This window comes from Heterocephalus glaber, unplaced genomic scaffold, assembly GCF_053883595.1.
Source record: "Heterocephalus glaber isolate CG9 unplaced genomic scaffold, H.glaber_assembly_v1.0 deba00001481, whole genome shotgun sequence".
Taxonomy (NCBI): Eukaryota; Metazoa; Chordata; class Mammalia; order Rodentia; family Bathyergidae; genus Heterocephalus; species Heterocephalus glaber.
In genome coordinates, this window is record NW_028258317.1 from 7,337,036 (window position 1) to 7,481,214 (window position 144,179).

The 144,179-nt window shown below is 35.5% G+C and overlaps 1 protein-coding gene and 1 pseudogene across 2 annotated transcripts; one reads left to right on the forward strand and one right to left on the reverse strand.

Moving 5' to 3' along the window:
- Nucleotides 1–41,608: 41,608 nt before the first annotated feature.
- On the reverse strand, nucleotides 41,609–93,521 carry Smc2 (structural maintenance of chromosomes 2). Of its 2 annotated transcripts, XM_087183603.1 has the most exons (25): nucleotides 93,401–93,521; nucleotides 92,296–92,496; nucleotides 91,519–91,668; nucleotides 90,622–90,744; nucleotides 88,803–88,841; nucleotides 87,719–87,829; nucleotides 87,267–87,311; nucleotides 85,465–85,698; nucleotides 85,137–85,286; nucleotides 78,337–78,570; nucleotides 76,658–76,817; nucleotides 75,947–76,064; nucleotides 75,283–75,421; nucleotides 74,167–74,286; nucleotides 72,417–72,621; nucleotides 70,650–70,785; nucleotides 68,948–69,072; nucleotides 67,365–67,558; nucleotides 66,146–66,289; nucleotides 62,612–62,806; nucleotides 59,783–59,983; nucleotides 56,724–56,840; nucleotides 50,387–50,547; nucleotides 44,286–44,433; nucleotides 41,609–43,213 (listed from the first exon to the last, which is right to left on the reverse strand). In XM_087183603.1, exons 2-25 carry the CDS (start codon nucleotides 92,461–92,463, stop codon nucleotides 43,064–43,066), a joined length of 3,567 nt encoding a protein of 1,188 aa, XP_087039729.1. In that variant the 5' UTR covers nucleotides 92,464–92,496; nucleotides 93,401–93,521; the 3' UTR covers nucleotides 41,609–43,063. The 2 variants fall into 2 exon arrangements, with proteins under 2 accessions (XP_087039729.1, XP_004848253.2); XM_004848196.4 differs by lacking the exon at nucleotides 74,167–74,286.
- Nucleotides 93,522–105,511: 11,990 nt separating this feature from the next.
- On the forward strand, nucleotides 105,512–107,448 carry LOC101707574 (heat shock cognate 71 kDa protein pseudogene; annotated as a pseudogene).
- The last annotated feature ends 36,731 nt before the right edge of the window (nucleotides 107,449–144,179 follow it).

Sequence of the window (144,179 nt, forward strand, 5' to 3'; positions counted from 1 at the left end):
AACGCTTTCTCTCCTTTTTTAATGGAATGATCTGTCTTGAGAATAAATTGGTTGCTCAAGGGCCTATTCAAGCACAAGACCAAATAACCACTTTCAAGTTTATTAAATGTAAAGAAAAATTCCCACATAGAAAACAAGTCTAGACTCTGAAACCTCTAAAGTCCCATGTCACTTTTAAGATTCCAAAACCAGCATTTCTTTTTGAATGTTGCAGGAACCTCAAAAGATGTCAGTGTCCCCAATCGGGTGACAAGCTTAAAATGTGGTAAATTGTATCACTTGAGCTATTCTCCCCTCAGGATTAATCAGAGACCTGGCCTACACCATAGCTATAAATCTCCTTTCTTCCCTACATTTTTATATTTGATTACTCTAAGTTCAGAAGTTTTTACTGTGCAAAATTTAAATGATCTTTCAACATTGTTAAAAGCTCACAAAAATAGTCAAGAAATTCTGTTCTGTAAAATGTAAAGTATTTCCTACAGGGTTTCTCCTTCCCACCTTACCTTCACTTCTACACCAGTCCCGAAATGACACATCAGATTCCATCACACCAGACCCTTAGTGACTTCAAATTGCCTTCAGTAAAAACCCAGAGTTACTTAACACAATACACAGAGTTGTTTCTAGCCCCGTCCCTTTATATTTATGATCTCCTTTCAAGCTGCAGTTTCCTGGGATTTTCTAAACATGACATTTTCCCCTAAATTTTCTATCTTTTTTATATCACTCCCTTTATCTAGAAGTTATTTACTTTCTTTTCCTGATGACCATCAACAATTAGAAACTGACACCTCCCTTAACAAGCTCTTCCATGGCTAGTCACACTTTCTCTTCTGACACCATCACACTGCATCTGTCTCTGTTACAATCCATGCCACTGTTTGCATACAGGCAGACTCTTTCTTGAGAGCAAGAATAGTGTTAAACCAGCAAAATGCTTCTTACCCTATGCGTTTTAGTATTGGGCTGATCTATGTGGAAGTGCTGGTATTTTACTTTTTGACCTACAAACATGTCTAAAGTTATATTGTTTATCCTGTCAAAACTTGTTCTCAAAATCCTGTCGAGAATGCAGGCAGAGCCAGTATGCTCAACACAAATTCTATTTGAACCCTTATTTTTCTGACTTCATTTCTGGGGCCTAGAAGCCTAGACTTCATTGTTGGCTGGGGCCTAGAAGCCAGTCTGGTCAATGAAACAACAAAAAGGTAAACAGAAGTATGTTTTTTCCTGGCTGAAACATGAAAATAGCATTCATTATATTAATTATAGTTTTAAACAACTTTTTCCCACTATGATGGTATCTTTATAGCTACTTTAGCTTGAAATAGAAAGGGGACCAAGAGACAGAGAGTGGTGGGAGGAAGGGGAGGAAAAATGTATGAAAATAGGAATTAAGGGCCAGGGATTTAGCTCATGGTTCCAGTGCCTGGCTTGAGAGCACAAGGTCCTGAGTTCAATCCCTGCTACCAAAAAATAATAATAATAGGAATTAAGATCTGTTACATACATGTACCAACTCCCCACAAGAAATGTCCATATTATGTACTAATAAGAACTTGGTTAGCACTTAAATAGAAAGGTATCTTTCCAAGATATCTTCTCTTGCTACTATAACCAAAGAGACTATCCATTCTAGACAGTGCAGCTATAGGTGATAAAACTTTAGCTGATATTGCTGTGTGACACGTGGAACAGGGCCCTATGCCAGCACATAATGTACATAAGCAAGAAATAAAGTATTGCTGTGTGAAACTAGTGGGATTTCTGCTTTACCTTTTTTGTTAATTTAATACACAACCAGACAAAGTAAAATAGACAAGAACATGAAGTAAAGGGAAATAAAAATAAGAAAATAAAGACAGGATAAGATTAAATTCAAGTGCAAGCCATATGTCCTTCATATGCTGAAATTATGAAACTGATTCTGAGCTTTCTTTTGGTCAAGAAAAGAATGTCATCATGTGTTATAAAGTACCAGGTATACACAAAATGAAAACTAACTTAGAATAATGGTTCAAGCATTCAATGTACACTGAATGAATAAACTTTTTATATCATTTTTGGGGTACATTATATTTTGGGAAAATAGAACAGTAACTTTAGCTCTAGAAAGATTGAGACTTTCTAAAAATGGGTCATAAAACCTTTTGAATATGTTGGGACTCGTCTAACCCTAGCTCAATTATTTTTCTATCTCTGGAGGTGTTGAGCCTCGAATTTCCAAGTGGCAATTGATTCTAAACATAAAGCAAATGTGGCACAAGGAACGAAGAACATGAGGGAATTTTTTCAGACTGATTTACAATTTATAACACTGGTTTTTAAATTTTATGTTCAATGAACAATTATCTAATTAATCAATAACTGAATTATATTATATTTCTATAACATCTTGTGCTATATAAAACTTAGGAAAGAAAACTTAGAAAAATAAAATAATATCTCCCTAATATAACTAGCCAATATATATTCTTCATGTTTCAAATATACAAAATTTTGCCCCCCACACACACACCCTCTAGGTTGGGCTAAATGGCTCACTAAACAATCCTCCCCAAATCTTCAATCCCAGGATCTACTTATAGTATTCATAATAATTGTATTTGATCCAAAATAATGTTTTTATGGCCCCAAAGTTCTTGTTCCTGTTTCCATTCATCCTGGAAGCCAATTCATCTTTGCCACAAAGGAGCTAACTTGGCTTTTCTATTTATTGTATGCTGGGAAAATATGCTCAGAAAACCAACTAGGGTTACTCAGGAGAAATTATAGTAGTTACATCTCAAGATAATTATGGTCAATCTAAAACCATACATATTCTTGGCATCTTTTTCCAAAATCAATTAACTGTAAATACAGTAGATTTATATTTGGGCTCTCTAGCCTATTTCATTGGTCTATGTATCTATGTTTTTGACAGTACCATGCTATTTTAATTATTATAGCTTGTAATACAGTTTGAAATCAGGTAGTGTGATTCCTGTAACTTTGTTCTTTTTTTCTCAAGATTGCTTTGGGCATTCGGGGATTTTCTGTGGTTTCATATAAATTTTAAGGTTGTTTTATCTATTTCTATAAAAATACCACTGGGATTTTGATGGCGATTGCATTGAATCTGTAGACATTGTTCCAAAAAAATACATACAAATACCCAACAAATGCATGAAAAAGTGCTCAATATCATTAAGCATCAGGGAAATAGACATCAAAAGTACAATGATTTATCAGCTCACACCTATTAAGATAGCTATGACCAAAAAAATAAAAGAGACAAGTTTTTGCAAGGATGTGGAGTAAAAGGAATCTAAATTAAATCTGGAAGGTAAATTAAATCTTCCATTATGGAAAATGGTATAGAGGATCCTCAAAAATTAAAAGAAATCACTAGTTTAAGCCTAGCAATCCCACTTTTTTGGTATATAGCCATTATGGCTTGTATTTAGATACTCCACTCCCAAGCCTCAAGTGCTCATAGGTGGGGCTTTTGGGAGGTGAGGTTATGTGATACTGAGATTAAGATTATGTGGTATGAGATTAGCCCACTGATTGGTTTACCACAGTTCTGGGTGTGGATGAGGAGCTTCACCCTGAAAGAGTAGCACCATCCAATAGGTTTGTAGCTTGGATGGGATAAAAGAGAAAGGAAGGCTATTACTATTGACTGCTTGCTGTTGCTGGCTCCAGTCTACTCTGCCATGCACTGTTTCTCCTCTCCAATGCTCCTCTGCTATGCCTGCTTTGGAATCAACTGACTATGGAGTGAAACCTTTAGCTGAAATAAACCTTTCCTCCTTTAACTTGTAGGTCTTGGGTATTTTGTTCTAGCAACAAGAAAAATAACTAAGACAAGACTCAAAGGAAATGAAATAAAAGAGATAACTGCACTCGTATGTTCACTACAGCATTATCCACTAGATGAAAGATATGAGAACAATTTAAGTGTCCAATGACAGGTGAATAAAGTGATATGTATCTATATGTATAAATATATGTAACGGGGAAGGGGATTTAGCTCAGTGGTTTCGCTGCCTGCTGCACAAGCGCAAGGACCTGAGTTCGATCCCTGGTGCCAAAAAAAACCCCCCAAAAACCAAAAAACAAATATATGTAACAAAAACACACAGCAAAATATTATTCTGCCACAAAGAAGCCAATATTATCATTGTAAAAACATGGACAGGGGACATTATGCTAAGGAAAATAAGCTAAATATAGAATGAATAATACTGCATGATCTCATTCATACATGGCATCTAAAAACTTTAAACTCAGAGTAAAATGATACCAGTTAAAGGCTAGGAAGTAGAGGAAATGGGGAGATATTAGTAAAAGGGCACAAACTTTTGGTTATACAATGAATAAGTTTTGGCAATCTAATGTGCAGCATGATCTCTGTTTAATGATATATTGTTTACTAATTTATTTGATAGAAGATTGAAAATGTCTTCATAACACAATGGTAACTCTGCATTGATATATTAATTAATTAATGGATATATTAATTAATTTACTGTAGTAATTAGTAGATAATACATATTTATATCAAATCATTACAAAATATACCTTGCATTTATGCATTTTTGTCAATTAAATATTTTTTTAAATCAGCGTGATAGGGATGATGATCCTTAATAACTTCACTTTTCATATAAGACATCTTCCCCAGTGAGAAGATAGGTGTTGCCAAAGCCAACATTCACTTAACCATTTTCTGTATAGAAAAAAATGCAATTTGCTGTAGCTTTCATTTAATTTTGTTTAAACATTCCTTTTGAAGCTGAAGTAAATCTGACTGGTTTTCAGTGTGAAAATAAAATATAAAAACTGTTCTTGGAATTACTTTTAAACAGAATTTCTGACACTGGGAGGCAAGATGGTGGAGCGGTGAGTGCCAGCAACGTAGTTTCACCAAGACAAAATGCCAGAGTCTGAAAAGCAACAATTCGGAGAGGAAACTGAGTGAAGGGCACACATAACCATGAGGGAATGGACAGAGGAGAAGAAGAAAATAGGATCCATTACTATAGAAGAAATAGATCACCCACGCAGACAGAGACCGTGTGGTGTAGCCGCACTGCTGGGGGTAAACAGCAAAAATAATTTTGCTGTACACTGTGAAATGGAGACCGGCCTTGGATTGAAATAATTTTATGTAATCAGAGACTGCAGTAAGAATATGAGAAACTATTTCTTGAGTGGCTCCTCCCACAGTCAACATTGGTGAGAGGAACGGAGTCTCACAGCGTCTTGGAGCAGAGAGGGCAGGTGTTGCCATCTTATTTCAAAATCCTGAGAGCTTGAACTCCAAATAGCCTCCCTGCCACTTCACTGCCATTGCCTCACTACCACTTCACTACCAATGCCCTGGAGAGCAAGAACGAAGAGCTCCCTCACAATAGACTGCAGGCAACTAGACAGCAGACTGAGAGAAAAGATGCTGAGAAGCAGAAACTCGGACTACCCAGATTAGCCCTAGCCACTCAGGACTAGAGGTGTCTCCCTGCTCTGCAATCAGAGGCATGAGACAACCAAGAGTGTTTTGGCCAGCAATGGGACACTCCTGCCCCGCCCTGCGACAGGAAACACAAACAGGTAAGCAACCTCACCAGCTGAAGAAAAAAGGGTGCTCCTTGTCCTCCACAACCAGCGGGTGAAACTAAACCACAGTAGAACTGAGGAAGCCACAGGGTCCAAGAGGGGATGTGCACTGACCTAGGAGCAGACATAGGCTGTCTCCACCGGAGGGCGCCACAACAGCTGTGAGTGCAGACTGAAAACAGTTCACTGGGAAGAGGTGTGCAAGCCACCAAGCAATATTTCAAAAGTTGCTGGCTGAAGAATGGCCATGGCCCCCACATTTGGAGGCCAAAATTAGCCCTGTTCTCAGCACTAACTGCAGTCTTGGCTGGTTTATGCAGCACAATTTCGGACTCTGTTGGCTCTGTCTGCTCTGTCAGGGACACTAACAGAACTGTGGATACCAGAGAAATTTTATTATTTCCCTTTTTCCTTATTTGCTTGATTTGTTTCTGTTATCTGTCTGATTGTTTTGTTATTTGTTTGTTTGTTGTGTGTGTGTGTGCGTCTGTGTGTGTGTGTGTGTATGATTGTGGTTGTTTAGGTTTTTACCTTAATTTTTGTTCTGTTCCAGTCATCCTCCTTCTCTTTCCCCTATTACCTCTCTTTATTTTATGATATTTTCATGTGAATGTCTCCTGACTTTCTAGTTCACCTCAATATATTGCTTTCTCCTTCACTCTTTCTCTCCTGCCCTTTTCTTCAGTCTCCCAATGCCTGGGTGTTAATCTTGTACCCTCTAGCCTTGCTTCCACTATATTTCTCTTCTCTTATCTGTCTGTTTTGTCCCCTATCCCTTTTAAATCCCTCCCCAAAGGGTAAAATCACTCTACTAAGGAGACACTCATTGCATACAAGTGCCTGGTTTGTGTTGGATTTTGTTATATAACGGTAGACCTTGCTTATATGGTTAAAGGTACCAAATTAACATTTAAGACAGTTTGTCAGTTGCTAGGCTGTGCTTGATCCTATTGTTATTGCTAACAGTATTACTTTAGTGAGGATGTCCTACCTGTTGTAATCAGTTGTTCTCCCTCTTATGACAACACCGTGATTGTCTGGGATCACAGTCATCACCATAGTCCAGTACCAAAGGATTGGGTGCTAAGCTAAATAGATAGCAACCTCACATCCTTAAAATTGGGAAGGTAGAATCTTGAGGTACACACAAAAACCAAGAACCACCTATACTGAGAAGACATCACTGAGGAATAGACATTTCCTAGAGAAACCTTGAAATAAGTGATAGAGCTAACTACCATAATAAATCTACAAGGAACAACTAAAAAAAAAATTTTTTTTAACTAGAAAATGACAAGACACAGAAGCAAAATGCTACCCCAGACCTCCAGCCCACCAAAGATAAGTCTAGGGGACAATGATATAGAGTAAATTGGAAACCACCTACTGGAGCTCTCTGAATTGATAGCTGCAGAAGTGAAAAAAATACATAAAGCTATAAAGAAAATAATCCTTCAGGTAAAGAAAGAAATGACAATTAAAATGAAGGACATGCTCAATGAAGCTAGAGGAGACACAGGAGATTGGAGGAAATGATGGAGCTCAGAGAAATGATGGAAACCATGAATGTCCAATATAGGAAAGAAATGGAATCCATGATATAGATTTAAACAGATTAAAAACTCCACAGAAAGTATTCATAATCATTTGAACCAAGGTGAGGATAGAATTTCAGATCTAGAAGACAGGACTATGGTTACTGGGCATGAAAAAAAGATTTAAAAATCACAAGAGACCATGAAAAATCACTCCAACAATTGCAAGATGATGCAAAGAAAAATAATATAAGAATGATCAGAGCCAATGAGAATGGGGCACACAGCACAAACACCATGCAAAAGCTGTTCAAAATGTAATGGCAGAAAACTCCCTAAACTTGAAAAACAAATTTTAATGCAAATAAGTGAGGAATATAGAACTCCAAATAGCCATGACCAAAATAAATCCACACCAAGACACATAATAATCAAGATTCCATAAATTCAGCACAAGCATGGAATATTAAAAGCTGTTAGAGAAAAGAAACAAATCACCTATAAAGGAAAGCCCATCAGAATCACAGCACTTCTCATCACAAACCCTTAAGGTAAGGAAAGCCTGGAGTAAAGTATTTAACCCCCCCACCAAAAAAAATCTTCAACTGCGATAAATGGACCCTACAAAACTATCTTTCCAAAATCAATGGAGAAATAAGATACTTCCATGACAAAGAACAACTGAAGAAATTCACAACCAAAAAAACCAGCTCTACAAAGTATGCTGAGGGGCATTTTAGAAGAAGATAGTGAAAATTACAATTCCAAGAACATTGATAGAAGGAAGCTACCAGGCAGAGTAAGGAATTAAACAGAGAGGAAAGACAGGGAACCAACAGCTGGAAAACAATATGACAAGCAGAACTCAATATATAGTAGCTATAGGGCTGCAGATTTAGCTCAGAGGCACCTTGCCTGACTGGCAAATACACAGTCCTGAGTTGGATCCCTGGTACAAATATATATATCAGCTATAACTATCAACGTAAAATGGTCTCAATTCACTAGTAAAAAGAAACAGACTCAAAAAATGGATCAAGAAACAAGATCCAACAATATGCTGCATACAAGAAACACATTTAACTCAAAAAGAAATTCATAGACTGAAAGTTAAAGGATGAAAAACAATGTTCCTTGTGGCAGGAACCCAGAAAAAAACAGGGGTAGCTATTGTATTTTCAGACAATGTGAACTTTAAGCCAAGACTGATCAAAAGAGACAAAAAAGGTCACAACATATTTGTTAAAGGAATACTTCATGAATAGGAGTTAACAATTATAAATAACCAAATATTGGTGCAGCCAGTTATATAAAATGAATATTAATGGACATGAAAAATAATGAGCACTAATACAATTGTAATGGGGAACCTTAATACCTCACTATCACAATTAGAAGAATTAGACAAAAAAATCAAGAAAGAAATATCAGAACTGAACCAAATTTGTGAACAAATGGAATTAGTGGATGACTGAAGAGTGTTCTACCCCACATCAGAATACACATTCTTCTCAGCTGCACATGGGACATTCTCCAAATTAAACCATATACACACACAGAGAACATGCTTAGGTAAATGCAAATGAATTGAAATTATCCCATATGTATTATCTGACCATAGTGCAATGAAATTGGAAATCAATGGCAAAAGAAACCACAAGAAGAGGCCTATCATTTTGATTGGTGAGGGTGTGCAGATCCCGGGGAGCAGCTATGTGGTCCAGATCGGCCTAGCTGCAGGCAGATCCCAGTCAGGGGTCCACCCTGACTCCAGAGGGTCCTGTGCACCAACCCAGGCCAGGGACCACCCAGAGAGGAGCTACACCAGTGCACAGGCTTCCACCAGAGGCCCGACATTCCATCAGTGAGTGCATGCAGATACCAGGGAGCAGCTGTATTGCCCAGATCAGCACAGTTGCAGATGGATCCGAACTAGGGGTCCACCTGGATCCCAGAGGCTCAGGCACACCTGCCCAAGCCAAAAGCCTACTCAGAAAAGGGCTGAATGGGTGCACAGGGTTCAGACAGAGGCCCATCATATCATTGGCCACAGCCAGGGACCTGCCTGGAGAAGAACTATACAGGCATACAAGCAATACCCAGAGAATTGCCCAATACCATTGATAAGTGCATGGCAATCCTAGCAAAAGCCTGTGCAGACAACAGGAACTGGGGTGCACAGCCAGCCCCCAACAAAGGCCCTCCCAGACAATAGCTACAAAGGGGCCACAGCAAGAAGTACACCTACATACCATCCCAAGTGTGCAAAGGCCCCAGCCAGAAGCCCTCCCAGACAGCAGGTCAACTCAGGGATCCAGAAGGCCACCACTCTGAACCCAGGAATGGGTGTACTGGTGAGCAGCAGAGTAAAGGCGGCTTGGTGGCTTGCTAAGAAATCAAGACTACTGGGTGACCAAAAAGTCATCTCAACAAAGACACAGCTGACTGCACCTGTTGAAATGAGAAGACAGATAAGTCTCAAAATCAGACTTTTAGATCACCTAAGGCAACCCCAAAGGGCAACAAGATGGAACAATCTGATACTCAACAACCTGGACTCCCTAAACTGGCAAGAAAAGAGGACCTGGAAAAAATGAAATCAGAAATAACTTCTCAGATAACAACAGAGATTGTGTCCATAGTACAAGACATGATTGATAAATCTGTAGTGGACACAGATAAAAAAAAAAAATAGAAGAGCTGAGGAACATGATGGAATTCCAACATAGGAAACAAATGGAATTCATAAAACAGTTGCATTAGTATTTCCAGGAGATTAAAAACTCCACTGAAAGTTTATGTAGCAGAATGAACCAATGTAAGGACAGAATTTCAAATATAGAAGATAGGATTGCAATTAGTGACCAGGAAAAGAAAAATTTCTTAAAAATAGTAAGGGATCTCAAGAAATTATTCCAGCAGCTGCAGACTGATTGCAGTCAATAGAGAAACAGGAGAGAGTGCAGATGCCATAAAAAAAAAAAAAAAAAAAAAAAAAAAAAAACTGTTCACAGAAGTAATGGCAGAAAACTTGCCAAGCAGGGGAAAAGAACTTGAGATACAGATAAGTGAGGCATATAGGACAACAACTAGCAGTGATTAAAAAAAAATACATAGGCATATAATAGTTAAGATTCCAGAAACCCAACAGAAGAACAAAATTCTACAAGCAGTTAGAGAAAAGAAACAAATCACACACAAAGGAAAGCCCATCAGAATCACAGAAGACTTCTCAACATAAACCCACAAGGCAAGAAGAGCTTGCAGTGATGTGTTTCAACCCCTGAAGGAAAACAACCTCCAAGACAGATTGATGTACCCTGCAAAACTATCTTTCAAATCTGATGGAGAAATAAGATACTTTCATGACAAAGAGCACCTTAGAAACTTCATGAATATCAAACCAGCACTCCAAAAAATTTTAGATGATGTCCTAGAAAAAGACAATGAGTATCACAATCCCAGGAACCCCAGCAGAATGAATCCATCAAGCATGACAAGAAATTAAATGTAAAGGGGGAGACTTGGACAAAAAGAAAAAGTCATGACAAGGATAAGTCAATATATATCAGTTATAACCATCAATGTTAATAATCTCAATTCACCAGGCAAAGGAAATAGACTGGCAGAATGGGTCAAGATGCAAGATCTAAAATATGCTGCATACAAGAAACACAATTCAAAAAGAAACTGAAAGACTGAAAGTTAAAAAGTGGAAAACAATACTCCATGCAACAGGAACCCCCAAAAAGCAGGAGTACCTGTCCTCTTAGCAGATCAAGTGGATTTCAAACCAACACTTATTAAGAGAGACAAAGAAGGACACTATATCCTTGTAAAGGGAACAATCTAAGAGAAAGAGATGATAATCATTAATATATATGTACCAAACACTAGTGCACCCAACTATATAAAACAAATACTAATGGACTTAAAAAGTCAAATGAGCATAAATACAATAGCAGTAGGGAACCTCAATATCCCACTGTCACAAACAGATAGATCAACTAGACAAAAAATAAACAACAAAATACTAGAACTCAATCAATCACTTGAATAAATGAACTTAAAAGATGTTTACAGAGTGTTCTACCCCCACAAAATCAGAATACACATTCTTCTCAGCTGCATACAGGTTGCTCTCCAAAATAGACCACACGCTCACTCATAGAACATGTTTAAGTAAGTGCAAAGGAATTGAAGTTATCCCCTGTATATTATCAGACCATAGTGTGATGAAGTTGGAGATCAATAGCAAAAGAAACCTCAAGAATTTCATAAACACATGGAAACTGCACAACACACTTCTGAATAACCAATGGGTCACAGAGGAAGTTAAAGAAGAAATCAGACAGTTCCTACAATTAAATGACAATGACAATACAACCTATCAGAATTTATGGGACACAATGAAAGCAGTCCTAAGAGGGAAATTCATAGTAGTGAATACTCACAGTAGGAAAACACAACAAGCTCAATTTCACAACCTGAAGCTGAACCTCAAGCTTCTAGAAAAAGAAGAGCAGGATGAACCCAAAGCTCATACAAGGGAGGAAATTATAAAGATCAGGCAGAAATTAATGCAATGGAGACTAAGAGAACAATACAAAAAAATCAATGAAGCCAAGAGTTGGTTCTTCCAAAGACTAAACAAAATTGACAAAACCTTAGCCAACCTTATCAAAAAAAGGAAAGAAAAGGCCCAAATCCATGCAATTAGGAATGAAAAGGGTGAAATTACAACAGAACCAGCAGAAATCCAGAGGATCATCAATACCTACTTCAAGAAGCTATATGTCAATAAGATGGAAAATACAGAAGAAATGGACAGATTCCTAGATAAGTGTGAATTACCAAAGTTGAACAAAGATGACCTAAAAATTCTAAATGACCCAATATCAATCAATGAAATTGAAAATGTAATTTAAAACTTACCAACTAAGAAAATCCCGGGTCCTGATAGCTTCACTGCTGAATTCTACAAGACATTTAGAGAGGAAATACTGCCACGACTGTTTAAACTCTTCAACAAAATTGAAAGGGAAGCTATACTCCCAAATTCATTCCTGGAAGCAAGCATTACCTTAATCCCCAAAGCAGAAAAATACCCAACTGAAAAAGAACTGTAGGCAAATCTCACCAATGAACATAGATGCAAAAATCCTTAATAAGATACAGGCAAATAGAATGCAGAAGATCATACACACTGATCAAGTGGGATTCATCCCAAGGATGCAGGGATGGTTCAACATATGCAAATCAATCAATGTAATACACTATATCAATAGAGTCAAGGACAAAAACCATATGATCATCTCAATAGATGCAGAAAAAGCATTTGACAAAATCCAACATGCATTTATGATAAAAACCCTACAAAAAATTGGAATAGACAGTCTCTACCTCAATCTGATAAGTGCCATGTATGAAAAACCAACAGCCAATATCATACTAAATGGTCAAAAACTGAAATCCTTCACACTAAAATCAGGAACAAGACAAGGATGTCCACTATCACCACTCTTGCTCAATATAGTTTTGGGAACATTAGCCACGGCAATTAGACAAGAGAAAGAAAGAAAAAGAATAAAAATAGGAAATGAAGAAGTCAGACTGTCATTATTTGCAGATGACACGATACTGTATATAGAAGACCCCAAGAATGCTACCAAAAGTCTTCTAGACTTAATAACCAAATTCAGTAGAGTAACTGGATACAAGGTTAACACAAAAATCAATAGCTTTCCTCTACATGAGCAAGACACTCACTGAATGAGGAACTGGAAAAACAACTCCTTCACAATAGCATCCAAAGAACTGAAATACCTAGGAATCGACCTTACAAAAGAAATCAAAGACCTCTTCTCTGAAAACTATAGCACTCTGAAAAGAGACATTGAAGAGGATATGGAAAGACATCCCTTGCTCTTGGGTAAGAAGAATCAACATAGTGAAAATAGCCATACTTCCAAAACTGCTATATAGATTCAATGCAATCCCAATTAAAATCCCAGCAGCATACTTCACAGACCTGGAGAAAACGATCCAAAAAATCATTTGGAACAAAAAGAGACCTAGAATAGCAAAAGCAATATTAGACAATAAAGACAAGGTAGAGGGTATCATAATCCCCAACTTGAAACTATACTACAAAGCTACTGTGATAAAAACAGCATGGTACTGGCAAAGAAACAGACTTGAGGACCAGTGGAACAGATTAGAAGATGCAGAAACAATGCCAGACACACTCAGCCATCTCATCTTCAATAAAGGAGCCAAACACCCTCACAGGAGGAAAGATAGCCTCTTTAATAAATGGTACTGGAAAACTTGGGTTTCAACTTGCCAAAGATTAAAACTAGACCTATATCTCTCACCATGCACTAAACTAAAGTCAAAATGGATTGAAGATCTAAATAAAACAAAAATACTAAACTAGCTGGAAGAGACGTTAGGTAGAAGTCTTGAAGCCATTGGTGTAGGAAAGGGTTTTATGAACAAAACTTTAGTTGCCCATGAACTAGTACAAGCAATCAATAAGTGGGATCTCTTCTTACTAAAAAGCTTCTTCACAGCAAGAGAAACCACAACCAGTGTGAAGAGACAACACACAATGTGGGAAAAAATTTTCACCAGCTGTCCTGCAGACAAAGGTCTACTATCTAGAATATATAAAGACCTTAAAAAAATCAGACCTCCCAAATTTAAAGACCTAATCCAAAAATGGGCATCTGAAATGAACAGACATTTGTCAGACAAAAAAGTAGGAAGAGCAAACAAACATATGAAAAAATGTTCAACATCATTGGTCATTCAAGAGATGCAAATGAAAACAACAGTGAGATTCCACCTCATCCCAGAAAGAATGGCTGCTATCATGAAATCAACCAATAACAAATGCTTCTGGGGGTGTGGGGAAAGAACACTACTTCACTGCTGGTGGAAGTGTAGACTGGTGCAACCGCTGTGGAAATCAGTATGGAGGTATCTCAAAGAAATAGGATTGGAGGTTTATACACCATCCAGAGGTTTATACACCATGATCAAGTAGGATTCATCCCAGGGATTCAGGGATGGTTCAATATATACAAATCAATAAATGTAATACATTATATCAGCAGAGCCAAAGACAAAAATCACATAATCTCAATGGATGCAGAGAAAGCATTTGACAAAGTCTACCACCCATTCATAATAAAAAATCTACATAAAATTGGAATAGATGGTCTTTATCTCAATCTGACAAAAGCCATCTATGACAAACCAACAGCCAATATCATACTAAATGGATAAAACCTGAAAGCTTTCACTGTAAAGTCAGGAACGAGACAAGGATGTCCACTGTCACCAATCTTATTCAATATAGTTCTGGAAATATTAGCCAGAGCAATTAGACAAGAGACAGAAATAAAAGGAATAAAGACAGGAAAGGAAGAAGTTAAATTATCATTATTTCCAGATGACATGATACTCTACATAGAAGACCCCAAAAGCTCCACCAAAAGACTTCTAGACTTAATAACCAAATTCAGTACTGTAGCTGGATATAAAGTCAATGTTCAAAAATCAATAACCTTCAGTACATGAATAAAAAACTCGTTGAGAGAGAAATTAGGGAAATAACATCTTTTACAATAGCATTGAAAAAAATGAAATACCTAGGAATCAATCTAACAAAGGAAGTAAAAGACCTCTACTGTTGGAAGCAATTCTACATGATTTGGGGGGAAAATCATTTCACGATTAAATCATGATTAGGGCCTAGTTTTCCCGCCCATGAGCCAGCTATGGCATATCCAGACAACTCCATCTTTGCCTCCCATCACAGCTAAAACCTCAGTGGTCCATGATGCTGGGATGCTCCAGGGCAGGATTATACCCGCTGAAGACATCCTGGGGAGGAACAAAATCTTCATCTGGATAGTTCCTCATTGTTCGAGCATTTTCACTGCTGATGCCCTTTGAGTCACCTTTTATATTTGTTACTCTCCTGATGTACTGAACTCTATGCCCTGAATCATCTGTTACATTTGTTTCTCCTGATGTACTGAATAAAGGTGTGGCAAGCTCAGGGGCTTTCGTCTTTGCCACCCAGAGCAGCATTGATCAGGCTCAAAGCTCAGCTTCTTCTCTAAGTCTCATTTTTTCTATCTTTGCTGTCTAATAAGTCAATTCACCTTGTTCTATCATGGCTTTCAGGAGACTAGGACTTACTGCAGAGGTTCTAGATATATCCCCTTTCCCTGGTCCCTATACTCTACATTGAAATCTACAGTACTCTTTTAAAAAAGATCAAAGAGGATATCAGAAAATGGAAAGATATCACTGGTTTTTGAGTAAGAAGAACAGTATAGTGAAAATGGCCATACTTTCAAAATTGTTATACAGATTTAATGCAATCCTGATCAAAATTCCAATAGTATATCTCACAGAATTAGAGAAAACAATCCTAAAATCCCTTTGGAACTAGAAGCGACAGAGAATAGAAAAGGCAATTCTGGATAACAAAGGGAAGGCAGGGGATATTACAATCCCTGATTTGGAATTATACTATAAAGCTACTGTGATAAAAACAGCATGATATTGGCAAAAACAAATAAACAACAACAAAATAAACAAGACCTGAGGATCAGTGGAATAGATTAGAAGATGCAGAAACAACTCCAAACACACTCTGCCACCTTATTTTTGACAAAGGGGCCAAATACCTTTACTGGAAGAAAGATAGCCTCTTTAATAAATGGTGCTAGAAAACCTGGCTCTGTACATGCTGAAGAGTAAAACTAGACCCGTGTCTGTCACCATGCACTAAACTAAAAAAATGGATCAAAAAACAGAAACACTAAATCTGCTGGGAAAATAGGTAAAATGCTTAAGGATATAGGTATAGGCAAAGACTTCATGAACAAAACCCAGACCACACAGGAAATACTACAAAGAATCAACAACTATAATTGCATCTTATTAAAAAGCTTTTGTACAGCAAAAGAAATCACCAACAGAGTGAAGAGACAACCCACAGAGTGGGAAAAATTTTTAGTCAGTTGTTCCTCAGGCAAAGGACTAGAAAATATAAAAAATTGAAAAAATCAGTACCCCCAAATTTAAATATTCAATCTAAAAACGGGCATCTGAGATGAATACACACTTCTCAGATGAAGCACAAATGTCCAATAGATAAATGAAAAAATGTTCAACATCAGTGGTCAGTCACGAAATGCAAATTAAAACAACACTGATATTCCATCTCACTCCAGAAAGAATGGCTAATATCAAGAAATCAACCAACAACAAATGCTGGTGGGGATGTTGGGAAAAAGGAACCCTTCTCCACTGTTAGGAGTGCAAACTGGTACAACCACTGTGGAAATTATTGTGGAGATTCCTCAAAAAAACCTAGGATTAGAGGCTTCATTTGACCCAGCTATTCCTCTTCTGGATATCTTCCCAAAAGAATTAAAAGCATCATACCACAGCAACATATGTGCACCCATGCTCATAGCAACATTGTTTATAATAGCTAAATATTGGAAAAAACCCAAATGCCCATCAACTGATAAATGGCTAAAAAAGGATGTGGATTTTCTATGCAATGGAGTATTACTCATCATTTAAAAAGGGTAAAAACTTGCATTTATAGCTAAATGAATGCACCTTGAAGCTATACTCTTAAGTGAAATAAATCAGACACACGTGCATAAATATTGCATTATCTCTCTGGTGTAAGAAACTGAAAGTGTAAAGAGACCAAAATGTATAATAGATAATGTGAAATGAGAAAAAAATGTTCAGAAGGAAGAGGGAACTAGAGAAAGGGGAGAGAGAAAGGAAGGAAGGAAAAAGAAAAAAAATGAGAAAAGAAGGAAAAGGAAATGGGGCTTTTGTAAATAGGGAAGGGAAGAGTGGCTGGAGGAATCATGGTACATTATGTACAGGTACAAATTCTATATGATAAATGTAATCATTATGTATATCTAAATTATATCAATAAAATTAAAATAAAGAAATAAACAGAACTCTCTAATCCTAATGTAACTGAAATGTATATGATAATCAGTAAGGAATACAGTTAGGACAATAATACTCAAGTTATCTCAGGGTAGCTGTAGCTGCGAGTACCACCAGTAAGTATTGTTGGGGTAAACTGAAGAAATATGTATTGAAAACAATGACTTCCCATTTGAATTATCTGAAAAAATTTCTGCTAAATTCATTTAGTTATCGAGTTTAGTAATCCATATTTGTACTCTTGTATACAGTTATAATTCACCAGGCTCCTGGTTTGGTTTTAATTACTAAAAATACCTTAATATCAGTAAAAATATAAAAACATTTTTTTTCCATTAGCCAAAGGTGAAAGTTGATACTCAATGTTTGGTCAATGCTGGAATAAAATGCTTGAAACTTTTGCCTCAATTAAAAGTAAACCTCTAAATCAGTATTTCAGCTCTAAAATTTCCCTCATGAAAGTAGGACTTGGTCATAGTCACCGGCAAAACTGAAGCTTTAAATATTCAAGGGAGGCACACTGGACATGGTAACTAAAATATCTGGGGGTGGAATTTGGCTCAGTAATTACCTTATCCTCTTCAGCAAAATTATCAAAAAAGTCATTATTCAAAAATAAAATACTTTCTATCCCTCATGAGTATTGTGAGGGTTAAATAAGAACATTCTGGCATATAATAAATGATGGATAAAATAACAATATACCAGTAGAAACAGTAGCTGACCACAGGAAAAAATTTCCAGCATGTCCAGTGAAATCTTATTTATTTTCCCTTACAATGCCTTTTTTTCTATTTCTTTTGACATACCTTTAGCTGACAGAGTCATGTAGTGAAAAAAATACTGTGATACAAATGAAAAGACATAGATTTCAAGCCAAACTGTGATATGGATTACCCATTCTTGTGTTACAATGACTTTAACTGTCAAAAGCAGGATGGCTATTTAATCTGAGGTGCCAAGTTACAAAATCCCATTTGTACTTTTTCAGTTTTTTCCATATAAACTTCCATTGTGAATCCATAGAATAGTGTTCCTTCCTAAGTAGCCTATTGCAGTCTTTAAATATTCCAGTCACAACTTAGCAGTGAGAATGTAATAAAGGTCCAAAGAGAGATCTCTGAGAATACGAGGATGTAAGTTTCAGCTTAATTTGCTTCCCAGGAAGCCACTGACAAACAGATCTTTCTTTTCCACAATTTCACAATCGTGCAGTGGGAACTAATTGTGTGTGATTTACTACATGTCTCTACTGACCTTCCAGCTCACTGGCTAAGCTATTAGGTTTGCCTTGAAATCAGTACACCTCAAGTCCCTCTGGTCCTCAATCTAGGCTTTGAGCATCATACAAGCATCATTCACCTTGATTGTCTCAGTCAGCGACCTTCCATTTGAACTCTGTAGAGCTTCTGAGATGTTTTCTTTTTGTCCTCAAAAATGAAGTATCTTTCACAATCGAGATCTGAGAGCTTTAGATTAGAAACCAGTTAAGGTGCTTGAGGCCATTTCTTAATACCTCAAAAAGATATTATTTCCATAATATATTATTTTCTTTAAACAGAATTTCCCCTGTGAGACCTCTGGGTATTTCTTGGTGCTTCTGATTATTCCCAATCTTGAATAGAAACTTTCTAAATTTAATACAGTAGAAATATACTGAGTCCATCCCAGAAGTTCAAGCTGCTTTGTAGAGTATGTTTGTAAGTTTAGCTGGCACCTAAATTGATTAATGTTTATTTTTGTTTATAAGTTAAATGTTTTACTTTATTTCCACAGCAGAAATTCTGTAATTCACTTATGAGGCTAAGTAGAAAAGACTAAATAGTCTATTATTTTGAGTTATGGGTTGTATTTCTTTCAGACAAGGTCTAACTATGTCATTCAGGCTGGCCTTGAACTCACCATGTATCCTAGGCTGGCCTTGAACTTGCAATGATCCTCCTGAGCCCCCGAAGTGCTGGAATTATAGGCATGCACCACCGTGCCCAGCCTTATGAGTTGGAGCTTGGGTGTATGGCTTCTCCATCTAAACCCAGGTTTAGATGTAACAATCTGAAGCCCTTACTGGTAGTAAAATTTGCATCCCATGTATATTGAGAGAGAAAAAAAATTCCAGGACAGCAGTAGAAGTACTATTTGAAGAACAGGCACCTAAGAAGATCACATGGTATAGCTTATGCTACACATATAAGTTCTGTCCAGCCACTGATTGAAGGCAAAGCACTTCACTTAGCTAATGAAGTTCTTTATGAATTCCAGAGTGCTCAGCTAGACTTGTGGCTGTCTGTAAGCAGCTGAGTTTATAGCACTGACTAGGACATACCTCATGCCATCAAAGGTCTATAGCAACCAGGGTACTAATTGTAGGACTCCATGGCAGGCTACCTATGTGGTATGTGAGTGATGTCTAGTATGCAGTGTATAAAGTTTAACAAGTCTGTGAAGTCATGCAGGTGGTCTTGACATCAATTGAAACATAGGCAGCAGTTGACCCAGTACCTCATTGTGACCTCTGCACTCCTCTCTGAAGATCACACTTTTGTGTTTTATTCTGGTGTAAACTGAAGTAAAACAACCTGAAACAGAATAATCCTTCCTTTTCAGGGTCTTTGTTGCAATAGAAGTGAGTTTTAGTTCCAGTGCCAACATTTCTCAGCAGTATGATTTGGAGCAAGTTCCTCCAACACTCTAGCCTTTGATTTCCTCATTAATAGATCAGACAAAATAATATATACTTTATGAGGTCATTGTGGGGACTATATTGAGTAGCATATGTAAAATAAGTACATAGTATAAAATAGGTATCAATAAATGGCATCTTGTTGCAATTAGAGTAACTAGAAATGATGGTGATGACAGTAATACTGATTTTTGAACAAATAGTTATCATAATATTTGGTATATAGTAAGAACCCAATATTCATTTGCTTTCCTTTTCATTTTGAGATAATTTCATATCAAGTATTTATGGAATAATCTACTTACAGATTTTCTCTCAGAAGCCCAAAAGAAAAACATATTGATCTCTCTCTTCACAAGCAAAAATTTTCTCTCCGCAACATATTTTAATGTGTTTTGTGCTACAAAGTGGGTAAAATGGCCTTGAATTCAGAATAGCTGAATGTTTTCTTTCTCAAAGTTCCCCAAGCATTAATGAAGATCAGCATTAGGGTCATTTCCTCTGATATTTAAAGAATGTCATTACACCAAAATTCCTGAAACTTATTCCATCCAAAATATAATGACAGTAGCTACCATTTTGAGAAAATTTACCTTGTGGGCATCTAGTATCTAATTTATTAATTTTTTATAGCAAAACATTGGTATATTTTAGGCATACATAATGATAACACTTATAGGCAATTTTACTTACAATTTTATGAAGTGATTATTACTATCATTTTCATTTTACAAATGAAGATAATTTGGCTAAAAAAGTAAGATAAAATTAGACTAAGATCACATAGATAATGGGTAACAGAGCTGAGATCTAGGTTTCAATCTGATCCTTGAAGTCTTTATTCACTCTTGTTATACTATCCATCTCCTCACAGAAGATGGAAACTAAGAAAATTTATTTTCCTAGTGTAACATAAAATAATAAAAACCAAATGTCAATTTGTTCATTAAGATAGAAAGTATAAACAATATAAAAATGATAAATCAGTTGACTTCTTTTTACAACTTCAGTGTTCCATGAGAAAACTAAAGTCATCAATCTCCTTCCCAACTAATCTTTTCAACATTAATAATTTCCTAAAATAAATTAGGAAGTGGGAATTAATTTAATGAGTTTTTCTTCCTAATGACATAAGCCTCATATCATTCTAAGTTTTAAACCAAATTACCATTTAGGTTCTCAAAGGATGCACATTGCAGCCCTCTATAGAATTCAGTTAAATACAGAAATTTAATAATTAAAATTTCTTACCAAATTGGACACTTTTCATCCTAAAATATATGTATTAATATAGTCAGAAACCTCATTTCCTTAGCAATGTTTATTTCCTGTTGTGTTACCTGATCCACAAAGCACATTCTGCCAATATAAAATATGGCTTGTATACATTTTTAAATATGTAATTATAATTTTCAATGAGCCATGTATAGGAGATGTATTGATTCATGTCATTTGCATAAAATGTCAGTCAAATTGGCAGCTTGCTCACCCTTTTGCTGTCCTTGAAGCCAAGCACAGAATGCTGAACACCATACTCTCATTAGTGGTGCCAATCAGAAGAATCAGTTGCTCACTTTTAACTAAAAGAATTAAAAAGTGAATTACCCTTGATTTGTCAAATTGTTTCACTGAGTCATGATACCATTAATAAATTATATTAGTCCTGCAAAGGGACTAGAATTTCCACCATAACATTTATGGGCAAATCATTATATTTGAAGTGGAGAAGGATTAAATCAAATGGCCTAGATACTTTAAATTAATTAGTATTTGAATAGGATTGAATAACTTGAAGTACTGACTTTTAGGTCAACCTATATTCTTTTGTTTATTTTTGTTTTAATATAAATTGCAGAAGAGAAGCTTTTTAAGAAAGTGATAACAGAATAGTTTAAAAATTAGGAGGTGTCTCTGTGCTAAAGAATGAGTAATTTTCAGGAGAGGTGAAACTATGCTAGTGAAGGATCTTGAAACCTCAGAGGAATGGTTGATGAATTTGGATTATTTAATCTCATGAAAATTCACCAGAGTACATGTGAGATGATGTCATTTATTTGAAACTGTCATATGGAAGTGGATATAAACAAAATAAAAATGGGTAGAAGATACAAAGGGTAGATTTCAGATCATAAGAGAAGGCATTATACACATTAGGGTTTTGCTTTACTATCTAATCTAGATGGCCATTGAAAATAATGTTCAAACACATGCTAAGGTCAAGAACATTTTAGAGGAAAAAGTGTTCTGCATCAGAAGAAAACTAGATAGACAGTCTGATTTTTTTTTCCAAAATATTTCTTTACTCCACAGAGTAAGATGACAATGACATAAAATTACCTCAAAATAATATTTATTTAATTTATGTGGTACTGGGACTCCCACATGCTAAGCAAGAGCTTTACCACTGCCAGGTGTGGTGGTTCATTCCTATAATGTCAGCACTCAGGAGGCTGAGGCAGAAGAATAGCTGCAAGTTCGAGGCCAGCCTGGGCTACATAGCGAATTCAAAGCTATCTTGAACTACATAGTGAGACCCTATTTCAAAAAACCAAAAGGAAAAAAAAAGAACTCTATCACTGAGTTACATTCTCAGCTCCCCTCCCAACCCCAATAATCCAATACTTTTAAAAGAAATTAACAAATATTAAACAGTACATTTTAAATTAAGTGTAAAATATTGCTATATGTTGGGTTCCTCTAGGAGCCAACTCTAAAGATGAGCTTAGTTTCCTAAATTCTTATTAAAGTGTTTCTTAGAGATCACTTCTGTAGAAGGGAGGAAAAGAAAATTGAGTACAGGGAGAAGTCAAGTTGTGATACAGGCTCAGTGGTGGCCACAGCCTACTCCCAAAGTTGCTCTAGACTGTGAATATTCCTTCAGACTTGTCCAGAGTTGGGTCAGAATGGTCAGGCCTTTATACACAGTTATTGGTCATTCACTAGAAGTGTTCCTCTCTAGGAGGGGATCCAATCTTGGGCAAAGGGACTTTCTGCAGCTGACCTCTCTCAAATAGCAGCATACCAAGATTTGGGGAAAGAAAGCCTTTGAATCTACCCCTTGGGTCAATTTAATCTCTTAACATACAATTTGGGAACAACTTCTACAAGATGCTAGTAGAGCTCTTTTGTTGAATGTGCTCTGTAGAACAGATTGTTAGTGTAACACATTTGAAGCCACTTCAGCTGGTCTGCAAACCATAGCTGAAACTCCTTGTTTCCCTCCACCAGCTGGATCACCATATTCATTCTAGACACCACTGGGCAACACCATTAACTCAGTAATGGTAAGCAGAACCCACACAATTGAGCAAAGCATATACTTGTTTGCATTATGTGCCTATTGTGTCACTGGTAGGCAGGCTGAAAGTAAAACTGTGTTGACATAAATTACCCAAGTCACTCTGATTATTGGGTATTTGGTGCCTCTTCCCTGGTGTATGCACTCTGAAGGGAATTTTCTGTGATACTAAGACCTTGACATTCTGTCTCCATTTCCATGTGCTTCTATCTACATGCCTTTTCTTAAGGATTGTCTTTAGTCTTCAAACATTTTGCCTCATAGGCCCCTTAGAAGCCAGTGGAACCATTCACCACTGCCTAGGAGTCTTTATATTGTACATTCTAACTTCAGGCCACTTCTCTTTTCACACAATGTAGATGACCAGGTACAACACTCCTATTATTGCCTGTGGGGAAGATTTTCACTTGCCACTTTCTTTCGAGGATTCTCATATGTAGGTAATTGTACTTTAAATTTGTACATGTGATGGTTGAATGAGTGTGTCAATTTAAATAAGTAACACCCAACTAAATTGGCTCAGCATAGTTCTGGCTGTGGAAGACCCATCCTATGGAAGATTATTGCCAGAATGGTATAAAAGGGAAATGAAGAAGGACCTTTTCTGTTTTCTTTGGAGGAGCTCTAGTCTTTGCTTTTACCTTGGACACCATCTTCTGGCTTCCAACTGCAGCCTTCAGCCCTCCATTGAAGACCTTTTGGGCTCTTGATACGAACTCACACAGGACAATACACTGAGCTCCAGGCCTTCAAGTGGATCTTTCAGATCTCCAGAACACAGACAGACCTTTTGTACTTTTCCACACCTTATTCTGTGGGTGGCTATCATATACTCATTGGTGTGATTTGAGGGAGGGACACTATGCAACAGTGATGGATTATATAAGAGTCTTGTGCTCAGTGGTAGAAGATTTGTTCTGATTTACCACTTTCATTAAGATAAGTTGCTGACCTTATGATTTGGTGAGTCTGACAAAACAAAAGTAAACATGGGCAGCTGGAACTTTATGGTTACTTAGGTGCTTCATCTTTATGAGGCTTATGAGATAACACACTAGTTGCTTTTCAGAAGATGCTGAAGTCTCTCTATAGACAGCATGGCTTTCTGTAGGGGTCTGTGTTTTGAACATTCCAGTGGGGCTAGTCTTAAATCCACATGGTATTTTTCCCACAACTCTCTCTTACGCTGTAGGTCTATCTTGTCATATGTTCCCAGTGGCAAAGCTGCTTCACCTTGGAATAGAGCTTTTTCTTGTTTTGTGCCCCATTTGAAGCTTCTGCATCACTTTGGTGTATGGCATATTATTCCCAGTTAGGCCCAGGGAGCATTATTTCCTTTTATTGTGATAGGAAATGCAGGACATGATCATTAATCCTTTACTTGATAGGGGATGTCCTGGAATGCCTATGACCACTGGACCACTAAAATTGTATGGATATGATATCCCTGAATATTTACAGGGTTTATAGCCTATGTGTCTTAATAAGGTCTCTGATATACAAGCCATTTCTTGCCCATTTAGCACAATTAGCACAATACTATTGATATACTGAATTAATATAGTATTCTTCAGGATGTTTACATGGCCCAGACTGCCACTTCATATTATTTTAGAAGGGCAACTTAATATTCTGGAGCTAAATTACAAGGATATAAACTTGTCTGTTCTATCTGAATTTGAGAAGTATTTCTGATCCCTTAGTCAGAGTGAAGAAAAAGAATACATTTGATAAATTTATAGCTATAGTTCATATAATGAGAGCTGTTTTTAATCTGCTCAATCCATGATATTTTATGTGGCATAGTGTTTGCAATTGAGGTTACTCCTGGATTAGATTACTATAATCTAATGCCATTTTCCAAGAACCATCTGTTGTTTTTGTTTTGTGTTTTGTTTTTTTAAGTGGAAAAATAGCAGGGACCACCAAGTCTGTATTATGCTCATGAAGAATGAGATTAATTTTGTCCACCCTATGTAATATGGATTTTTTTGTTTTGATATCTTAAGACTGGAGCTTTGCGATATCATAGGCTTTCATTTGGAACTTCACAGTATGAAAGTTCTACTCCACAGGGCAGGAATCCAGTGTAGGTGTTGTAGCATTACCAAGGATGTTTATTCTGGCTCTATTTGGGATTAGGAAATCACCATGATGCAGGTTATGCATTTTGTGAACTAGTTTTCATTTCTAACCTAACCTCCATAGGCTCCCATTTTAATGCTTTGGTCTCCATGTTCTGATTTACCACTTTCATTAAGATAAGTTGTGGTCAACACAACTCAGAGTCTGTGTTCATTATTCCTTAAATATTTGGTTATTTTTCCCTAGTGCACAATTATCCCAGCATATGGTCGAGTAGTCTGTTATTCCAATCTGAAAAATTTGATCTTTTCATCGACTGTGTTTAGACCCTTTTATTTAATGTAATTATTGATGTTTGGATTTGGGTTTACCATTTTGTTTTGCTCTTTATGCTCTATTTTTTAACTTTTCTTCAAGGTTTATTTTTTATTATTATATATTTGCAGTACATAACGATTACATCCCTTGTGGGGAGTTGGTACATGTACTTAATACATCTTCTATTTTTCATCCCTTTTCCCTCTCCCCTCAATCCACCTCTTCATCCCTTGCCCATATGAAAATGATCTATCTCCCACTTATTATCTATCTTTCCTTTTGCTCTTTATTTATATTTTGGGTTTTTCATATAAGACAAACTATGTGATGTTTAAGTTGTATGTCTCATCTATTTCTCTTAACATTATGGTCCCAAGGTGCATTCACTTTACTACAGATGACTTAAGTTTATCCTGCTTTATGGTATAGTAGTACTCCATTGTATATACTTATCACATTTTCTTTATCCAATTAGTTATGTATATTTAATCTGTACAGCAATCACTAACAAAAACTAAAGTCTTACATGAAAAAGCCACAGGCAAATAAAACGGGATACTAAAACATTCAAATTCTGATTATTTGAATTTTAGTATTCCCCTTTATTTGCCTGTGGCTTTTGACTTAAAACTTTGGTTTTTCTTAGTGATTGCTCTACAAATTAAAATATACATAACTAATTCTTCATTCTACTATCAGTTAATATTTTACTTCTTCAGGTAAAATGTGGAATCCTATATGGCTGTATACATCTCTTCATATTAATCTTTATTTTATTGTTGTTAATTATATATGAAAAGAGAGAAGAGTAGAAGAAGACAGAGAGAAAAGGGATATAAACAAGAAAGAAACTAAAGATAAATTAAGGTAAAAAAGATAGTGGAACAAGTCTCACCTTCTTAAGTTTTCCTAATAGAAGGAGAAATCAAATTTTTAGTTCTTTTAACATAAAGGTTCTAAATAAAATTTAAACCTCTAGGTATTATTCCTATATGTAACATTAGTCCCATTAAACATACTTATTTCATTCGACAAAATGCCCCTTTCATCATTTTGGCCATGAGTAAGACTTGGAGGCTGTTAAAATCTGGATGGGGGTGGAGTTGCTCTGGAGAACATGTATGATGAAGATCCGAAACCCATGAAAAACCTCTTCAGCCAATCTTACAACTTCTGCTTTCCACAGTTATACATTTTCATATCATTTTTCTGACTACACAACTTCCTTCTTTCAGGAAATGTCTGCTGGAGACAAATTCTATTCATTTTATTTTGTCTGAAAGCTGTTTCCTCTGGAGAGAGACTTCTGGGTCAGGAAGATATTTCTCTCTGGCTCTGTTCCCTCCTCCCTCCTCTTCCCTCCCCCTCTCCAGCTCCCTCTTTTGTTCCAGTTTCCTGCCACACCACACGTGAGTTCTAAGAAATCCCAGGTAACTCAAATTGGTACTCTGTTACATGTGACGTGCTGCTTTTTCCGGCTGATTTCAACTGTTTTCCTGTTTAACTATATCAAAAGGAGGTTTTCTTCAAATTTATCCTGTTCAGGTTTTGCCCAGTTTCCTCTATTTGTTCAACTATGTCTTTACCAAATATTGAAAGACTTAGGACATTCTTTCTTAAAATAAGTTTTGTGCTCTGATCTCTCCTCTAAGACTCCCCTGACATGAATATTAATTTTTAAAATATTACCCACAAATCCCTTTGGCTTTAATTTTTTCCAATCTTTTTCTCTAATATTAGAAAATTTCCAGTTTTTCTCCAAGATAATGATTCTTGTTCTATCCATTTTATAATCAGTGAATTTAAATTTTTTCCATTCATTTTTCACTTCTATGATATCCATTTGTTTCCTTTTCATACTTTTTACATCTTTACTGAGAACTTCTAACTTTTTATTCTTGTTGAGTGGCTGCCCTCACTTCATAGAGCACAGACAGATTCCTGCTTTAAAGTGTTTCATGATTCTAGCACGTGGGTTATATTAGCATCTAAAGATTCTCTAACATCTTTGAAATTTTGTTAAATATCATGTAATTATCTAAACTTTATGAGATATAGGTTTTGTCCTATTCCTCAGAGAATAACACTTTATCCTATCAGCAATTAGGTCTCACTAGATTCAAGCAAAAGTTTTAACCTGTGTTCTGCAGACTACAGTTGAGATATCAATTTAGTTTCCAAAAGTTAAAGTGTTATTTGTGCCAGTGTAGGATCTGTAGTGGTTTAACTTATGTATGAAATGTGACAGCATACCATAGGACAGTATCATCCATGTGCTGTTTAGAGGGTGGGGATGGAAAGTCACGCACAAATTTAGAGGTCATCTACTACAAATCTCTCCATGATATTCTCTACACTGTATCTCTGAGAGATCCTTTTAAGAAAATTCATTAAGTTTATTGGTACATTTTAGGTATACAATATGATGACATTTATCATTGGGAATTTGTACCTTTACATGATACATCTTTTTTTTCTTTGTATTAAATTCTTTTATTGGTACATTGTAGGTATACAACACAATTACATTTCTCACTGGAAATTGTACCTTTATATAATGCATCTTGGTTTTTATTTTTTACCCATTCCTAGCATTCCCTTCACCCCCTCCACCCTTCCCTATTTACAAAGACTTTATTTCCATTTTTTCCATTTCTCACCATTTTTTCCTTTCCCTTCTTTCCTTTCCCCTGTGCCTTCCACTACCCCTACCCATTTGGACCTTTTCTTCCTATTTTACGTTATCAATTATTCATTCTAATAACTGGTACATTTTAGGTATACAATATAATGACATTCATCATTGGAAATTTGCATCTTTACATAGTCTCTCTTGGTTCTTATTTTTCACCCTTGCCCAGCCCTCCCTTCAACCCCTCCAGCCATCCGTATTTACAAAGATTTTGTTTCTAGTTTTCCATTTTCACATATTAATCACATTCCCTTCTATCCTTTCCCCTAGCCTTCCCACTTCCTTCCCCTTTGCCCCTTTTCTTAATTCACATTACCTATTATACATTTAGTCCTTACTTACACTTTCAGTTTCTCACACCAGAGAAACTATTCAGTATTTACACATGTGTGTCCTATTTATTTCACTTGAGTATCGCCTCAATGTGCATCCACTTAGCTATAAATGTTTCTAATTTCTCATTTTTTATGGCTGAATAGTACTCCATTTTATAAAAAAAACACATTTTCTTTATCCAGTCTCCAGTTGATGCACATTTGGGCTGTTTCCAAGTTTTAGCTATTACAAACTGGACTGCTATGAACATGGGTGCACATATATCACTGTGGTATGATTCTTTTAATTCTTTGGGGAAGATCCCCAGCAGTGGAATAGTGGGGTCAAATGGGACTTCCAGTCCTAGTTCTTTGAGGTATCTCCATATTGATTTCCACAGTGCTTGCACCAGTCTACACTCCCACCAGGAGTGGAGCAGGGTTCCTCTTTCCCCACAGCCCCATCAGCATTTGTTATTGGTTGATTTCATGATAGCAGCCATTCTTTCTGTAGTGAAGTGGAATCTCAGCATTGTTTCCATTTGCATCTCTCAAATGACCAGTGATGTTGAACATTTTTCCATGTGTTTATTTGCTATTTCTACTTCTTTGTCTGAGAAATGTCTGTTCATTTCAGATGCCCATTTTTGGATTAGGTCTTTAAATTTGGGAGGTCTGATCTTTTTAAGTTCTTTACAGATTTCAGATAGTAGACCTTTGTCTGAGGAAGAGCAGGTGAAGATTTTTTCCCACATTGTGGGTTGTCTCTTCACACTGCTGGTAGTTTCTCTTGCTGTGCAGAAGCTTTTTAATAAGAAGAGATCCCACTTGTTGATTGTTTGTGCTAGTTCACGGGCAACTGAGGTTTTGTTCATAAAATCTTTTCCTACACCAATGTCTTCAAGGGTTCTACCTAACCTCTATTCCAACTGATTCAGAGTTTCTATTTTAATATTTAGATCTTTAATCCATTTTGATTTTAGTTTAGTGCATGGTGAGAGATATAGGTCTAGTTGGCAAGTTGAAGCCCAATTTTTCCAGCACCATTTATTAAAGAGGCTATCTTTCCTCCAGTGAGGGTGTTTGGCTCCTTTATCGAAGATGAGATGGCTGAGTGTGTCTGGCGTTGTTTCTGCATCTTCTAATTTGTTCCACTGGTCCTTAAGTCTGTTTCTTTGCCAGTACCAGGCTGTTTTTATCACAGTAGCTTTGTAGTAGAGTTGCAGGTTGGGGATTGTGATACTCCCTGCCATGTCTGTTACCTAGAATTGCTTTTGCTATTCTGGGTCTCTTCTTGTTCCAAATGAATTTTTGGATTGCTTTCTCGAGGTCTATGAAGTATGCTGCTGGGATCTCAATTGGAATTGCATTAAATCTATAAAGCAGTTTTGGAAGTATGGCCATTTTCACTGTATTAATCCTTCCTACCCAGGAGCAGGGGATGTCTGTCCATTTTCTGATATCATCTTCAATCTCTCTTTTCAGAGTGCTATAGTTTTCAAAGAGGTCTTTGATTTATTTCATTAGGATGATTCCTAGGTATTTCAGTTCTTGGGATGCTATTGTGAAAGGAATTTTTTGCCCTATTTCTCTCTCAGTGAGTCTGTCATTGGTGTAGAGGAAAGCTATTGATTTTTGTGTGTTGACCTTGTAGCCAGCTATTTGACTGAATTTGGTTATTAAGTCTAGAAGACTTTTGGTGGAGTTCTTGGGGTCTTCTGTATAGAGTATCATGTCATCTGCAAATAATGACAATTTGACTTCTTCATTACCTATCTTTATTCCTTTTATTTCTTTCTCTTGTCTAATTGCTGTGGCTAATTTTTCCAGAACTATATTGAACAAGAGTGGTGATAGTGAACATCCTTGTCTTGTTCCTGATTTTAGTGTGAAGGATTTGTTTTTGACCATTTAGTATGATATTGGCTGTTGGTTTTTCATAGATGGCTTCTATCAGTTTGAGGTAGAGACCATCTATTCCAATTTTCTGGAGGGTTTTTATCATAAATGCAAGTTGAATTTTGTCAAATGCTTTTTCTGTGTCTATGGAGATAATCATATAGTTTTTGTCCTTGGCTCTATTGATATAGTGTATTACATTAATTGATTTGCATATATTGAACCATCCCTGCATCCCTGGGATGAATCCCACTTGATCAGGGTGTGTGATCTTCTTGATGATCTTCTGAGTTCTGTTTGCCAGTATCTTATTAAGGATTTTTGCATCTATGTTCATTAGTGAGATTGGCCTATAGTTCTCTTTTTCAGTTGGGTCTTTCTCTGCTTTGGGGATCAAGATGATGTTTGCTTCCAGGAATGAATTTGGGAGTATTGCTTCCCTTTCAATTTCATTGAAGAGTTTAAACAGTAGCGGCAGCAGTTCCTCTCTAAATGTCTTGTAGAATTCAGCAGTGAAGCCATCAGGGCCTGGGCTTTTCCTAGTTGATAAGTTTTTAATTACATTTTCAATTTCATTGGTTGATATTGGGTTGTTCAGAGAATTTTTAGGTCTTCTTTGTTCAACTTTGGTAATTCACATGTATCTAGGAATCTGTCCATTTCTTCTGTGTTGTCCATCTTATTGGCGTATAGGTTCTGGAAGTAGGTATTGATGAGCCTCTGGATTTCTGCTGGGTCTGTTGTAATTTCACCCTTTTCATTCCTAATTGCATGGATTTGGGCCTTTTCTTTCCTTTTTTCTGATAAGGTTGGCTAAGGGTTTGTCAATTTTGTTGATTCTTTTGAAGAACCAACTCTTGGCTTCATTGATTTTTTGTATTGTTCTCTTAGTCTCCATTGCATTGACTTCTCCTCTGATCTTTATCATTTCCTCCCTTGTATGAGCTTTGGGGTTGTCCTGCTCTTCTTTTTCTGGAAGGTTGAGGTTCAGCATCAGGTTGTTTAATTGGGCTTGTTCTGTTTTCCTAATATGCATATTCACTGCTATGAATTTCCCTCGTAAGACTGCTTTCATTGTGTTCCATAGATTCCAATATGTTGTATTGTCATTTAATTGAAGGAACTGTCTGATTTCTTCTTTAATTTCCTCTGTGACCCATTGGTTATTCAGAAGTGTGTTGCTCAATTTCCACGTGTTTATGAAATTTTTTGAGTTTCTTTTGCTATGGATCTCCAATTTCATTGCACTATGCTCTGATAATATACAGGGGATGACTTCAATTTCTTTGCACTTACTTAAACATGTTCTATGTGTATTTGGTCTATTTTTGAGAATGACCCATGTGCACCTGAGAAGAATGTGTATTCTGATTTTGTGGGGTGGAAGACTCTGTAAACATCTGTTAAGTTTATTTGTTCACGAGTTTGATTGAGTTCTAGTATTTCATTGCTTATTTTTAGTTTAGTTGATCTATTTGTGACAGTGGGGTGTTGAGGTCCTCCACTACAATTGTATTAGGCACTAGTATTTGTTTTATATAGTTGGGTACACTACTGTTTAGTGCATAGATATTTATGATTGTCATCTCTTCCTCTTGGATTGTTCCCTTTAGAAGGATGTAGTGTCCTTCTTCATCTCTCTTAATCAGTGTTGGTTTGAAATCTACTTGATCTGCGAAGAGGATAGCTACTCCTGCTTTCTTTCGGGTTTCTGTTGCATGGAGTATTGTTTTCCACCCTTTAACTTTCAGTCTATGAGTTTCCTTTCGAATTAAGTGTGTTTCTTGTATGCAGCATATTGTTGGATTTTACTTCTTGACCCATTCTGCCAGTCTATTTCTTTTGATTGCTGAATTGAGACCATTAACATTGATGGTTATAACTGAAACGTATTGACTTGTCATTGCCATGACTTATCCTTCATGTTGGGTTCTCCCCCTTTACATTTAATTTCTTTTCATGCCAGGTGGGTTCATTCTGCTTTGCTTCCTGGGGTTGTGATCCTCAATGTCTGTTCCTAGGCTATTGTGTAAAATTCTTTGGAGTGCTGGTTTGGTATTCACAAAATTCCTAAGGTGCTCTTTGTCATGAAAGTATCTTATTTCTCCATTTTGAAAGATAGTTTTGCAGGGTACATCAATCTGGGTTGGAAGTTGTTTTCTTTTAGGGCTTGGAATATGTCACTGCAAGCTCTTCTTGCCTTGATGGTTTGTGTTGAGAAGTCTGCTGTGATTCTGATGGGCTTTCCTTTGTATTTGATTTCTTTTCTCTGACTGCTTGGAGAACTTTGTTCTTCTGTTGTGTTTCTGGAATCTTAACAATTATATGCCTATGTGTAGATGTTTCTTGATCAAGGCTATTTGGAGTCTTATATGCCTCACTTATCTGTATGTCAAGCTCTTTTCCCGTGCTTGGGAAATTTTCTGCCATTATTTCTGTGAAGAGATTTTTTATGTCATCTGCACTCTCTCCTGTTTCTTCATTGAGCCCAATCAGTGTTATGTTTTTCTTCTTTGCATCATCTAGCAGCTGCTGGATTGATTTCTCATGTTCCCTTAGAATTTTGAAGCAATTTTCCTTTTCCTGGTCACTAATTGCAATCTTATCCTCTATATCTGAATTTCTGTCCTCACATTGGCTGATTCTGCTGTGTAGACTTTCAGTGGAGTTTTTCATGTCCTGGAAATCTATTTGCATCTGTTTTATGGATTCCATGTTTCTTATGTTAGGATTCCATCATGTTCCTCAGGTCCTCTCTAGATTTATTAATCATGTCTTGCACGAAGGGCACAATTTCTCCTGTTATCTGAGAAATTATTTCTGATTTCATTTTTTCCAGACCCCCTTTTGTTGCCAGTTCAGTGGGTCCAGGTGGTTGAGTATCAGAGGGTTCTATCTCATTTCCCTTTGGGGTTGCTGTAGGTGATCTGGAAGTCTGGTTTTGAGACTTATTTAGGTGTTTTCTCATTTTGACTGGGGCGGGGGACTGTTAGCGCCTGCACAGATTACCTCCTCTGAGCTGGGTGACGTGGGACAGGGGCTGGGAGCAGTGGTAGGGATGGTGACCCAAAAGCCCTTTCCTGTGGGCTGGGAGCAGCCGGAGGGATGGTGACCGGGAAACCCCTTCCTCTGGACCAGGAGCAGTGGGATGGTGGCTCAGAAGGCCCTCCCTCTGGGCCAGGAGTGGTGGGAGGGATGGTGGCCCGGAAGCCCCTTCCTCTGGACCAGGAGCAGCAGGACAGAAGGTGGCCCAAACACCCTTTCTTCTGGGCTGGGAGCAGCGGGAGGGATGGTGACCATGAAGCCCCTTCCTCTGGACCAGGAGCAGTGGGACGATGGCTCACAAGCTCCTACCTCTGGGCCGGGAACAGTGGGACTCAGTACCTTAGTCTGGTGGTCTGGTGTCCTCTGTATCTTTGTAGTGTGGAATCAGGTGGCTTCCTGTCTGCAGCGGGGTGATTCGGTGTCTTCCGCATGACTCAAGACCTTAGTAGGGCATGCACAGACCTACCTGTCTGCAGCGGGCTGATTCTGTGTATTCCCCATGACTGGGGACCTCGGTAGGGTGTGGGCAGACCTGCCTGTCTGCAGCGGGGTGATTTGGCGTCTTCCACGCGACTCAGGACCTCGGTAGGGCATCTACATGATATATCTTGATTATTATATTTTCCATTCTCCTGACCTCAAATTAACCCCTCCCTCCTATTTATAAAGACTTTGTTTTCATTTTTTCCTTTTCTTATATTTATGCTTTTCCCTTCTTTCCTTTCCCCTACCCTCCCACTTCTCCTTCACCTTTGGACATTTTCTTCCTATTTCAAATTATCTATTACACAGTTTGATCCTTATTTATACTTTCAGTTTTAGTATTTACTCCTTTTCATCCTATTTATTTCACTTGAGAGTATGGTCTAAATGTATATCCATTCAGCTATAAATATCTCTAATTTCTTATTCTTTATGGATGAGTAGTACTCCATTTGAGAAAAAAACAAACCAACCACAAAAAACAAATCTTCATTATTCTGGTCTCCAGTTAATGGGCAATTGGGCTGTTTCCAAGTTTTAGCTATTACAAACTGTGCTGCTAAAAACATGTGTGCACATATATCATTGTGGAATGAATGCTTTCTTTCTCTTTTTTTTTGGTAGTGGGGATCATACTTGGGACCTTCTGCTTGCAAGGCAGGCAGTGGAAACACTGAGCTAAATCTCCAGCCTGATTGCTTTAATTCTTTGGGGAAGATATCCATCAGGGAAATACCTGAGTCAAATGGGACCTCTAATACTAGCTTTTTGAGGTATCTCCATAATGGTTTCCACAGTGGTTTCACCAATCTACACTCCCATCAACAGTGAAGAAGGTACCGGCATTTGTTATTGGTTGATTTGATAGCAGTCATTCTTTCTGGAGCTAGGTGGAATCTCAGCATTGTTTTCATTTGCATCACTTGAATGACCAGTCATGTTGAACATTTTTTCATGTTTGTTTGCTGCTTCTAGTTCTTTGTCTGAGAAATGTCTGTTCATTTCAGAAGCCCATTTTGGGATTGGGTCTTAAAATATGGTGGGGTGGACTAATTTTTTTGAGTTTTTTATATATTCTAGATAGAACTCAGTCCAAGAAACAGATGTTAAAATATTTTTCCCCACTTTGTGGGTTGTCTCTTCACTCTGTTGGTTTCTCTTGCTGTGCAGAAACTTTTTAATAAGAAATCCCAGTTGTTCTTTGTGCTAGTTCACGTGAGACTGAGGTTTTCTTCTTGAAATCTTTTCCTACACCAATGTTTGCAAGAGTTCTATCTAACCTCTCTTCCAGCCAGTTTAGTGCTGCTGTTTTAATATTTAGATCTTTGATCCATTTCGATTTTAGTTTAGTGGATGGTGAGAGATATGTCGTTTTAATCTTTGTCAAGTTGAAACCCAATTTTTCCAGCACCATTTAAGAGGCTATCTTCCCCCCAGTGAGGGTATTTGGCTCCTTTGTCAAAGATGAGGTGGCTGAGTGTGTCTGGAGTTGTTTCTGCATCTTCTAATCTGTTCTACTGATCCTTAGGGGTGTTTTTTCCCCCCAGTACCATGCTGTTTTATCACTGTAGCTTTGTAATATAGTTTTAGGTTGGGGATTGTGATACTCCCTACCTTCTTTGTTGCCTAGAACTGCTTTTGCTATTCTAGGTTTCTTCTGATTTCAAATGAATTTTAGGATTGTTTTCTCAAAATCTGTGAAGTATGCTGTTGGATTTCAATTGGGATTGCATTGAATCTATATAGCAGTTTTGAAAGTATGGCCATTTGCACTTTATTGATTCTTCCTACCCAAGAATAAAGGATGTCTTTCCATTTCCTGATATCCTCTTTGATCTTTTTTCAGAGTAGTGTAGTTTTGAAAGCAGAGGTCTTTGATTTCGTTAGAATGATTCCTAGGTACTTCTTTTTTTTTTTTTTGGATGCTATTGTGAAAGGAGTTGTTTCTCCAGTTCCTGTTTCAGTGAGTCTGCTGTTTGTGTACAGGAAAGCTATTGAATTTTGTGTGTTGACCTTGTATCTAGCTACTCTACTGAATTTGCTTACTAAGTCTAGAAGACTTTTGGTGGAGTTCTTGGGGTCTTTTATATACAGCATGATGTCATCTGCAAATAATTAATGTTAACTTGTTTCCTATCTTTATTCCTTTTCTTTGTCTTGTATAATTTCTGTGGCTGTTTCCAGAACTATATTGAATAGCTGATAGTGTACATCTTGTCTTGTTCCTAATTTTAGCTTGAAAGATTTGTTTTTGACCATTCAGTATGATATTGGCTGTTGATTTTTCATAGATGGCTTTTATCAGGTTGAAAGACCATCTTTCCCAATTTTCTGTAGGGTTTTTATCATGAATGGGTGTTGGATTTTGTCAAATGCTTTTTCTGCATCTATTGACATGATCATGTGTTTTTTTTGTCCTTGGCTCTGTTAATATAGTGTATTACATTTATTGATTTACATATGTTGAACCATCCTTGCATCCTTGGGATAAATCTGACTTGGTCAGGGTGTATGATCTTCACATAGTGATACCTCGGTTCTTGAATGACTCCAAGTTCAAACCTTCCACTATGTGAACAGCAACATTTGAAAAAGTCTGGTCAGTGTTCATAACTTTGATAGTCAAACTGAAAATCTGACTTGAAAAACTTGTACCAGCTCTGTGTGAGTCATGTAGGTTGCATCTTGGTGCAGACACAAAGGGGTGATGCTCCAGTCTAAGTGCCCAGATAACATAGTGCTTGTGTAATGTTTGGGCCTCAGAACCCCCAAATTTTCCCATTATTTCTTATGGGAAAAATATGTTCATTTATCAAATTTTTTGGTGTCTGAACACAAATTTGGAACAAATTGAGTTCAACAACTGAGTTGTCACTGTAATTCCCAACAGGGCCTACATCAGAATCATAGCAGTGAGAGAAAAATGTGAATTTCTCCCATGATTTCTGGAGAACAGGGACTTCTTTTCCAAGTTATTTAAGTTAGTTTTTTAGGTACCACATTGCTTTCATGCAAGTGCTGCTTCATGACTGGGTCTTGCTTAGGGATGGATTCACAGCATTCTTTTAAAACCTGGAATTTTCTGCACAAAAATTCTACCTACTTATGGCCAGAAAAGGAGAGAATGTCCAAAATAGGACATTTTTTTTCCCTGTGTATACTTGCTAATTTGGGATACCCTAAAACCTAGGAGAAACAGGAGAAAAACAAAAATGGGAAACTCCAGACTGTATAGGTCATTCTTCATGTTATTTCCCTTCCAAATATTCTTTTTATTATTTATCAGGGTTGTGACAGTGTATTATGTATTTTTTCCAAGGACTTTGGCTTTAATAACCAAAAGAAAAGGTAGAATAGGTTTACTTCTACTTTATTAGAACTTCAAACCCAAAAGCTGAAATTTGAAGAATTTAGAAATGAGTTTTTGTGATGCTCATAAAGAGTATTACTAAGTCATTAATCTTGTGATAAATTAGGGTCATGACATTAAGGAAACTTAAAAAAAGTAATTAATACATTTTCCTTATTAATTTTGCTTGGTTGGTTTTGAATTATCTTGTAGTTTTTCTCATGCATTAAATTATACTACTCTTTGACAATAACAAGGACTCTAATGTACTGTTGGAGAAACAGTTCATTTGACCTACTTATGAATAAATGCAATCGTTTGGCATTTCTACAAAAAGTGTAAAGATCTCTTGATTTTTCTTAAAATGACCCCTTAAATTTTAAGAATTTTACTCGAGAATAAACTGCTTCCTAGAAAAGTTTTAATACTTGTATTTCACAAGTTTACATACAACAGCATCTATATGCTCAATGCACAACTTACAGATTTTTAAATGAATTATAATAAAGCTGACTTTGGTGATGCTCTAGTTTTTATAATAAAAGGAATAACTTTATTTCAAATTCTCATGAGTCATGATAATGCAATTTAATTAAAATTTCTTCTTTTGCCTGTCATTCTGAGCAAGTTATTTCATCAGCCTGTGATGTAGCATGACAGAAAATTGGAGTAACTCCTACCATTTTAAATGACTGTTGCTAGGTTTATGTAAGGATAAAATGTCTGAAAAATTGGCATGTTTTTATAGTATTAGAGCTTAAAATGTGCTATCATCTCTCCATACTGGCACTATCACATTTTATTATCAAAATCATTTTTTGTTGAAAAATACCATTTATACTACTCTTTGTACCCAAAGCTGGGCCAAGTATGGGCCACATGGACTCTTATTTAGGTGGTCTTAGAATCCTTACATGCTCCCGCTATAAAATGTTACTATTCCACTGTATCAGTTTCTACTAAGTGATTTAAAAAAAAAAAAAAGGGTTGTGACAAGCTTTGTACTGATGATGTTACAAGGTTGGACTGAGTCAAATGGAAAAATAAAGTTACTTTTCAGGAATGCAAAGAGAATTCATGCATTCAATACGTATTTTCCAAGACCTATCTGCATGCTAAGAAGTGGGCTATCTCCAGATTTGTGAAGTCAGAAATCCCTGAAATAGATTCTAAGTTCTTTCAGGATAGCAACTTCATTTATCTTAGTGTTGTCCCACTTAGCAGTATGTTCTGAAAAGCTAGTAACTCCTTCTGGTCAATGAATGCATGAATCAACAATTGGAATATAGCTCTGACAGTTCTATGATGCAAGCACACAAACATTAACCTCATCACAAGTCTCCAGGCAAATTCTATAACCTATCTGTCAAGATCAAGCTTCCTCATGGTCTTTTCAGTAAAACAGCTCCACCTTTGTGTGCAGCCGCCATTTTTGCATTCCCTCTAGTATCCATTCAAAAAATATGTATTAATTACAATAATGTTGTATTTGTTTCAGTTCCTCTCTTCCCCAAGCACAGCCTATTACTATACCTTCCTAACCTCTATCAACAGGGCAAGGATACAGGCCCAATTTCCTCTAACAGCTAACAGTTTTACAGATAAAGAGCTGGCACTTCATGGGACTTACATAGATGCACAATGAATTAAAAATCTGAGTTAACTTTCATAGCTACCGTTTGTTTTTAGCTATCATTTTTAGGACATGCTGCACCATACTCTAAACCAGTGGCACACATGCCACAGCAGGCTATTTGTACCACTGAAAGGTCTAAAAGGTTCGCCATCACTGCGTCTAAACCAAGAAGCCAGAATCCCTGTGCATTCCTATCACAACTTTCTGACAAGAGCAGTGATAACCAAAATCTCGTTTTTGTTTGTTTTGGTTTTTTGGCACTGTAAAATAGGAGAAATACAGATGCATAGTAGGGCTAAATACTATACCAACCTATTTAAAGTAGTTTTACCTTTTTTATATTTACAGAAATATTTATTGTACAAACTGTAATACTTAACAGAAGAGAGAAATGTCTCTTGACAGTCAAGGGAACTCAAAGCCACTTGGCTCCTCTCAACCTCATGGTAACGTATCCATGGAACACTATGCAACATAATTTGAAACATTCATTCTAAGAAATACCAATGCTTATCATCAGCTGTGAAGATTACCCAGTGGAATGGTTTCTGGCCATCTTTAGTGCCTCTGATTTTCTCTTATATAAAAATATCATCAGAACACATCCTGCTGACTGTAAAACCTAACAACTTTTGTAATGTGGTTAAAATAGAGTCAGAGACATGGTATCTACAAATGATTCTTTCTACCTTGAAATCAGCTGTACCCAGCAGTTTGTACAAAATCTCATGGATTACGAGGGGGCAGAATTCTGAAGATTTACTTAAGCCATGTTTAATAATGGTTTTGGTATGTTTCAGTGAGATACAGTAAATTCCAGTCATGTGTATTCTCTCTAAAGCTAAATTCTTCCCTCTCAACAGAAACATACAAGCATAGGGTAGGACTAAGTATGTTTAAAGTGGTGGTGGACAATTTGTTTGAAATAGGAATTTGGATTAAAATATACTACTTATAAATGTTTTTAATATCTCTGACCAAGGATTGGCTATGGGACCACTGAAATAGAGACCCCTTAAAGTACCTGCCTGAGATAACTCAATGTTGCCAAAATAATGCTTGTTCTAGCCAAAACTTAAAAGAAATTTGAGCTCCTGTGCCCTAGTCTCAGTGGAAGGCTAAGAGCTGGTTAAACTCAAATGGATTCATATGGACCACTCCCCTACCCTTCTCCTTTTTTTTCTAGGTTTTTATTTCCATGACTTATTCTCCACCCAACCCTCCCTCCCTATTCCTTCATTCTGGCTTGAAAATAGTCACCTGTACACAAACTGATACTGAGTTCAGTTCAGGCTGGAATCTTCTTATATAGACTATTACTGATTAAAATCTGTTTTTATCATTTTAACTAGTATTCAGGTTTATCTCTGGCATATCCTGTCTTTGCATAATTCAGAGGTTGCATAATTCAGGGGTCAGGTAATTCGTTAGGCTACCAAATATAACAAATCTGAGGAACTGCTTCATTTGCTCTCCCTTCTGAGATTTCTCCAGCACTTTCTGGAAGCTCTGCTTATCTCAGACCCTATCTTTTAGTTCGCCAGTCAAGAAGACATATCGTTAGTAATTAGGTCAAAGGTACAAAACATTAAACCTAGTTTGTGTCTTTCCTTTTCTCCATATTTCATCTCTTGATCACATTCCTTTTTTTTCAGTATCCAGAGATCTCATATAATTATTTTATTTATAATTTATGTTTACTGCTCCACCATATCAGAAGACAATTTTCCAAGTTTTTGCTTTGCATTTTCTACTAGCTTGTCTAAAATGCCAAAGAGCAAAAAAAACCTTTTCTTCTTCAAATGTGAGGTTCTTGAAAATTATATACACATATTTTACATGCTGCTCATATAATAGTCATTTATTAAGTTTAACTTATACTATAAATATAAATGTTCAAACCATGAGCAAGGTAGTTCAGGTTGAACACCCTCAGTCTGAAAATCTAAAATCTGAAACTTTTTAAATGGCTGTCAGGATGCAGTAAGTTTCAGATTTCATACTATTTGGATTTGGGGATTAAGGATGCTAAACTAGTAAAATCTATGTAAATACGCTAATATCTGAAGAACTGTGAATTCTGTAACACTTTTCATGCCAAACATTTGGGTAAAGGATATTCAACCTGAACATTCACTAGTTCTAAAGAACAACTGCCATGATTTCCATCTTGGCTCTGCCACTCATTAACTGTGAGCAACTTTCTTCTGTGATTTCAGAACCAATTCACTTTCCTCAATTGTATAATGCTGATAACAGTACTTACACCTCACTGGGTTATTATAAGGATTAAATATGAAAATACATACAAATCAAAACACTATTTGATAAATGCAGAAAACATCTGAGGTTAATTCATATTACTAATATGTAAAATAAATGTCCCTATTTCCCTTACTATATTCCGTCCAAAGAATAAACAGGATTACTCACAAAACTTTAATACATGTTTGAGAATTTTCATCAAAGAGTAAGATTATATAAAAGACAAAAATCAGGAAAGCATACAAGGAGAAAATCTGAAGCAGAGAAAAAGAAATTACTACGTATGGCAAAATATTCAAGCTCAAAATTATTTTTAAAATGCTGGCTACAATAGCGAGTATCATTTTGTAACTGCTTGATCAGAAATATTGAAATTAACTGACAGTACTGATTAGTCTGTGATAAAACTCGTGCGTTATACTTTATTGGTAATTATGTAGATGCATACAACTGTTTTGGTGAACAATCTGCAATACTTTTGAAAGGAAGCACAAAATTCTGTAGGTTTGCCATCTGTGATATTGGCCTTCCTGTAACTTAGCATTTATTGCTGTATCTAGCTTCCCTCTCACAGTAAAGAGAACTAATTCTAGATTAAATACATTCCAATCTGTCTCATATCAATTACTCAGGTGTTACATAACAGGTATGGCAAATGAAGACTGAGAAATGTCAATCCTAGAGCCAAAAAGTATGAGCATGTATCAGAGAAAGGATGATAATAACATTTAGGAACTAAGAGTCAAGTATCAGGAAGGGAGATGGGGCTAAAATAACACATCAAAGATCAGATTAGATCACATTAGAACTTTTAGGATTCAGATTATAGACACATTATTTTAATGATGTATCTAGAGAAAACAAAAGCTACAAATCCTATTCTTACGGTGTTTGATAGTTCCACCTATAGAGTTCTAAAGAAATTGCACTGCTTTGAAATGGAAAGCAGAATGTACAAATAGTTGTAATAATCACCAAACTTTCAAGTAATTTTGTTAATAGATCAATCTATATGCTTATTAGACTCAAGAAAAACTTTGATTTAGTCTGGATCCTACATTTTCAGTCACTGACAGGTTATTAACTAGATTATGAAAAGGCTGACAAAAAGCTTCAAAAATACTGAGACTTCAAATAAACCCAGAGAGCACCACACAACATACTTCTTCAAAAACCTCTATAAAATACTCATAGAGCTTTACAAAACAAATCAAGGTAGCAGAGACCAATTATTATGCATCTAGAAACATGATATTCCAACAACATTAAAATGGGAAATCTTTTCAAGTTCTTTTCCCATCTTAGAATCTGACATTGTGTCCTCAAGGGACTAAATTCCAATACCTTAGTACATGTATATTGGCTTTGTGTTCCCTTTGTTCATTCATCTACTTGCTTTATAATTCTTCCTTAACTAAATTATTTTATTAGCAATAGAAAACACATAATCTTGCTTTAAGAATTAAACTAATTAAAAGCTGACTGTCAGCTACATTTATCCTATATTTTAATTTCATCTGTTTCTTTGCATTTTTTCTTCTATATATACCACCAACCAGGTATATCAGACTCCCTAATACATAAAAGATTTGTATAAGAAAAAACTTTGATGATATACATAAAACCACAACCACAGTAACTGGACCACAGTTATACTAATTAATAGAGAACAATCTATGTTCATTTTCAAGAGATAATACAAAGGAAGAGAAAATACTAGTTTGGTAATAGAATAACTATTATTATATAAACAAATTAGATTCCACGTTCTTGAAAGATTATGTTTAAAAAAAAAGGTTAAGGTACAGGAATAAGTTTGTACTTTAAAACTTTCACCATGTGCTCATTTGGGTCATTTTGCCTTGGATTTTGTTTCCTTTGGAATCCTTCCATTCTGACTTTGAGTGAATCGCGTCACTGTTGAAACTCCATCCACAAACTTGGTTTTGAAAAGAACATTTGCATTGTTGAACATACCTTCTTTTAGGGATACCACAATGAACTTAAGGAAAAAAGAAAAAAAGCATAAAAACAATTTTTTGTAATATTCTTGAAGTACTCACTCCTTTTTATTGGGCTATAAATTCTTTGGATATCATTCTTCTTTAAATATCCTACTCAAGAAAATGCACATATGCAAATGTGAATAGCAAGCAGTTAGAGTATTAGACACCAAAATAGATTTCCATATTTGGTTTTAAAGTCTCCTACTTTTACCCTGTGTGTTTGGTCACCCAAGTTCACTATTTCTTGGTGGTTGAATGCTTGTTGCTATCTTGCGTAGTTGGCATTCACTGTTTTTCTACTAGCTCTAATTGCCTGAAGTGAAATATTTTTCTTTATGCTAGCAATACCAAATGAAATTACCAACAACTATCCCTAGCTAGCCCAAATGGAATCTTTATATAATTAAGATACCACTTTAAGGTCATCTGCCAAAATTGTGAAATAAGAGAATGCAATGTATGATAACTATGGGGAGTGCAAATTTGGAATTATACAATGCATAATTTATGCAGCCATATTTGATAGTGACTGCCTCAACAGCAATAGTACACTAAAACCAATGGTTCTTAGCCTCAAGAGGCTTTTCTCTACCTTTTAGCCAGGAGAAATAAAAGTTCCCCCATTGAGTACATATAATTTTCTGATATCTGAAAATATACCACTAAAACAATTGCTTTTATTATGTAGCCTTATGGCCACCAGCCAGAGAAAACAATTACACTAAATCAATTCTAAATTGGAGTCTCTCTCATGCTACAATTTCAATGTCTGATGGTTTTTAAAAGAAGATGGAACCCTTTTTCCTCCTATAACCATTTGAACATAGTCTACCTAAATAAATAAATAATACTTCAGTATTCTTCAATCCAAAATATCTTTTTCTTTTTTGCCATGCTGGGGAATGAAGCCAGAGCCTTGTGCTGGTTAGGTAACCCTTAAACCACTTAGCTGGACCCCCAGTCTAATCTAAGTATCTCACTAACACTGACTACTGGTCAAAAATAGTTTAGAAAAACACACTGGTAAAAGTCTATTGCTTTTTTTTTTTTTTTTTTAACAGTTCTTACCTGAGAATGTGTGAAATGAGTTCGCAACATCTGTCCAATATTTTGGGTATGAGAAAGATCCAAGGCTGCATCTACCTCATCCAAGATATAAATTGGAGCAGGTTTGAAGAGGAGCATGGACAATATTAATGACAAAGCCACTAAGGACCTAGGAAAGGTTGGTGGAAGAAAACGATAAACATTTTTTGATTTTTAAAAAAAATACCGAAGTTCATATCCAATCCTATTATGATATATAGTACAAATTCATTCATGAACAGACTACACACTACATATTTTTACTTTGGCTTCGGTTAAGTAACTTTTTTAGATTATAGCCTATTACTTTCCGTGCTTCACAGCATCAGAAATTGAAACAATCCTTACATAAAATTGGTAGTTATACCTATTCCCAAATTCTACAGCTCTATTTTTAAGTTCTCTTCTAGCTCACTTTCCCTTTTAACTACATTTCTAATCTGGCATGAAGAATCATAACCAAAAATTAATCTGGTATGAAGAATCTGTTTAATCTTGTATGAAGAAATTATAATACTTATTTAAAATTCTTTCACAGCAACATTATTTTGTACAAAGCCTCTACTTTAAGACAAAATACTTAATTATCTATTATCCGAATAAAAATTACAACATTTGTAACATTCTTATTCTATTGCTTCAAATACCTTCTGTTATGCAGTATTAGAATGGTTAGTTCAATGTTTAATGCATTCTAATAGGGTATTGATTAAAAAACAAAAATTAGTTGGGGGTGGGGAAGTATGTGCAGAAATAGAGGGAAAACCAAGATTTCTAAGGAAAGGAGGAAATTAATGACAGTATAATAAAAACTGAAGCATAGTAAAACTGATATTCACCACTATAGAGAGGAGCTGAGGTTAAGTCATTAATATTATTTTTATTGGCTTTGTCTGTGTCAAAACATTGAACTTTTTTTTGTTTTTTTGGGGGGGGGTTCTTTGGGGTTTTTTTGGGTTCAAACTCAAGACCTTGCGCTTGGCGAGGCAGGTGGCAGAACCACTGATCTAAATCCCTGGCAAAAACAATGAACTTTAAACTAAACCTAAAAACATATTCTAGGACTTTGGCAAAAAGTTAAAAATAATGGGACATACATTACAGAATTTAGACTTTTAAAATATTTAGACATTTTATGAATCATGAAAAAAATAAGTAAAAATGTATTTCTACTCACAAATATGACAGGGAGTTCATATTGAAATTAACAGGTCTCTAATGCTACTTCTCAAACTATTTAATGAAACTGAAAGGGAAGCAATACTCCCAAAATTCATTCCTGAAAGCAAGGATTACCTTGATTCCAAAAGCAGAAAAGGACCCAACTAAAAAAGAGAACTACAGGCCAATCTCCCTAATGAACATAGATGCAAAAATCCTCAATAAGATACTGGCACATGGAATGCAGATCATCAAGAAGATTATACACCATGACTAAGTGGAATTCATCCTAGCGGTGCAGGGATGGTTCAACATATGTAAATAAATAAATGTAATACACTATAGTAACAGAGTAAAGGACAAAAACCATATGATCATCTCAATAAATGCAGAAAAAGCATCTTGACAAAGTCCAACACCCATCCATGATAAAAACCCTACAGAAAATTGGGATAGATGGTCTTTATCTCAACCTGATAAAAACCACCAATGAAAAACCAACAGACAACATCATACTAAACAGGTAAAAACTGAAATCTTTCATGCTAAAATCAGGAACAAGACAAGGATATCCACTATCAGTACCCTTGTTCAATACATTTCTGGAAACATTAGCCACAGCGATCAGATAAGAGAAAGAAATAAAAGGAATAAAGACAGGAAAAGAGTTAAATCGTCATTATTAAGTTAAATTATTAAGTCAAAGTGTCATTATTTGTGGATGACGTGATACTCTATATAGATGACCCCAAAATCTCCACCAAAAGGCTTCTAGACTGAATAACCAATTAAATACAGTAGCTGGTCAACACTCAAAAGTCAATAGCCTTCCTTTACAAGAATAACAGACTCACTGAAAGAGGAATTGAGGAAGCAGCTCCTTTCACAACAGCACTGAAAAAAATGACATAACTAGGAATCAATCTAACGAAGAAGTAAAAGACTTCTCCTTTGAAAACTACAGCACTCTGAAAAAAGAGATTAAGGAGGATATCAGAAAATGGAAAGATATCCCTTGTTCTTGGGTGGGAGGAATCAATATAATGAAAATAACCATCCTTCCAAAACTGTTTTATAGATTTAATGCAATCCCACTCAAAATTCCAACAGCATATCTCACAGAATTAGAGCAATCCTAAAATAATCTGAAACCAGAAGAGACCTAGAATAAAATTCTGGGCAACAAAGGCAAGGTAGGGGGTATCACAATCCCCAACCTGAAACTATACTACAAAGCTATTGTGATAAAAACAGCATGGTACTAGCAAAAAACACACCCCCAAGGACCAGTGGAACAGATTAGAAGATGCAGAACCAATGCCAGACATACTCATCCACTTCATCTTTGACAAAGGAGCCAAACACTTTCACAGGAGGAAAGACAGCCTCTTTAATAAATGGTGCTGGAAAAATTGGGTTTCAATTTGCCAAAGATTAAAACTAGACCTATATCTTTCACCGTGCAATAAACTAAAATCAAAGTGGATTAAAGATTTAAATATTAAAACAGAAACACTCAACCTGCTAGAAGGCAGGTTAGGTAGAACTCCTGAAGACACTGGTGCAAGAAAAGACTTTATAAACAAAACCTCAGTTGCACAGGAACTAGCACAATGAATCAACAACTGGAACCTCATCTTATTAAAAAGCTTTTGCACAGCAAGAGAAACCAAAAACAGAGTGAAGAGACAACCCACAAAGTGGGAAAAAATTTTTACCAGTTGTTCCTTAAAGGACTACTATCTAGAATAGACAAAGAACTCAAAAAAAAAATTAGGCCCAGACCAAATTTAAAGACTCAGTCCAAAAATGGGCATCTGAAATGAACAGGTATTTCTAAGGAAAGAACTAGAAACAGTAAATAAACATACGAAAAAATGTTCAACATCACTGGTCATTCGAGAGCTGCAAATGAAAACAATGCTGAGATTCCATCTCCAGAAAGAATGGCTGCTATCAAGAAATCAACCAATAACAAATGTTGGTGGGGTTGTGGGGAAAAAGGAACCCTTCTTCACTGTTGATGGGAGTGCAGACTGGTGCAACCACTGTGGAAATCAGGGTGGAGATTTCTCAAAAAAACTAAAACTAGAGGTTCCATTTGACCCAGCTATTCCTCTTCTAGAGTATCTTCCCAAAAGAATTAGAAGAATCATACCACAGTGATATATGTGAACCCATATTTATAGCGTCACAATTTATAATAGCTAAATCTTGGAAATAGCCAAAATGCCCATCAACTGGTGACTGGATAAAGAAGTTGTGGTTCTTTTTTTAAATTTTTCAGTGCCGGGGATCGAACTCAGGACCTTGCGTTTGCACAGCAGGCACTGGAACCACTGAGCTAAATCCCCGGCCCCTATGTGGTTCTTTTATAAATGTGAGCACCACTCAGCCATAAAGAAAGATAAACTAGAGACATTTATAGCTAAATGGATATACCTTGAGACCATACCGTTAAGTGAAATAAATGACACACATGTGTAAATACTGAATTGTTTCCTTGGTGTGAGAAACTGAAAGTGTCAATAAGGACCAAATTGTATAACAGATATTGTGAAATAGGAAGAAAATGTTCAAAGGGGAAGGGAAATGGAGGGGTGAGAAAAGAAGGAAAAAACAGAAACAAAGCTTTTGGAAATAGGGTGTGGTGGAGGGGCTGAAGGGAAGGAAGGGGAATGGGAAAAAATAAGAACCAAGATATATCATGTACAGGTACAAATTCCCAATGATGAATTGGATCATAATGTAAACCTAAAATGTACCAATAAACTTAATAAAAAAATTCATCTCAAATTTTCTACGAACATAAAATAACATGGTTTTACAGGTCTTATGAAAATAACTCAAAGACTATAAAATGTGTACTTTGAAGAATTAAAAACACACACTGAACTAAGAACTAATTTCAATTATGAGAATAGTCACAATTTTACCCTGGAAGTTTTATTTGGCTGTCTGCTGACAAGGAGTTAGGCCAGAAGACCTTTTATTTTTCTATCAGTATGTTGATCTGAATCACTGCATAAATTTCAGAAATTTCCCAAAACCCACACCTGTGCTTTTTCTAACACTTCATACCTTTATGGAGATGGAAGTTTCATTTGATATTATTATTTCCTTTTGTCCAAGAACGTCCTTTAACCAACAAATGTTAGATGAAATTCTTTCAGCTATGTATCTATGTATGTGTGTGGGCATATTAGGGATCGAAACCAAGATCTCATGCAGGCCAGACACTCTACCACTGAGCTATATTCTCAGCTCTTTTTATTTTGAGTCAAGGTCACTGAATGCCCCAGGGTAGTTCTGAACTTGCAAATCTTCCTGCCTCAGCCTCCCAAGTAGCTGAGACTACATACAGGTTTGTGCTACTGTGCATGGCTATTTTACCTTTTAATTGCCTGAAAAAGTACACTGCTTTCAAAATGAATGTTTCTGTTAAATATAGAATTTTCAGTTAACATTTTTGTTTTTAATACTTTGTTTCAAATTTCTAGCTTATGTAGTTTTAGGTAAGAAGTATAAAGTCATCTATATTCTTTGGCACATATTTCTTTTCTGTTGACTGTTTTTAATTTTTTCTTTGAATAACTGGCTTTTGGCAATTTTATATATGCCTTGCAGTCTTATTGTATGTATGTGTTTATGTTTATCCTGCCAGGAGTTCATAGAACTCAAGTCTACAGCTTTAAAGAATTTATCAAATCTGGACATGTTGGGGCCATTAGTTCTTAAAAGTATTTTCTCTTTTTTCCTCTGTTTGGAATATCAATTACATACATGTCAAGTAGCTTGCCACAAGACACTAAAACTGATTTTTTTTTTTTACTAAAACTGATTTTGTTCTTATACTCTTTTCCCGATTTTTGTTTCTTAATTTATCTTGAATAGAATCTACTGCCATGTCTTCAAGTTTACTCATCTTTCTTTTATAGTGTCAAATATCTTTTTATTTTTATAAATTCTACTTATCAGTTTCTAGTTCTTTAATTCTGAAGTATTTCTGTGTGTGGGAAGACTACTGAAAAGTTATTCTAACTGATTTTTGCCTATGTTAGCATGCTGGTTTTAATCTTGCAATTTTTATTAGATGTTGTGGTTATTATGTAGTTTAGTGTCTCAATTATGTTGTTCTCCGTAAAAGACCCCTGGGCACCTGGCCACATACCTCCAATACCAGATACTCAGAAGGCTATGGCAGGAAGACTGTAAGCTCAAGGCCAGACTGAGCAACTTAGAACCTGTCTCAAAATAAAATTTAAAATGGGCTAGGCATATAGCTCAGTAGTAGAATATTCACTTAGCATCCTAGCATGTATGAGACCCTGGGTTCAATCTTTACTACTGCAAAAACAAAACAAAACACAACATAATACTAGGATTTGTTCTGATAAACAATAATATGCGGCCTGATTCCTTCAAGGTCTAGTATTTCTGAAGTAGACATTTGTTCACAGAAAGTACAGACCTAATGCTAAGGTATAGTTCTCTAGGGCTTCCCAAATTTCTAACCAATGTCTCCGTAACTTAGTGATACTGCAAGCTTTATTTGGGTTGCCCTTCCTGCTTCCGATGACCAGAAACTGCCATTAGAGATAAAGCTGCCATAAAGACAGGGCTCAGCACTTGTTGCCTTTTTCAGGTATCACAGTCCTGAACTACTCCGTTATTTCCAATGTTGATAAAGTTGTTTTTCATATATTTTGTCAAATATTTTGTCTAGTTTTGTAGTTAATTATTCTGCTTCTCTTTTATTGTTCACTAACTTGATCAAAATGTTCCAACTAAATTCTTACTTATATATTAGGCTGTATAAATGGTACATAAAAGGTGGCTAAGCAAATCAAAAGTGAAACAAGTGGAACACAATGAATTATAACAGGAATGAGGATTAATACTACTGCAAAGGAATTACTTACCTCTGACCACCACTAAGCTCAGTTAGATTTTCTTTCCAGGTGTTTCCCAAGGCAACTTTGAACTCCAGACCATCCAAAACAGTTTGCCCTTCTGGTGGTGCAAGCATAGCATTGGCACCAGGCAAAAGAGTAGAAAAAATAGACCCAAAATCTTTGTTCACCTGTATAAAAATCACATTAAAACATAGGAATGTTTTTAAGAATCAATTATTGGTGTATACACATGCAACTCGGCAGGTCCAATGTGTTGTCTGTTATTTCCAATCAAGAGTTGGCAAACTACAGCCTATATGACAAATCTGGCCATGCCCAGTTATTTACAATCTTTCTATGGATGCTATTGCCAAAACAGGAACTGCAAGTCTCACTAAGAATTACTTATTCTCTGGCCCTATATCAAAATAGTTTACTGAGCCCTGCTGTACCTTTAAGGGGCAACAAGAGGTTATACTTATATTTCTACCCAGAAGTTTTGATGCTTTTGTGGAACATACTGCAGGAATCCTCAAGAAAAACAATTATAACACATAGGAGGAGAAAACTGTTGGAGAAGCAAACTCTCTTTTTGGCAAAGTACTATGTGATAATTTGTTTTTCTGTTGGCTAATAGAGTAAGATGGGGCTGTGTTCACTAGTTAAATTCCTAAGTAGATCAAAACGAGGTTCAGAAGAAAAAGAGGCATGCATCAAACAGCCAGATCTGTTCAAGGTGTTAAAAGAGTTCTATACTCCTTATTTATCGTAAAAGAGGTTACTATTGAGGGTCAAGAATATTGGATCCCAGGAGAAAAAGGCTAAGGAAGCTATTTGGCCTGTCCCTGCCACTATTTCACCATAGAATAAGACTGCACAGGAATTTAGGGGCAAAATTCTACTTTGTAGTAATAGGGTAATTTTGTGCATATGCATCCAGTCAACAGTTTGAAAATTTGGCTATTTGTCTTGAAAGACGTGACTAGCAACTGAAGGGTTCAGTAGGCATATTTGATTTTGTTTTTGTTCTTTTCTGGTACTGGGGATCGAACTTGGGACCTTGCGCTTGCAAGGCAGGTGCCCAAACCACTGAGCTAAATCCCCAGCCCAGTAGGCATATTTGAAAGTGGATACCACTGCTCTTCCACCTGAGTGCGAACCCGAACACACACAAACACACACACACATACACACACACTTCTTTCCAGATTTGAACAGAAATCTCCATAATCAAGTGGAGGCATGGAAAATTAAAATGTAAATATACTGAGGAAATCTACAGAAAAGCAGTGCTCCTGAATAAAGACTTGTTAAAGAATCTACATTTTAAAACCAATTACTAACCTGCTGAATAATATCCTACACAGTGGAAGCAGGGCCTAGTTTTTTTTTTGTCCTGACAGATTTCCAGAACTTGGAAAGGCTCATCTAAAATGATAAAGGAATTACTGTCTTTTGGGGAATGATCAAAGGTAGCATAGTGTTTATAAACATCCTAGGTTCATTTTCTTTTCACCTTTTGGCCAGATGGGAGGCAGGCAACTCACAGCTGAGAGTAGAACACCACTAAACAACAACCATGGATGCCATGTGTAAATCGCTCCAAAGAAGAAACAAAATTATTAATAAGAATACCACTACGTGGTTTAGTGGCCTGTTGCTCAAGCGCAAGGATCCAAGTTCGATCCCTGGTACCAAAAAAAAAAAGAATACCACTATATATTTATGCACATTTATATCCACATTGCACTGATACAATGATTAAATACAATTTTGTAAATCCGCTAAAGCTAAGAAGGAAAAAAACCCAAAAATAATACCTAAAATATCCTGGGGCTTTGTAAATAAAGTATGCTTAAAATCAGAAAGATGTAAATAATGTTGATGAAAGTAGTATGTATATACTTTAGGTTATCCTAAGGATTAAGAAAATTAGAGAACACAGACTGGTACAAGGACTCACTAAAGGTTGTTTTACAAGAAACTGGAGAATTGGAAAAAAGAGCAGAATCAGTTTAAAGAGTAGATTGTAATTTATTTTAAATCTGGGAACCAGGGGATGGTAATGGAGACAGAGACAAATCCTTCTACAGTATTAATTCTATGTTGTACAAAAATAAAGCCATCAATTTTTGCATGCCTTTGAAAAAAGACACATACTATTAGATGTGATAACACAGAAAATAAATCTTAGAGTAGGGAAAATAAAGTTACTAAAAATAATTGTGCTACCATTACTTAAAAAAACGTTCTTACAGAATTAAACAGAGAAAAAGAGGCAAGCTACCCAATTGGGTCACTGAAAACACAAGTCTGCTAAAGTGCCAAAATGCAAAATAGCTTCGTTTGGAATCTTTTGAATAAAAATCTTTTATTGTGGTAGAAATGGAAAAACTCCCACATGAAAGACTAAGGAATGATTCTAAAAGAGACATCATACGAAGCCAGAGAGGTAGAAATAACCATGGAGAAGCTTGAAGTCTTGCCAAAGTTAACATAAAACCAAAAATTGTAATTGGCATTTTTGTTGAAAAAAGGTGCTATAAAAAGAGAAAACTAAACTTATTTACTTTCCAGTTCTTAAACAGGGGGAAAACAATTAGAAGTAAGAGTTAATTTTAACTTTGGTTCTATGTAGCAAAAGAGAATTCCAGTTCTTCCACTTTTGAGCTATATGATGAGGCAGATTGTTTTAGCTTTTTTAGGTTAGGTTTCCTCATGTAAAAAATAGATACAATAACTAGAGAAGTCATATAATTGTTTTAAGATAATTAGTATGTCTAGCAAAGTGAAAGGAGTTGAAAATTTCTACATTATTGGTTACAGAGGAATAAAGAGCTTTTGAAAGAGGATGGAGTATACATGTTTTGATTCTGTATTTGTCGCTGTTTCAAAGAATATGCATAGACAATAGTACTCCCCTAACCTGACAAGTAGTAGTTCAATTTCTTGCCATTCCCCATCCCCAATACCAAAGGGACCAAAGTCTTCACAACCTGTGCTGGTATGGGTGAAATATGTGCATATTTCCTTATAGCTCACTGTAGGACCCTGGATCTGCAAAACAGTATCTGATGGCCCACTTATAAATAAAATTCACCATTTTGTTTTTAATTTGTATTTGTCTCAATAAATACTTAAATACCAAAAAAAAAAAAAAAAATGAGAGAACCAAGCACACATCTACCATCCCATCTGCAAAGAGGGAATTGGCTGGAAGGTCTAAGTATACTATACTAAGTATACTACTAAGTATAGTAGGAGACTCTGGGAGGTCCCCACTTACACCATGGACACTTGAAGAATTTGCCGATGGAGAAGCCATAAGCCCAGTTTGGGAAGCTGAGGGTCACCACACTGCTGTACTGCTTACAAGAAGAGGGTTAGGGTGACGTTGATTTTTTTTTGTATTCAGAAAATAATAGCTAAGAACTTCCCAGATCTTCAAAAACATATGGTTATCCTGATTTGCAGAAGCTCAAAGAACTCCAGCCAGATTCAACAAAGACAGACCTTCACCAAAGAATGTTATGTTAAAATATCAAATGTATGACATAAAATTCAAAAAAAGTTTCATAAACCAAGAATACTATCACCAGAAAAATTATTCTTCAAAATTCAAGGGGAAATAGTTTTCCCAGATAAGGAGAAACTGAAGGAATTCATCAACACCACACTAGCACTATAAGAAATATGTAAGGGAGTCCTACAGTGGGAACAAAAGAGATGATACCTACTATTATGAAAACACATGCAAATACAAAACTCCTTAGAAAAATAAACACAAAAAAAGAGAATGAGAAAAGAATTCTTAGTGTGACAGAAAACAAGAAATAAAACAAATAATAAAAGACATGGAAAGTAACAAAAATATACAAAACCAAGTAGAATTAATAAAATTACAAGAGGACATTCACACTGATCAATAGCAATCTTGAATGAAAATAGATTAAATTACCAATCAAAAGATGTGGACTAATTAAAATCTTCAAGACCCAAATACATGCTGTCTATAAGAAATTCACTGCACTGGTAAAGAAACCGAATAAAAGTAACCTGTTGGTTAAAGGTGCTTAATGCAAATAGAAACCAAGGACAAGCAGAAGTAGCTATACTCTTATCAGAGGAAGTTGATTTTACATCAAAAACTGTAAAAGAAGCAAAGGTCATTGTATCTTGACAAGAGGATCAATTTAACAAGAAGATATAACAATACAAATACATACACACCCAACACAGGACCACAGATCATCCAGACAGAAAATCAACAGACATCTGAGTTGAACCATACTACAGGGCAAATTGACCTACAGTCTGTTACAGAGTATTTCATCCAACAGCAGCAAAAGAGATTTTTCTTCTCATCGATACATGGAATATGTTCCAGGATAGTTCATATGTTAAGCCACAAATCAAGTATTGATAAATTAAAAACAAAACAAAACCAAAAAAGAAACTTGTATAGCCAAAGCTATCCTGAGCAAAAAAAACAAAGTTGGACATATTATAATATGTGACTTTCAAACCCATTACAAAGCTATAATCAAAACAGAACAGTACTGGCATAAAAGAAAAATACATAGACCAGTGAGATAAGATATAGACCCCAGAAATAAACCCACATAACTACGTCTGATTCTCAACAAAGATGACAAAAATAGACAATGGAAAAAGAGCAGCCCCTTCAATAAATGATGCTGGAAAAACTAGTTATTTATATGCAGGAGAAACTAGATCCCTACCTCTTACCATATACAAAACTCAACTCAAAATGGATCAAAAATTTACACCTAAGACCTGAAACGATGACACTACTAGAAAAAAATGGGTGATGACTTAGGACATTGGTCTGGGCAGGTACTTTTTGGATATGACCTCAAAAACACAGGTAACAAAAGCAAAAACCGACACAGGGGGATTACAGCAAACTAAATAGCTTCTGCACAGCACAGAAGACAATCAACAGAGTGAAGAGGCAATTTACAGAATAGGAGAAAACATCTGTGGACTATTCATCTGACAAGAAAAACATCCAGAACACACAAGCACTCAAGCAACTTAAAAGGACAAAAACAATTTAGATCATAGGCTTTTGTATTTGGAAGAAACTTTAGATCCTGTTTAATGTCTCCAGTGGGCCTCTGCTTGAAGCTGGAAGGCAGACAGTTTTGTGTGGCAGCTCTAACTACTGGAAATCAGAAACCTTCTTCCAAGGACTCATTTATTTCCACTATCTTCAGTTTTACTTGCCCAGACTTAAGGAGTCAAATATTACTTCTCAGAATATTTTATAGCAAGATTATTTAAAATATATTTTTCATTTTTAATTGACACATGGTAATTGTACATATTAATGGGGTACACTAACATTTCAGAACACGTGCACTATGCATATGATCAGACCAGGGTAACTGGCATCAAAATCCTCTCTACTGGCTATTCTGAAATTGTTCTCAACCTTAGTAGGAGATTCCTACTAAGCTATAGAACATTAGAATTTATTCCTACTGTCCAGCTGTACCTCTGCACCTCTGTACCTATTAACTCTGCTCTCTCCATCTCCCATATCTACACCTTTCCTAGATTCTGGTGACAACTATTCTCTGAATGTTTTAGCTTGAGCTTTCAAATAAAAGTGAAGCTAAGCAGTATTTATCTTTTTATGCTTGATTTATTTCACTTAACATAGTAACCTTTAGTTTGTACAGATTGATAATAATTACGGTATTTCATTCCCTTTATATAGCTGAATAATGTTTCATTGTATATGTATACTGCATTTTCTGTATCCCTATATCTGTCAGAAGACACACAGATGAAATTTCATGTTTTGGCTGTTGTAAATTGTGCCGCAGTAAGCACGTGAGTGCTGGTATTTCTTCAACAAATGGCTTTCATTTCTTTTGGATATGTATCCAGCATAGAATTAATGGTTCGGCAGTTGTTTCTAGTGTGAGGAACTTCTGTACACTCCATAGTGGTTGTACTGATTTGCATTTCCCCCCAACAGTATGAGAGTTTCCCTTTTTCTGCATACTTTCCAGCATGTGTTATTTTTTGGCTTTCTGACAATAAACAGCAATCCCTTTAAAAGTAAAACAGCACTGTGAAACCAGGTAAGAGTAAGAAATAGAGAAAATTACAAAGTTAATATAACTTAAGAACCAGAGTAGTAGTCTATGAGTCTGACAGAGTAATATACACTTACATTTGCAACCCAATAGTAGATAAATCCAAGAGAAAATGCATTTAAAAGTCTATGAGGTCTATCTTTAACTAAGATGTGAGTATATGCCTCATTCAAACACATATTCATCCTTACTTCCTACATAATTAAAGGGGTAGTATTCTGGGGTTCAAATACCTTTTGCCAAGCAATATTTAGGGCTTGGTTTTTCTTCTGGTCAAGGTCTTCTATAGTTGCAAGGATTTTGGATTTGTCATTTTCTACAATTCTCTTCTTCTTCATCAAGTCATTATACTGTGAGATAAAAAAGTATGTTTTATTTAGAAACATAAAATTTCCTCTATGTCCTGGAATTCAGCCAGAAATACAGAGGCCTCATTATTTAATGAAAACATACAATACACTAAGAGTTACAATGCAAACCAAATTACAAAGAAAGTAAATATACCTAATATGCAGAGTAAAATTAAACTACAATGGCAATTTGGTTTTTGTTAATTGGTTCTAGGAGGCATGACAAGTCCCAAACAAACTGTTTTGGTTGGAAAGGGTAGCCAGTTACAAGGCAATTGACATCAATGAATTATTCTAGCTTACTCATCAAGTATGAAACAAAGGATAGGTACTGGGACAAAATTTTCATGTCAAAATGCATTGAGTACCAAATTCCTTGAACTTCAAAGCAGTTGAGTATTCAAGGTGTGATTATACTGGAATTGAGAATTTACTGGAAAGACCTCAAATAAGTTTTGACTATACTAGTATCGCTTAAATTCATGGTAGTCAAGGAAAATATGTCATATATAAATTGAAGGAAAAATAGCTCCAAATGTTCTCTTAAGGTCAGTTTCATCAGTGACATGAATAAAATTTCCACTCTTCACTATGATGTACATCTCCTAAGTTGGCCCTTATTTATTTGATTTTATGACATCAGAATCCTTCTTGGTTGTATGACCTTTCTGAGCTCCTTGAATTTATTGTCTTATATCCCCTGCGTTGCTCTTTCTTTTCTGAATGTTCTTTCTCTATATCTGTATAACTGGTGACTTAAGTTTCAGCTAAAACATCGTCTCTTCAAAGGGGCCTTCCTTTGTGGGATAGTTTTATCATCAGCAGCGGTGGAACTTTTTTAAATTCTTCTTAATCCATTTCTCCTCACAGTCTCACACATTTCAAGGTACCTTAACGTTCTCAAATAACTCCAGTTAGTCCTATCTTCCTTGTGGTGTCTCTCCTTTATGGCCAACCTACAAAAACCTCATCACATTTTTATCTTATTTCTTACATAAATCTATGTAATTTCTTAAATGAACAGACAAAAAAACACAAAAAATTATACAAAAAGGTATCTGATCAATAAAACAGCCTCTTTTCTGGTAAAGAGAGTTCATGAATTAAAAAAAAATCCTTGTTATCATAACTTTAAGGTAGAAAGAAAATCACTACGAGTATTTTATGAAGATCACAATACGTGAATTACTTGGCTGTTTGACATCTAATAAAATACAGATTCTTTTTTAAGTTGTTTCAATTTTTTTGATTAGTGTATATTTGTAGCACATAATGATTACATTCATTGTGAGAGGCTGGCACATGTATATAATACATCTTAATTATTTTTTTAATCTCTTCTCCTTTCCTCTCTCCATATCTTGATCCCCTTCCCTTCTGCAAAACATGTTTCATATTATCTTTTATTTTGCTCTTCACTTTATTAATATAAGAGATGAGATATTTAAGCTTGTGAGTCTGATTTATTTCACTTAACATTATAGTTGCACATACTAATGTCAGGAAGATTTTTTTTTAAAACCATTACAGGAAAACTACTTAAATGCAACTGAGCTCAGGAGTATTATCAGTTTTGCAGAGCTCTCATTAATCCTACTACGCAAATTTAACAGAATTTTGCAGAATTAAAGTATCAGAGGCATTAATAAAAAATCACCAATTGTCTTTAGCTATGGGGTCCCAAGAGAACAGACTGCTACCCCTAATGGTTTTTTCTAGTGGCAGGATCTCCTAAGTTCATCAGTGGATGACACTGAAAATCTCTTCCTAGACTGTAAGTTTTGTCAGCATAGGTGAGATAGATGACATTATCAAGTAATTGAGAGCATTAAGCCCCAGAAGATGCTACCACAAGAATGAAACAGTAGTTTTACTCACAATTTAGTCAATGGTTTCAATATACTACAGAGCACTGGTCCCCAACCTTTTTGGCACCAGGGACCAGTTATTCCATGGAGGGGGATTGTGGTGGTGGTAGTTTTGGGATGATTCAAAGCGAGCAATACAGATCCTTTGCACTCATATTTCACGGTGAGAATCTAATGCCACTGCTCATCTGACAGTAGTTGAAGCTCAGGTGGTAATGGGAGCAATGGGGCATGGTTGTAAATACAGATGAAGTTTTTCCTTGCCTGTCACTGCTCAGCTGCTGTGCGGCCCAGTTCCCAACAGGCCACAAACATACTAGTCCACAGACTAGTAGCTGACAATCTCTGCTTTAGAGTCAAAGGGAAACAGCGGTTATGGAGCAGTTAGTGAGGAGGCAGATAGCAGCACAGCCTATTTTTCAAGCAAGTAAAAGAAATGACAAAACCTAGGACAGACAGGATCCAGAAGTATTTTTATTTACATTAAAAATGAGTAAAGAGTACTACTCAAGAGGCTGATGCAGGAGGTTTGCAGGTTTGAGGTCAGTCTAGCAAAATAAGACACCCTCATCGTTACAGATAGAAAGAAAAGAAAGATACCAGTAATGAATAAGGAAAGGGTAGACCGAGTTTATAGCAAAGTGCAAAAGCCAATAAAAAATGTCATTCAAGGTACAAGGTGGGCATTGTGGTGCATACTTGTAACCCAAGCACTCTGGAAGGCTGAAGCAAGAGAATCTCAAGTTTGTGCGCAACTTGGGCAACTTAGCAAGATGCTGTCTAAAAAAAAAAAGTCTGGGGATGTAGCTCACTACGAAGGCCCCAGTTTTGCCTAAATAAATACATCCCTAGTACTGGCTAAATAAGTAAGTCTATAAAGTACAACAGATTATTTAAAAAATTGATAAACCAAAAAAAGAAAAAAAGAAAAGGGAAGAAAAAGAAAAGAGAAAAACAAATACCTCGGACATTAAACAAAAAAGATTGATATCTAGAATTCATTATATGGCCACAAAGTACTGTGAATGCTACCATGTTCTAATAAGTCCAAATATTTACTGGAAATTGACTTACTCGCTCTTCAGCTTCTGTCAGTACATTCATAGCTCTCATATTGACATTTCTTCCTAATTTCTCCTTCATTTCTTGCAACTTCTGAAGTCGCTGACCAGCTTCCTTGGGATTGTTAGTTTTGAAATCATAGGCACTATTAGGTTGGCCAAAGAGATGTCTCTCTGCATTAATCCAATCATAGTCTTTCAACATTTTGGATACCTAGTCATATGTGAAAACAAAAAGACCTGTTAAAAAAAATTAACATCTCTAACAAGTTTAATTAATTTTATTTTTATTAATTAAATTTTAAGTCACATATTTGGGTGAAAAATATCAGAAACAAGAATGACTACTTTTGCTTGGAGGATAAGGCTCAAGAAAGAAGGAAATGAATAGGAAAACGATACTTCCTATTAGCTAAGTAGTCAAAGAGAAGCCAACGCATTAAGTACAGGTTAAATACCCCTATCCAAATGCTTAAGACCAGAAGTGTTTGACAGTGTTTCAAATTTCAAAAAGTCGAAACATAAAATTCAACTATGTTACATAGATATAAGGAGTGCTAAAAATAATCCCCTTTTTGAACACAACCGGTTGTACTCTGCCACCTTCTGAAGTACTTCTGGAGTCCTTGTTTGTGAATGTCTTTATGAGGTATGATAAAAAATATACCTATCACTGCTGCCAAGTGCCAATTAACAAAAAGACAAGCTTGTAAAAACATTACAGTGTGTCCTTATTCACCAGATCTGGGACCATGCAATTTTGGTCCTTCCCCAAAAATCACAAAAGCATAAAAAGTAAACATTTTGAATTGATTCAGAATGTTCAGGCAGCCATGATAAACAGCACACTAAAGACATGAAAGAAGACTTTCAGAACTGCTTTAGAAACTGTCAAGATCAATGGGATAAGTGTGTTTGAAGTGAAGGGGAAGTATTTTGAAAGGGATTAATGACGTGTCTTTTACTGTAATAATTTTATTTAAATAACATTTTTTAAACATATCTCATACCTTATGTACATAAACTTAAGTAATTTCATCCATTATCTTTAGTATGTCTTCAATCTGACTATGATCTGTTAAATGAAATCAGGTATGGAATTTTCCAATTGTGGTGTCATATCAGCACTCCAAAGCTTTGAAGCATTTAGGATTTAGAAATTTCAGATTAGGAATGCTTAACCTGTATATGCAAAACATTTCCATTAAAATGAAATGTAAGTCAGGCTCTTTCGGCTTTTACCAAATTTGGTCTATTGTTTCATCAAATTCAATCTACGTTTTCAAAGACTTGTGAGAGGCTAAAATTTGTAACAATACCGAAGTCAGAGATTTGGTAAAATGGAAGCCTACTCCTGATTAATAATTTCCTCAGGAGTACAACTGAAGAAAAAGACTGCCCTGAACATTAACTTTATCTCCATTCTCATCATCTTTTCACAAGGCACAGCATTATATTTCCTCAAATAATACAACTGATTAAAAATGTCAAATCATAGTGCTTAAAAAAGGCTTTCTTCTATAAGAAGTAAGATTCATTCTGACTGGCAGAATCCAGGCTTTGTCAACCAGTCTTCATACCATGGGTTTGGTCAGCTAGGCCTCTAAGTGAAATTATCATTTATAGTCTATCTTCTTGCTGACCTTTTAGCTCTATGAAAGTACTCTGTGCACATTTTTCTCATCCTTACATCTTCATTGCCTAGTATAATAGCAGATACTTGACAAAGTATAAGATACTAGGTATAGTATCTATACTAGTAGGTAGGCAAAAACATTTTTTAAAGAATAGACTTTTAGCAGCTTCATTTGTAAGTCTCTCCTTTTATCCCCTTAAGAGCAAATAAAATCCCTAGTAATCATTAATACTAGGATATTCAATAACCAAAAAACTATTAGCAATATTATTGGTATTGTTAATATCTCAGACTCCACTAGCACTAGTTCCTAGCATATTGAGAAATTGATAATAAATGTGGGAGTTTATGATGTAGCCATAAACAATGTTTTTTTAAACTAAGTAATGAACCTGACCAGACATCTGTAGTTCTTTTAGAGGATGGGGAGACTCTTTGGTATGTTCTTGATGATCTTTAGAAGTTAAGTATTTCTATTTTCAAGATGCTAAAAAAGATCCTAGGCATTAAAAAGGCACCAAACTATTAACATGCTCATAAGAAAATATGGTGGAAGAATTATTAAGAACACACTGATGCAGCCTTTTAAGCAAGCAATACATTTTTGCAGAAGTATTGTAGGATTTAAAGTGCTTACATAAAGACACTAATATAGGAAAAGAAGAAATTTTAAAAGCAACAACAACAACCTACTCAATAAGTTCAAAATGATAACTGTTTGGCAAAACATGATATTTTCAATAAAGTTGCAAAAATTAATAGTACTGATCCTCAGTTTCCTGAGGGTTTTCTTAATCCAAAAGCCAACTACATCCTTTTTAAATGTTGGCTGTATATATATTTAATGTGAGTTAAGTACAATTAGAAATAAGGTAAAGAATGTGTATTAGTATTACTAATACAGGAATAATTAGTTCTATCAATTGGAGATAAAACAGTTAATTCCATGGGAGTTCATTAACTATTAGGTATAGACATCATAGAGATGGGGCTATCTGAAATTAAATTTGAAAATAAAACATTTTTGTACCATATCTTGAAAATGAGGATTATTGAGAAGCACTTAGCATAGCTGTAACTTCAAAATTACGTTAGGGTGTAGTTCTGTCATTTATACTGAGTTTCTTCATTGAGCAGTTTTCTAGAATTTTCCAACAGCCTCAAAACAAAAAATTTGATTAAGGGTAAAAATGAATACAAACATGCCTTTGAAGCAGCATCTTCAGCTTCCCGTTTATGTTTGCTGATGTTGTGGTCTAACTCCTTAATTTTAAGTTGAGAATCATTGTTTTGCTCCTTATGTTTTGCTACTTCTGCATATTTAGTTTTAATTACACTGTCATGGGCTACTATCACTTCTTTTTGCTTGGTCACCTCTTCTTGAGCTTTACTGACTGATTCCTAAAACAAAACAAAAAAAGAATATATAGTAAAGGTATGTAAATACTTTTACTTTACAAAGTCTGACAGACTTCTAGGCAAGATGTCAATGTAATCATAGGCAGAGGGTCATCTAATTTGCTACACATTAAAATGACAAATGCATTTACACACAAAAGAAAACTTGGTTTGTCACTAGGGGGAAAATTGCCTGGGATGCAACATTCATGCTAGAAACAAAATTATTATTCAATGTAGTGTAGATGGAATCAATTGGGTGGGAGGAGGGACTATTGGAAGCTGATCTGTGAGATGGCTCAGAAAAATATTTGGGGTAGTTAACAGGAAGATAATCTGACAGATTCCCAGATGACAATGACTCAGGAAGGACAAAGATCAGAGGTTAAAAAAAAAAGGAAGTTTGGGTTTTACTTTTTTTTCCTACTGTAGACAGATGTAAGGCATGTGGATCATATCAGTAGCAACAATAGGTCACAACATTTGTTTCTAACGCATTGGTCAAAACAAATTGGAAAAGAACAGACCGTTTTTTGGAACAGACCTGTGGGACAAATGAAAAACATTCTGCTTTCTCTTTCACGGCCCTCCTGCTTCTTAAGGTCGAGTCTACTTATCCTCCAAAACGTTACTTACAGTTGGGATTTAGTCTTCTGTGACCATCCCCCAAGTCCCTTGGTTTCATTCTAGAAATTAACTGTCCTTTTGATAGAGCATATAGGGCTGGGGATTTAACTTAGTGGTTCCGCTGCCTGCCTCGAAAGTGTAAGGACCTGAGTTTGATCCCCAGTACCAAAAAAAAAATAATAAAAAAACCTCCAACTTTAAGGGCCAGGGATTTAGCTCAGTGGTTCTGGTGCCTGCCTCGAAAGCGCAAGGTCCCGAGTTCGATCTTCGATGCCAAAAAAAAAAAAAAAAAAAAAAAATAGAGCATATGATCATAAACTCACACAACTGTCTAAACAAAATGAAACAAATACCATAGTTCAACTCATTTCTAGGTTGGAGAAAAACAAAAAAAAAAGCAAACACAAAAGACCAACCTGACAAAAAACTAAGGAAGACTAGATCACAGTAATCACAAGCAACAGTAAAAACTTAGGTATATTTTTTAGGCATGTTCATCTGCGAGCAAGATGATTTTGAACAAACAATACTCCACATTACATTCAAGTTGTTGAGTGTACCCAGAGTAATTTAAATCTTTTAATGTCTAAATTGTATCATTAGAAGTCTTTTTCAGGAAGATAAATTATGGTATTCATCTTAAAAACTAATATATATTTTCCATTTTTTGAAGAACAAAAAAAGGAATAAAACTCTGGTGACATTAAAAAGAAAAATAACAGACAAAGATTCTCTGACATCTACATGTTAAAGACTGCACAGCAGATGTAACTCGCTGATCTATCTGCAAAAGGAAATAATTTATAATGTGGATCCTAACTGAACAATCTTTTAAAACTTCTAAGTGATCCATTTTATTGTTTCTGGTTAATAGAAACATATATTCTTTATAAAAATATGTACATGTTTTGAGTTTATGAAAAGAGTACATTGCTGTATTTTTACATTTCTCTTTGGAAACATATTTTCTAATTGTTAAAGATTATAGGACACAATTCTGATGATGAAGGATAGCAGAAGTTATAGCATACCAGGAGACAAAAAATATGTGACTTATGAAAACAAATCAGAAAAAAACTTTAAAGTTTATTTGAGGGCTGAGGATGTAGTTTAGTGGTAGAGCATCTGCCTAACATACATTGATGCCAAGGTTCAATCCCAACTACTACCAAAAAAAAAAACTAAAAAAGAAAATTAACAGAAACTCCAGAATGTTTACTCAACAACATAAAATATAAAGCTGGTGATTTCTAATAGAAAAGTGGTAGATAAAAAGGTTGTTTTTCCATTACTGATGCAATACATGTGTTTACAAAACAAAAGTGAAAAAGAAAACTAATAAAATCAAGAGGAAAAGATGTGTATTTCAAAGCACAGCATACTACCATAACTAAAATAATCTTAAGGGAAAAATGTAACAGAAAATATAGAAGCAGATAACAAAAGGCAAAAATGCTCTTTATGACAATATTTTTAAATGGATTAAATTCTGTTAAGTGCTATATGCATTTAGCTAACATAGAATTTGATACAAACAACTTATAAGCAGTATGCACAGCTAAATGACAGAAGACTTAAACATAAAATAGTATAAAGGCTAACTAAATAGGAGTAGAAATAGCATTAAATAACATAAAATTCAAGATCAAAAGCAAAGGAAGAAATAAGAATATATATAATATACAAGAGGGGCAGTTTCTGAACATTAAATTGCAGGTAACTGTCTTTGTAATATCAGAAATCCTCTCAGCCCCAAAACTACACTTTGTTGCCCTGCTTCTGAGAATGGGACACTTCTCCCTTGCAAATGCCAACAATATTAAGTCTAATCAGTAAATATTACTGTAGGGACACTGCAGGAGGAAGGGGCTTGATTTGCTAATTCCATTCTGCTTTTCTCAAAGGCAGGCTTGTTAATAGCTTGCATGGCTTCACTTGGCATCTGAGCACAGGGTACCACACCTGATGGTCAGCATTCCTAGAAATCTATTTTTCACAGGTCCCACACACATTCAGCATTTTATTGCAGACAGTTTCTCCTGGCACCTCTGCAAACTTCAGGACCAGCAGGCTACTGTTATGCCTTCTGCAAACAGATCTATTCCTCAGCCCTAAGAGTCTTTTGCTGTTCCTGTATTTTTAGCAACCTCTTAATCTCTTAGTGAACAATCCCAAACATTCCAAACTTCTATTACAATAATAATTATTTTTGTACCAGGGATCATACTTGGGATCTTACACTTGTGAGGTAGCCAGAAGCATCACTGAGCTAAATCCCCGGCCCTATTATATTTTTATAGCCAGGCATGGTGGTGCATGCCTGTAATGCCAGCAATCAAGGAGGACTGCAAGTTCAAACCCAGCCCAGGCCACTTAATGACTTAACAAGAACCTGTTTCAAATTAATAAATTTTAAAAAGAAGGAGTAGAAACATAGCTCAGTACAAAGGCCCTGGATTCAATCCTGGTATCCCCTGCAACAAAAAATTATTTAAACTCTGTGTGTTCAAATTACTGTGTGATTTTTGTATTCTCAGTAGCCTCCAATGCAATCACTGATGTTATTTCAGGATTCTTTCTGCATCAGTAATCATCATTTTTGCCTTCATGCTCAGAGGACAAGACTGAAAACATCAAGAGCACTAAAGTCAAATATCTTAATTCAATATTTCATAGATGACAATTTATTTCTCCAATTTGATAAATAAATCTTACCTTATTTTTTGCTACCTCTGCTGCCATTACTTCAATCTGACCTGCATAGGATTTGATAGCTTCATTTACAGCTTCAAGCTGCTGTTTATAGGATGCATGCTCTCTCTTGAGCTCTTCAAGCTCCAGGGTGATAGCTTCAACTTCCTACAGAAACAAAAGATGTACGTATTTACACAGGTCCTTAAGTACTGAAAAATATATACAGCACTTGGAAAAAAAAAGTTTACATAAAATTTACTGCTTAGTTACAACTCAATTACCAAAAATACATGTTAAGCTGCTTCCCCAGGAGGAGGAAATGGAAGTTTACTTCCCTATACTAAAAAAAAAAAGGGCCAGAGGTTTAGCTCAGTGGTGCCAGCGCCTGCCTGACAAGCACAAGGTCCTGAGTTTGATTCCTGGTTCCTTGAGGGAGGGACAGAGAGAATTTTAAGGGTATAAATTACTACATAATTTCCTTTATTCTTTTACTCCTATAGGGAAAAGAATATAAAATTCTACATGAGATGAAGTAGTGCAGTTTTCAGTAAAATTATTCAATGTGCAAAAAAATTTTTTAATTTTATTTCCTAATATAGCCTTTTAATTCATTAGAAAATATTTTCTGCAAGTAATTAATGATAGAATTTTAATGTGAGTTTAAAAAAAAACTGAAGAAAGATTTGGATGAAACTGTATAAAAGTTTTGTCTCTGGAGACAAAAACATAGCTTTGGCACTATTCAAAAAAAATGAGATACTATCTATCTAAAGTGAACAATACCTTATAAATGTAACATTCTTTTCCTCCACTGCTTCAGCACTGTATATTCACATAGGTGGTTACAAAGAGAAATGACAACTTGCTAAATCTTTTATATGATAATAATACCATTACATCATATAATCCACCTGGATGGAAACATTTAACAAAAGGCAACTTTGCTCTTTCCCTAAAATTACTATATAAAGTGCAATCCATACTCACATGTTACATTCAATTACAGGGTTTTCAGAGAATAAAATATTTAGCTTGTAAATGCGTAGCTTATTTCTTAAAAATACAACTCACTTACATTTTGGAATTAATACTGATGAATAAGGCCAACCTATGATACTCTACCATATTTCATTCTATGTTGACTTTATTCTTTTATTTATTTATTGAGTTTATTGGTACATTTTAGGTACACATTATGATCACTTTAAAAGATTTGTTCCATTTCAAGAAAGGTTATTACCTGTTGCTTTTCCTTCATTTTCTTGCTAGATGCATCTGCTTTTGTTTTGGCACAATCCAGTTTTTTCTGAGCATCCTTTAGTTCTTTTTCTCTCTCAGCTTCTGCATTTTTCATTTTATTCTCTAATATTTCATATTTTTCTTCTGCTTTTTTTTGGATTTCTTTGGTGTTTTTTAAGGTTTCTTCACTTTCCGCTGCATTATAAAGTAGTTAAATGTAGCTAAATTAACATATAGAGACTGAAAAATTTAATTTATTTACTAGAAGAAATGGCCTGGAAAATTTGAATTTAAACAAAATGAACTACTCTAACATATTCCACAAATGGTATATTGAAACAGAAATCCCAAGAGCCATGTTTGAATTATCAAAATATCTGAAACTATTTCTAATGGTATGAACCTGAGTAACAAACTTTACCTTTAACTTACCTACTTTTAAAAAGGTTTTGAGTAAGACTGAAAAGATCACAGCTCAAGTATGTTTGTATTTTTTCCCTAGTGCTGGGAACTGGACCACACTATCACTGAACTTACATCTTTTAGCCTCACTGCTCATTTTTTCAATATGTCTCTGTATTCTAAAAACAAAGCTAATAATATAGCCATGCCATTTTTCTATAATTTTAGTTATTAGAAAGCTTGCAGTAGTTCTTGGTTCATTTATCCACACTGAAGTAATCTCTCATTAAAGTAAAGAAATATTGTGGAAAATATGCCTAGGATGAAGCATAAGAAAAATATTTAAAACTAAAAGAGCAAGGCAGAATGGACAAATAATATCAAAATTGACATATACTGCCATGTTAGGATTTAGGTAAAAATATAACCATTAAAGCCACAAGTGAACAATTTTCTACACTACTTTGTACTGCAGGATAAAAATATTAGTGTGCAAATCGGTGTGTGGATATTCTTAAGTTATAAGAAACATATAAACAATCATAAAATTAAATTCTGATGAAAAAGTACAAGAACGCTTCTTAAAATTAGGGATAGCTATAAAATTGATTTACATTCAACATTAAAAACATTTGTTTAACAAAAATTCTATAAACAGTTTTAAGTACATCAAACAAAAAACATAGCTGCAGTGCACATAATCTACAAGAAATTATAACTATTTAGTGTGAGAAAAATGGGGAAAAAACATAAGCAATCAATTAGAAAAAATAGGCACAAGAAATAAATACGAAATTCAGGGAAGCAGAAACCCAAAGATCCAATAAACATACAAAAATAGATTCTAAATTTCATCAGTGATCAGGGAAATTCAAACTAAATGCCAATGAAAATGCTAATGTGCTATCTTTTTAGAACTATTAAACTATAAAACTTTAAGAGTCTAGAAAGGAAAGGATTTGAAGAAATAGAGCTTTTACATGCTATGGGTGGAAATGAATGTTAAAAATGGACAAAACATTGGCAACATATAATAAAGATAAACATATTCTAAGATCAGAAGTCCCACTTTGATTTACCCCACAGAAACACTCCCACATGTATCATAAAATACGAGTCTTCTAAACATAAGAAAAGGATAGCAAGAAAAAGAGGTTTAAGCACAGAATGTTTTAATCTTACCAATAGTTTTTTTAAGGGCATCCAATTCTTCTTGTTGTTTATGATATGAGCTTTGCTGGAGCTTTGTTTGTAATAAATCTGCTTCCTCAGTTTTCATTTCCCACTGCTGTTTTAGTTGGCGATACCTTAGAAAAAGTTTATAATACGTACCATATACAATTAAATTCTGATGAAAACCTGTGCATTTCCTCAGGTTTGAGACATACATTAGGCTTCAGGCTCTTGCCTGAAATAAGCTAACATACAGTATAAGCAATATGCTGCCCATCATCAAGAAAACTTGATGAGCTGGGCATGGTGGCTGGCACACACCTGTAATTCCAGCAATCTGGGAGACCAACGCAGGAGGATTGTAAATTATAGACCAGCCTGGGCAGCTTACAAGATCTGGTCTCAAAATGAAAAATTAAAAAAAGGTTGGGGATATAGTTCAATGTAACGGCTTTGGGATCAATCTCTAGTACCAAAAAAACCGAAAAACAAAAAAAGAAAATTGGTAATTCTCAAGTTTCTGAGGCATCAACTACATTCAACTCTCATTTTAGCAAGTCTGATTTGGTTGTTGAAGGTAAACATGGATAGAAACCCATAACAATTATTTACAAAAACACCTTAATTTTAGAAAACACTAAAATTAATCTTTTTAGGGGGGGTTGAGGCAGAGTATCCCTTTGTAGTTTAGGCTGGCCCTGAACTCACTATGTAGCCCAGGCTGGCCTTGAACTTGCAGTGATCCTCCTGCCCGAACCTCCCAAATGCTGGGATTACAGGTGTGTACCACCATGCCCAGCTCTTAGAAAACACTAAAATTAATCTTTTATAGATAAGTTTTCTAAAAAATAACTCCTCCTGCTGATTCTTACCTAAAAGAAAAACCTCAGTCACTACTCTCCACAAAAATAAGATTGTCACTATAGATAAAATTCCAAAAGTCTGGTTATATATTTATTATTCTCCATTTTCAAATGTTATTAATAATGTTCCTTGCTTCTTGTAGTAAGACAGACTGCTTAAGACACGGGGCTTTCATCATTTACAATGCACTTTGCTGCAAACTCTGTAATTCTATCCTAGATGTATGTGGCTGCTTTAGTCATTTCTGTGGAAGGTATTTAGCTATTTCAGTTGCAGTGAAATTCCAAGTTAATATACAAGGATGTCACTAGAAATTCATGAGATTTGAGGGGAAAAGGATACAACTCATAAAACATAAATGCTATTTTGAGTATTCTTCCCTGAAACTGGTTGACAGGAAGACAATAATTTTAACTCCATTTAAAAAATGTGGAATATATTAGTTTAAAAAAATGGTAAATTCCTTACAACTGATTGATGTTACAGTTTATCAAGTAAACTCAAATCAAGAACTCAAGTATTCTCTGCTATCAGTCTCCTGATTTTCTAAGGGTTCTCCTATCAACCCCAGCAAGATACTAAATGTGTTATCAGTAGCAAGAACAGAATATTTGACTTTTTTCCCCTTTTGGTGAATTAGATTTTGCTCATTTCTCACAACAAAGGCAGTCCTTTTATCAGAAAAAAAAAAAAGAATAACAGCTAAATTATCAACTTACAATTTATTCAAATATTTTAAATAAAAACAAAGATATAAAAAAGTCAGAAGCTGTATTTCTTTGAATAACTTTCTATCATTTTCTACCATGTAAATCTTTGCGATATAGAGCTTAATCCAAAGTCTTACTTTTCAGCAGTATTTTTAAGACGTGCTAATTCCTCTTCTAAAACCTGTAGCTCTTTCTCCTTGATCCTCAGCTCATCCTGAACATCTCTGAGTTCTTGAAACTTGGTTAAAATAGAAGCTGCCTGAGATCGAGCACCTGACAAAGATATGAAACAGGTGCTGGACATTAAATTACCACACATTTATTAAGCAATAAAATTTTTTCTTAGAGAAGTGTACTGGAAATAATTCAATAAAAAAATCCTATGGTGATCTTATGAAGCTAAAGAATTCATGAACCTGAACTTAAAAACATACATGATTGATTGACATTACTATACAAACAATCATGATCATCTGGCTCTATTACACCGGTAAGAAAACATTGTAGGTTGATGAAAGAAGGCCAAGGTCAAGTACTAATGCTATTATGAGCACTTTGTTAATAAGATACAGAATTACACATTTGCAAACTCTTAAGGAGGAATTAAGTATATTTAAATCAATGAAATCTAAAGTTTCTTCTCTTTTAGATATTTAAAAGTACTTAGTTTCTTTCCACTTTCCATTTGCAGATACTAGTAATTTTTTGTGTATTGAGGATTCTGATACTTGAGGATGGAATTCATTTAATCGGTCTAGAAAAACATTAAGTCACTTGATGCATCAAGAGACTTTATACAGCCTACTGGGTTAAATGCATAGACTCTGAAATCAAACTGCCTGGTTTCCAATTCCAAGTTTTGCCACTTACTAGCAAGTTATTTAACCTCTCTAAATTTTCAATTTCTGTAATTGTATATTGGAGATGATAGTAATGTGCCTACTTTATAGTTGTTATTACGGATTAAATGCGTTGAAATTATTTAAAGCCCATAAAATAGGGATTTATAGAATGACAGAAATGTTTTGGTATCTGTATTGTCCAATTACCTGCTAACCATTTTAGTTTGAGCCCTTGAAATACAACTACTATACTACAACTGAAAAATTATTTTAATTTATTATTTGAAAAGAGACACAAATGGCTAGTGACAAGTGTACTGGACAGCATAGTCTTACATTACTGCCTAGTAAAGAATATTATTGACTATTTTTTACTATATTGTCTCTTTTCACAGACTTGGAAAATCAATGTGGCAAATATTGGAACAAGAAAAAAATATGCTTAGGAATATGGTTAGGAATTCCTCTCCTAAGGCAGTAAGGTTCCATTCTCCAGGATTTTTACTTTTAACAGGAACAGTGGCAGCACTGACGTGAGTTAACAGGTTTTCTGAATAAGTGGGTAGTTGGGCTAAAAAAAATGTACCTTAAAAAAAAGACATTTCCCTGACTACAAGTGGACAAAAAGTAAGAATAAGCAAGCAAAAATATCCTAGTATCAAATATCAGTGACTGGAATAGCCTAATAGGAAAAACAAAGCAAAAATATAAAAGGAATAGATCTGAGATTAATAACACTATAGGATTAATTAGCAGTCCCCTTGAAGACTTTGACACTGTAATTTCTCAGTATTATTACATACCTGTCAGATTGTAGGTATTCAAAAATTCACTCAACCCTTAGATTAATATTAAGGCTTTGGACATAAATGTTTGATCTTAAATATAAAGCCTGTGCTGGCTTTAGTTTTAGTTCTAATCAAAGACTAGGAATCACAGTCTGAATTTAATTGTTTAGGGGTCACCCAATTCCTAAATATTTTACATATTCTCTGTTTAATAAAGAAAGAAGCCCACCCTGTTTACCATAGTGTAGTAAAGACAAAAGGACATAAAACTTACCTCCACTCAATGTTCCATGAGGATCAAATACATCACCTCCTAAAGTTACAGTTCTAGTCATTATCCTTTTATCAAAGGCCACCTTTTTAGCATTGTCCATATTGTCACAAACAAATGTTGTTCCAAAGACAAATTCCATTGCTTTCTGAAGTTCTGGTTTATAGTCAACCAGGGAAAGAGCCACATGAACATTGTTAGGACCAACCTGAAGGAAAAATAACATATATCACAGTACATACTACTTCCTTTCAAATTTTTTTTTTAAAACAGTAACAACGGCTGTAACAGAGGTTTAAGTAGTATTTACCTTTTATTAATTTTTAAAAATTCACTAGAGATGCATAAAAGCCAAAGTTTTAGGGAAAACATTGTAGCTTTAAACACAGAAGAATCTATTGGTAATTAAAATATTTAACTACAGTATCATAGATTATAATAACTTCCATAATGGATGAGCCAGCACCAACTTCCTAAATCTGAAACAGACTATGTAAGCACACATTTCTTAAGGTATAGTAATTTCCAGGTCAATCAAACTGTATTAATTGTTTTGTTTCAATCATTAGTAATTTGGTTTTTCCACATTGAATACTTTTTACACAAATTAAATATACTATAATAGCTATCTGCCAATTACAAATATCAAAACACAACCATTAAGGGAGTAAAAATAACAGAAAAAGCCCCCCTGCCTTGTCTTCTAGTATGATCCAATTTCCTCTCTACAATCTTCCTTTATGCCTACTTCATCCATCTTTGTAGAAAAATTAAACTTTCCCTATGAAGTTTAATAGCAGAAGAATTGACAATAAGGACAGTACTATATAACAATTAAACAGATCTGGCGATAGAATCTAGGAGGAAGTATTTTTGCTGTTACTCAAACTCTCCTAACAAGGGAACTTGATCAGAGTTGAATAAACTTCCTCAGCCTTTTTGAAACAAAGATGATTTTTCACATAAGGGAAATACCAATCCAACACACTATCTTTGAATTAATTACTCTCCCTCTCTTCATAGTATACATATCAATACAATAGTATTTTGAAATAATTTTACTGAAAGCTTCTCAATTTCAATAAGGACACTAGATATTGATTTAGTATCTTACTTACAAATGTTATTTCTGGGTTTTATAGAACTATCTTTTCAACTCACACACCTGGAATGCCTGGTCAATAAACTAATTTTGGTGCTAAAATTAGTTATGATTAACTTCATGATTTAACCCAATATTATATGCACATGGGAGTTTTCTAAATGTATTTCTTTGTACACATCTACTTTCTTACTAATAAATATACCACTATAAATCCCCCTCAACATCAAACTGGGATTTAGTCACCTGCAATGTACTGTATGTCCAAAAGCTGAATAGCAATCCGAGAGAACTCTAATAAAAAAGCAACTCTGGAATATTGATTAATACCTTAAACAATGGTTGTCACTGCAGGCAGCTTAAGTGTGCCTGCTATAAGAAAATGCTGAAGAATTTTAAGTGCTTATAAGTTCAAGTCTAACTGTTCAGAAATATAATTTTCACTACCAAATGATAGTTATGTGACTGAATCTAAAGTTAAAGATATTGTAATACTAAAGTCTGAAGAATCAAAGGGAGATCTAGTCATCCAATACCTCTATTCTCTTGCTATCCAACTGCAAAAGAGCAAATCTTAGTTTTTTCTATTTTAATTTTTTAAAGAATCAAAGTTAGAAAATTTGTGGCTCTGCATAACTAAGTAAGACTTACAAGATTTTGAGCAACTCTCAAAGTTTCTGGAGCAATACATCTGGCTGAAATTTTATTGAGTGGAATTATAGTGTAACGGCGTTTCAATTCTCCTTTTTCTAGTAGCTTTTTACCAGTAACCTAAGAAATGCATTTGAAATTTTAAAAAAATTAATGATAAGAGTAAACATTAAAACAGAAAGAGTGCAAGTTCAGGAATCCATAATCAAGTAAATGTTTAGTACTTTCTATTTGGAACAATCAAAAGCTTAAGAATACATACAGTAAATTATTGTTCATTTGTAAAAAAGGATACACTGCCATTTTTCACAACCTGGATGAACCTGGAATAGATGTATGCCATGTGACATGTCAGACAGACGAAAATAGTGCATGATCTCACATACATACAAAATTAAAAAAAAAAAAGAGTGAAATAGAAAGAGGGAGTGAACAGCATTATCAGGAACAGCAAGGGAGAGGAATGGATAGAAATAGGTTGTAGGCGAATGGGTACACATTTGCAATTACACAGGATAATCCTAGAGATAAAATGTATAGCATGCAGATTGTATTGTATACTGAAAATTTACCAGAGAGTAGATTTTAGGAATTTATCACCAAAGGAAAAAAAAGCAACAATGAAAGGTGATGGATATGTTAGTATGTTTGACTATACCAATTATTTCACTATATACATATATCAAAATATATTGTATACCTTAAATATACAAAAGAAATTTTAAAAACCCTAAGGAAGTAAATTTGATAATGAATATGTAACATTTATGTGAATAAGAACATTCTGCTGAAGGACAGAAAATGCGAATTTAAGAAATACAGATAAATTTAATGTTTCTTGATGGGAAGACTGATATTAAAAATAAATTCTCAATTTTACAAACAAATAAATACAAACTTGCAGAAAAAAGAAAATCTAAGATTGGTAATGTGCATTTCGAGTTTCTAAGCAAGCATGATACTTCTTTTAGCACTATACTTCTTTTAGAATAGTTATCAAAAAGTCATTAACTGAACAGTTTTACCATACATATTAAAAGTATCCAATTCTTTTAGCACCATAATTTTCCAAGAAAAGCACCAATTTTAAATTTTCTTTCATTAAAATCAATTTACCTCTGTGTCTACGATAACATTGTAGAGTCGTTCCCCAGCAACCAATTCCAAGGCTGTTGTCGCAGAAGTATTTTTCACACTAATCAGAGAAGCCACAAGTCCTTTTACACAATTTCTATTCCAGTTCTTCTCTGGATCTCTAAATCAGAAACACTGACAAAACTCAATCATAGATAAGGAAACCGAAAAAGTTATATTTTCTTAGTCAAGAACTTTGGACTGGAATGAAAGCAGAAACGCAGTTTTGCCAAAATAAAAATTTAAAAATGTCCCAGATTGACTAGTCAGTTATTCTTTTCAAATCAATTAAAAATCTTTTCAGTAAGTTTATAATGTAACAAAAACAACTTAAGAGACAGAATTATTGTATTCCATAAAAAAACCCACATAGCAACAAAAAAACTAAGATATAAATGTACTTATTTAACAGTAAAGATACAGTAACTTCAAAAACATTGAGTTGAAATTAAATTACCCTAATGATTTGATTGTAAGATTAGTGATATCAGGAGCCATTAAATTTCACAAAAATCCCTACCACATCTGAAACATTTAAATAATCAGGGAAATACATCAATAAAAGAAAAGCAAATTCCAATAATTTCCTTAAGTAAAAATCTGTATCGATTACTACTAAATTAAAATACAAGTTTAAATATCTTACTTGTATGCAAACTGAAGATTGGGAAATCTGGCCAAGAGAGCTTCATATGTTTCTTTTAATCTACTGATATCATGAGATAGTTGTCTGCGCTTTTCCAAAAGGTTTTCTTCTTTCTTTTCTGAGGAATGAATCATAAGTAAATAGAAACTTAAGTCTAAAAACTTTACTGTGTAAAGGAAAATTTAAGTAGCTTCTATTTCCAAAGCATTCCTAGATAGAAAATATAAATTTCTGCCCAGCACAGTGGTGCACGCCTATAATCTCAGCACTCAGGAGGCTGAGGCAGGAGGATAGCTGGAAGTTTGAGGTCACCCTGAACTACAAAATGAGACCCTGTCTCAAAAGAAAAAAAAAAAAAAAAATTCTGGTAAGTACTAAATAAAAAAGCATGCTTAATATTCAAGTGTCAAGGAGATATTATTTTCAATGACAAAATTATTCCAGGGAACAGCATATAAATTACTTACTCATGTAGATATATACAATGACATTTCTGAGCCTTAAAGTGTTTGAAGAAGGAAATTTTCAATAGAGTTCTCAAAAATTCAAAGGGCTGTTTTATATTTATTTTTCTGACTATATTTACAAATAATTTTTACATTCATACCTATTAACAGAGTAAATAATGTTTCATTTTCATGCATTCTTATTTCCTTAGGTTGGTCTATCAGTAATTACTACCTCCCATATTATCATATGATAAAAGCAAACCTTCATAATTTAATTTCTTCATTTCTGTTTCAAGTTTTTCTTTTAGTCTTTTTACAGCTTCTAAAGCTTCTTGATCCTTCCTATAGCCACCATCCATCTTCTTAACTTCTACTTGTTTATTCTTTAATTCCTGCTGGGCATGTTTCAATTTCATTTGGGCCTGTGATAGAAAAATGTAACATTACATGAGGCAGATAGTAACAGTAATTAAATGGCCATGGATTCAGAAAGGTTTAAGAGATCTCAGCCTTGAAAAATGTGGTCTCTTGGAGGATTAGTTTTTCAAAAGAGCAATCATTTCATAATATTTTCTCCTCAAAACTACTCAGAGTAAGAATATATGATTAATGTAAATCATTAAGTAATTTGCAATGTCTATATTTTTAATATGTGTAAATACGACATATTAACCAAGTTGAAAACTTATATCAAAGAATAACTCAGTTGCTAGTTAAATTAAAAACACAACAGAAAGCTAGAAATCGCAACTCAGTTCCTTTCCATAAGTGTTCACTCTGAGTATTGTCTAATAACAGTGGAGAAGGTGCATTAAGTGATATTAACAGCCATTAGAAATAAAGAAATTTCCTAAATTGACAGAGAAATTTAAATGCCAGGAGTCTGACATTTAAATACTAGAACTTCCGAATTTCAGAAATCTGAAGTTCATAAAACTGAGAGAGTATGTTTTAAATTCATGCTAGTATTTTAAGGTCTAGATAGGAATATCCTGAATGAGAAAAAAACAACTGAGCAATTTAAAGTCTTTCTTCAATTGAGTTTTTATAAATTTTTGTGACTCATTTCTGAAGGAAAAGTTACAAATATGTTATTAATAGAAAAATTTGAGTATGAATAGTAAATACAAATGCTTCCATGCATATATTTTCAAGCTGAGTATTTTAAAAAAAAAAAAAAGAGCTGGGTATTATGGTACAGGCCTGCAATCCTAGTACTATGGGAGGCCGAGCAGGAAGATCCCAAATTCAAACCGAGAATGGGCAAGTTAGCAAGATCTCCTCAACATAAAAAATGGACTGGGGATATAGCTTAATGTGAAGGATCTAGATTCAATCTTCAAGACTAATAAAAATAATAATTAAGAAAATAAAAGAATGTATACACTATATATACATATTTTTCTGCCAGCAAAACTCTTGTATTCACAGGACTTTAAGTTGCACTATTAATAAATTTAAAAATCATTTAATAGATTGTAATAACTTAAAATCTTAGTGATGAGACCAAAGACGAATGTGAATAAATGTGTGGCAGAGATACTTCCCTTGGAAATGTAAAGATTTTAAGAACTAGAAATGGTAGGCAAAACAATGATGAAGACAGTTTTGTTTTCCTGTTAAAGCTCAAAACTTCAGCTTTATGTCAATAAAAACAACCAGGAAAGATGAGAATAAACTAACTTCCAACATTCCAAACAATGTTACAAACTTAATAAACTATTTCCTCTAGTTATGAACTGAGCTATGATAATTTGTTGTACAGCACCTTGACAATCTAATGTTACCGATATTTAACAATCAACATATTTGAATTTTAATGTATGAGGTACTACAGAGCAGCAAAATTAAGTAAGAAAGTTCCTTGACAATGAACTGATTATTTTCAATATTCTGTAAAAAGAAAAAAGCAATCACATAGTGCTTAGTATCTGTATTTACCTGTTTGGCCTCTGTCTGAGCTTTACTTATGTCATTTTTACAGGCTATCATTTGACCAGCGATAGTTGCTTCTGCTCCATCTTCGTTACTGGACAAACCAGCGGAAACAGCATTGAAGTGCTGCTGTGCAGCAGCCAAAGCTTCAGCGTCTTTATCACTTGCTTCTTGAAGGCCATGCAGCCCATCTGTTATACTCTGAACTTCTTTCTCCTTTGCTGCTAAAGTTTTAGAATCCTTTGGGAAGAATTTCAAATTGGTAAATATTGTACTTTAGGAAAAACATCCATTTTTTACACACATATACCCTTATGTCATTGTATTTTCTAGCAATTTGAAGAGGGAATAAAGAAAATAACCATCAACTTTAAATACTAATACCCATTTTGAAATTCATTCTACATTTCTGGAATATAACTTTTACATTACATGAAATATTGTCATTCTGTATGTGACAGTAAAATCCAGGGGATATTGGGCTAACAAAATTCAATGCAGATTTTAAACCACTTAAAGCTAAAAATTAGTTCCTAAATCTATAAAATTGAAGTAACAGCCATCCTACACTAAGCTTTAGCATTAAAAGCAAGCATATGAAAATATTTTATAAAATATTAAAGGATATAAGATTTCAGTATTAAACAACTGTGGAATATGTATCACTAATGCTTAATAGTTTTTTTGTTTTTTTTTTGGTACCAGGGATCGAACTTGGGACCTTGCACTTGCGAGACAGATGGAGGCACCACTGAGCTAAATCCATGGCCCCTTAGTATTTTTTTAAATAGTGACCAGATACCTGATACTATATAAGACATCATCACTGGGAAAAAAAATCTAGCTACCTCATTTACATGAATGTGATCAGAAATTCTGGGACACTTGATTAGCACATATATCATCAAATACTTCTTAGGCAGGTACTTACTATATCCTGGGTACAAACCCAGTATAATCGGTTCTAACCCATTAAAGACAAAGACTATTGGGGCCAGGGATTTAGCTCAGTGGTTCTGCTGCTTGCCTCGCAAGCGCAAGGTCCTGAGTTCAATCCCCAGTACCAAAAAAACCCCGAAAAACCACGAGACAAAGACTATGATAAAGACTATGACAAAGATTATGACTGTCCTCATAAAACCTATATTCTAGGGTAAAGATATGATAAACAAATCAACCAAGGTCAAGGAACAGAAAGTGATAGGAACTACTTTATAAAAAGGGAAAACCTTTGTGAGATGACATTTGAGCAGAAGCCTACAGTAACAAGTTAACATGCAAACAGTTACAGCCCTGTACTTGTTAAGTCCTGGGAAACTTATTTGGGTATTTGAGAAAATGTGACTGAAGCAAGTGAGAAAATGTAGGAGGGAGCCAGGGATCACAACATGAAATGCTTTGAAGGTCATGAAGAAGACTTTAGATTCAATTATATGCATGATATTGAAACTACTGAAGTATTTAGCATGAATTGATATGATACAATTTATATTTTAGTTTCACAAAAAAACAAACTATAATGCAGCAAGAGTAAAAGTACGGTAACTAACAAGGACAGTATTGCAGGAGCACTCCTGGGACAGGATGATGGCTCGAAAGAGGTTGGTGGTAATGGCAGTATTAAAAAGTGGTTGTATTCTGGATATACTTTTAAAGTCAACAGAATGTGCTGATAGGCATTTGTGATATGGCATCTAAGAAAAAAGGGGAAATCTCTGGTAATAGTGGTACCATTTACTGACATGTAGAAAATTCAGTAATTCAGGTAGATTTGGGTAGGTAGGGGGAAATTTATGATTTCACCATAGTTAACACTTTTTCTTAGACATCTGGGTAAAAATGTTAATTAAGTATCTGGACAAATGCATTTGGCATTTGCAGGACTATTCTCTGGATGGCTTTGGACTGCCCCAGCTCTCCCCATTTCTCAGATGCAGTTCCCAAAAATAACTATAGAATGTGCTAGACAAGAAATATCCTGAGATAAGGGAAACGCCTAAATAGTGCATGCTCTCTGTTCTAGTCCTTCCCTAGAAACAGGATCTACTGCTTTAACCCAGCAACATACATTGCCCTGGGGGTATAAATCACAGAGCAGGCTGCTTTCTAGAGTCCTTCAGCAGCAGATCAAGTGGGGGCATACAAAGAAAAGACTCTATTCCTCTTGGTAGCTTTCCTGAGTCTTTGTCAATTAATACCTAATTGTGAATAATAAATATTTCATACAATTTGTTGGGTATGAAATGTCTTATGTGACAGACAGGCTGGAGAGTAGTGCATAGTAAACCTGCTTCACAAAAGTGGCATGGTGAACAGGGTCTAGTCTGGCATACTGATGAAGGTAGAGTGGCCTACCCCCCAATCCCCAGCTAAAATCAGAGACATAAGCCTAAAGGGTTCAGGAGTGGGACATCGAGGTAGATGCTTTATGGTGAAGGAAGCACAGTTAAGTGGGACACAGGTCACTCTATCACAGATGTGAATGCATGCTGTATGCATGGTTTGAGACAAAGAGAAAGAAATGTAGAAGGGCCAGGGATTTAGCTCAGTGGTTCCAATGCAAGTAATTGCTCATTCCAAGTCCCAGAGACAGGAAATGGGTAGTCAGAGTGACCCTGAAGCATCTGAGAGGGAACCAACCCACACCAAACAGGCCTTCATAGAAATGGAGACTCATTAATCTAAAGGACAGATGCGGAGAAAGGCCAGGAAACCCTATACACACAGCTATCATATTTGTTTGGTAAATGAACATTACAGATTCAAATAGCTCAGTGGCACAGTCAGGAATGGGAATATAGTATCTAAATATCCAAAGGAGGACAATGGCCTTAAACTGCTGTCAAGATGAGAGTGGGGAATCAAAGGGAATTCAGATTGTTCAAGAATTCTTGGATACTAGACCCTATATGACAGTACTTCCAGGTCTCCTTAGGACATTGATGGTAACCTTTTAGAGCTTTCAATGGTACAAACAGCCTGTTGCTGCAGGAATGCTACAGGCTCACCACCACTGCCTTAGGGGACAAACTAAATTGATGACCTCGGGAGTTTAGGGATGAAAGCAGTAACCTGTGGTTCTTTGTTGGGGGGGGGGGGGCATTTGGGTGCCAATGACAGGATTCCCACTGTGGAGTACATTACTTGCATTGATATTTTGGATGCTTGTAATGCAGAACATCACTACCTCCTGAAAGAGTATGTCCTCTCAGAGCTAAGAACTTAGCCTTTAACAGTGAGGCATATTTGCTTCTGCCTGTCCCCCAAGCTATCCAAGGCCCAACTGGCTATTCAACAAAAGCACTCTACTCCAAATTAAGTGGCAAATAACATATAACTTTGTTAATCTAAAAACTTGCTACATAAAAACATGTCACAAAATACTGTTATAATGTAACAACTGTCTGACCCATCAAAAAGGCCTTCAGGGGCTGGGGATTTAGCTCAGTGGTTCCACTGCCTGCCTTGAAAGCACCAAAAAAAAAAAAGGCCTTCTTGATGGAGTCTAACAATGATCTATCAGACTGAATATCACTGAGATGTACCAGCCTCTTTAATTTTGGACACAGAAGTTGCTTAAGGTGGCTCCCAGATGGATCCCTTTTGAACAAGTAACCCCTTGCTTACACTGGTGGAGACTGAATATCTTAATGCTCAGCACTGGTGGAGACTGAACATCTTAATGCTGGGGCAACACATGTACCTTGTGTTACTTGACTAAGGCAAAATGTCACAATCAAAATTAATGAAATCTTAAGACTCTTAAGAGTACTCTCATAATATTCCTTTGATTATAGAGATGAGAAGTGTCCCAGGAGTGATGATGAAAACAGACTGGACTGGTATGAGTCCTCTGTGTAGGAGCTTCATGAAAAAATCTGTTTGTGGGAAAGTGAGCTTATGCACCTATGACATTAATGAGATTTAACTGGCAAATACCAATGGTTCCACATCCATAAATGTGTCATTGAACAATAAAATGAGGGAAAAGGTGCTATGTGCATCCAAGTGCTACAATTTTCTCTATGGACAGTATAGGGTTAACTCAAATACAAAACGGCAATGCCATGTCTGAAAAGCTGGCAGATGGCAGGATCATGTATACCAGGACTACTGGAGGTGCTGCTATATATCATTAGCAATGAGACATACCACTGGGTCAGCAGCTTGTAACTGTACACCAGGCTTACGGAGGTCCTAGGACCTACCAGGAAATGTAAATGACTCACTATGAGATCTTAAGAGTCATACACTGCAGTCAGTACTCAAGAGAAACCTGTCCTTGACAGCAGATATTGCTTTCACAAATGCCACTGCCACTCCTTTAGCCATCCAGACATCACCATACTCCCTAAAAAAGATCGTTTTAGACAGAAGAACTGCTCTAAACTCTGTGAGCCCAACTGGAAAGAGTGTATGTGACTGCCAATACCCCCTGTTGGAGAGACAATGATAGACGAGGTCCAGAAGCAGGCCCATAAGCTGCAGATAGTGAGATTACTTGCAGGATTCTTCTTTGAACACTTTAATAACTCTATACTTGGATCACTGGATCTGAGCTAAATCATTCTCCAGGCAGGCCTGATCACCGTGCTTGTGATAATAGTCCCTATTCTGGCTTTTGCTCTGCAATGTTGCATAGTGTGGGTCAAGGTGTTACAACAAAATAAAAAGACAAACGTCCTTCTGTTCTGGATTTGGAGAGATCCAGAGGCATTGGAAATAGGTTAGCTTTGTTAAAGGGGGTGTCTGGGTCAGGGGATAGATTGCAGGATTGTTTTCTGGGTGGTCATGGACTGACCTAATTGGTTCCTTTCCAGCTGGTAGTTCTCAAGAATAGCCATAGAATGTGCTGGTCATACAATATTCTGAGTTAAGGAGGCTGCATCAGCCAGGACTCTGGTTCGAGTCCTTCCCAGAAACAGGATATCTTTCAATTCTTCAGCCTGGCACCTACCTCATATCACCTTAGGGCCGTGATAGTGGACCTTTTAGATCTTTCAATGATGGGTTTGCCATCACTGCCTTAGGGTATAAATCCCAGAGCAGGGTGCTTTCTGAGGTCCCTCAGCTGTTGTTGGGATGCAGATGAGATTCCATCTGCTTCAAGGAAGGTTTTCTTAGCCTTGTGGAACCAGCTCACAATAAATTCTAGGCTTCTGCTGAAGCTATCTGGAAATAATAAATCTACATAATGTTTTATCTGTGTGTTCTGTTTAACTGGACTCAAGACCAGTCAATAATCAGTGCACAATGAATCTGCTTCACCTAGTTCAGGAAAAATTAAACCTAGTTTAGGATTGGAAGGCATCAACATGTAAGACTGACAGCATTTAGAGCCACAAGGCTAGATGAGACGCCTAAGAAGCATGTGTAAAGAGAAAAAGTCTGTGTGCTAGCCTGAGGCATGCTAACATTCAGAGATCAAGAAGAATAATAGGATACAGAAAAGGAGACCAAAAAAGAGCAATCAGTGGCCCTGCATGAAGCTTAAGGGCCTGGCAAGATTAAGGAAAATAAGCCAAAACCAAGGCAGGTGCGCACATTTAAAGCTTTAAAACCTGATTAAAAAAGAAATGATAAACTGAGTACAAACAAACATATTCACAGTGGTTTAAAATTGTCTAAATTCTTATCAATACAAAGAAATATTTTTTTCTGGGAAGTTAACTTTTTTCTAATAAAAAGGCAAATGTATATTTCACTGGGATAACAGAATTACCCTTAAGAGAACTTCTGTAAGCTCCATTTCACACCCATTCATCTACCTGCATATGAGATTATATACTTGACTCTTTTGTCACTATGGATGTTACTTCTACCTTCTGCAAAGGTTACTTCCTGAAAATGCACACCAGTTCCAATCCTACTCTGACTGAGGGACCTTATTTCAACAATTTTTTCATCTCTCTCTTCTGAATCACAAATGCTGCCTTTACTACTAGATTTTTTCCATCAATACTATATAATGTAATTTATTCTATGTAAAACCAAGTCCAAAAAAGACTATCCTTCAGTTAGCTCCCACACCCTTTAATTTTTTGTAACATTTCTTAAGTTATATTCACTCACTCATATTTTTTTTGCTGTGATTTTCCAAGAATATGAACAAACTCTGGTCAGGATCTCACAGCCACTTTTCAAAATATTTATTCTCATGGTCTCTAAGACAACTTACTCATGTGATTTCCCTCATCCACTCTTCATCTCCTTGCTCATTCTTCTCCATGTCCTCTAACTTCTATATGTCAAATTATCACAGGACTCAAACTTTAAAACTCTATGTACTCACAATTTATAATTTTATCCAGCTTCATAAATTTAAACTCATATATACTGATTAACTCCAAATCTGTATTTTTAAAGACTGGATTTAATATTCATATATTTAGCTTCCTAATCAGAATCACCACTCAAAATACCTAATAGGTATCTCAAGCTGATCATGTTGATACTGCACTTACTTTTCCTACTCTAATTTTGTTCTAGTCTTTACCTTAGCCAACAGTAACTCTATACTTAAACAGCTAAATAATCTAAATCCTAAACTATACCCTCTTCTTCTAAACTCAATCGTCTTCCATGATTTTTTTTTCCCCATCAGTTATCACTGTCCAATATACCATATAGTTTACTTATTTTATCATCATTTCCCTGACTGGACCCACATGGCAAGGACTTGTGACTATTTTTTCCACTGCTAAATAACCAGTCCAAACAACCGAACTTAGTCCACAGTAGGTACTCACTAAATATTAACAGAACGGACAAATGTACATTAATGGAAATTAAGCTTATTTACTTACCTCTACCAAATTTTTTTCCAGCTCTTGGCGTTTGTTTTCTTCACTTGCCAGGTTTTTCTTTTTAAGGTCAAATGCACTTTGAGACTTAGTATTAACTCGCTGAGCCTCTGCAAGAGCATCTTCTAAAGATCGAAGTATGCCTCCAATTTCCTGTAATCAAATGTGTATAACTCAATTAAATTACTGAAAATATGTTCATGTCATAATGTCCTTCCATGATTTCTATGTGAAATATTTTTAAAGCTATTTTAGTATCCTAAATTAACAATACAGAAAACAAAGCCCAATTATTGAGTATATTATCTGTTCTTACTTAATATGTTCTGACCTTATCTTTTCGTTTTTCCAATTCTTCTATTTCATGATTAAGAGCCTTTATTTTTTTATCATTCTCAGACAATTTTTCTTGAAGCTTTATAATTTTATCCTGCATTTCTTTTAACTCCTCAGCTGAGCGCTCTTTAGTATCTTCAGCCAGCAAAAATTGGTAAGCAATATATAAACGACTCAAATGTTCTATTTCTCTTATTACTTTTTGGTACTCCAAATAGGAAGATCTTTCCTGCAATATAAATCGTAAGAAAGAATAAATCACAATTCATAGTTTTAAACAAACGTGGAAAGAATCAAACTATAGCAACACATATCAGATTTCCCATTACAGCTAATAGATTTTGACTTAAATGATCATGGCATTTTTAATTTTGGGAAATTTTAAATAACATCAGAAATCTGGCTTTTTAGATGGTATTCCAGCTCTAATTAATCCTATGTGACTAATTTTTCTAATATATAATAGGAAGTTGGGATTAACACAAGGCCCATAAACTGGTAATAGTACCGTAGTAGTACTACCATGATGCCCATCTAGCATTCTTTCAAGTATACCAAAAGCATTCACTCACACATGATAAACTTGATTCACATAAGGATCTCCTGAACCAGACTAAACTATCAAGTAAAATACCTAATTTTCAGGTGAAGAAATAAATTCAGTAGTTAAATGACCTATCCATATTACAGATATTCCTTAACAACCTACAAGTTTAATGACTGTTCAGACCTATGATCCATTTTTTGTACAGCTCTATACATCTTGTTTATAAAGCCTCAATGTGTTATTTTAGTACAGTATACCTTGTTTGCACAGTACTCTAATTTTTGCTGACTGCACTATACAGTACTATAGTTTTGTTGTTATACATTACAGTAATAACAGCAATATTATTGCATTACATGCAATAACAGCAAAGTCATCAAGTAGGAGTTTCTTTGACCATTTCTTTGTTCACATATTGTACTGTACATACTATATACAATTTCTCGAATGACTAATCCATTTAACAACCTAGTTACAGGATCTTAATTGGTTGTTAAACGAGGAATGTCTGTACCTGATTTAGAAAGAATGAGGCAGAATCAGGTCTGAAACCAAAGTTTACATGTCTGAGCTAATGTTTCTAGTTAATCATACAAATAAAGGGGGTACCTTCAAGATCACAACTGTTCAGTTTTTCCAGTATTATCTAAACTACTGATTCAGAAGACACCCTTAAACAGTGCCAAATTTAACGGGCATTTAACAAATTCTTATAAGGGTATCCATAAAAAGTTCTCTACAAATACATTTTTTCACTGAAACATTGACAGGTTCTATGATATAAGACTACAAATATTACAGAGAAAACCTAATTTTATTTCAATTCCTTTCACATAAAATGCCTTGAGGGCAATGACAGTGATAGTTACCATTACTGTAGAAGTAATCTACTCTACAATGAAGGTTACTAAGAGTGCAATAGCTTTAAGAAATGTTGTTCCACTCCATTCTAATTATCCAGGAAAGCCAGATTTGGTTCTCTTCAATAAAGGATTAAAAATTAAAATCTAACATATCATTTCCCGAGATTATAAAGATCATTCTCCAAAATCATGACCTAATAGGCAGAAAATACATTTCTACACACCTAAAGCTGAGATATGGAGTACCAACTTTAATTCCCTGTTTCATCCCAGAGAAAAATCCCCAAGAAATGGTATACATATCATCTCTATATGCATGATTTTGGATATATCACCAATTTTGAGAGACATTCTAACTGGCTGTCCTCACATAAGAAGTACGCATACCTCTTTTAATTTCTGAATGGTTGGAGTAATCTCTTCTTCAAGTATCTGGAAATAAAGGAAAAATCAATATTTTCATTATGTTAAAAACTTTTAAACCATTTTAAAAATTTTTAAAAAGCCAGGTGTAACACCAGCTACTTGGAAGGCTAAGGCAGGAGAATCATGAGTTCAAGACCAGCCTGGTTGATTTAGCAAGATTTTGTCTCAAAATAAAAATACATAAATAAATGAAAATGGTTGGGATATAGCTCAGTGGCAGAGCATGTGCCTCAGATATATAAGACCCTGGGGTTCAATCACCACTAGAAGAAAAAAAACAAAACAAGAAAGATAAGTAGTATAGAAGAATATGGAAAACTAAATGAAAAAAAAATTTTTTCTCTCCTTACAGCAGAAACTCCAAAAGCAAAACTGCATTCTTCTTCAAAAGTATTTGATACGAGTTTAATTACCGTCTTAATTTCTTTCAGCTTGGCCTCCTTTTTCTCTATAGTTTTCTGCGCAGCTATTTTTTTATATTCATACATCCTTGTTCCAGCTGCTTCTTCTATCATAGATAAGATCTAGAATGACAAGGGCATTAATGCCATATTTCTAACAAAACATGCTTCACTGGAATTTACATTAGTTATATCATTTACAGACTGACCTCACTAAGCATCTTACCAAAATAATACCCTCCTTGACAATCCATAAAAGAGAAACAAATAAAATCCACTCAAGTCAGACTTGCATTTGGGGCAACAAGGCTGAAGCATCCCATACATTAGTTTCCCAACTATGGCACATATGTTAAGAACTTGGGCAAGGAACTTAATTTCCTTTGCACCTCAGTTTCTCCATTCAGAGTACTGATGTCTCTTGGCACCATTAGAAATGAAAGAAAACAGTAAATGTGAAAAGCCCTCTTAAAAATGAAAATATTAATTGTAATTGCATAAAATGGTCAATTTTGCTACCACTCTTTTTTCAGATGCTTCTATTCACCATTAATCCCTAGATCAAAAAGATTATTTCTTTCTGAGGATACACTATGATGTCTATATATTTGTTAGGTTTCAAATTAGCAGATTCCCCTTCAGATATTATTTAAGGAAAATAAGCATGACCTATATTCAAACAACTAGTTTTATCAATCATCAGTCCTATTAGCTGCTCTCAACAGAAAAATACATAAAGAGCCCTATTCATATAAAAATATTAATTCTTTCATTCCAACTCTTTTCAAGGTAGTTCCAAAAGAAACTAAGTCCATTCGTAATCTATTCCATGAAATAAACGAATTTTACACAAATTTTTGCCAGTCACATTTTTTTGTAGGAATTAATGCAGACATAAATGGCAGTTAAGCAGGGTTGCTTTATATAGTCAAAATCTGTTTTGATACTAGGCACAGTGCTAAATATTAACCTACCTTCTTTAGTAAACATTAAAATAATGTTTCCAAGAATTTTAATCCAAGAAATGATTTTTTAATTGCATATTTAAATAAAATCAACAATTAATATATTTATTACTCATATACTGTATTCTTACCTCTGGAGGTTTCATATTCAGTACTTTTGTAATTCGACCCTAAAAATAAAATGGCAAACTTACTATAATGATAGCAAATTATAGAAACTGTGATCTGAAGACATTCAATGTAATCTATTAAGCTGCTATACATCAATACACTAATCTTCGGGAAGGTTTTTTTCCTATATACATGAAAAGATGTTATTTCTGTTAAACTTATGACCAAAGGTACTTTACAGTTTTAGAATTTTGGAACTTAGTTATTCATTTTCTCAGTTGTCAGATTATCAATTACTTAAATTATTAAATGATATAAATAACTTACTAAATGAAACAAAGTTAACTCAGACTATGTTTCTATGACAGTTAATATTAGAAATACCGAAGTATGTAATTCTAAAACAAGTATGTATACATATTTTAGCATAATTAGTGGACATCTCTCAAATTTTTTATATACCTTTGAGATAACTTACAAGCAGATGACAAATTTCTAGACCTCAAATAAAATATTTTATTTCAATGCCAAAAAAATCTTTCAATTTATTCACTACTTTAACAAACAAAACAAAAACCTGCACACTCAAATCTCAGAGAATTAAATTAGTTAGGATATAGATTCATTTGAAGAAATCTCCAGCTTCCAAAACTGGGATGTATTTTTACTGCTATAATTTGAATATGTTCCCTAAAGTTCACTTCTTGGAAACTTATTAATGCCCAATGCAAGTGATGGGAGGTAGAGCCTAATAAGAGATGATTAAGTCATGAGGGCTCTGCTCTCATGAAGGGATTTATGATGTTAGGGGTGAGTTAGTGATTAAGTGGGCCTCTTATAAAAACAATTTGGACCCGCTTACTTCTTCTGTTCTACAGCCCCTTTCACCTTCCACCACACCACAGGGTGACATAGCCCTCATCAGATGCTTACCTTGGACCTCTAAACCTCCAGAACCATGAGCCAAGCAATCTCTACTGTTTATAAATTAGCAAGTTTGGTTTCTGTTATACCAACACAGAACGGACAAACACACCGTCCTAGCAGCATCCTGTCATTGACCTTGCTGTGACTCTCTCAAAGAATGGCTAGGTGAATCAAGTGAAATAATAAATTCAAGATAATATCAGTCTTTACCTTTCATTTGCCTAAGTCTCTAAAAAAGAAAATTATTCAAATTTTTATGCTTAGAATCTTAAAATGTATTAACTCAATACTTTAAATGAATTTATTCTGACAATTTTTTTATATTTATTATGGCTTGTGTTTAGGTGAAGCCTCAGGCAGTCGTACGTGGGGCTTTTTCAGGTGGCTGGATCTAGAGCATGTATGTGACTGATTCATGGTGTAATGCCAGGATTAAGGGTGGGTGATTACTAAATCAGTCCACTGATTGGTTTGGCATCTGCCCAAATCCCAGTAGCACAAATATAAAAGGGGCAGAAAGATGCTGCTAAGGTCTCTTGCTTGCTTTGCTATATTCTGCCCACCATGAACTGTTTCTCTTCTGCAGTGCACCTCTGCCATGCCACCCTGCCTTGGAGCCAGCTGATTATGGACTGAAGCCTCTATAAACTGTGAGTTAAATAAACCTTTCCACTTTTAACTTTGGGTGTCAGATATTTTGTCTCAGCACCAAGAGAAAAGTAGCTAAGGCACTCAGTATTTCTTCAAAGTTGTCCAGACACAGCATAACAATATATAAAAATTTTAAAATTGAAAATAAAAGTCAAATAAATATAAATAAAAAATAGAAAATCTAGAAAGTCATCCTGTTGTGGTAACTTAAAAGATATTAAAACCATTATAAAGGACACAGAGAGACTTCAACCAAAATACCTGCATGATGAGAAAATGAGGGTTGTTTACATTCAGGCCAACAGAACAGAAGAGATCCTGTACTCTGGTGTTGTTTGCATTTACTCCATTGATTAAATATTTATTTCTGCCACCAATAACCACCTAGAAAGGAATTATTTTTTAATATATAAATGTACATGCATATTTCATGCTAAAATGATAAATTACAAAATACGCTACCTTGAATTTATTTGGACAGTCAAATTAACCAAACAAACTAATCCTGGGCAGTGGAAGAAGTATGCTGTGGTCAAAACGATTACTAATTTGAGTCAGGACAAACTAGTTTCTAACTTAGGCACTTTTGCTAACTAGTTATATAATCATGCATAAGGCCCCTAACCTTAATATTTTTCCCAAAATGGAATGGTTTCTCTCAGATGATAGTCTCAGATAACTGAGATGTTCAAGCACAGCCAGAGAAGATTACATAAATATGCTTCGAGATTCAAGCACGGTTGAGTGCTTATACTGGATGGAACACCTCATAGATTTCATTCAATTCTTAGTAAATGTTGGAATTTCCATCATCAAAACTTTAAAACACCCAGAAATCAATTAACCATGGGACATGTTCATGAGATCAAGCGATTCATCACTGTGCAACCATAAGTCTACTTACACAAATCCAGACAGCTATGACATCATTAAATGATATCAACATGTGAGACCAATGTCACATATGCTCTTTATCACTGACTGAAACATCATTCTGTGGTGCATGATTATGTACGATATTTTTAAGGACTCTAGTCAGTATGTAATGTACCAATTTTGCTCCTAAACTTTGTCTCTGATATTTTGTGCAAAGCCATACTGCCAAATAACACATCAGCCATTAAAGTTCTTAGGGTATACAACTTAATAGTCACTCACCTGCCTTGTCACTGTGATTTCATCATGAACTTCAAATCCCAAAGGGCTTTGCTTTTTGTCAGAATTATCAAAGGTGATTGACACAGACGCTTTGGTAATTCCAGCCTGCCCGTTTTTGTAAACTAAATCTTGTAGATTAGAAGCCCGAACCTAAAATGAAGTAAGTTTATCAACTATAAAAGCCCACACTGTACAAAGGAGCATCAAAACTGGGCTTCCTGATGTGGAAAACCCATCCATGTAGTAATCACTGAGTAGACAAGAACAGTCACATCCACTGGCAAAGACAGCAAGGACAAAAGGAAAACCTGCAATGAGTGCCTTTCTCTACAAACCCTTTTAACTTCAAATTGTTTCCTATTCATTTCTTACAAAAGTTAAGTTGCAAGATTTAAGGAGAGACAGTGCCTATGAATTTGCCCATCCAACCCATTAGTATGTCCTAAAAAGGCACAGTTACCCAGGGATGGGGAACAAAAAGAAGAGTACTCACTGTGAAATGAGACTGTCTTAAAACCACAATCCCTAAAGTCTGGGGGTTATACTTCCAAACATCTTAATAGGATAGATCTTAGGAAACAACTCTTAAGTTTCCATTTTTTCATCTAACAAGTGGGGTAATAAATAGTTCTTTAAAGGGAGGAATGGAGGTATAAAATAATTCCCATAAAAATACAAAAATGTAAATGAAGAAAATATCAGCAATATTCTCCATCGTTTGGTCAGGATTCCCTTCCCAAACTTAAATTCACACAAAGCAGAAAGTTTACACTTTACCTGAGACAGGTTGGAGATGCCCAGCAAAAAGCAGATGGAGTCCAGTATGTTGGATTTTCCACTACCATTTAAACCAGTGATAGCATTGAAGAGGGGGTCAAAACCATTGACTTCAGTCCTCTGAGCGTAAGACTTGAATCCCTCAAGAATGATTGACTTAATATGCATTTTTCAATACTATGTTGGGCCAGTAAATCTCTGCTAGAAATTAAACAAACCACAAACTAGGTCTGTACGAAATAAAATGTAAACCTACAATCATAGTGTTTGACACTAAGACAGGAATGACAGGGCAAGAGAAATAGCCACTTGCCAAACTACGTTCCCCAATGTAAAGTATCTTCCTCCTACTTAAAACATACAAAAGCTAACCACTAGGTAGAAGTTCAACCATTCAACTTGAAAGTCATCTCTTGCACCAACTTCTGCAGGCTTGTCTTCCACTTTTATCATAGTCTAGCTACCGTAGCCAAGACTACTTACTGATCACTGTATTTATCTCCCTGTTTGCCCACAGTGCTCTTCTGAGTAATACAGGCATGGCCCCTCACTCCGTTACTGCACTAACATCTTTGCACAAATCTCACTTTACTGGATCAGATTCTTCCTGACCTCCTTATACAAGCGGTCCTTTCTGACCACCCATTCCCTCACTTGACCTTTTCTTTTCCATCCATGGAACTTAACGTTGATACTGAACAGCATTTGTCTATCCAAGCCATTATAAGTTCCTGTAGGATGTCTACGTTCTGTTTTTTGTTGTATCCCAGAATAACTGTCCTACTATCAAGGAGACGAGATGAATCTCATACTCTCCAACCACTGCTTGTGCTAAGACTGTTCATTAGCCTCCAGTGCATTTCTCTTTACACCGCCTCGCCTCACTCCAACACTGAGGAAGTACTAATTTTTATCCTTAATGAACGCTGAGGCCCCTCCTAGCTACTCGCCCGCCTCCCGTCCTCCCCATCGCCCGCTGATGAACCGGGCCGGGCCTAAGCCGCCGCCCGTATGCGGCCGCCTCAGCGCTGCGCAGGTAGCCAGGTGCCTGGGGCGCCCCAAAAGCTTCTCTCCGTCACAGAGGCGGAGACGAAGCCAACCTTACCCAGCTTAGGGAACTAAGAGTCCAACTTCACCATAGCGAACACACCAGCCCCAGTCCCTACACCCGCGCCGGAACTATTTATTCCTTTGAATTTCGGCGCGAGCCAAGGACCCCATCTCCGCAATTTATTTCCTGTGTTGGTGTCTAGGAGTTGCCTGATTGTAGGTTTCATCTTTTCTCTCCACTCGAAGGCTCAAAGTGACAAGGAGATAAGAAAGACAATTTCTACAGTATCAGATCTGAGACAACAACGACATGAGCGTGGAGACTAAAGGAAAAAGTAGTACACTTTGACATCAGTGTCCGGCATTCTCTGGGCAGCCCCACACCTCTGCCTCGGGGCCTCACACTTCGCCGCACCCCTCCGGCCCCGCCCCGCCCCGCCGCAGGCTTCTTCTGTTCTGCCGGGCTCCACCCTCTTGAGCGCCTAGCCGAGCTCTCCCGCGCTCACAGTTGAAATCTCCTTGCGTCTGATCGAGTGGCTTCGTTTGAGTGTTTCGTTCTGCTTCAGAACCCCGCGTATCTTCTCGGACTGCTCAGATTCTTGGAAAGTGCAGGCTGTGCTTTGTTGAGCTAGGAAAGTGCTGGGCTTTTGGGGATCTAAGGTGCCTTCTCGCTGGCTTCTGACCAGCGACCCTTCTCATCTGCAGAAGGGATGACAATATTTGGACGCCTAGAGCTGGTCTCAGCCCCTAGGAAAGCTTGTGTAGAGCGGGGAGTAAGTGCTAGACAAACCAGTTGTTCATTTTACCCAGACAGACCGTATAGAAGCAATAGAAGACCTAACATTTCAGAATTTTTTTCAGTAAGCTCACCACCCCACCTGATATTTATTGAATTCTGTGTGTACAGCTGTGAGCCAAGGACTTTTGAAAATCCTCATTAAGGATTTTCTGATATTGTCTCTGATATTGTTCTTATGTTACAGGTGAATAAACTGAGTCACAGGAAAAGGAGGAAAACCTTGTTCCCAGTCTAACTCCAGAGCAAGTGTTCTTAAATACATAATATGCTTAGTGTACAGAATCCAATATTACTAAGAACTGAGTCTGTTATTAGTGGGTATTCTTCTTTCCTTAAAAAAAAATTTTTGCCCACCTTTGAAGCACATTGATCCTTATGAGTTAGGAAGGGTGTGACTTTAGGTGAGATACAGAAAATCATGAGGCCATTGTACAATTTTAGGTGTCTTGATCCTTTTGAGCTGCCATAACAAATTACTGTAGACTAAATAGCTTATGAAAAATAGGAATATTTCCCACAGTTGTGACGTCAGGCATCCAAGAACAAGGTGTTAGTAGAATTTGTCTGGTAAGGGCAGCTTTCTGGTTTGGAGCCGGCACCGTCTAGCTGTGTCCTCATTGGTGGAGAGGGCAGAGGCCCTTTCCACCTCCTTCATAAAGGTTAACTTATCTCACGGTCAGCTCCTAAAAAGACGTTACTTTGAGGGCTAGAATTTCAAACTCTGAATTTTGAGGGCACATACTTCGACCATAGTAGTGGGCATATATATTTTTAAGTTTGCCTTCTTGGCCCTGCCCTTGTTTTGCAGTAATCTGAATCAGTCTTAATATACCAAGAACTGGCCTGTGTTTTGAAATTGTCTCTCAAAGAGGGTAAAATACAAGCACACTGTGGTGGGCGCACACCTGTAATCCTAGCACTTGGGCGGCTGAGGTAGGAGGATCCCCCTGAATTGGAGGCCAGCCTGAACTATAAAGCGAGACTTTCTCAAAAAAAAAAGTAAAATACATTTTATGGGGTTTTGCTTAAGAATTCATTTTCTCTGATAAGCCACCTTCTTCATCCTGTGAAAACTGCCACATTTAGTAAATCAACATTAATTGAGCAGATATTTTGCCTACCTTGATTCTTGTATGCCCTACACTCCACAGCTTTTCTCTTGTTTTGGCTTCATTGAGTCTTAACGTTTACTTTCAGTTTTGCTCCTTTCCTTCACCTGAATAAAAAATTTTAATTTCCCAACAAATGTTAATGTGGAATTTTCAAATTTTATGAACTGTTCTTTGGGATAAAAATAATAAGTGTTTAGACAGCTTTGGCAGCCATTTTAATAGATAATTATCTAAGTGATATTCTGAAGTCAAATGGATGTATGCAGATACACCTTGTTGGATAAGGACTTTGGAGTGTTAAAAGAATATACACATCTAAGTACTCCCATTACAATTATTTATTAAAATTGCTTGTAAAAGTAGAGCTCTTTATCACTTTTGGTCTTGGTGCCTGCCAGAAACATTAGGAATTTCTGTAAAATATAGTACCGAAGGACTTGAGGAAATCACTAATGGTTGACTCAAGACTCTTCTTCCTGAGATCACAACAGGTTAATAAAGAACACCAGAGCACAAAGCAAGTGCTAAATTGGAGAGATGAGGGCTGGAAACTAAACTGTAGAGCAGATGTAGTAGAAATAGAGCTCTGGTCTTGTCTCATCACTGTAGAGCAAATTCTTTTAAAAGTGTCAATATTGCCAGGCAGCAATTATCCATGGAGAAATCTATTGGGTTCCTGGGATTTTAGTCACTATTTGGGACATAGCATCACCAGCAGGGACACAGATAAAGGCTACAAAACAAGACCTAGGAGAAGTATTTGGTCTTCTGCTGTCCGGGGGTACTCAGAGGCACCCCTCTCTCTTTGGATGTACTTTTGTAATTTTAGAGTGCTAAAATAACTCTTTCAGGGAGTGGTCCTTGAAACTTAGAACATATGAAAAGATTAAAGGACTTGCAGAAATAACGAAGGGATGATGCATTTTGTTGCAAGAATTTTGGGGTTTGAAGCAAAATTCATATTTTTAAACTGAATTGAAAAGTAGCACACATTTTGAGTATTTTATTTCTAGTACCAAAGAGTTTGAACTGTGGTTCATCATGAATAACCTATCTTACAAACTTGGAAAGAAAGACAACTAAACATAGCTTAAGTAATAGAAAAGGCAGTGATTATATCCACTCCCCTATGGGATCTGTTTAGACCCATTCATTTTAATTTCAGTGATTATATTATTTTCAAAACTACATCCTCTGGTCTTTTTGAAAGCAGCCTATCTGTTCATCATAGTTTCTATTATTTTTCTGCCACTCTCGGCCCTCTTTAAAGGTCTACCTAATATATCTTTCTATATCAGAAATACAGTATCTCTTCTTGTTATCAGGTAGCTTATTTCTAAAAAGTGGCTTGCCAACTAAACACTACCAGGTTTGGAGTTGCTTACCTCTCCTTCCAGAGTGCATTCTAGATTTTTGTCTCAAACAAAGAATTGAAGGAAACAAGCAAAAAGCAATGACAAAGTTTATTCAAGAAAGTAAAAGTGAAGAGTGGGAGAGAAACTGGCTCTACAGAGCAAGCTTGGATGGAATAAATAGAAAAAGGGTAAGAGGAAAGATAAAAGTAATGCTTCATGTGGGAAACAGTGTGTGTTATCATGGAAAGTGATGCTAACAAGCTCTTAATGGCTTACCTCCTTTTATGTTGTCCAAATCTAGAGGAAACCCAGGAAAACTTCTACATCTGGATCCTGAAAGGTGGTACTGGGACATCAGTCATGTCTAGGCCATCCTATTAAAACCCTGCTGGAGTTCTTGCAAGAAGTCCACAAGCACGGCTTTCAACCATTCTATGCAGGTCTGGGATCTTATAGTCAACAGGGCAAGCCCTTTTCCCCAGCCAGCTTTTGCCAAGCCCTACTCTCCTATCTCATTCTGTCTGTAGCTTTGATTTCCGAACAAAGCTGGGCATGGTGACGCACACCTGTGATCTCAGCACTCTGGGAAGCTGTGGCAGAAAGATGGCAAGTTTGAACTCAGCCAGGGCTACTTAGTGAGACCTTGTCTCAAAAGAACTGGGTATGTAGCTCAGTGTGAAGAAGCTGGTTTCAATCCCCTGTATCACTCCTCCACCCCTAATTCTTTATGGAATTAATTAAACCTCTTTAAGGAACGTCTGACTTTTCATTAGTTGTTCTCAAATTATTTTCCCAGATTCATCTGTTGTTTTCTTTGTTAGATTACCGTTATTTTTTGTTCACTATTGTGAATCAAGCACCGATCAATGACAAGAAGAAAATATTCAATAACTTGTTAATGAATAGATGAATTAATGGATCCAACAGGTATTTATAGAATGCCAGCATTGTGCCAATAATTGTATTAGGTGCTGGGATAGAAAGATGAATAAAATGTGACCTTGTCTCCAAGGAGTCTATAGATGAATGTAGAAGACATATGTAAAACAGAGGTGGAGAAGAACAGTGAAATGCAATCTAAATAGATTACACAAGAAATGGAACAAAAGATAAACATAGCAAAGCTTAGCAAGACTTAGTGTAAGAAATATACAGAAGCCAGGTTATAAAATCTATCTACCATCTTCTTTTTGTTATTCTGAAACATGTATTAACTTCTCTCTGTCTCTGCATATGCTGAACTTGAAATGTCAGCCCCTTTCAACATCCCCCCATGTGTGTTTCTATGTCTATTTTAACACCAAAATCTTACCCATTTTTGAAAAATTATTTGCGGCCTCTTCTGTATTCCCCTAACCCCCTTCTTCTGTCCCCTCTTCCTATTGTGAAATACCTTTGTGTTCCACCTCAGTGCCTGAAACACAATGACACTTAAGAAATATTGGTTGAATATGAACAACCTCAGGGGTTCATTTGCTGTTTTCTTATTAGCTAAAGGGAAAGAATAGTTTAAAAAGAGAAAAAAAGCTTGAAAAGGCTGAATTTTGGAATATACAATAGAGCCCACAAAATATTCAATTATTTTAAGCTTCAGCAAATTAATGGTAGTGATCTCTCATTGAGCTAACACTGAAGACTTTTAAAAATTACCTACCAGCAAAATAATATACTGTGTAATATCATTAATGACTACTGTGGCTGAGGATTTTTACCTTGAATTATACATTCCAGTTTTATGCTTCAGAGAGCTCTCAGCACCATATCCTTTTGCACAGGTCATGTTTTTTTTTTTAAGCCTGTAAATAAAAATGACCTCCTGTGTTATAGGAACAACTGAAGTTTCAGACTGAAAGAACAGAATGCAAGTTTCCCTTCCTTAGTTGTTGTCAATGTGTAATTACCAACGTTCCTTTGTACTACCTTATTACATACACAGACTCCTATTACATGTATTCATATGTTTGTCTTCCTGCACTATGAACAATTTATCAGTCGACTTCTCTTATTAGTGCCTGGAAACCTCACATCCAGCCCAGTTCTTGACAGAGTTGTGCTTCACCAATGCTTATTGAATGTATGAACAACTACCTAAATATATAAAGATAAATTATTCTCTCTAAACCAGAAAAAATCCAGTTTTGGTTTCCCAGATTTTTCAGGTGAAAGTTGGTGGGTGTTTTGTTGTTATTTTTTACTCACATTTAAGTTCCTAAGTAATTACCTACATATTCCATCAAACACTAATGTACGTAGAAGTCAGGAATTATCTAGATCTCTATCTCATTTCCCTTTCCCTTTCTGACCTTATTTCCAAACATTGACTTCCACTTCACCTCTATCCCCACTACAGGCGGGTGACAGATGCAGAATCCATACTTTTCCGTTGATCACCTTTTGGTTTTCACTCTCCCTATACTTCATTCTCCACAAGCTCCACATCCATTCATAAGGGAGTGATTTTGCCACTTGGATTCCAAGTCTTCAGGCCATGAAAATGGGGCATTCATGAATTTTTAAGAGTTCGGAGATTTTTTTTCTTAAAAATACAAGTATTTGTGGGAGATTCATAGAAAAGATGAGCATTCAGCAATCCGGATCTATTTCTCTTTATGTCCTTTATTGATGAAGAGGATCTTGTCTCCAGGTCTTTTCTCCCATTTTCAGGTATCTTCTTCCAATTTCTGATGAACACCTGTTTGGGAAAAAACATATATCTATATATAAGGGCAAGCAATACTGTACAGATATAGTATGGCCTGGATACATACATAGGAAAGGAAAGAAAGGGTTTTCCCCTTAAAGGAATGAACTATAACACCAATATATGGCCAGTATGTTACAGTACTAAGCAAGCAGTTTAATTCTTTTCTTTCCATGTCTAAAATATTTCTGTTGCAACAGAGAACGATTGGTCTATATTTGTATAAACTTGAGTATCCATTCAGATGATATTACAAAAGCAAAAGCTTTTTGTGCCTAAAAATTTGATTCTTCACATCTTAGGAGAAAAAAATAATGCTTGTATTTTCTAAACTGTTTTCTCTATCGTTGCTCTTCAAGGATTTAAAATAATGTTTTATTTCATACTTAGTTTGAGTTACCTTATGTAAGATTTTTATAAAGAGTACTGATTTTATTGCTTAAAATATTAATATATTTATGCTGAACCAGGTTTTACTTCCCCTAAGTAACTTCCTGAAATATAATTTTGTTACTATTATCTCCAATTTAGAGATGAAGAAGTTCAATCTTGGAACTAGACTCTGAACAGGCTACAGCTGGGTCCGAAGTTCACCTATTCATTCAACAAGCGTTTATGTCCTTACAATGTCAGTGAACAGCATCTCAAAAATTTCTACCTCAGCCCAGAAAGAATGGCTGCTATTAAGAAATCATCCAATAACAAATGCTGGCCAGGTTGTGGGGAGAAAGGAACCCTTCTCCATTGTTGGTGGGAGTTCAGACTGGTGCAACCACTGTGGAAATCAGTATGGCGATACCTCAAAGAATTAGGCTTAGAGGTCCCATTTGACCCAGCTATCCCCCTGCTGGGTATCTTCCCAAAAGAATTAAAAGAATCTTACCACAGTGATATATGTGCACCCATGTTTATAGCGGCACAATTCGAAATAGAGAAAGCTTGGAAACAGCCCAAGTGCCCATTAACTGGAAGCTGGATAAAAAAGATGTGGTTTTTATAAAATGGAGTACTACTCAGCCATAAAGAACGAGAAACTAGAGGCATTTATAGCTAAATGGATGCATATTGAGGCCATACTCTTAAGTGAAATAAATAGGACACATATGTACAAATACCCAATAGTTTCTCTAGTGTGAGAAATTGAAAGTGTAATTAAGGATACACACGGATGAAATGGCCTAATAACATATTTCCTGGATTGTGTTTTCATCGCGTGTCACATGACTGTATCGAAAGTTAAATTAGGGAGAAGCTTGGCTTACGTGGAGTTTGTTAGCCAACTGGAGTTTTTTCCAGACCACTATTTGTTCAATGTTGGTCTTGGGGATCTTTCTGAAACAAATCACGTCCTCTGGTGTCTTGCTGATGCTTGAGATGCTTTTTTAAGTTATATGGAAAAATGTTTAAGTGCTTTTCAGTTTTGTTTTGGTTGAGTTCTACTGTATTTGAATATTATTTTTTTTCCCTTGCATTGTTCTTCTTTGAATGGTTTTAATTTTTGTATGTGTGTGTGTTTGATAATAAAGTTATTTAAAAAAATTTCCACCATATTTTACAGCTTATATTACAGTGGATATAATTTTTGAATTTATACCACCCTAGGAATAGCTCTCAGTCTTAATCCCTGAAATAATTGAACTGTCCATAGAATACTGAAGCCCTAACATCATTGAAACCCCAGCTCACCCATTTCACCAGGTACTTTGACGTTCTCAAACAAGTTTGGATTTATAGAAGGCAACAAGGTTTCAACCAGAAACATGAAATCTGAAACACCATAAGCACTGCTCTCAGTGGGTGAATTCTTAGTGAAAAAGTGGTATCTATTAGGAATAAATACCATAATGGGCTAAAAGGTAGGTTGGTAAATGTTTATGAAAAGCACATTATAAATGGATAGGTAATGTGCTGAGCAGGGAGACAAGGAAGAAATGTTCTTATTAGTGTTGGTTGATGTCATCTTCTTACACAGAAATATTGGCAGCAATTCTGCTTAGAAGACTAATTTGGAGTAAGTTTTATTTTTTATATTTTTTATTAGTTAATGGAATCTAGGAGTATAACAACCTGGTGAGAATTTCTGTGCAAATGGCAATCAAATTAGTCTTATTCATGAAACTCATAAATAAGCTATAATTCAGCATTTTATGTCTTGGGAAAATAAAACTGGGGCCATGCTGCTCAAGAGGATAAGGGAATTTAACAGAACACTAGGGGATTACTGGCAGATTTGTGAGGAAGATACATACTAACTGGAAGCTTAATTGTGATTTAAATTACAGGTCAAGCTGTGCGATGTGTTTTCTGTTTAGGGGAAAATCTTTGGGGAGATAGTGTGTGCTTGTTTCAAGAGGAAACAGGAAGCAAATAAGAAAACAGCTTGTACTTTCTGTTTTTTCTTTTAAAATTTCAAGCTGCTTTAAGTCAAATTACCCTGGAGTTCTGATGATGGGTATTGTGAAATTTCCTTGTTTTACTTTGTGTCATCCTTACCCTCTGATCCAGAGCAGTTATTTTACCTGACAGTAGCAAAAAAAAGATATAGGCAGCATATCTGCCAACAAACTAATATGGATATCAGAGATAAGGTATTCTCAACTTTTCCAGAATTGTGACATCTTATCATTTTAGGCCAACTTGCATAAAATTAGCAAGTTCTGCAGATAGAGGGGCCTAAAGAATTATAGCCACTTATTTTGCAAATAGAAAAACAAAGGGTTCTAGTGATTTTCCTCAATTCAATTTTTTTTTCTCAAGTAACTTCAAGTCTAACAAGGAAATAAATTTATGTACAAATAACTTTAATTTAAAGTATAAAGAAATTGCTTACCTGAAAAATAAAACTTAAAATATATCATTGGAGGGTCATTCTGTAGGGAAGATTTCTATTAGGAAAAGAGGAATTAGACCCAACAGCCTAGACTCTTACCACCTAACATTTCCTTCTCCATTGGTGAAGTTCTTCAACAACTAATACCAGTTCCACCATGTAGACTTCAGCCATGGATGTGGATGGAGTCAAGAATGAGAACAAAAGATCTAAAAAAAATTAAAATAACCTGCTTCCTGTATATCACAGAAGCAAGGCCAAATCAGGAAAGGAACATTTCAATAATCTTTCACTAAAGTGTTAGGAATAAAATGGAGAAACAGTTCATAGAGTATGGTGAAAAGAGAGAAGAATCTGGTTTATAAGACATTACATGGGACTACAGGATACTCTGGAACTTACAGGATCTGTGTTATCTGTGTGAAACCCCAGAGAAACAAATGAGAAGTAGAGTGCTCCTCTCTGCCTTTCTTGCTTGATCCACCCCACCTCCTGCCACATTCATTGTTAGTTTCTCTATGCCTCAGATTTGAGGAGCAGCCTTGTAGGGCTTTTCTCTTGCACAAAACAAACTTATAAAATAGGGTTGATGGGGAAAGGCAAGAAGTTCTAGCAAGAATAAACATTTCCTGGGAGTATTTGTCTAGTTTATGTGTGATACTTGAGTTGAATCCTTAAGGTGAAATACGATTTTGATAGGTTGAGACAAGGAAACAGCAGTCCAAGTAGACAAAAAATGGCTTCAATAGGAGATAACCAACTGGCAAATTGTTGATGATTTTGTTGTAGATTTATATTACTTGTATAGTGGATGCTGTGCTGCACTTGGAAGAATCTTCCTCCAAGGCAGAGACAAAAGTTCCTCCAACTGGCTATCATGTTGGCTGATGATCGTTCACCACTAAAGTCCTTGCCAAGCATTCCTCTCTATTGAGGGAAGCTGTCTAGCTCAAGGTTTTACCTCCTCCCCAGGGACTGGTTGATGGAGGACCAAGAAAGCCCAGGCTCTTTGCTTCAACCAGGGCAGCTATAACATGTCCTGTAAACAGCTTTCTGTACCATCCACTGAGGCCTTTGTTCTGACTGCACTGCACTTCAACTTCTGCCTCTGACCAACACAATTTTCTACTCTGGGTCAGAGTGTTCTGGAAGGCACTCCCAAATTACCTTTCTGCGTACCAATCTTTGTCTCAGAGTCTTTTCTCTGAGGACCTCACCAAAGACAACTCCAGAGGTAATTTGAGACACAATCTTAACAGAATTTAACATAGAGTTTGGAAAGCCTAAAGAATACATATGATTAAGTCATTAGAAGTGCTAGCGTTAAACGATTTAACACCCCAACTTATGTCCTGAATTACTAAAGCAATTTAGGATCCACTGACAGACTTAAAAAGGAGAGAAATTTTACCTGAGCTGTGATTCTTCTGCTCTCCAGCTTTGCCAAACTCATCAATCAATTCTGGTCACTGAGTGTATGGCTTATCAGTACAGCCATTTGGGAAAGTTAAGCTATGGCGGAGGGGAACAAATCTCAAGGACTTAAAAAACAATAATATTTTATTCATTATTGATGTGACATGTCCATCAAGAAGATATTTCTGCTTGTATGTACTAAGGAAACCAAGCTAATGGAACAGCTACTACCTAGAGGCTTGCAAATCTCTACCATAGGAAATAAGAATGCTGGGAAGGTTTAGAACTATAATGTAAATGCTCCACACAGAGTGACACACATCACTTACACTTATAATTCACAACTATTCATCACTAGAGGCTTGGGAAATCCAATTCTAGTATGTGCTTAGAAGGACATGGGGTGGGGGGAGTTGGAATATTGGGCAAGTTGCATTAATGCAAACCAGGGGGAAATCTTGGAACCTAGAGAATAAAAAAATGAAAAACAAAAGAAAATTCAGGTTAAGCAGGTAGTTGAATTCTTAATTTTCAATTAAATAAAAAAGAGGAGTAATAAATAATCATTGATCCTTTGGTATCTTTCAAATCATATTTACACTCTGAAGTTTATTTTATAAACATGTATTAAGTACTTTGTATTTGCAAACTATTGTACTGTAATGATTATCCTTAGAATATAGGTATGAATAATCCCTGGACTGTTTTTCTAAAGATGTTTATATCTAGTTGAACATACAAGTACTCAAAATATACAGATCAGAGAGCTATATATATAACATATACATATATATATATATATATATATATATGGCAATGAACAAAGAGAGGAAGGGGTAGAGGCAATGTTTAAAAACTGTAAAAGAGGGTATTGTTAAGTACCAAGTTTCCATGTTTGAAGCTGGATATGAAAAAGTTGTGCCTTCTACAAATATACTTGAAAAAAAACTTTTGAACTGAGATACACAGAGGGGGAGATCCAGAAAGGCAAATATCACATGATTGCCATTCCAGACCTGTTTCCATTCCAGAGCCTTCTATTTATATTTCCGTGGTTAGGATAAATTATTATAAGCTGAGAGTAAATATCATTGTTCCTTGAGATTGAGTAGCAGTGCTTTTTTGGTATTCTGTACAATCTATTCCAAGTTAATGAGGATTTATGGTGATAATTATAATAAATTGCACTACAAATGCCTCTTATAGCTTATAAAGCAAGTTTATGGATACTATTAATGTTATTTCTACAATATGCTGTTAAGGTAGGTTCAGGAGGTTTTAATAAAACATTCCTGATTCATAAAGAAATTGAGACTGAGAAAAGTAAAATAATTGTACTGCTGTAGCTATTTATATCTGTGACAAAATCACCCTAAAACAATGTTTTAAAACAATAAAACATTTATTTTACTCACCTGAGGGTTGCCTGGGCTCATTTGGTCAATCTTTGCTTAGGGTTTCTCATGTAGTTGCAATTAGGTGATGAAAGGGGCTGAGGCCACCTCAAAATATTTAATTACATGTTTGGTGCCTGGTCTGGAGTAATGGAAGTATCTGGGAGCTACAGCAGTTAAAGTCTCCCTAGACATAACTCTCTTTATGGTCTCCCCATATGGTCTTTCTCCATGGCAGCTTCAGGTTACATGGTAGCTGACTTTTTACATGGAGGCAAAAGACTTCCAGAATGACTGTTTGATGGGGATCAGCAGAAGTTCCATGTCCTTTACTCCTTAGCCTCAAAAGTCACATAGCACAGAGGACTTCTCTACCATGGTCCTTCATTTCTTGATGCAAAGGCCCACTCAGTTTCACAGGTGGGGATAGAGTCTCCATCTTTTGGTAGAAGTTCAAAATCTTTGTTGATTCATTTTTCAGTCATTGAGTGCGCTAGCAGCTTTGGAGGCTTTTGTGTGATTTCTTTGCCAGTAGAACCGGGCCTACACTCAAGCAACCATGTCAAAGGGACCTGCAGTTGGCATTGATCTTGGGACCACCTACTCCTGTGTGGGTGCCTTTCAGCATTGGAAGGTGGAGATAATTGCCAATGATCAGGGAAACCGAACCACCCCAAGTTATGTTTCACCGATGCCAAACAACTGATTGGAGATGCTGCAAAAAATATCAAGTTGCAACGAATCCCACCAACACAGTTTTTGGTACCAAGTGTCTGATTGGACAAAGATTTGATGATGCTGTAGTCCAGTCTGATATGAAGCATTGGCCCTTCATGGTGGTGAATAATGCAGGCAGACCCAAGGTTCAGGTCAAATACATAGGAGAAACAAAGAGCGTCTATCCAGAAGAAGTATCTTCTATGGTGCTGACAAAGATAAAGGAAATTGCAGAAGCTTGTCTTGGGAAGACTGTTACCAATGCTGTGGTTACTGTGCCAGCTTACTTTAATGACTCTCAGCGTCAAGCAATCAAAGATGCTATTGCCGGTCTTAATGTATTTAGAATTATCAATGAGCCAACAGCTGCTGCTATTGTTTATGGCTTAGAGAAAAAGGTTGGAGCTGAAAGAAATGTGCTGATTTTTTATTTAGGAGGTGGCACTTTTGATGTGTCAATCCTCACTATTGAAGAAGGAATCTTCGAGGTGAAATCTACAGCTGGAGACACCCACTTAGATGGTGAAGTGAAGACTTTGACAACCGAATGGTCAACCATTTTATTGCTGAGTTCAAGCGCAAGCATAAGAAAGACATCATTGAGAGCAAGAGAGCTGTCTGCTGTCTCCATACTGCATGTGAACCACCTAAGAGAACCCTCTCTTCCAGCACCCAAGCCCGTATTGAGATTGATTCCCTCTATGAAGGAATCGACTTCTATACCTCCATTACTCATGTTCAATTTGAAGAGTTGAATGCTGACCTGTTCCATGGCACTCTGGACCCTGTAGAGAAGGCTCTTTGAGATGCCAAACTGGACAAGTCATAAATCCATGACATTGTCCTGGTGGGTGGTTCTACCCATATCCTTAAGATCAAGAAGCTTCTACAAGATTTCTTCAATGGAAAAGAATTGAATAAGATCATCAACCCTGATGAGGCTGTTGCTTATGGTGCAGCTGTTCAGGCAGCCATTCTGTCTGGACACAAGTCTGAAAATGTTCAAGATTTGCTGCTCTTGGAGGTCACAACTCTTTCCCTTGGTATTGAAACTGCTGGTAGAGTCATGACAGTCCTCATCAAATGCAATACTACCATTCCTACCAAGCAGACACAGACCTTCACTACGTACTCTGACAACCAGCCTGGTGTGCTTATTCCGGTATACGAAGGTGAGCATGCCATGACTAAGGATAACAACCTGCTTGGCAAGTTTGAACTCACAGGCATACCTCCTGCAGCCGTGGTGTTCCTCAGATTTAGGTCATCTTTGATATGGATGCCAATGTCATCCTCAATGTCTCTGCTGTTGACAAGAGTACAGGGAAAGAGAACAAGATTACCATCACCAATGACAAGGACCATTTGAGCAAGGAGGACATAGATCATATAGTCCAGGAAGCAGAGAAGTACAAAGCTGAAGATGAGAAACAGAGGGATAAGGTGTCCTCCAAGAATTCATTGGAGTCCTATGCTTTCAATATGAAAGCAACTGTTGAAGATGAGAAACTTCAGGGAAAGATCAATGATGAAGATAAACAGAAGATTCCCGATAAGTGTAATGAAATCATCAAATGGCTGGACAGGAATCGGACTGCAGAGAAGGAAGAATTTGAACATCAGCAGAAGGAGCTGGAGAAAGTCTGCAATCCCATCATTACCAAGCTGTACCAGAGTGCAGGTGGCATTCCTGGAGGAATGCCTGGGGGCTTTCCTGGTGAGGGAGCTCCTCCTTCTGGTGGTGCTTCCTCAGGGCCTGCCACTGAAGAGGTTGATTAAGCCAACCCTAAGTATAGATTTAGCATTGTTCCACACAGTAAAACATTGCAGGACCTAAATTTGTAGCAAATTCTGTGGCAGTTGTTAAAATTTAACTGCTAAAGTAATGTACTGGGCATTCTCAATACTTGAACATGGAACATGTGCACGGGGAAAAAATAACATTGCACTTTATAAGCACTGTATTATAAGTGGAAATGCAATGTCTTCAATAAAAGTATTTAAAATTGGCACACAAAGAAAAAACTTTGCTGATTCGTTTTCAAACGACAACAAATATATTTGCACCTGAAATAATGCAACTGAGAAATAGCTCTGATTTTTATGTTGTGAGTTGAGTTCCATGAATAGCGAGTGACAAGATAGATTTTAGTGTACATGATGTTTATTAAGGACTGCCCTTGGCATCAACACCTGTGAAAGGGAGAAGAGCAGCAGGACTGAGCAGAAAAGAGGAGCTGAGCTGAGTCACAGCCTAATGACAGCCAATTCCACTAGGATAAATCCTGCATAGTTCCCTGCAGAGTGATTTCAAGTTAGCCTAGATGTCCCGGAATTTTTATTTCTAAATAGATAAGTCATTAGATGTAGACCACCACTAGAAGAGGAGAGACCTTGGGAAAGGACACTGTGTAATACTGAGTCAATTCCTGAGGTTGCTGATATGTGAAGTGGGTCTGTCAAGAGGACTCCCAGGAATGAAAGCAGTAAGCTCTTCATTGAAGTCAGATCACCACATTTTAGCTCTAAGTGAAGTGTCTTCACTAATATAACATGACTAATCTGTAGACATTTAATAAATATTAATTATGAAATTATAACAGGAGAATAATTACATAGGAACAGTGTGAAATAATGATAGCATTTTGCATGTACAGATATCACCTGAGCATCCCATACTTACAAGTTTCCGGCTAGGTGTCACGAGATCACATTAACATTAGTATTCAAAATCTTGCTATCTTCATTTCTCCTATGCTCTTCTGACAATTCTAGCTCCTTTCAGAGTAGCTTGTCCTTAATCCATAGTAATACAAAAAGACTAGGATTATAAATAAAACAAATCAGCTCAGGTAGTCACTGGCTGCAAGCTTGTATTTTCATTACAAGCTGCACCATCAGTTCTCCTACCCTAATTCAGTGTTTGTTTCAGGAGAGACTCAGTACCATGTTCCAACCTATCCACCAAGCTCCAGACCACTGTGTCTACCTGCCCATTCAACAATTCCACTAATATCTTATCAGTCTCTCAAAATTTACTTGTTCAAAGCCAAACACTTGATTTTGGAGCTTTAATGAAACTCTAAGCGGCTGCTACATTAAATGACATAAACCTAAAAGTCATTCTCAATTCCTTTCTTTTGTACACTGGGTGTGAATAACTGAAATTATACTTATGTATTTATCTACTTAACTATTTTCTGTCTCTTCCTCCTAAATTTTGGCTCTATCGGAAAAGAATATTCATTTCTTTAACTGCTATTGTCCAAAACCTAGAAAAATTTGACTATGACTTACGTAGAATAAATATACAGTAAATATACTGTATAATTAATTGACCTTCCACCAAATTATCTAATTAGCTTTATTAATCAATTCAGGATGTCACAGTCATTGGTTACATTGTTTCTTTAGAGATGCTGTCATGAAGAAACTACTGTGACCTAAGCAGAGATACTCTTATACTTCCAGTGTACTGAATGCTAGCCACTCTGAGATTTTCTTACCAAACAACCCTTGCAACTGGGCTAACATGAATTTTCCACTGGCTAGCCTCCAAAAGAATTTAAATATTTTGGCCATATAATGGCAGATTTCTATACCTATGATGACATGAGCTGTTATCACTACTACCAACATAAAACTCCTCTTATGAAATATATTATGTCCAATTGTAAAAAGAAATATACCACAGCAGAGTTATTTGGGTCCCAAGTCATGACTGATTCCAGCGAAACAGACCTTTCAGTTGACACACAGCCCCGTTATTCCCCCGGACATGTACACAATCATAGCTGGGTTAGAATGGATACAACTTTATGCTTTCAGAGGTCAGCTTCTTTTCACCCAATTCTTTCATTCTTAAAGAAAATTCTCTTGCAGTGGTTCTATTGTCCCCTCTTATAGTCTGACTCCAGTTTTTAAGAATATGTGTATGTGTTTTAACTCCAAATGTAAATAGAATGGGACTAAACATATACAGACAAGGATGTACACACTTTTCTGCATCAAGACAGAATGATATCTCTGAATAAGAAATTAAATTTAATCACATATAATTTTATTTTAATATATTTGAATTTTCCGGACTTTCATAACTCAAAAATTCTAGAAAGCATTTTAATTCTATTTCAGAACCAAGAAGGTACTTCACTTCTCTGTCAGAAGTGATAACTACTTGCTAGAAACATTTCCAAATATATTTCCAGTTCTCCCCACTTCCAGTAACACAGTAACACTGCATTTCTTGGTTCTCTTCTTGGTTGAGTGAGGCTCTGTGAATAATTTTGACCAATACATCTATTTGTTAGTAAAAATGGCATGTGTAACTCTGAGGTAGAAAATTTCATTGCATGTGTGAAATTCTTCTAATCTCTCTGTCCCTGGTATCTCAACTAGAAATGTTTGAGACAATAGCTTCTAGCTTGGATCACCAAGAGTCGACAGTATATGATTCCTCCCTGGTGATACATAAAAGAAAACAACACAATAAGAAGCCAGCCTGATTTATATTAAACAACTGAGACCTGGGATAAATGTCACTAAAAATAAATTGCCATTTTAGTTATATGAACTTGGACAGATCACTGCACCTTTCTGAACTTCAGTTTCCTCACCTTTAAACTTAAAATCATGATATTTAGCTATTTGGATTCCTACAAGATTTTAAAAAGGGCTATATTTTAAAGGTGATATAAAAATTTGAAATACTTTACAGATGGTAGAAATTATATTAATACAGAGGAGCCACAAAAACTTTTGCACTGTTTTGAATCTGTTTGGATATTTTGCGTATGGCATTAATTTTATTACAGTTTTTCAACCATTTGTGCAAATGTCTATACATGGAAAAATATGAATAGTGCCTTAAATAATTTCAAAGGGGTGCTTCAAATCTACTTGATGTATCCGTACTTTACACAGCACCAAACATTTATTTGATTGTTTCCTCCCACCTTCTTTTACCTTCTCTCTTACTTCATCCTCTCTGTTCCTCCTCTCTTCTTATTTTCCCTGTTTGCTTTCTGCCTTCTCTCCCTCCTTTCCTATTGTCAACAAATGTTAACAGAGTATACATTTGTCTCAATACCGAGAAAACAAAGATAATTAGAGCCTCTAGCTTCAAAGGACAGATATAGGAAAACTGCAAAAATTGTTCAAGGACCATTATGACAAATATTTGTTCAAGCTACAATGGGTCATAAAGAGAGGAGTGGTCCTTTCTTTTGGGTAGTGAAGCTTTAATTCAGGAGCAGAAATAATTTATTTCTGAAGAGATTATAAAGTTTTTTCTTTAAAATGATAATGCAATAATGGAGAGAAAAGGAGAAAAGGGAACACCAGGCAGTTGGAGTAACAGGCAAAAGCATAGGGATGTGGTCTAACCCATGATATACTGCAATGTATCGAGTCAAAGTTGGACAGCCCCAAATTTGTCTTTGATTAGAAAAGATGTTCAATTTCAGATATAAACAATTCATACGGTGCAGAATGCATCTCTTTTATTCCTCTTCTATAAACTTTTTAGATATGAAATTACTGTAATTCATTGTAGGAATTTATAAAATATAAAATGTTTATGAAAAAATCCAGAGACAAGCAGTGATAACATTCTGCCCTACAGAAACATTTTATACACAACTAAGCATACATTTATATGCCTTGTCAGTTTTCTTCTGATCTGTAATGAATTTATGAATATAATTGCTCAAGACCAAGATGCAGCTGAGTGTGTGATATAATGCTTCCACTGAATTGAATGTCCCAGGACAGAACTACTCTTTGTGTGTTCGTGCTCAGCAGAATGCATTTCCTAAGATAAAATTATGGTCAACATAGCTAGTTTCTGATAGATTCTCTTTTTTTAAAAGAGGAGAAAAACAAAATTCTTCTTATGCAACTTATGTTTAAAAAAAGATTAGGGTATATATATATATCTTCATGCAAGAAAATAGAATATCCGTAAAACAATATACATTGTCCTTCCATAATGAAATGCAAACTGTATTTTTACTTATTAAGACAGAATATGCCTGCTGCACAAGTGCAAGGACCCGAGTTCAATCCCTGGTACTAAAAAAAAAAAAACAACAAAAACCCCCCCCAGAATAATAGCTATTTATTAAACACTGATTATTGGCAGATACTATTCTTATATATTGCAACATCTAATCTTAAAACAGCTTTGTTCACCCTATTTAATGATGAGAAAACTGATGCCTAGAGAGATTAACTAATTTGCCCAAGGTCACAAATCTAATAAATATCCAAATTGAATTTGAACCTTAGAGGACTGTGGTAATCATTGTTGATTTAAATAAACACCACAATTTATTTTTCTATTCTCTTTATGGACATATAAAATGATGTTTTAATAGGAGCTATCTTTATGTAGTAGTGTTTTGTGATTGATTTTTATTTATTCCTTACTGTTAAAATCAGAAAAAGTTGACATAATAGTGGTTCTGGCACTTACTAGCAGCATGATGCTGCGAAAGTAACATATATTTATATTTTAGTTTTTAAAACATTATCTCACCTGGAAATTGAGGATGTTGAATCTCCTTTCTAGGGATCTGTTTCTTCTCTGACATTCTGTTGCTGTAAGACTCAACAGGTGAAAGAGTGTGTTTCTCTGAATAGACTGTTGCATTCAGAGGAATTATAGAATATTGAGGCTAAAGTTCATGTTTATATAATGGTATTTCTAGGAATACATTTCAAAATACAATTTTGTCTAGTGAATACCAATAAAATCTCAGAGGAACAACTAGAGAAACTAAAGGGATTAATTTTGGATAAATTGTATGGCTGAAAAACCATTTTGCTAAGAAGCAGAGTTGTAGTCTAACCTTTCCTCCCTATGGGAGCAGAGAGAGGTTTCCATTTTCAAAATTCCTGATTTCTTCCTCCCACAAAATAAATTTGTTTCTTGCTGCAAAGCACTGAGGAGGAGCTGATAAGTTTCTTTCCTATTATAAAATCATGGTCCATAATGTTGATGAGGGGAGAATGTGGTAGGTATCACAGAACACTGAAGTCTGAGAGCAGAGTAAAAACGAATTTCAGTAGGTTACAAGTGTAATTATATGGTAACAAGAAAGTATATGACTGCTTTTAGAATGAAAAAAATGTGAAGAATGGAAATTTTCATATACAGCTAGATTGTAAATTGACAATAGCCAGTAAACTTGAAGAGATATATTCTCCAAAACTTAGTAGTTCCTTTTCTAGCAGAGAAACTTCTGTGCATACAAGGAGATATGTTTAAAACTGTTCAAGTCAGCATTATTACAAGAAACGGGGAAGAGTAGGAGATGTTTAAAGTATCCATCAACACAAGAATAAAGACATGAATTTTGTGCTATAAAAAATAGAGTGCTATAGAAATAATGCAATCAAAATAAACTATAGGAACACATATTGATATGGATGAAGCTCATGCATATAATGTTAAAATAAAGCAGTTTGAAAAATAATAATGTAGTATGATACCATTTATGTAGTTAGAAGTTCTGTAAAAATCATAATAAATAATGTTTACAGGTAAATAAAAACATTAAAGATTAGAAAACCTAATCATAAATAATAAACATTGAGTTTATGAGATTAGATTACCTTTGAGCAGGAGCAAAGGTAAAGGGAATGCAAAGGATTTTAGAAAGAACCCCAATCATAACTGGAGCATGAGAGAGTAATATGAAAATATATGAGAGTAATATGAGATGAATACATGATTTTTATTACATTAATATATATTGTCTCAGTTTCTTGAATATTTTATAATTTTGAAGCACTGTTTTAAAAAGTTTAAATATTGTATATAGCATATTCAAGGTTGGGTATATTTTTATATGTTTAACACACATAAATGTTAAAAAGAATCAAATGTTAAAATATTTAATATTTCAAAGTTCTACAGAAACATAAACTTGTAGGAGATTGAATTACAAGGTTATGTGTTTTGTTATCACAGAGAATTATATTCCCTCATTAAATGAGATCATCATACCCAGTTTTATATGACTCAAATCCAGCTCTCTGTTCTACTACACAGAAATACAAGTATATTTAATTTGCTGTAATTTACTCATTTCTAAAATGTATATATTTGCCTATATAAATTATTGTTTCACAGCTTTTTGACAAGAAAAAGTAACTTCTAAAATTATAAATAAAGCCAGCATATCTATTTGGCTACTACAGAGAATATATTCTTTATTTCAACAAGTGAAACTCACGGAAATGTATTCTGACCATGTCCGCCGATAACACATTGAGGCAGTGAAGTTCAAAGGTGTTATGTTCCTATAGATTTCTATTATAGTAAAAATCCTTGGACCATGAGAAGTGTGTAGCCATACTGATTTTCTCACAGCATGTGATACACATTCTGCTCCCATAAAAAACAAATCTATTGCCAAAAATAATGGTCTTGCACAAATTATATACTGCATATGATCAAATGTCTCCTTTTGAAATTCCTATTTTTGATATGACTGAAAATATAAACTAAGAAACTTAGGAGTCTCAAGAAAAATGGTTAAAGTAGCCATACATTTAGCACCAGTATTTATTTTGGTATATATGTTTTTTGGAATTTGAACTAAATATAACTTTGTGGCAATAATTCATCTATTTAATTGCATATTTGTATTAAAAGTTCCCTTTTTTTTGAGACAGGTCTTGCTATGAAGTTCAGGCTGGCCTCGAATTCATGACAGTCCTGCTTCAGCCTCCCAAGTGCTGGGATTACAAGTGTGCACCACCACACCTGGCTATTAAAAGTTCTTAAAAATTTGTTTTCAAAACATCTTTTAAAGTACTGTATATATTTTTATAATCCATTCATTTGATATTTTTTGTAGAGCCTTTACTTGAAGGGTAGTGGTAGCAAACATGTACAAGGGATACATAATTTAGCATATGATGAGTATACATTAATAAACTCAAAGCATATGCTAAGGACTCTGTAATCAAATATTCTATTTAATTTTATAATAACTTTGGAATTTATATATTCCCTGATGCTGATTTTGACAGCTCCTTTTATCAAGAGATGAATGTTATTTTCCTACCATTTACATCTGATGTGCTCTATGATTAGTTTTTGGCCAAGAGCATGGGGCAGAAGTGACTCATTTTTGAGCTTATGGCCTAAAAGGACTTTTACCTACTTTCTCTTGGAATTTTATCACAACCTTATTAAAAAAAGAAAACAAATATAACTTAAAAAAGCTTTTTTAAGTTATATGGAAAAATCTTAATAAGTGCTTTTCAGTTTTGTTTTGGTTGAGTTCTATTTATTTGAATATTGTAGTTTTTTTCCCTTTGCATTGTTCTTCTTTGGTTTTAATTTTTTCTATGTGTGTGTGTGTGTTTGATAATAAAGTTATTAAAAAAAGAAAACAAATAAACAAACACAAAAAACAGTCCATCTTCTGGAGAATGAGAAATTTTGTTGTCCAGGCTGAGATCATCCAGGTCATTTTATTACCAACCCATCCAGTAAGCACATGAAAGAGGCCCGGGGAGATGGTAAAGCTGCCCCCTTAATGAAAGGTGGGTTGCAGATGCTTAAGTGAGCCCAGCCAAGACAAAAACTTCCAGGTTTACCCATAGATCTAAGATCAATACATATCCTTATTGTTTTAAGCCATTGAGGTTTAGGGTAATTAGCTATACCCAATAGCTAATTGACATACTGATCTTTAGAAAGGGGACTTAACTTAGATTAGAACTGAGTACTGAATCATACCTATACAACTTCAAAGCCCATGACCTTTCCATACATTGCATAGAATATAGATAATGGTGTAGAAGAATATAGAACTAAGTCATAGAGCTATTCCAAGAAGAGAGCAGTTACTATGATGGCAGGGACTAAAGGTGCTATCATAATGAAAGTGTCCATTGGACTGAGGCCTTAACTAGAGAATGAGGTTTGAGGTTGCAAATGAGTTAGAGTGCAGAAGCAGGGTCATAACAATCATGTTCCAAGGAGAGCAAATGAATCTGTTACCTAGAAAATAGAGTTGGTTTAACACAGTAGAAAGTCCAAACTGTGGGTTTCCTTCACAGTGAGGTTTCATTCATTCAGATGAAAATGAATAAAGAAAATTATTTATTAGTTTATTACCAGAAATGGTGATTGATTATTTAGATTACTTAGATTATAACTTATTCAGCTTTTAGATTAAAATATACTGAAGTCAAAGTATAGTTTCTAATAGAAAATTGTTTCAAAAACAAAAATTAAAATTAAATGATTAAATAAGTGAAAGATCACAGATGTTAGTGAAAACATTGGCTATAAAATTTAGCTTCGAATTTATTCTATGGACCCAGTCAAGCTACTTAACCTCTCTGAATCTCAGTTTCCTTGCGTATAGAATGCAGACAATGAATATATGTTTCATAGGATTTTTGGAAGAATTAGATATAAGATGTGTAGAACTGTCTGGTACATAGCAAGATTGGACATATAAGAGCATTTTAAAAAAATGAACAAGTAGTACATTAAAAAGTTCCCTTAGAATTAAGTGTTAATTGGCCTTCAAGTTGGACACAATCATGAACAAGTTCAGGGATAGTCTCAAGTGCAGAGATTATTTGTAGTTCTATGATTTTTTAGGTTACATATCAAATAGAAATATGTATACTGTTACACCGTTATGGAGACTGAAGCTACTTCCTTCCTATCTTCTTGCTAGTCCTACTTTCTCTATGAGATGAAATGCAAAATGGTATATATCCTAATAACCCTAATTGCTGTTACTTTGTAACCTTTTATTCAAGCTACTTTTAAAATTTCTTTTTAAATTTAGTATCCTATAGTTTCACTACAAAGTCAATTTCTTTTGACTTAGCCTGCTTGATATATATAACAGATTTGTTATAAGTGTAGATTCATCTCTTTATCAGTAGAAGATGCTATTAAATTTTAAACTACCTATTGAAACTTTTTAATTATTCTATTTTTATTTACCTTAACCTCTCTTTCATATTTCCATTTTTCCTCTTCTATATTTTTAAAGTTAATCTACAGATTTCTGTCAAATTTTACCCTTCTGCCCTAATTTCCTTTTCATTACTGTCAAAATCAGTAGGCTATACGTGTGGATCTATATGTATTCCATTGAGCATACTATCATTTAATCAGTACAAACTCTTTTAATGTTGTAGCTTTTCTTTTCAAAATTTCCTAGATCATTATAGTGCCTTTTTTCACGTAAATTTTAGAGTTGCCTATACCTACAATAAGCTTGTTGAGCTCTGGGATTGTACTGCATCAAGAGCTAAAATGCGGTTGAGTTGGAGATCTTAATCATTTTGAGTCTTCTAGTCCAAAATATGGTATGTTTGTTCATTTAGACATATATATTATTTGATTTATTCCATCAGCCCTTTATATTTTTATACAGATTCTGGGCATACTTTCTTAAATCTTTGCCTATTTCATGAGTTTTTCTCCATTGTTATAGAGGATATACTTTTTAAAATTTTAAATTCTGATGCTTCATTATTAGTATTTTGTAATATGATTGCCTTCTGTATTTAGATCTTGTGTTGTGCAACCCTGCCAAACCCACTCATTAGATTTGGGAGCTATTTTGTAGATTTTTTTTTTTTTTTTGCTACCAGGGATCGAACTCCGGTCCTTGAGCTTGAGCAGCAGGCGGCAAAACCACTGAGCTAAATCCCCGGCCCCTATTTTGTAGATTTTAAAAAATTTTCTGCATAGAACAAGCATGTATTCTGTGAATACAGAGTTTTCCTAATCAATATGTTTTTATTTTTTCTATTTCTCACCTTATTGTACTAGTCAGTATTAACAAGTACAGTGTTAATTAGGGGCAATCAATGAGTGCATGCTTACTTTCTTCCTAATCTTAGTGGCAAAGTATTTAGCCTCTCACCCCAAAGTATGATTTTTGTGGTTAATTTCTTTTTAAAACTCCTTTTATCCTGTTAAGAAATTTTTGTTTTTAATTTTTTAAATTTACATCATGAGAAAATGGTGAATTTTGGCAAATGCTTTGTCTATGAAGATAATCGTATGAGTTTTTTCTTTCTGACTGTTGACGCGGTCACTATTGCTTATGAGATATTATTCTCTTTATACCTTTAGATATAAATATGTAAATTCATTTATTTATATATAAATGTGTATTTATATTGTTGGACTCAAGGTAATGCTTTGTTAAGATGGAAGTTCTGAGGGCCTATAACTAGTATGTCTTTCTTCAGAAAGAATCTACATTTGCCTTTGTAGGAAGCCTGATAGTACTACCCAGTGTGTAGTCATTTTAGCTTCTTTCAAAATTATTAACCTAATATGCTATACTTAGTTTCAGCTCTTCTCCTTTGCAACTGGCTGAAGGTATAGTCTTCTGATAGCAGAATTTGTACCTAGGGTAACCAAAATTTTTGATTTTAGTAACATACACACAGAAAAATTTTAGAGGTGGTTAAGTTTTATCTTGCAGGTGCAGCAATAGCTAAAAAAATATGTTCATACACATAAGAATTAGTTTTTTGGAATTTACATGCCTTTCAGAATATTTGATTCAATGGGGCTGTAAATAAGATCAGTCAATAATTTGAGTCTGAAGGTCATCCCCTTACATAATTTAATAATGAGAAAACAGAAAGTAAAGATCATACATTCTCTGCCTACAGTTGTGCAGCTAGGAAGTGCCAGAGATAGGGGAAGAATCCATACCTGCCTGCACTAAAGTCTGGGATGTTTCCTTAAAATCACATTCCTATCCCCTATAGGGTACACATATGAGAAATACAAGGCATTATGAAATTTCTCATTATTGTATATGCTATCATATTGGCTTATTTGCTGGAAATCACTTGTAGGTTTTATTAGGAAATCAGTATATTTTTATTGTCAGAGCACTTAGATTTTTATTTTACCTCTGCTTATCTTATCTTTCCTTTGAACTAGTCACATTGCGTTTTTGAAGAGCAAGAGTTTCTTCCTCGTTGCCTGGATTCCATGGCTTCTGTACTCTACCTGTAGTTGTTTACGTGGTCTCTGTCACATTTTGGCAATTAGAGAATTGGATTTACTTTCATCAAAACAATGGTGAAATCACAGATAGTGTTTCCTGTATTGGAATTTATTAACATTAAATATATTAATTTTAAGGCTTAAGGTGAAAGATTTTTATATAATTTTTTGTGACTATTCTGTGATTCAAACACTTTTGAGCATGTTGCATTATTGTGTACTTTAAGTAATAAAAATTCACACCTAATTTGACATGATTTCTTTGGCAGTTAATAAGTACACATTAAATAGTTTAATGAATCTGCAAACTAAATAATGGTTTTGGTGGGTGTGAAAATAGGGATATTTAAATGCATAAGAAAATTTAGCACATATCCCAGTGGCCATGTAAATAGACCTCTGATTCCTTTATAAATTGCAAATACTTCCTTCTGTAGAAACATGGTGAAAAAATATAGTCCTGCATCCATACATACTGCTTATTGCCATACCTCAGAAAGCTCACTGCATGCCTATTATTCACTTAAAAACTTCATTAAAAACACCCACTCTGTTTTAGAAACAGCTAAACTGGTAAAAAACTAAGCCTCATTTGTCATTATTTATCCCCAGAGATTAAAGTCAGCCGTATTGATGAATTGTATTTAAAATTGCATCTCCAGTTATCTTGATAAAAAGCTTTCGAGTATGACCTGGTGTCATATAAAATAAGTATTAAAAAGCTCATTATAAGGATAAATTCTAGAATAGACAAACCCAAGAGGAATGTGCAAGAAAAATGACTGTGAGTAATGAACATTTGGTGGAATGTACTATAAACTTGTTACAAGAAACTTGTCTTTTGGTTTAATAGTTGCTTATTATTATTTACAACCTACATGCAAAGATGTTAAATATGTTCAATGATTTACATTAAAGTAAAATAATTAACAATATAGCATATTGCTGAAAAACATAAATTGAAATTCAGCTTAGGTCTGAACAAAGTAATCATTATACTGCACAGAGGCTGATGACATTCAAAATACCACAGGAGTCATTCAATTTGAAATTTGAGTTTTAAAAGGCCGTGGTATTCTTTCTCCTTTTTATTTGGCTCCATTTATCCTGTTTGGATTCCATTGGCCATTGTTTTGTAATTGATGAAGTGCTGTTAAATAGGTAGATGGGAGCCACACATAAATCAGAATGTTATATTATTCTTCTAAAACAAATACAAAATACACAACTTGTCACATGGAGATGAAGTCATCATTTGTGTACTCTATGCCTCCCCTTTGGATATATGTCATGAGATGATAAATAGTGGTATAGATCCACATCTCAGGCATATGTGGGTTCTTTCCCATGTTGAAGCATAAAATATGTATTACTGTCTTGATGGATACCTCTATATTTTTAGCAAATACAATTATTAAGAAGTCAATACACATACTTTTTAGCAATTTAAATACATCTTTCAGAGTGAGCGTTGAAAGAACATTCCTAAATTTAAAGAGATGCATGCTAGTGCTTAACTTTTTTTTTTCTGATATCAGGACTCAAACTCAGGACCTTGTGCTTGCCAGGCAGGTGTGGTGCCACTGAGCTAGATCCCTGGCCCTAGTGTTTAACTTGTATTTAAACATTTCTTTGTCTCTCGCAAAGTTTCCATCAGTTATTTCATGATTTCTAGATACAGCAAATGCTAGTTGCTTACTAACCATGGTCCTTGTTCACTCTTCCACTTCTCCACTCATTTAAAGAAGTCTGAATTTGTGTGTGTGTGTGTGTGTGTGTGTGTGTGGTAGCATGCTAAGTTGATGACATGTTCAGGATACACTGAGTGAAGAATTATCTTGGATCAAATATAAAACATATAATATAGATAATATATACAAGTAACATTTCTTTTTTAACATTTTTTATTATAATACAGGCATACTGAACTCATGGGCTGGACATGCCTGGAAGCTAAATATTGCCTTGTTGGTGGTTGGTGAAGTAGTGAGCAGGTGACTCGGATCTGTCCATTAGGGTGCTTGGAAGGGTAGGCCTTCTACCAAGACATCTATTCCCTGACTACAATGCGTACAATAAGGTGACCTTTTCTCAACTCAAAGTGTTCTGGGGGATCTAATGCTAAAAGTAATGTTATTATGTCTCTTCTGTGCTAGTGCAGTAAACTGTTTGAAAAAAAAGAGGATTCATTAATTACTAAAAGGTTATTGTATCAATGTAAGCCAAAGAAATGTGGTGGAGGGAGAGTAGATGGAATAGGTTTCAGAGATATTTGAAAAGTACAGTTGAGAGCAATTGATGATGGATTTGACATAACTGATGAGAGAGTAAAAATTGTTGAAGATGACACTGAGGTTTCTGACACTGAAATAGAGGAGCTGTAGCACTGTTAACTAGAACAGATAAAAGATAATTTAATATGCCTTTAAATGTCAGGGCAATGTTGTCCAGAGAGTAGCTGTGTAGTGATCTCAGTTCAGGTAAATCATAAGGAACATTATAAGGAATATATACTTATAAATTATAAGGGATATATATATAAATTATAAGATACAGATCTATAAACAAGATTCATTTATACCCATGAATTTAATTAATATTTATATACTTAGGATTCCAAATAAGTTTATAAGTATTAGTTAAATTTGTAGGTATAAACAGACATGTGGAACATTTCCATAAGTTGTTTACATATTTTCTTCTTCTTTCCCATTGCATATCATTGGTTGTTGAAAAATCAAATCCATTTCCCATGTTTCCAACTCTACCTAATGTCTTTCTACTTGGAAGCCTTATATGTGCCTCAAAAGTAGAATAACTAAAATTGAGAATCACATCTCCAAACCCAATCATTCTTTTCGACTCTATTGTTAACAATAAGCACTTTTTTCCAATCACAAAATTGTGAATCACTTAGAATCTTATGTTTTATTCAATATTCCATATCTAATCTTTAGTCGTTTTGCTTCCTTAGTATACCTTCAATATATTACCCTTTTTCCAATTCCATAGATTATTTTAATTTATGGACATTAACATTTCTTATCTAGGTGATGGAGATGGTCTCTAAACTGGTTTACCTGTTTCTGGTTTTGACCCTTCCAGTTTATCTGCCATTCAATTATTGTTAGAGTGGTAGTCTTAGAGTACCAAACTTATTGTACAATCTCTCAGTTCAAAATCATTAAAGGGTAATTGCTATCATGCAGAAAACAAATTTAAATTCCCTAGCTAGACATAGCTGATCCATTACTGTCTTCCCGTTGGCTACATATTCACCTTTTCCACCTATATAGCATGTATTAATTTCCAATTACTACAGTGAAGAATTATGGCAGACTTAGTGGCTTAAAATAATATATATTTATTCACGTACAATTCTGGAGGTCAGAAGTCCTCAATGGTGTGTAGAGCTGTTTCATAGGGTTGAGGGTTCCTTTCTTGCAGATTCCTCATTCTCTGTTTTTTCCAGCCTCTAGAGGGCATCTGAATTCCTTTACTTGTGGGCCATTCCTGAGTCTTTAAAACAAGCAGTTTGCCATTTTCAGTCTCGTTCCTGTCTGATCTCTGCTTCTGGTAACCTCTTTCCCTGACTTTTTTCCTTCTGCCTCCTTCTTTCCCTGATAATGACAGTGATTATACTAGGCCAACCTGGATAATCCAAAGTAATCTTTCCATCTGAAGGTCCTTAACTTAATCATATCTGTAAAGTCACTTTTGCTATGTAAGACAACATATTCACAGGTTCCAATGATTAGGCTATAGGCATCTTTTGGTTATTCTTCCTGGCATATACACATTTTTAGTAACTATTAGAAATGTATTTTTCCCCTTTCTGGAATGTTATTTCTGTTTTGATAAACTTTAGAAAACAATACTCAGTTTCAGGATTCAATTTCATTTCCCTGTGGATAATTACCCAGGAACAACAAGGAGAAAAAGATACAGAAATACAAACTCTAAACACATTTTCTAGATGGTGTCTGTAACTATAAACTGAAACATATAAACATGGAAATGGTGATAGAGTAATACCTAATTCAGCAGAATGAGAAAATAAAATCTAAAGGCTTCCAAAGAAAGGGAGATTCTGAGAAGCAAGCTAATCTTTCTCTATTAGCATCCTGGAAAAACTTAAAGAAGTAGAAGTGTAAGACATTACCCAAGTCCTGGAGGGATAAAGTCAATGGGGTAAGGGCAAAGGAAGGAATGATTTGAAAATGTATATGAAGAGTAGTTATTGCTTCCCCTAACCCTGTACGAGACAGTGAATGCTCTTTCTGCAGAAACTTCCAGAGTCTCTGGACTATGTGGAGGTTTCAGTTATGAAGGTAAAAATGTGAAGGTGTGTTGAAGCTGAACACAAATAGCTAAATTGCTTTACTCAATTGTTTAGTAGATTTCAGACTGAACTTCAGCATAGCTACAACTGACCAGCTCTATGGAAGTGTAACCAATCCCCTATCCCTAATTCCACCTTGTCCCAGTACATAATTCTCCTCACTATGTCTTTCAATTTCTCATCTGTCTTTGGTTTCCAATAATCTTTGTGAAATAAAAGTGTAATAAAGAAAAGTTAGTATTAATAACTATTCTCAGTAGAAAACTCTGTCACTAACTCTCTATGCAAAGGGGAGTGCTAAGTTATTATCATAGAGTTAAAGAAAATTAAGAGCATCAGTTGATATCTGGGGAAAACACTGAAGATATATTTTTCAAGTTCTTTCTTCAAAGAATATCTCATGTGAGATAAATAATTATGGAGAATTTCTGGCTGAACTCATGGTAAAATAATAACTAGAGCTAGAGATAATCCCAAAATACTAATAAAAGTTACTGTTTAGTACTTTTTATAAGAAAGAAAAAACACTAGAGTTTGTAACATGAAATACATGGTGGAAAGTGGTCAGACAATGAGACATTGAACAATCACCCAACCTGGTAACTTTTTAAGTGCTTGCCTCTCTGCCACCTCAGGCACAAGGTCTCTGCAAAGGCTTTTTTAATCTGAAGTAATAATAGAACCAACTATGTTTCCTTCCTATGATGTGTGAGCCCATGAAGGTGCTCTGTAATGCCTGGTTTAAATAATATTCATTGAGTGTTTATTTTTTGTTTTCAAACAACTCTGTGAAACCTGAAGTATGTTGATAGTGTATCTCACAATTATCTTTTGGCATTTTAATTTGATGATGTTTCTTCATGGTCAATGAATGCACCATTGCCAAACCTGAATGCAAGCAGAGTTAGAGATGATTCTAAATTATTGAATACCGTATTTAAAAAAACTTTACATGTTTTAATTTTCAGGAAATTTGATGATATATTATGAAAATTCTAGTTTAAAAGAATGCTTTGGTTTTGGAGAAATAATTTAAATGAATAAATAAAAACAATTGTAATTAGCCTATCATTCCAGTTATTTATATGCAAATGATGTTTCTCAAGTACTTGAGGTTGCCTGAAAGTAATTTCTTCTTTGAATTAGTCATAAACTTAAGCATTATGCTCACAATGTTTTTGCTCTATTAATTTGCTTAACAAGCCATTTCTTCTTCCATAGCACAGAGGTAAACTTCAACACAATTAAAAAAATTTCCATATTGTTTTAATCTATATAATGCTGAAACAAGTGTAAACTTTAAACGTCAGAAGCAGACATTGGCTGTCACGTGAACCTTTCTTATATTTGCTCACTCAGCAATTAGTAATTGGCAATACTAGCTAAAAATAATAATCTTGCTTTTAAGACTGATTGTGACACTCAAAGGACAATGTCCACTTTTAAATACTGTAAGATGTCTTTCCAGCCAGTGGGTGGGGTTAGGGGAGAATCTGGTGATACACAGACTAGGATAGAGGAGCGAGTCCTGGGGAAAGCAGGTTTCTGTTTTTACTTGTGACATTAGGGGACTGTGGAGGATATGGGAGCTGCCAAGCAGAATCAGCTCCTGTGACAGATGCTCTCCATTTAAAGAGGTAAATGCAAAACTATAAGAGAAATAACTTTTCAGCACAAAAGCCTAGAGGCCCTTGAGGATAGATGATGCCAGAAAAATGTGAGATTATTGTGGCTGCCAGAGTATATTAATACTATAAATATAGATGATTTCCTGAGGAAAAGATCCTTGAAAATGAGCCAAATGTATGATGCTGAATATCAAGTTAAACAGCCAAGACACGGAGTGCCAACAAAACATAGATTTCCTGCCCTTCCTTCCCCAGAGTGCCTGAATGTCTCATAAGCACCTGGGATTCAACTGGGTGCCAGACTGACTTCATTAATTTTTTTCATACTTTCTTCTCTTTTTAGATTTTTTCATTATCATTAATCTTATAGTCATTCTGTAATTCAAGGGCTGAATGATCAGGTTCATTCATTTGTTCAACAACTATTTATTAAACAACTCTAAAGTGCCAGCTACAGTTGTAGCCATTTAGTATACACTAGTGAATAGAATAGATAAACATTGATGACCCACTGGAGCTTACATTATAGTGGAGGTAGGTAATGTAGGCAGTAAACAAGTACTACAAATGAATAAATTATATAGTGTGATAGAAATTCCTATGGAAAACAAGTAAGATCTAGTAAGGAGGAGGGGTCAGGATTTTAGTGAGGGATAGTGAGACAGAAAGGTGGCAATTTTAAATAGTGGTCAGGATGAAATTGGGTAAAAATTCTACTTCTGGTCTGTGTGTCTGTCTCTCTCTCTCTCTCTCTCTCTATCTCTCTCTCTCCACCTTCCTGGATTAAATTCTTCTCATTCTTCAATGTCCAGTTCAAATGTTATCTCTTCTGTGATTCCTGCCCTGCCCTTCAATATTCCTTAAATATTTTCGCTTTTACATTCCCATGTGTAGCTGATTGTGTTGTTGATCATGTCATTTTGCCTGAGTTACAGACAGGTGTCAAGCACATTCATGTGCAATCTGACTGGTTCTCTCAGAAAGTGCTTGCATCTCTGCTTCTCTGCCTTTGGACTTTCCCCAAAGCAATGCTTGACCAGCAGGGAAGCTTCAACCTACCAAGGTTTAATATCCCTAGAAATAATCCCTGGAAATAACTGCAAAGAGAAATGGGAGTGGGTAAACAAGTATCCCCCTTTCTACATTCCCTGGTGGAGAAATGTTGACGTGCACTCCAGACCCTTCCTAAGGAGCTTCCAGTGGGAGTAGGCATTGGTTGGCCATTGTAGTTTCTGTATGTTGATGCACTGTTCATTAGTATTCTGCCCATTTCTGTATTGCTCTTTGCTTTCATGCTTGTTCTTCCTCCATTCACTTTGTAAATATGCTATCCACACCCACGTCCTTCAGGAGAATCTAAATTCAGATATCATAGACTTTCATTTTGGAGCTTCTTATTGTCTCATTAGATTTATTCTTTGTATTATATGATTTGTGGGTATTTGCCTCTTCTACTAACTTGTCAGTTCCTTAATTTATATCCTAAAAATTCCATATTACTAAACATACCTTTTGACCCTTAACCCAAAATAGTAAGATACTATGTATTTTGGTGAAGGTGGCCTGGTTTTAGTTAACTGATTACTTGCATTCACATTTGGCTTTGTCATGTAATAACTGTTTAAATGAGCACTACTCTGTGTCTCTGAATTCTTAGAAAACTTTAAATTGGAGATATAAATAACTATCTTGAGATTTCTGAGGATAATGTATGCAAAACTCTGAGTATGATACCTGTCATGTTAGCCACTCAATCAGTGTAAGTCTTTTCCTGACTTTCTGTGCCTCCTGCTAAATCCAATTCCTTAAAGCAAAGGAACTGGAACAGGAATAGTAGAATTTCACATCAGATTGAAATATTATCATGCTTAGGCAGAGGCATTTTATCTGAGTAAGAGTATAACCATAAATTGATAATTGTTTTTGTCTTCCTCCTATTCCTTTTAATTCAATAAACAATGAAGTTTTGAATTTGGTATCATATGTGGTAAGCTTCCATTTATCTCTTTAACATGTCAGCTATATATCGTAGAATGCACTGCCAACAAAATTGCTGCAGCCAACTAGTTACCTAGGGCACATGTGTGTAAAAAGAAGTATCATATTATTTAAAGCATGTGTTTGCCAACCAAAAATGTGTTAATCATTGGATGCTCATATATTCTCTTTTATATTTTAAAATAGTTTTTCAAGGATAGAAAAATAATTCTTCTAAATGTAATATTTTTAAATTGTAGCAAAATATTACTTGATCACTAATAACTATAGATTGTGAAATAGTTTCAAAATATTAATTTAATAATTATTTACTGAATGTAAAAAATTCTGTGTTGGGTGTTTAGGGCAAATCAGAAAGTGTAACTACAGGAGGAAGACTTGGAATTGTACTTAAAAGTATAGAATAGGGTCAAATCAGTGTCACAAGAAAAATGTGAATTTATTGAAGCATAGATTTAATAGAGAGAGGTTAACCTCTGTTTCAGGAATCTGTAAACCTTCATGAGGAGATAAAGTCTGAGAGGTTGGATCTGAAGGTTTTAGCACATAGAAATGAGCAGAGGGTATTTCTTAGATGAAGGGCATCCTGCCAAAAAGGTGTTTTCATGGGAAATAAAAGAACATTTTAAAACAAATTGTGTTCTTTCAGTTTGGCTCAGAAATGAAGTGTGTGGAAATAGTTTTAGATAAAGGGAAAGAAGCATCCATAGAAGAATATGAGAGAGAGAGAGACAGACAGACAGAGAGACAGAGACAGAGAGACAGAGAGTTTGTATTTAGTTAGCATCAAATAGGAATATTTTCAGCAGCATATAACTGAAATCTCTACCTTAACACATTTAAAAAATAAGGAAAATATATTATCTTATCAAGCAGAAGAGTATCTTGATTTTGGATGCAGAATACCCTCAGATTTGCTTAATTTAGTATTTTAAGGATATAGTCAAAGAATCAAGTGTTTTTCTTTTTGTTATTGTTGTTTCTACTAAAGCTAGGACATCAGCTTTGTCCTCTGCTAGCTCACTTCATAATGGCAAATTGACTGCTGAAGTTTGAGGCATCAGCTGCAGACAAGGCATGAACCAGAGGAAGAATAAGAACTATCTTCATGTATGTACAGAAACCTTTTTTTGTAAACCTCTTTCCTTGAAGTGGGCTACCTCTCACATTTTACAGGCTAGACTTTGATCACATGCTCCTTCTTGAATTAGTTACTGACAAAAGGAAATAGTATGTCCATTCTGATTAAAGGAATTCATGCTGAAAAGAGCTAAGTGCCAGGGGGAGACAAATTTTCATTCAGAAAGAAGCAGTAGGTAATCAACAATCCTTGTGAACATTAGAATTTCCAGGCACCCTGGCTTGTCTAGAAAATTCTAGTCATACTTACTGTCCCAGTAGAATTAATAATAGTGGCCCATTTGTTCTAAAAGTGTGCCTGTTTAGACAATAAATTATGTGGCTACTATAGCTAAACAGGCATAGTTAGACTTTTAATGAGTAGAGTATGAGAGGTATGATTTAGACTGATTGGTCAGTTAGTAATGTTATCAAAAACGTCTGGGGTGGGAATAGAAAGAGTGTTCTTACAGAAATAGATTTGAAATTTGGCATTGTTATAAGATATATGAACGAAAGAGGTTTACATATTTAAATGTGTATGAATGAGAATAACACTGCACAAGTGGAAACAGTGAAGTCAGAAAAAACTTGGAGGGTAGAATGATAAGTTCAGTTTTGAGATGTTTTTAGTTCTGTTGAGAAAAATGGGGGAAGTACCAAGAATGTAGATTAAGGATTTTCGACAGCCTTTGTGATAAATTGATTAGCTCTATAATCCTTTGGTAGGCTCTTATGGGTCTTTTAACTCAGTTGGTATGGCTTGTATCTAGAAGTGCCCCCAAAGCCTCAGGTGGTCATAGGTGAAGCTTTTCGAGGGATGGCTGTATCTAGGGTGTGTGATGCTGGGATCAAGGATATGATGCTGGGATTGATCCACAGTGTGATGCTCAGATTGAGGGTGTCAGTGCTATCCTCCCTAAGGGTGGGTCACCTGGATAAAACATAAGAGACAGAAAGAGGGTTGCTTGTAAGTTGCTGCCTTCTGCCTGCTGTGAACTGTTTCTCCTCTGCAATGCCTCTCTGTCATACTACCTTGCCTTGGAGCCAGCTAACTATGAACTGAAACTTCTATAAATTATGAGCTACAATAAACCCTTCCCCCTTTAACTTTATATGTCAGGTATTTTGTCTCAGGAATGAGTAAAATAAATAAGACACCAATAGGAAACAAATAAAGTTTCAATTTACTATCTAATCAACAAATAATTAGCGTCGGAATGTTCTAAGAGTTGAACACTTAGTAGTAAACTAACAAGTCTAAGTTCTCACTCTCTTGAAACTAATGGAGAAAATCACAACAAACACATAAATGTATTATTATGGAATAGTTTGACTGAATGCTACAGAAGAAAAATAAAGGTAATTCAGTGATCAGGGAAGACTCTTTCAATAAGGAGACACTTAAGCAAAAAAGCTGAAGGAAATAAGCCCTCTAGATATTCAAGCAAAAATGTTCTAGTCTGAGGGTCAGCAGGTGTAAAGGCTCTTATAGGAGGGTTCTTGGAACCCACAGCAACAACAATGAGGCCAGTGCATCTGGCACCCAGTGAATGGAGAGAACAGTAGAGGGTAATAATGTCAGACAAGTAACCAGACTCCAGATTGGATAGATTTCTGGGTCTTGATGACCAAGGATTTTGCACTGAGTGAAGCAGACAAGCATGACACTTTTTTTTTTTGGTGGTGGTGGTGATGGTGCTTAGACCCAGGGCCCCACACCCGCTAGGCAAATGCACTACCACTGCAGGTCCAGCCCTTTTATTAAAATTTTATTTTGAGACACAGTCTCACTAAGTTGCTCAGGCTGGCCTTGAACTTGTGATACTCGTGCCTCAGCCTCCCAAGTAGCTGGGATCACAGGTGTGTGCCACTACCTGGAGCCATGAAGATGTTAGTGATGCTGAATGGAGAATAGATTGTTGGGAGGCAAGGGTTATACACTTTGAAATAGGGATGTACTATTGGAGATGTTGATAAATTGTAAGATTCAATAAATATTTTGCTGTACAATAGAAAAGATTTGCTAATGAATTGGATATGAGCTATAAAAGCAAGAAAAGAATTTTTAAAAACTCCAAGATTTTGCTAGCACATGGAAAGACTTGGAAATGTCTATTTGTAGGTGGGTATGAAGCCAAATATTTAGTGGCAGAATATTAAGTTTTAGATGCTCAGATCCTTTTTTTTTTTCTTAAATTCTTTTACTGGTACATTTTAGGTATACAACACAATTACATTTCTCATTGGGAATTGTACCTTTACATAATGCATCTTGGTTCTTATTTTTTCCCCATTCCTAGCCCTCCCTTCACCCCCGTCCACCCTTCCTTATTTACAAATACTTTGTTTCCATTTTTTCCATTTCTCATCATTTTTCCTTTCCCTTCTTTCCTTTCCCCTGCCCCTCCCACTACCCCTACCCCTTTGGACATTTTCTTCCTATTTTGCATTATCAATTATTCATTCTAATCATTGGTACATTTTAGGTATACAATATAATGACATTCATCAGTGGAAATTTGCACCTTTACATAATCTCTCTTGGTTCTTATTTTTCACCCTTGCCCAACTCTCCCTTCAACCCCTCCATTCCTCCCTATTTACAAAGATTTTGTTCCTATTTTTCCATTTTCTCATATTAATTCCATTCCCTTCTTTCCTTTCCCCTAGCCCTCCCACTTCCTTCCCCTTTGCCCCTTTTCTTCCTATTTCACATTACCTATTATACATTTAGTCCTTATTTACACTTTCAGTTTCTCACACCAGAGAAACTATTCGGTACTTATAAATGTGTGTCCTATTTATTTCACTTAAGAGTGTCGCCTCAATGTGTATCCACTTAGCTATAAATGTCTCTAATTTCTCATTTTTTATGGCTGAGTAGTACTCCATTTTATTTTATAAAAACCATTTTCTTTATCCAGTCTCCACTTGATGGCAATTGGGCTGCTTCCAAGTTTTAGCTATTTCAAATTGTGCTGCTATGAACATGAGGGTACATATATCGCTGTGGTATGATTCTTTTAATTCTTTGGGGAAGATACCCAGCAGGGGAATAGCTGGGTCAAATGGACTTCCAGTCCTAGTTCTTTGAGGTATCTCCATACTGATTTCCACAGTAGTTGCACCAGTCTACACTCCCACCAGCAGTGGAGCAGGGTTCCTCTTTCCCCACAGCCCCACCAGCACTTGTTATTGGTTGATTTCATGACAGTAGCCATTCTTTCTGAAGTGAAGTGGAATCTCAGTGTTGTTTTCATTTGCAACTCTCAAATGACCAGTGATGTTGAACATTTTTTCACATGTTTATTTGCTATTTCTACTTCTTTGTCTGAGAAATGTCTGCTCATTTCAGATGCCCATTTTCGGATTGGGTCTTTAAATTTGGGAGGTCTGATCTTTCTCAGTTCTTTATAGATTTGAGATAGTAGATCTTTGTCTGAGGAAGAGCAGGTGAAGATTTTTTCCCACATTGTGAGTTGTCTCTTCACACTGCTGGTGGTTTCTCTTGCTGTGCAGAAGCTTTTTAATAAGAAGAGATCCCACTTGTTGATTGTGCTAGTTCATGGGCAACTGAGGTTTTGTTCATAAAATCTTTTCCTACAACAATGTCTTCAAGAGTTCTACCTAACCTCTATTCTGGGCGATTCAGTGTTTCTATTTTAATATTTAGATCTTTAATCCATTTCAATTTTAGTTTAGTGTGTGGCAAGAGATATAGGTCTAGTTTTAATCTTTGGCAAGTTGAAACCCAATTTTTCCAGCACCATTTATTAAAGAGGCTATCTTTCTTCCAGTGAGGGTGTTTGGCTCCTTTATCAAAGATGAGATGCCTGAGTGTGTCTGGCGTTGTTTCTGCATCTTCTAATCTGTTCCACTGGTCCTCAGGTCTGTTTTTTTGCCAGTACCATGCTGTTTTTATCACAGTAGCTTTGTAGTATAGTTGCAGGTTGGGGATTGTGATACCCCCTGCCATGTCTCTGTTACCTAGAATTGCTTTTGCTATTCTGTATCTCTTCTTGTTCCAAATGAATTTTCGGATTATTTTCTCAAGGTCCGTGAAGTATGCTGCTGGGATCTCAATTGCGATTGCATTGAATCTCTATATAGATGCTCAGATCTTTATTAGAGTGAAGATGTTCACATGGAAATTGAATTGATGGAGTTTGAAATTTGGTAGGGAAGTTGAGACTAGAGATATGGATTCTAAATTCATGACCAGGTAAATGTTATTGGAAACCATGGACCTGAATGAGAGTCCCAGGGGAATAAGTATAGATTAAAAATAAAAAGCCTAAGGATTAAGAACCTTGAGGTATTTCAAGGTTGAGAGACCAAAAAAAGATGTTTTTGCAAGGCAGGAAAACTAAAAAAAAAAATATTCTGAGCCAGTGCCGTAATGATAAATGTGTAATGAATAACTCTGTAAAACTAAAGTTCTTGCTTTGTAGTGCTTGCCATTTTTTGATGTAAATATTTTTACCATATGGATTTTAAGCTACTATTTATTAAATAACAGGCTTGCAAAATGGCCTCCAGTGCACCACTGCCTGGGAATAAGCAAGATATTTCAAAGAAGATGGTCTAATAAATGATGCTAAATTCTACTGATAGAATGAACTAGAAAAAGATTTAAGAAATGACCATTAGATTGGCAAAATGAAAATCAACTGATGAGCTTGATCAACAAATATAACCAGTGAAAAAGGAGCTATGAAGGGTGTTTTTATGATGTTAGTGGGAAATGAGGAATGTTGCTTAGTAAGATGGTCAGTTAATGTTAAAACTTCTCTCTGAGAAAGCTGTATTTGAGGAGTGAAACATTAACCACATAAAAAGCAAGAAGAAGAGAATTCCACAGAAAGTGGAAGGTCCTCCAATGAGAATGAGTTTGGTGGCTTCAGGACCCACAGGAGACTTGTGTGGCATACTTATGGTGAGCAAGGTAGGGATAGCTGAAGATGAGCTAAGAGAAGTAAACAAGATTCTGATACTCCTTGTAGGTCACCAAGCAATCTCTATTCATCATACATTAAATGGGATTACATCAAAGAGCTTCAAACAGAAGCGTCATAATCTGACTGAGTTTTTACAAAAGATTGCTGGCTAATCAGTAAAGAATGAATCGGAGATTAAGGGGGAAATAAGAAAGTTTGGTGTCCCAGTGAATTATCTTAGGTATCCAGACAAGAGATAAGAGTGGTATAGTGTAGGGTAGTGGTAGGGAAGAAAGAGAGGAGACTAATTTAAAAGTTGTAGTTGACAATATTTGCTGAGTGTAAAGATGAGCAAGAAGGAAGCATTACAGTAAATGATATTTAAATTTGTGGCTTGAGGACTTGTGTAGATGGTTGTACCATTTACTGAATCAGGACAGGTAAAAGGAAAAAGCATATTTAGAATGTTTTGTATATTAAATGGATTTAAATATAAGGGTGCCAAAAATGATGTATTAGTCAGCTTTCTCAATGCTGGGAAAAATTACCTGACACCACAACTTAAAGGAGGAGAGGTTATGACTTACAATTTCAGAGGACTGAGTCTATGGTTGGCTGTCTTTAATTCAGAAACATGACAGAAGGGCCTGATGAAGCAAAGATATTTAGTTCATGGACAGGAAGCAGAGCTAGAAAAGGTGCCACAGAAGAAGAAAAGGGCAAGAAACCAGATAAAGACCCTAAGTCACTTCTCTAGGACCCACTTAGACAGAGAAGTGTGCTCCACTAATCCCCTAGGTGGCTCCCAAGCCAATCACATTGACACAATTAAGCTTAATTATCACATCCAAAAAGATTTCGACTGCAGACATACACTGGGGAATTGTTGACACTTATATCACATTTAAAGTCATGGAAGAAGATGAGACCATCTAGTGAAAAAGTATAGAAAGACAAGAAGGTGGTAGAAAGGAAAAAGACAAAAAAGAAATACTATTCAGAAAGGAGAAAAATTAAGATAAAGTGATATTTTAGATGCCAAGATAGAAGAGTATTCCAGGAAGGAACAGTGCATGTTGAAGGTCCAGTGAGAGCAGAAAATGTGGAAATCTATTGGAGACTTTGATGAGAACTGTTTTAGAGAAACAATTGGGGTGGGAGGCAAACAGAATTAAAGAGTGAACAGCTGGGAGAAAAAGTACAGAGCTAGTGAGTTGAAACTCTTGAAAGAAGGTTGGCCAGGAAAAGGAACAAAGAAATGGGGAATAGGAAAAGAGGAGGTCAGAAAATATTGTTTAACATGGGCTATGATGGAAAGTGTTGGCATGCTAATGGAAGAAGTTCAGCAGAGAAGGAAAAACTGAAGGAAAGAAAGGGGAGAATAATAAGAAAAATACCCTTGACAAAGTGTATGAAAAACTGAGATGGAATACTTGCAAAGAAATTTCCTAAGCTGAATGTTGGGAGGGAGAAACCTTCCTTGGTGCATCTGAAGGACAGAAGAAGGTGGGTTCCAAGTCAGCAAGGTTTATTGGTTGGGTGATAGAACAAGGACTTTCTATGCTATGACTTATGATTTATCTGTGAAATATGAAGCAAAATCATCATCATAAAGTGGTTGACAGGTATGAAAAGCAATAAAAAATGAGTTTATGAGAAGAGAATAGAAAAAGAAACTTCTTGGAGAAATGTAGCAGGATTATACTGTGTTAGTGACTATTATAAGGTGATGCTCAGAGTGTTCATGATTTAAAGTGACACTAATGGCATCAATGTCCCCAGTTATGTGATTTTCTCAGTAATTTTCATTATAATGTTGTGATTAGAAATTTAAATTATGTCCTAAATGTACATGTCAAAAAAGTAAAATTTACAATGCTTAAGTGGATGAAAATTATCACTTTTTATTTTACTAGCTCTTACTGAGCACCTGCTATTTAGACACTAAATATTCTAAAGCATTAAAGATTAAAAAACAGAAATCATACTCCCTGCTGTGAAAAATCCACAATACAGCACTCTGAAGATATTTGCAGAAAAACTATAGTCCTCTTCTATCAGCAGTGGAGAGTGTGTGGTCAAGCTCATGTAAACATAGGTTTATGTTGCATATGTGAGATTGAATAATTCATAACAATTCCATAGTATTTATTTTCATCATCACTCAATGGAGCAACACTATTTGATATTTCATCAATCCTAAAATGCAAGCTTGAATTACTGATGATCTATTCCCTTCCTTACACATTCATATTGTATATATTCATCTAAAATAATTGTCAAAACAGGCCTGATAGCTGGTATCTTTCAAAAGCAAAATGCATGTATCTTGCAAATTTAAATTCTAAATCTATGTATATATGTGTACATTGTACTTCAATAATATATGAAAGATACTATGCCAATGACAACATACATTATCTCATTCAAACATCATACACATGAAAAATAGATGTCATCATTACCATTTTTTCCAGATGAGGAAATTGAGTCTAAGTAAATTAATTGCTGGAGACCATGGCTTGTACCTGATGAAACTCAATGAAGGTTTAAATCCAATCTGCTTTTTTTTTTGGTACTGGGGACCTTGCGCTTGCTAGGCAGGCTCGGTGCTACTAAGCTAAATCCCTGGCCCAAATCCAATCTGCTTTTAAGAGATGCTTCTCTAATTCTACTTTTGTTAAATATTTTTAGGAGTTATTTTTAATGTTTAAAAATTAATTTTATTGTACTCTTTTGATATATATAGTGATCACATTTATCATAGAGAATTTGTGCCTTTACATATCTTTATTCTTCTTTTTTTTCCCAATCCTCTCTCCTCCTTTCAATCCCTCTTCCCCTCCTTATTTACAAAAGCTTTGTTTCCATTTTCCCTTCTATTCTTTTTTCTTTTCTGTTCCTTTTTTTCCCACTTCCCCTTTCTTGTCCCCCTTCCCATTTGAACATTTTCTTTCTATTTCTCAATATCTATTGTATTTTTTGGTTCTTATTTACCCTTCTGGTTTCTCACACCACAGAAACAATGTGATTAAATATTCTACTGTTATGACTTGTACTAAGATTCTACTATCATCATCATCCCATGCCAATATAGGCAGAGCATTTTCTATATCTGAGAATGCTGAGGCTTTAGATATTTCCACTATAAAAAAATTACCATGTTATCTCCAACTACATTTCTATTTTGCTGTTCATCCTCATCAGGTTGAGTTTATTGTGCACTCTCCCTTAGAATTTCTGAGGTCAAGCATCCTGCTTTAATCTTGCATTTATTTCTATCTCCTGCTTCACTGTCTGGGACAGAGTTGGAGCTCAAAAACACCTGTTTATTGGAACCAACGCTTGGAAATGATATCCTGAGCAGTTTCTTAGAAGACATTGCGGTGAAGATTTGAATGAGTTTTCTTTCATGAATATTCATATCAGGCCTTGCTGAGCAGCACTCGTCAAGCACAAACAGAGTGTCTTTCACTTTTATCTATAGTAGTTGATTGTACCTACAAGTACTATACTTGCACTTACAATGTATTTTCCTCCTTGCCTTAATATAAGATTTAAATGAGAAAATATTTATGTGTATTATAAAATAGCCCAGAAATCTGCTCACTATAAAGAAAATATTGAATAACTGGTATGTATTAATACTACAGTCATTTTACATGATCTCTTTGAAGTCAGGAATTGTGCCTTGTTAATATTTATATCCCTGATGACAAATTTGAGTCCAACATAGGTAGCTAATCGAGAAAGAGATAGCATTTTAAAAAGCAATAGCATTTTTCTTTTTGATACATAAGCAGATTTTTAGTCATTGAAGTTGTACAGAAAATTCTGCAAGAACTATGGTTAACTAATTACAAAGTCCAGATTTATATTTTTAATTATTAATCACATACACTTAATTCAATTGATTTTTCATACAACCACTTGTAAATGACAGTGCAAGTAGTCATTCTCATTATAAACCAATTTGAAAAGGTAATTTTCTAATTAATAAACATACACCAATGTAAGTGTACTATTGTGATAAAGTAATTAAAATAGCTGTTGACAATTTTGGAAAGAAAACAAAGAATTTTGTTAGTGGCAAAACTTGATAAAAAAAATCTGATGGACTAAACTAGAAAAATTGACAAGCACAATTCCCCATACAAGAACAATTTGTTACTGATGATGAAATTCAGAAAAAACCAGAATAGAAGGTGTGAATTTCATAGTGAATGCCTGTAGGGTAAAATTAATTTCTTTATATCACGGTTTAAAGGCAAACAAAAGGAAATTGCTTATGCCAGATGGGATAGGAAAGGCATTGTGAATAACAATGAGGATCTCTTTTCTGCTTACAAATATTTGAATTAAGATGATACCAGCATGTCTGGTTAATAGAAAAACAGTATCGATGGTTGCACCACTTTTAGAGATTTTTTCATTCTTTCTAAATGGACTTTGTCAACACAATAAAGTACTTTAAGCAATATATTAAGCATGATGCTCACTATCCCAGCACTGTTTATTCTCCTTGAATTACTGTTTCAGGCAAAACAGGAAAAAGATTATGGATAGGGCACTGGGTGTACAGTTAGAGAACCACTGTGTAGCTTGACAGTTTCTTCATTAGTAAAATGAAAACAGATATGACTTCCCTTCCGTCCATTAGTTCTATGAGGATTCAATGAGGTAATGAAGGTGGATATTTCTTGTAAATCATAAAACATATGCTAAACTTTTGATTCTGTGTTGTTTCTGGAAATTATTTCTAATTTTGTGCTTTATTTTATTAGATCTGTTGGTTCACAGCTGCTGGCTATCTTCCTGTAATCTCAGGATTTTTTATGCATAACATTTCAAATTTAATCATGGAGAATGCAGTTGATGGTGATCTCTCTTTGCTCTAAGGACCTATAATAATTATTTAGCACTTTTCATACCTCTATTTATCTTTATGTCCATATGCCCTATCCACTTGGCTGTAACATGAACTCTTGAATATTAACACTAATACTAATAGTACTACTAATAATAGCTAACACTTATTGTTTATTATATGACATTCCCTGGGCTGAGCATTTTAAATTGACTATCAAATTTACCTAAAAGTAGGAAACATCATATTTTTTCAGTAAGGGCACATCTGGCATCTGCTATGTAATGTGCATTAGCATTTTATACCCAGCAGCTCCATAATCCAAAAAATGAGAGAATAAAATATAAAGAAACCAAAATTTATATAGTGTAAACATTTATCCTACTATGGAATTCAAAGAACTTATGGTACAGTGTAAGAGTGAGATGAGAGAGGTGAATCTGTTTTTATTTCCAGATCAACTTAGTTGATCTTGTATAAATCAGCATCTAGCTGTGGAGGATATAATGTGTAAAGACAGATATTTAGGGTAGAAGATAGACTGTAAGTACAAGCTAAACTAAAGAAAGTTTTGATGTTGGAGAATAAATGGGTTGCATCAGACTTCTTAAGAGAGGGCATGGTAGTCTCTGATATAAAAACTTCCAGGAATTTTCAAGGATAACTTGAATCTATGCAGTTTTTGGCATATGCGAAGTGAGAAATAAAGACATAAGTTGAAAATGAAAAGGAAAAAGGGACTTTAAAAGTAGAGAGAGAGATTTGTTAAGTTGTTTTCAGGATGGTAGACTGGAAGAGTAAATGAGTACAGACCCTATTACCACTGTGGCCAGCATCTCCTTGCATAGAATCTGCAGGCTTGCTTATCTTTGCTATCCTTGGCTGACTCTAAAAGATGATATTCAGTCAGTATGCACAAGTATGACTATATAAATTGTTAGTTTGCGCAGAGAGGGTAATGTGTGAAATGGTTAATTGTATGGTAGATAGAAAAGTAAATGAATTGGGGAAATATTATGTAAGTTTATTCAGAAATGGTAAAAATCTGTCATGGGCTTGTGATTTAATGTATCAGGTGATAGATTAGCATAAATGTGCTTTTTTTCATGATATCTGTGTAAGTGCAGAGGAAGTAGGTAAAGGGATAATACTTTTTCAGAAAAGATGAGTGGAAAAGGAGGTGAGGGCCTATGCAAAAGGGATTATTTTAGTGCAGAGCTGTGGAATAATGTATAAGCTAGTAAGAAAGTGAACATGAGGATGGGGGTGTGAACAATGCAAAATGATAAAGTCAGATCACTGTAGTGTAAATCTTGATGTAGTCAGATGATCTTGAAGTGGAGTACAAAGAATTTGCTAACAGTTCATCCTTGAATAGGATCATAGAAATAAAAAATTGGAGTTTATCTTCCAAAAATTGGGAATAACAAACTGTAGGGTGGGATTAATGACAATAGATGGTTTAGGTTGGGTACACAAAAAAATGTCTACTGTTATGACTCTGATTTTATTGCTTCAAAACTTCCACCTAGAGATAAACTTTGGAGAGTCATAAAACAACATTTTAACCGACTGCCTGTTTGGGATCTGGAGTAAACATTTCACATCAATCACTAAAGTGTAAATTATTACCTTTTACCAATCTTATCCACCATCAGTGCCAGTGTGTCTGTTCACTGGCATAGAAAAACAGATTATAACACAAATAGGACTGATTCTCTTTGTTACACATGCCCTGAACTAATGGCTGATATTTAGTCAATATATACAGGTATGATCATATCAGTTTTTAGAGTAAATAAATAATTCTATGTACTATGATAAATTATTGCTATCTCAAAGTTTCTCCATGGCCACTGGTTTAACTAACAATCTTCCTATGGGACTATTTGGGATCTCCTCGAGGTACAATCAAGGCTTAAAATCTGGCCTCAAGAAAGCTTCTAAGACTTAAGACTTAATCAAAATATTTTTGCTTGTGTTCTGTCTGCTTTGATTGAAGAACCAACTTTTCCAACAACCCAAATAGAAGATTCTCATTCTTTTGGCCTCTTCATTACCACTCTCATTCACTATAGCTCTTTACTTCTTTCTTATCAGCTCAGTTCTCCCATTCTTGCTTTATATACTACTTTATATACTTCTGTGTACCTTAAACTTTATTGAGAATATTAAGAGCATCAGGCACGAATTTTGTCTGTCATCTTCAAATTTACGACATTAGTACTCATATCTAAAACCTTTTTTTATTCTTACAGACTTCTATTTGAAACAAGTATCTCTACTTAAAACTTAAATCTCAGGTATTCCTCTTTAGTAATCTTGTGAAATCAATTATTTTCCTTCTACCAGTTTGTATCCTACAGCAAATACACATTCAGAATTCTTCCATATTAAAACAAAAAGACCCTCCCTTTACAGCACAGTACTCATAAGCCTATTTCTCACCTTGACTTTATAGCCAAGCTTTTTGAAAATTAATTTCTTTTCATTCATGAACTGGCCTCCTTACTTGCCAGTTTGATTCAACTCACTTGTGTTAGTCACTTACCATTGCTGGTACAAAGTAGCCAACATCTACAACTTAAAAGATCAGAGGTTCATTTTGGTTCAGATTCAGTGGGTTTAGTCCATAGTTGGCTGACTCCAAAGCAGAAACAACATGACGGGAGGACTTGCCAGAGGAAAGCCATTCATATCATGGTAGCAAAGAAGCAATGAGAGGGGAGAAGAACTGGGGACAAACACATACCCTTTAAGGTCATGTACCCAGTGAATTGTCTCTTCTGTCCAGACCACACCTCCTAAGAGCACATTCAGCTATGAACTCATCAATGCACTAATCTGCTAATGAGTATAGCACTCCCATCTTCTGGTCATCTTCCCAAAGCCCTACTTCTGAAAATGTGAATTTTGGGGAACATTTTAGATGCAAGCCATAACATTCTGTTATGAGCCCAAAAGGCTTATGTCTATCTCATTATGGAAAATGCCTTTAATCTATTAATAAAGTCACCAAAGTCTTAACAGTTCTGATATTGCTAAAAAGTCCAAGTCCAGAGTGTCCTCTGAGACTCAATACAAAGTCTTAACCATGAGGCCCTGTAAAAATTTTAAAAAGAAAGTTAAATACTTCTAACATTCAATATCATAGGGTAAACATTCCTATTGCAACGTGGAGAAAAGAGGGATAGAAAGGAACCAGATGAAAGGAAGACTGAAACCCATCTGGGCAAATGTTCAGTCCTATAGTTCCATGTCTATCACCTGGGACAAGTTGTGGTAAGATATGAGTTCCAAATGGCTTGAGTGGCCCTGCTCCTATAGCATTGGTGATTGCAGCCCACATGTTCCTTCCCTTAGGCTGGCTCTGCTTGCTTCAGTACTTAGCTTCTTTTCAGTGATACAGGTGCTTCCTTTTTTGGCCAAGACACAAATTTTTCAAACCATTCAGCTCTGCCTTTTTTTTTTTTTTTGCTCCTGATTCACACTATAGATCTGACTTAAAATAGCCAGTAGTACTCGTGCCATAGCCTGAACATTGGTGTACCTTGAAACATCCTCCACCAGATCAATAATTCACTACCTTTAAATTTAGCCTCACAAAAAAATCTTAGGACATGGACAAAATGTAGACAAATTCTTTGTCAGAATGAAGCATGCATGGTTTCTAGTTCAGGTTCCAGTATAGTCCTCATTCTCATCTAAAATCCCCAGAGCTTAGCCTTTGGTACATCATGCATTAAATTCAGCTTGTGTAATTCTAGGGCTTCTCTAGCCAGGATCTCCAAACTTTCCAAACTCTTCCCACAAGTGAGTTCCAAAGGCTCAGAAACCTATGGTCAGGTAAAGTTATAGGATCGTTCCAACTCCTGGTGCCAAAATTTTGTATTAGTCACTTTCTATCACTGGGATAAAATACTCAATATCTGCCACGTAGAGGAGGAGAGGTTTACTTTGACTCACAGTTTCAATGAGTTCAGTTCTTGGTGGGTGTCTCCAAGGCAGAAACATCATGGTTGAAAGACCTGGTAGAGGAAAGCTGCTTAGAAGCAGAGAGAGGTGAGAGGAGTCAGGGAGAACAAACCAGGTCATGTCCCCAGGGAACTGCCCCTTTTGTTCAGGCCTCATGGCCTAACAGCACATTCAGCTGTGAAATCATCAATGGACTATTCCACTAAGAAGAATAGTGCCCCTATGATCAAATTACTTCTAAAATCCTCATCTCTGAGTGTAAGAGTTTTGGGGGCCATTTTAGATCTAAATCATACCACCACTGAAATCTGTCTTTCTGCCTCTGTTACCCAACTGTAACTATCCTCACAGTGGTTACCAATAATTTCCTAATTGCCAAATCCAATATTTTACTTTCAGTCTACCATGACTTGGATGTTGAATATCACACAAAGGCCCAGGTGTTAGAGGCTTGGCTTCCAATTTGCTGTTATAGCGAGGTGGTAGAAATTAAAGTTGGGTCTACTAGGAGATCTTCAAGCCACTGGAGTTGGACCCTTGAAGGGAATAGTGAAAATTCATTCCCTTCCTGTTTCTCTCTTTTTTGTTTTCTGACCTTAAAGTGAGCTCCTGAACTGTGATATGCTGCTTCACTAGAGACCCAAAATAACAGTGCCTATTTTCATTGATTAAAGACTTCAAAAGTGTGAGTCAAAATAAATTTTTTCCCTCTATAAGTTGACTTATCCCAAGTATTTGTTATGATGATAGAAAGCTGACTAAAGCAAACTCCTTACATTATTTACACTTTCAGCAGCACATACTATTGTTGACCACTTCATCTTTCACACAACTCTGTCCTCTCTTTGTTTTGGGGGTCATTAGTCTTGCAAGTTTTTTTTTTTTTTTGGTACTGGGGATCGAACTCGGGTCCTTCCACTTGCAGGGCAGGTGGCGGAACCACTGAGCTAAATCCCTGGCCAAGTCTTACAAGTTTTAACTTCATATATCTGTGCCAATCTTTCTCAGTCTCCTGTAGTTCTGTTCAAGCCCTAACTGTTAGTATTCTCCATAAGTTTGTCTTCATTTTTTTCTTCTAAAACTGTGTATTGACCATGTATGATTTACCCTATATCTTGGTCAGTAAATGCCTCCAATGTTCCAATGACTTTCTAGCATATATTTTTCCTTTTTGTGTTTCTCTTGATATCAATCCTTTGACTTATAACTTTCACTTTAATTTATTTTATTTTTAAAATTGCAATTGCCTCAGGGGATGTAGCTCAGCGGCACCGCTTCTGCCTGGCAAGCTCATGGTCCTGATTTTGATTCCTTCTACTGGAAAAAAAATTATATATATATAAAGTTTCAACCGTCTCATAGATGCCTACTATTGCTTCTTCTCTGCCTCCACCTTAATTTATATCTATCTATCTATCTATCTATCTATCTATCTATTCATCTATGCTGAATGAGTTATCTTCTCTCATAAATTTGCACAAACTACAATTCTTTCTTCTTTTTCAACAAATGACAGCATCTTCTTCCCATTCTCTGAATCAAGAATCTTAGGACCTGTGCTATATTTTTATATTGTACTCATCTCCTTCCATCTCACAGTATTCACTAAAAGAACGTAGAGCTGTTGTTTCTGTGTTATGATATCCCATAGCTGCATTATATAGATCACTCACAGATCACTTTGTTGACTTCTGTCAGCCATTTTCACCATTTCTCATCCCAGTCCATAATTATTATCTCCAGGGTGACTTGTTAATAGGAAAGTTATGTTATTACTCCCAATAGATTTTAGGACTAAGGGAACATGAGGACCTTCATAATCTGGACTTTGCTTTCCTTTCTGTCATTATCACCCAGTCCTTCTCCCAGCTGCATCACCATATACTCATTAGTTATCCTATTCATATATGTAGCTTCCACAGTGAGCTCATGAGTTAGCCTACTTTTGTCTTGCCTTTTTCCAAGAGAATTCATCTAACCACTTCTGTCTTCATTGTATGCTGAATGGAACCATTTTACTACATAATATTTTTAGAACTTAATAATCATCTGTTGTTGCCATCTCTATTTCAAAAAATTACATATCATTTTCAAGTCTCTTTGAATAGATTATAAAGCCCTGGAGAACATGAATTGCATATTACATATAATTTTTCTATTCCCTACAGGACCTAGTGTAGTTTTAGGAGACACTTAAAAGTATTTGTTGAATGAATGCCTAAATAGTCAAGTAACACATCAAAATGATTTCTTTGAAACATACCTCTAAATTTATGAATTGTTAGTCACTGTTTCTTTGAGTGACTGAGTTTAAACATATATATTCTACCTACACAGAAGAGCAGTTTAAAAATCTTGAGAGATTCCATGATTTATTTATTTACTTATTTATTTATTTTACCACAAATACCCCTGAGATAAAGGCCTTTGAAGATAAGGGAAGAGCTAGAGATTTGGAAGTTTAGATTCACTTTCATGGTCTGGTACTTTTCAGGTATTATCTTGTTGCCCCTACTGAATGCAATAATTCATTTATTCATAAACTAATACTTAATACATTAGCAAACTAAACATGTGGGAGGTTCTAGGGATTACAAGAGTTAGCAAAAGTAAAGAC

What these genes read in the sequence shown, in the direction of transcription:
- Smc2 (XM_087183603.1), bottom strand. Translation starts at nt 92,463, where the DNA reads ATGCATATTAAGTCAATCATTCTTGAGGGATTCAAGTCTTACGCTCAG. An exon ending in ATGTTATCGTAGACACAGAG is followed by an intron (nt 74,287 to 75,282) that starts GTAAATTGATTT and finishes TGCATTTCTTAG; the next exon opens with GTTACTGGTAAAAAGCTACT. An exon ending in TCATGGAACATTGAGTGGAG is followed by an intron (nt 70,786 to 72,416) that starts GTAAGTTTTATG and finishes TATCTTTGTCAG; the next exon opens with GTGCTCGATCTCAGGCAGCT.